Source organism: Sapajus apella, unplaced genomic scaffold, assembly GCF_009761245.1.
Source record: "Sapajus apella isolate SASKATOON/1434 unplaced genomic scaffold, GSC_monkey_1.0 scaffold1, whole genome shotgun sequence".
NCBI classification, from domain to species: domain Eukaryota; kingdom Metazoa; phylum Chordata; class Mammalia; order Primates; family Cebidae; genus Sapajus; species Sapajus apella.
This window is the reverse complement of record NW_022436941.1, coordinates 53,958,753-54,102,931: the sequence shown is the minus strand read 5'-3', so window position 1 is coordinate 54,102,931 and position 144,179 is coordinate 53,958,753.

Below are 144,179 nucleotides of genomic sequence, written 5' to 3'. Positions count from 1 at the left end.
CAAAAAGTCACGGTAACTGAGTATAGTATAGTCACAGAACACAAGGTCAATAATAAAGTCAATGATATTTCTACAAGAAAATGAAACTAAGTGGCATTCTGGGAAAGCCAATACTACAGAGATGAAAAATAGGTTAAGATTTCCAGAGATTAAGGAAAGGGAAAGTGATTAAAAATAGCATGTGAAGGGAAAATTTTATGGTAAAGGAATTATTCTATGTGGTATTGGATAGGGAATACATGACTTTCTGTGTTCAGGAAAACCATGAATATGCAATTTATAAAGAGTGAACTTTAGTAGATGCTAAAAGAAAGCAACCAACATGACAAGAGATACCACGAAGAAATGTAAACTGTGGCAAATGAATCTAACTGTATTACAAATATACGCTATAACAGCACGAAAATAGGTGGGGAAACACTGACCTAAATAACTTTGGAAAATGGTGCTTGGGCTGGAGATTTAATACTAAATGTAAAAGAAACTGTACCCAAACATAGTACCTAACTGGCATCTCTATTTATCATGATTATATTGGTTAATAAACTTCTGAAGCTGCTTTACATGTATACTGGGATTGAAGGAATATGGACACTGGATGCTGAGAGCCACGTTTCTCACTCTGAAAGAAGGAAGTTAAAAAGAAGCAAGCGAGAAAGACTAGAAGCCAGTGGGATGCTAAATTACTATCAGAGTTATCAGCGTGGATTCATAATTAGCTATATTCATATTCAAATGGATAAATATAGAAACAATTATAAATTTGTATGTACACTTATGTTAATATACATACATATATTACCTAGCTGTATCTCCTGAAAGAACCTAAGAACAATTGAACCTTGTAGCAAGGTGCATACTCAATGCTTAGTAAAAGAAACTAGGCTCCCCTGAAGAAATGACTGATACTAGGAAAGTGACAGGGAAAATATTATAAAATGAACCCAGAGCATCTTGTAGCACCAGAAACTAAACAAGCATGTAAATATAAGGCTCAAAATTTTTAAGGACCTGTTTTAAAAATAAAAGAATGAAGATTTATAAAATCAAAAGTATGGGGTACGTCAAATGGATACAGGAGCCAACCTGAAAGAGCTCCTTATGGCCAAATCTAGAACAAACTGAGCAACAAAATAAATAATGTAGTATTATATTCCAACACATAAGCCCCCCAAGTTTATGCTTATATACAAACGATTGAATAAATATATGATTAGAGGAAAAGAGAAAACATACTTTTACAGAAAAATTTCATTTAATATATATAGACACTTCCCACCTCCTGGCATATCTTAGCTCCTTCCCTTTCAGAGTTGGATGACTGAGGATATGCTAACAAATGCATAAATGTGGATGAATCTCAAAAACGTTATATTAAGCAAATGTAGCCAGAACAGAAGGCTACGTGCTGTATGATTACATTTATAGGAAACCCTAGAAATGACAAATCTAATCTCTACTGACAGAAGTAAAGCAGTGGCTTTTCTGAGACTGGGGAGGGAGAAATTGACTGGGAAAGATCACTAAAGGTCTTTTATTAGTGATGAAAATAGTTCATATTGTAATTTGGTTGTGGTTACACAAACACATCTATGTATATATAAACTGATAAGAATAAAGACTTAAGTGGGTACATTTTATTGCATATAAAGAGGTTCTCATTAAAACTGATTAATAATCATATTCTTAAGAGTCCTGTTGTTCTCTTATTTTAAAATTGGTATATCTTCCTTTCATTTTTTTCTTTAAAGACACGACTTTCTCTTTAAAATCTTGGCAGTTGTTCTTTCTTTCATTATTAAAATCTCAGATACTTCATGCAGCCTTTCCAAAAGCCCCAAACCTTCCGTGAACATCTTATCAAAACACTTAATGCACCTGTAATTATTTGATATAAGAAGGAAATGGGTAAATTTATCTAAGACCTTTTTATACTTACTAAGATCCATCTTGAATTATGTATTTGCATTTCTCAATATATTTGAAAAAATTCTTCTCAATTTTTGTAGTTGTATGGTTTCAGGATTTAGAGGTCTGTTAATACTCAGGCTTTGCAAACAGCAAATAAATGTTTAAGGCTTATTTCTGGTTGGTTTTAATGCTGCTAGCTTTTATATATATAGTATTCAGGAGACATAGTAACCCCTTTTATAATTTGGGATATTTACAAGAACTGTTCAGGCACTGTTTTAACCCAGAAAACCTGAATCCTACCTGCAATTCCACTTAAACCATTCCTTACTGACCTATCATAAGTGAAATAAATGCAATGACCAAGGCCCTGGGCATGTCAATTGATAATCTGCCAAAGTGTCAAACACTTATTCATCTGATTCTAGAGAGAAAAGTGTAAGGTTAACATTACAATATGTCATAAATTGTTTTGTCTTTTATACCAGAATTATATTTAATTAGTTTTTTTGAAAGTTTGAATTATTGATAAAATATTAGGCAGACATTTATTCTATCTATATATTGGGGTGTTTCCATATTTATTATTCTCTTTCTATATACATGCTTTAAAAATATTCAAATTCACAAATATAATTTGAAATACAAATTATGATTCCACAGCTTGTACACAAAATTTGATAAAATGCAGAGATAAATGTCACTTTATTATTGCAGAAATTTCTAAAGTAGTTCTCAATCTTTTTATGCTTGAAATTCACTTTTAAATGTTTAAAACTGACACTGTATTTGAAAGAATTAAGTAATTCAAAACACCTCTGCACAAATGAGCAATAACTACAACACAATTGCTGCTAGTGTGTAACGAAGTCTCATAATGTCCATAAATACTTTAGTTATTGCAGTATTCAGTGTATATTGTTTGTCTATGAAGTCACTTTCAAGGCATGCCACATAATCTCTCTGGGACATTATTAAACTCATTTATATTACACACACACACACACACACACACACACACAACTAAATGATCTCCTCAAATCATTTTTGTGAAAAAAATCATTCTCCAAAAACTAATTTAATGTCCCTTCTCTTTCTGTGCACATCTGGCATTTCCATTGTATGAAATTATACATATTCAATTTCATGAAAAGGAATGTATTGAGAAGGGAAGTCATGCTTCTGTTTTAAAGCAAAAGGCAGATAGACACTGTTATGGGTTGAATATTTTTCTCCCTGGTGTGGTTTGGCTCCCTCTCCTCAACCCAAATTTCTCCTTGTGATTCCCACGATTCCCACGTGTTGTGGGAGGCACCTGGTGGGAGACGATTGAATCAGGGGGTGAGTCTTTCCTGTGTTGTTCTCATGATAGTGAGTGGATCTAATGAGATCTCATGGTTTTAAAACTGGGACTTTCCCTGCGCAGGCTGTCTTTTTGCCTGTTGTCACCCATGTAAGATGTGACTTGCTCCTCCTTGCCTTTCACCTTCTACCATGACTGTAAGGCCTCTTCAGCCACATGGAACTGTAAGTCCAATAAACCTCTTTCTTTTGTAAAGTGCCCAGTCTCAGGTAAGTCTTTATCAGCAACATGAAAATGGTATCAGTAAATTGGTAAATTGGTAGCAGAGTGGGGTGCTGCTGAAAAGATATCCCAAAATGTGGAAGCAATTTTGGAACTGGGTAACAGGCAGAGGTTGGAACGTTTAGAGGGCTCAGAAGAAGAGGAAAAGGCAGGAAAGTTTCAACCTCCCTACAGACTAGTTGAATGACTTTGACCAGAATGCTGATAATTACATGAACAATGAAATCTAGGCTCAGGTGATCTCAGATGGAGATGAGGAACTTGTTGGGAACTGGAGCAAAGGTGACTCTTCTTACATTTTAGCAAAAAGACTGGCAGCATTTTGCCCCTGCCCTAGAAAATTGTGAATCTTTGAACTTGAGAGAGATGATTGAGGGTATCTGGCAGAATAAATTTCTAAGCAGCAAAGCATTCAAGATGTGACTTGGGTGCTGTTAAAAGCATTTATTTTTATAAGGGAAGTAGAGCATAAAAGTTCAGAAAATTTGCAGCCTGGCAATATGATAGAAAAGAAAAATCCATTTTCTGGGGAGAAATTCAAGCCTGCTGCAGAAATTTGCCTAAGTAAGGAGGAGCTGAATATTAATCCCTAAGACAATGGGGAAAATATCTCCAGCACAGGTCAGAGATCTTCATGGCAGCTCCTCCCATTACAGGCCTGGAGGCATAGGAGTAAAAAGTGGTTTCATGGGTCAGGCCCAGGGTCCCCAGGCTATGTGCAGCCTAAGGACTTGGTGCCCTGCATGTCAGTTGCTCCAGCTGTGGCTGAAATGTTCCAATATAGTGCTTAGGCTATGGCATCAGAGGGTGCAAGCCCCAAGTCTTGGCAGCTTCCATGTGCTGTTGAGACTGAGAGAGTAGAGAAGTCAAGAACTGGGATCGGGAACCTCCACCTAGATTTCAGAAGATATATGGAAATGACTGAATGCCCAGGCAGAAGTTTGCTGAAGGGGCAGGGCCCTCATGGAAAACCCCTGCTAGAGTAGTGCAGAAGGGAAATGTGGGGTCAGAGCCTCCACACGAGTCCCCACTGGGGCTAGCGGAGCACTGCCTAGTGGAGTTGTGAGAAGAGAACCACAGTGTCCCAAACCCCAGAATGGCAGATCCACTCACAGCTTGCACTCTTTGACTGGAAAAGCTGCAGACACTCAATGCCAGCCTGTGAAAGCAGCCAGGAGGGGGACTATACCCTGTAAAGCCACAGGGATGGAGCTGTCTAAGGCCATGGGAACCCACCTCTTGCATCAGTGTGACCTGGACGTGAGACATGCAGTCAAAGGAGATCATTTTGGTGCTCTAAGATTTGACTGCCCCTCTGGATTGCTGACTTGCATGGGGCCTGTAGCACTTTTGTTTTGGCTAATTTCTCCCGTTTGGAATGGCTATATTTAGCCAATGCTGGTACCCCCGTTGTATCTAGGAAGTAACTAACTTGCTTTTGATCTTATAGGCTCATAGGTGGAAGGCACTTGCTTTGTCTCAGATGAGACTCTGGACTGTGGACTTTTGGGTTAATGCTGAAATGAGACATTGGGGGAGTCATCTTGGGAAGGCATGATTGGTTTTGAAATGTGAAAACATGAGATTTGGAAGGGGTTAGAGCAGAATAATGTGATTTTTTTTCTGTGTCCCCACTCAGATCTCATCTTATGGCTCTCATCATTTCCAACTGTTGTGGAAAAGACCTGGTGATGATTGGATCATGTGGGTGGGTCTTTCCCATGCTCTTCTCACGAGGTGAGTGGGTCTCATCAGATCTGATGGTTTTAAAAATGGGAGTTTTCCTGTGTAGGCTCTCTCTTTGCTTGCCACTATCCATGTAAGATGTAACTTTCTCCTCCTTGCCTTTCACCTGCTGCCATGATTGTGAGACAGCAACATGGAACTGTAAGTCCAATAAATTGTAAATTTTCAAGTCTCAGATATTGCTTTGTCTGCAGTGTGAAAATGGACTAATATACTCCCCAAATAATATGTTGACATCTTAATTCCTAGTAATTGTGAATGTGACCTTATTTGGAAATAGGGACTTTGCAGATGTAATCAGGTTAAGATAAGGTCATTAGAGTTGGCCTGGATTCAGTATAACTGGTGTCTTTATAAGAAGGAAAATTTGGACACAAAAACTCATATGCATAGAGTGAAGACAGAGGAAGATACTAGACTGATGTATCTGTAAGCCAAGGAACTCTCAAATTTGCCAAGTACAAACAGAAACTAGAGCCTTCAGAGAGTGACACCTTGATTCCAGACTTCTAGTTTTCAGAACTCTGATCAAATAAGCTTCAGTTGTTTTAAGCCACCTGGTTTCTGGTACATGATTACAGCGGCCCTAGGAGACTAATGAACTCACCAATTATTATTAATCTCCATTTAAACTTCAAAAAATTCACAGTGGAATAATATGACCATTTACCATATGAAAAAGTAGATAGCATCTTTTTTATATTACTCTAGGAAAAGGGCATTATATTGGTTTTCCATGGCTGCTATAATAAATTATCACAAAAGTGATGACCTAAAACAACATAATTTTTTTCTCTACTATTCTGGAGACCAGAAGTTTAAAACCAAGATGTCAGCAAAGCCATACTCCCTTTGGAGGCTCTTTAGCTTCTGGTGACTGTCAGCATTCCTTGACGTGTGGACACATCAGTCTCTGCCTCCACAGCCACATGGCCTCCTCTTAAATCTGTCAAACCTCCCTTGGCCTCATTCTTACTTGTCATTGGGTGTAAGGCCCATATGAATAATCTAATATAAACTCTTCCTAAATAGTTAACATTTACTATTTTACCATTCAGAGGCTCTGGAGATTAGAACATGGGCATATCTATTTTGAGGTCAACATTCAGCCCACTACAGCATACAACTCAATACATATTTAAAGATATAACGACATCCATACTTCTAATTCTCTAATGATATTATTAAACAGCCACCATATTTTCCTATTGAGTTGTTATCTACAGTTTCTTATAAAAGTAATTTAAACCTAAAATGACTAAAAAATGCAGTAACTTTATAATTTTTTAAAAATTGAATGTTTTGCACATTTTCTACAATGAAGACAGAGAATGATTAAAATTGTAGTTTTATTACTTTTTTTAATCACCCAGAGTTTATAGATTACATTAAGCTTTACTTTTGGTTTTGTATATTCTATGGATTTTGATAAATCTATAATTACTTGTATCTAATTTATGGCATCATAGAGAGTATTTTCCCTGCTGGGATAAAAATCCTCCTTGTTTCACCTATTCTTCCCTTAATTCCCTAAACTCTGGGAAACCACAGCTCTTCTTATTGTCTCTATACTTTTGCCTTTTCCATAACTTAATATCGTTGGAATCATAAAGCATATATCCTTTTCATATTGGCCTTGTTCACTAAGTAATATTCACATAAGGTTCTTCCATGTCTTCTCATGGCTTAATAGCTCATTTCTTGTTAGCACTGAATAATATTAAATTGTCTGGATGTACAGGAGTTTATTCAGCTACTGAAGGACATTTTGGCTGCATCCAAGTTTTGGCAATTATAAATAAAGCTACTTGGCACATCCATGTACAAATTTTTGTTTGGAAATAAGTTTTAAGCTTATTTGGGTGAACACCAAGGATTGTGACTATTGTATTGTATGAGTAGGTTTAGTTTTGTAAGAAGGTGTCAAACTGTATTCCAAAATGACTATAACGCTTTGCACTCCCACCAGAAATGAACGAAAGTTTCTGTTACTATGTATTCTCATCAGCATTTGGTCATCAGTATTCTGGATTGTGACCATTCTTATAGGCATGTAGTGATGCTATATTGGGGTTCAGCATGCCCTCAGTTCCCCGGAGAGGACATTTCTCCAGGTTCTTGTTCTATTGCCCTCTCAAGAATGAGAACTCACGGCACAGTGAGATCATAAAAATAAATGCCAGACTCAAAAGTGTTTGTAGAAAGTGATTTATTTAAGTAAAGAGAGAAAAAGGAGAAGGAGGGAGAAAGAAACAGCTAACTCTCACACTGAGTGAGAGAATCCAGACAGATGGAATCCAGGAGAGGAAAGCAGCTTCCACACTGAGTGGAAGGGAATACAGAGAGAGATGGAGTTTAGGAGGGGAAGACAGACTTCCTAAACTAGAGTGTCGAAGGGGACTCTAGACGGGAAATCCAAGGAAGAAAGCTGGCTTCCATGAAGGGAGTGTTCATGGAAGGGGACCCAAACATGAAGTCCAAAGGGGTGTGGAAGAAGGGGACTTTTAACCTTGGAGGAACCCCCATCTTCTCTAAGACCCAAGCCAGTGAAAGGAGTTCCTTAGAACTCCTGCTGGAGTGATTGACTTTTGACCCTTTGCTGTGTCTGCGAAATTTAAACATAAAACGTTAAATTTCCTGAGTGGAGAGACATAGGAGGTGAGCATGGCTCTGGGAAGTTCTTGCCCTTAAAATTATGCCCCTTCATGGACCCGGAAAGAGAAGACATTCCGTCAGTGATAACTTGTTGTTATCAGTTGCATTTCCCTGATGACATTTAAGATGTTGTATATTTTTTTATGCTTAGTCACCTCTTGGGTAAGGTGCCTGTTAAGGTTGTTGGCCCTTTTTAAAAACAGATTGTTCATTTTCTAATTGTTGAGATTTAAGAGTTATTTGTATATTTTGGTTGGTAGTCATTTATCAGATATATCTTTTGAAAATATTTTTCCCAGTTTGTGACTTGTCTTTTTATTTTCTTGAACAGTGTCTTTTGCAGAGCAAAGCCTTTCCATTTTGATGAATTACAGCTTATCAATTCTATTATAATATTGATGTTGTATCTAATAAACTATAGCCAAACTTAAGATCATCTAGATTTTCTACTATGTCATCATCAAAATTTTGATAGCTTTGCATTTAACTTTTAAGTCTAGGATCCATTTTGAGTTAAATGTATGAAGGTTGTGAGATCTATGTCTAAATTTCTTATTTTTTTGCATTTGAATTTCCAGTTGTTTCATCACCATTTGTTGAAAGTCTGTCTTTTTCCAGTGGATTGCTTTTGCTCTTATGTAAAAGATCAGTTGTTCGTATTTATGTAGGTTTATTTCTAGGTTCTCTGTTCCACTGGTTTGTCTGTTCTTTCACAAATACCAGTGTTTTAATTGCTGTATCTCTATAGTAAGTCTTGAAATTGCTTAGTATCAATCCTCCAACTTTGTTTTGCCCCTTCAATATTATGTTGTGTATTCTGGGTCTTTTGCCTTTCCATGTAAGATTTAGAATCAGCTTGTCAATATCCAGAAAATAACTTACTGGCATTTTTATTGGGATTGCGTGGAGGGCTTAGATCAAATGAAAAAGAACTGACATCTTGACTGCTAAGGTTTTCTATTCATCAACATGGAATATCTCTTATTTATTTAGGTATTCTTTGATTTCTTTTACCAGCATTTTTAGTTTTCCTTATGTATATCATATACTATTTATCAGATTTATGCCTAATTATTTCCTTTCTGGGGGTGCTAATGTACATAGTATTGTGTCATTTTACTTTAAAGTTTACTTGTTCATTGATAGTATATAGGAAATAAATTGGCTGTAGTATATTAACTCTCTATCTTGCATTTTTGCTATAATCATTTATTAGTTCCAGGAGATTTTTTTTCTTTTTTTTTTCAGATTTTCTATTTGAATAATCATATTATCTATGAACAATGACAGTTTTATTTTTTTCTTGATAATTACAACTTTTATTTTGTACTTTTATTTTTCAGTCTTTCAGTCGGGTTTCATTAGCTAGAATTTCCAGCACAATGTTGAGAAGTGGTGAGAGGGGACATTCTTTCCTTGCTTATTATCTTAATGAGAAAGTATCAAGTTGTTAATCATTAAGGTTTTCTGAGATATTCTTTATCATTCTAAGGATTATTCTTAGTTTACTGAGTTTTCAGTAATGAATGCTCCATTTTGGCAAATGCTTTTTCTGCTTCTATTGATATGATTATATTATTTTCCTCTTTAGACTACTGATGTGATGAATTATATTCATTGATTTTAAAATGGTGAACTAGACTTGCACATCTGGAATTAATTCCACTGGTCATAATTTAAATTTATATATTTTTTAGACATTGTTGGATATTATTTGTTAATATTTTGTTGATTTTATTGCATCTATGTTTATAAGACATAGCTGATATGTAGCTTTTGTTTATTTTAATATCCTTGTCTGTCTTTGATACTAAGAAAAAGCTAGCTTCATAGAATGAATTAGAAAGTATTTCCTCTGCTTTTGTTCTCTGGAAGAGAATTCAAGTGATTGATGTAGCTTCTTCCTTCAGTGTTTAGTAGAATTCATTAGTGAACACAGCTGGGCCTGGTGCTTTCTATTTGGGAGGATTATTAATTATTAATTCAATTTCACTATTAAGTCAATTTATTTAACAGCCTATTAAAAGTATGCTTTTCAGAAAAAAACAACAACGAAATAGTAAACTTTCTTGTATCTTTTTTTTTTTGAAATGGAGTTTCACTCTTGTTGCCCAAGCTGGAGTGTAATGGTGCCATCTCGGCTCACTGCAACCTCTGCCTCCCTGATTCAAGTGATTCTCGTTCCTCAGCCTCCCCGTTAGCTGGGATTACAGGAACCACCAGGCCCAGATAATTTTTTTTTATTTTTAGTAAAGACGGAATTTCTCTATGTTGGCCATTCGGGACCTCCCTCCAGTGATCTGCCCACACCGGCCCCTCAAAGTCCTGGGAATGATTACAGGCGTGAGCCATCACACCCAGCCTCTTGTACCTTTTTGATAGGAGGTAGCTTTATAATTTTGGAGTCAAGTGCCCACTGATGTTAGGTTTTTATCCATCTAGAAAACTAGGAGATAAAACTGTTTTATTTTTATAGCTATTTTTTTTTTTTAGACGGAGTTTCACTCTTGTTGCTCAGACTGGAGTGCAATGGTGGATCTCGGCTCACTGCAACTTCTGCCTCCTGGGTTCAAACAATTCTCCTGACTCAACCTCCCAAGTATATAGGATTACAGGCATGTGCTTTCACACCCAGTTATGTTTTTTTGGTTTTTTTTTTGTATTTTTAGTAGAAATGGGGTTTCTCCATGTTGATCAGGCTGGTATCGAGCTACCCACCTCAGGTGATCTACCCTCCTCGGCCTCCAAAAGTGCTGGGATTACAGGTGTGAGCCACTGTGCCCAGCCTATCACTAAAGGGATGACTCCAAGGTCTTTCAGAAAAATACTCCTGTGTTATAAAATGAACAAGAGGCTTTTGAACAGGTTTACAAACATCTGAAATGGCTGAGAAAGAATTTAATGCTTTTTTTTTTTTTGCTTGTTTGTTTTTAAAGTAAATGTTCAAAGAAAACAGAGGTCAGTGTCTAGAGTTAGGAAGAAGCCCCTCTGAAGTTTAGTCCCGCTGAGGGAGAGCATCTTGGAGTCAGGTGTTGTGATAGGAGCCTATAGTCCTAGGTCTTGGGGAGCACAAGGTGGGAGGATGGCTTGAACCAAGGAGTTCAAGATTGCAGTGAGCTATGATTCCGCCACTGTATTTAAGCCTGGGCAGCAGAGTGAGAGCCTCTCTCTCTGGGAAGGGTGGTGGGAGAAACATCTTGGGGCATCCTGGACGGTGTCTTAAGTCTGTTTCTCATACACACACACAAACATTTGCTTCAATATAGGTACTTGTAATGCTTTTTGAAGAAGACATTATTTATTAATGAACATTATTTATAAATAATTTAAAATATTGTTTAAAATAATATGTGAATATTTACTAAAATGTTCCTGATCTATTTAAGCCATTGTAAAATATAGATTAGCTTATACTGGACATTCAAAAATAAAATGACCATTAATATTGGATATTATTTCCAAATTGAAAGATAGAGATCCACTTATCAAAGAACAGAAATAAAATTAACAAACCTAGATTTGGAGATTAGTCTCTTAGTCTAAAACTTTTAAAAATCCTTATGTTTGCACAAATATTATAAACACATTTGAATCCAAAGGTGACTTCCTGAACTAAAAGTTAGATATGGTCAGCATTTATTTTTGCTTTCACTGGACAAACTTGTCTCACTAGAAGCAAACTTGTGGGATGCATATATACCAATTTTTAACTTTTAATTTATCAATCCGTGGAAACAACAATTTTCTGATTCAAATAAAACTTCTGAGAGTCACATAAGCATATTCAGAAAACTTGTATGAATTAAAAAAATCCATTGCCAAATAATATTTGTAATAGCAAGAGCACAGGAGCAGAGATATATAGATACAACTTACTTTGAAATGAGGACAGCTATCAAAATTAAATAAAAAGAGCAAGTATATTTTTGAGTTCTTTGATATTTTCTGAACTCCAAATGCCCTCATACTTTTCTGTTTCTGTCATATGTGTACATCTTCAGCAGCAAAGAAATTGGCCAACATAAGGAAGTGCTTGGAAAAACACGACACATCTATTCTGAGCAACAGTTAGGAGGACAGCTATTTCCAAACAGAAAAGATGGATTTGAAGGTTTTTGTCTTGAATCATAGAATGTATTATGTGTCTATTTAGAAGCTTTTCATTTTAATTATCTCAAAATCTGAGGAAAAAACATTGTTCAAACATATATTTAAATTGCTCTAATTTTACTTTCTTTAGCACATTGCTAAAATGAGAATCATATCAGTTTCTTTTTATTGAGGTCTCACTCTCATCCAAGCTGGAGTGCAGTGGTGTGATCATAGCTCACTGTAAACTCAAACTTATGAGCTTAAGTGAGCCTCCCACCTCAGCCTCCTGAGTAACTGGAACTATAAACCCACAACACTATGCCCAAATATTTGTGTGTGTGTGTAAAGACAGAGTCTCACTATGTTTCCCAAAATGGTCTTCAACTCTTAGCCTCAAATGATCCTCCCTTTTGAGCCTCCCGAAGTGCTGAGATTACAGGCAAAAGGCAACAACTCACCCAGTCTTATACTGTTTTTTGATCTAATTAAATAGGCATGAATTTATTCATGAGCCAAGACTGCAATTTAGCTTGACTAACTTGTTTGTCTTTCCAGTGAGAAGAAACTTGTATTAAGGATAAAAATGTAGCTATGTGTTTTTTAAAAAATATTTTCATATTTATTAATTGGCCAAAGCTATATTCTAACTTGGTGGAAAAGGATGAAATGGGAATTAAATTATTCATTTCACATGCATATCATCCTAAAAGTGCTGAAATATACAGAAAGCAATGGATGAAAATTAAAATATCTCTAATTTAATCTTTCCTTAGACTTCTAACATGACTCAGAAAAGAATCAAAGAAATAATTCCATATATTTTGTTTACACATTCAGTATTTTTCTAAAAAATATATAAATTTTGTTATATCCAGTCTCAAAACAATAATTTAGGAATATATAACTATTCAAACTCAAATCAATGTCTTTACAGCTTCTTTTGATGAAACAGAACTGAAGAAAGTACTGAGTATATAGTGCTCAAAACAACTGAGTGCATAGTGATGATATAATAAAATGGTTTGAGATGTGTTTTATTTCAACAAATAGTGATCTACATGTAAGATGGAACATCAAGTACTAGGCTAAGGTGTGACTTTTCTTTACATGGAACTGAGTATATCTTTGGGTGAAACTGAAAATAGTTGTGGGGATATGTGCACAATTATTCATTACACAACTCAATCAATATAGACAGAAAACAAACACATGCAGCAAAGGCATTAGCTAGAGAAATTGTGTACTTGATTTTTTGAAAGTTTTATGGAAGTATTTCCAAAAGCAAAATCACCAAGTGCTATATGATAAAATAACCTCAAACAATTTGAGATAGTAATGTTTTAACAGACTTATTTAACTAAATTACTATCTGCCTGAATCTGAGATAAAGCATAGCTTGCAAGATTATTGGGGTAATCACCAAACTAACAAGCTGAACATTATACCTATACCTAGGAATGTGAAACATTCAATTGGTTTGAAAGCAAATGGTGACACACGAACATCCGTTTGTACTTTTTCTTAGTTGGTTTAATATATACATAATAAGAGAATCGCATAACTTCAAAATTTTGGTATTACCTGAAATACTAAATAAAAAGGGTTCTTTCAAAAAGAATTGATCTTTTGTTATCCCAATGCTCTGTTATTTTATTTGTTTTACTGAAATAATAGAATAAATCTTAGTCCAGAGGTTATTGTACAAGAAAGTGAAGGGCAAATAGGTAAATGACAGTAGAAGAAAATAATCTTCCCACAACTCAGTAACAGAAAGTTACTGCACTTTTTCAGATGCTTCTTATCTGTTTCACATTAATCAGAGCAAAATATGGTTTGGCCTCTGAAAATATATTCTACTTTCATACCTTCAAGAGGAAGATTTTAGAGAGATTCAGTATTTGATATGCTATGAATGATGCGCAATCTGTAAGCCAAAGTTTTTTCTTCAAAATATATTTTGAATTGATTTAAACTGCTTTGCAACTAATCGCAATGTAAACTATTGTTTCTATCAACATTTTCCTTAAATTTTTCTTTAACTGACTGCCATAGGCAGAAAACACATTCTAGTAAGAGAATAATAGCCTCTCTTGTTGGAGAGATAAATGCATGCAGAAGAATATTAATTACATCAAGTGGTAATTATACAGGGTAAATATATGCAACAAAGAATTTTCAAGAAATATGGTTCTTATACCTTGCTCTCTTTCCCACATTTATTAGCTTATTAAATAAGTTTATGTCACAGTAAAATTTCTTTTATTATCCTAAAGGAGAATTGAGAGTTTTAGCAATTAGTTATAAATTGATTCAACTTCAAAGCTGTAGCTGTTAATGCAATTATGCAAAATTAGCCATAAAATGAACCAAATGCTCAAAAATAAATGTAAAAGAAATACTCTCATCAACTAAAGTTAGTGATCACTGTTAAACTCTACAGAAAATAATTTATAAAACCCAAGGGAGTATTACTTCTCTGGCATATCAACACTATTTTTTATTTTCTATTCTATGAATACTTTTTAAAAGCAACTAACTTGCTGAAATGCATTCAACAAATTTTTAATGTTTACTTTTTAGGTAAAAATAATTATTAGATGTATTTGCTTACTTCTCAAAATAAATGTCTAACCAAATTCTTTTAAAAATTTCAAAGATTTCTTAATGACATGTATTAATTAAATGTAAGAGAAGCCCAGTGGAAACATGTTTCATTGACCTTGGCCCTCCCTCTGTCTGAGTTCTAACAGGTTAGAAGGTTTATGATTTTTGATAATGTCAACCAATAGGGGTAGTCAAGCTACCATCTCAACAACTCATTGTTGTTCACTGTTGATCTTGTTTGCTTGTTGACTCAGGGTGAATTAAAACAATGACACTTTGATTTAGATTTACATTGTATTTGATTTGCTTTATTTTCAAGATAAGATACCAAAAACATATCCTTGTGAAGGGTGATAATTAATCAAAAAAGACTGTACTAGCAAAAATAAATATTGACATACCTTTTATATGCTGAATAAAAAAGTAATATATGATGAAAAATAGAAACACATTGGACAAATAAATTGGTCAAGTTTTATTCCTTAAAAATTTAATTGAGAAGATATTCATAAGAGATAAATAACAAAAAATTAGATAGTGGCCTTTTAAAATCTGAGGCAAAAATATCATTGTAAACTGAATAATCACCTCAGTAAATAAAGATTTTGGAGATATTGCTTCTTAATATCATTACTGCCACTAGTAGTGCATGTTTGTCATCTTTGGGAATACTGTAAGTGCCCTAATAGCCTCAACACCAAAATCTACTCAAAAATCCTATCCTTGTTCCACATATCTTTAGAATTAAGTACCAATTCCCTAGTATACTACGTAATTCAGCAACTCATACGTGTACTTATCCCATTACATACATATCTTTTGTGAACAAATGTGAGCTTGGACCAGCCTATCATTCAAGATGGATCCCAAGTGGCTAACTAGACCTAAATTTAACATAGAGCTAAGCAGCCATTTTCTGACTAGAGGTCACATAAGCTCTAAGTTCCCCGAAAACCCACACCACAGTTCAACTTTGAGATTTTCAGAGATCACCTGAACTAACCAATTAGAGCTCATGCAAACCAATCAATCAGATTTCACCTTTCTTTCATCAATCTGGGTTCCAATATATCAAACAATTAGCACTAAGCAACTTTGAATCCTGTTCATTTGCATAACAGACCTGATTGAAAACCTGGGCAGGAATATTTGTCATGGAACCTGAACCCTCCCTGTGTTCTTTGGAAGGCACCTTCATTTTACACCCAAGGCTAGATCTTCTGGGTTCTCAGACTGTTCACTGAAATAAGGTCTCTTTTCTCTAAATTCCTTTTCCTTTTGTTTATACTTGTTGCACATTTTATTTCTACCTCTACCACCCTCCATGCCCAACGCAAATCAAATCCTGGTCTTAAAACGTGTCTTTTCAACTTTTTAATCAATTTGTTGTATAGCCTTGTGATTTTTCAACACTATTCTATTAGGCAAGAATATCCCAACATTCCTGTTTTTACATAAAGCACCTCTCAAATTTCAACATTTAGCAACAGCATATGTCCTCTAGGATGCTTTTGGAGGCCACACTTACAGAATTCAGGGCTTCCTCCTTAAACTTTTTACTATACCTTGTCTGAATTTCTACATAACATTGACACTGTTGATTTTAAAATAGCATTTTTATCTACTAATCTGTGTACTTCCTGAAGCTGGGATTCCATTTTATTTGCATTTTTGCCCACAACATCTGACACAGACTGGATTCTTACTCAAGACAACGAATGAATGGGACTGAGCTAAACACTAAAGAGAAAGAAGGAAAATATTCCAAGTGTGAGAAAACAGGAAAGAGACTGGTTATTACAGTATAATTGATCACAGAAGAAAAGTGCAAAAAATTTTAGATCTCTACAGCTTAGAATGATTCCCAAAATTGATTCAGAAAGGATGTCCAGTCATGGAATAAATTCTTCATGTTTGGTTACAGCTTCCCTATCACTATCACCTTTGGGGATCTGAGAGCAAGTACAATGTGTATGAGAGTAGAAACATTCAAAATGTATTTTCCATTCTTATAGCCAAATTATAGTCAAGCCTACATAACCTCATGTCTAGATTACACAAGAGTCTCTGATTCAAGTCTCTTATTCACTTCAAGGCATTTTAGACAATTAGGACATGAATTTTTTCACCACTTACTCCATTATCATGCCAATCCCTTGGTTATGTCTTATTTTAAATGACATATAGTGTATCTCTCCCTACTCAGACAATCACTAGTATTTTTGTTGTTGTTCTTTATTTTTTCATAATGTAAATTTTCCTTTAATGTAAATTAAGGCCTTAATTCCAGAGATTTTAATTTAAGTAGTCTCAACCAGGGTTAATAATTGTATATTTAAATTAAAATAAGTAATTTTCTTACATATCTATGATGAAAAGACAAACTTAAAGGCCAAAACATAGACAAGTTACTCCAAACATCCAATCACCCACTGCTTTGCTCTCAAAATATTTACTGTAATGGAATCACCATTACATATTAAAATTTGCATGTTGTTTTAGCCACTTGGACAACTTTTCATTTTGCTAGTACTGACCCAAGAATTTATTCAACAAATGAAGGCAAAATACAAACAAACATGATTTTAGAGTTACAAAACTCAACTTTGAATTCATATCGAGCATCTACTACCTGCATTTCCTGTGGAAATCCCAGTTTCCTTACTTTTAACTTGTGCAAATTAAAAAAGATAATACTTGGGAAGCTTCTGAAGAAGTATAGGCTTTAAATGAACATTAGTTGCTATTCCCATCATCTAACTCTGCAGATTTGCAAGCTCTTATACAGCAATTACTCTTTGCAGAATGATTATCTCCAACTTTATAATGCCTTTTGAAACAGATTTGAACATGCAAGACTGCTAAAGACTGCTCAAGCTATACACTTCCCAGTCTAGGTAGTATCTTCAATAGAGTTGGAGAGAATAGTCCTTTCTATCTTTTTGAGGCTCAGCTATTCAGTCATAGGTACACTTGGAGCCCAGCAAGCTGCATATATGGTTACCTAATGTGTATATTTGTTGGGATAAATGCTTAAACTTTTGACCAAATATAATAAGTGGTCAACATTTTGAGAGAAAAGTAAAAGCAGTGCTTCTTTATCTTACATGCTTTCATCTCAGTTAAAATTTTATATTTTGAAGAAAACCTCTGATATGGTTTGGTTCTATGTCCCCACCCAAATCTCATTTCAAATTGTAATTTCCAATGTTGGGGGAGGGACCTAGAGGGAGGTGATTGAATCATGGGGCTGGATTTTCTCCCTTGCTGTTCTTATGATAGTGAGTGAGTTCTTAAGATACGTGCTTGCTTAAAAGTACGTAGCACCCCCCTGTTCACTCTCTCTCCTGCTCTCCCATGGTAAGATGTGCTTTCTTCCCCTTCACCTTCCACCACGATTGTAAATTTTCTAAGGCCTCCCAGCCATGCTTCCTGTACAGCTTGCAGAACTGTGAGTCAATTAAACCTCTTTTCTTCCTAAATTACCCAGTTTCAAGTAGTTGTTTACAGCAGTGTGAGAACAAACTAATACAACATCTTGTTCATTCCATTTTCAGAGTTTATTGCTAACTGAGCCAGAAAAATTAATAATCTTGGATAACGATGTTGCTGTTATTTAGGAAATGTCTTATAAAAGAATTGGTAATATGACAAATGCCTTCTGAGGTGGCACTGGTACTAGCCAATATAGTGGTGGACATGTACATTAATGTCTTATAGGACACATTTGAAAGGTATATGCTTTTGCCTTTGACATGATTATGATAGCATAGTAACATGGAGGTGTTACATTTTATTTTCTTATACTATTGCTTTTATTATTGTTTACTATGGGTCAATGGCAAAACAATGCATTTATTGTTGGAAGGGAGAAGGTAATAGTCAGTTACCGTCACTTTTTGAGTTTCTGCTTGGATAGTCAGATGCTCAAATGTCATTTAAGTGTCAGAGTAGACATCAAAGAAGCATTACTTTAACTTTTTATTTGGACTATGTGAGAACATAAAAGTGTCTATGACAATACTCTTAGTTGTCAATGCTTAAGTCAAAATGAAATGAATTTTTTTCTGAAAGAAATTTTACCAGAAGTCTTTGTGTTAAACAATAACTTTAGATACGGGCATACCTGTTTTGCAAAGAATTCAAATATTGGTCTTGGATACATTATATATATATATATATATATATACACACACACACATATCCATATACATAGGTATATGTTGTATATAAATATAGATAGACAGATGCACAAAAATATATATATATATACGTATATAAATATATATATATATACACACATATATATATATATAATTTTCTCATTGAGAGTTTTTATTCCCTCTCCTGTTCCTAATTGGCATTCTGATTATGCAAAGATAATTAACCAATTCCTTAAATAAAAGAACAAACGCCTTCTGGTTCATTGTTTTCTTTAATTGTTTAAACTCTAAAGAATAGTGTTGTAATTTTATAATTGTATCTGATTTAATTGAACAAGTAAAGATCGGAATTATGCATTTTAAATATGTGATAAGACTTATCAGTGAAGCTTGTATTTAATAATGATTTGTGTGGAGGCAAAAATGCTTAACATGGTGCTGTGTGCCTTTGAGTGCAGTATACATTAATTGCTTGGTAAATGCTTGTCTCTTTCAGAGATGAGTGTGAGAAGAAATTCCATTTAAAATGTGAGCAAGGGTATAGAAAGCTATTTTGAAAGTGGAGATGTTGAGAAATAAGCTTGTCAGCTGTTCTCTTGACAGCCCTCCTGAATGAAATTTCCACTGTAACTGTTATATACACTATCTACACATGGTTTTTATTTTTCAAGTACGAGTAATTCATTCCTTGGGAGACTGAAAGTGGGAAAAAATTACCGAAATGAGATTTATCAGGGGCTATAAACAGATTATTGTATTGTACATAAACATAAATCAGACTATGACTAGATGTCAGTTTAGAGAGTTAAAGGATCTAGTGTTGATTTTTTTTTAATGCACCACTATTATCCTAGAGCTTTATTTCAATCTTCTTATTAAAATTACAAATTATGCCATTTAAACTCTGTAGAAAGATGTTGTATAACTGAGAGCAGAGTAAGGAAAGATAGCAATCAAATCATGCTCATTTCTTTTCTCTAAATATTTTTCTAAAAGAAAAAAATCTCACGTTATGTTTCTAGTTCTGTCATCCATGGTTACTTCATGGCTTATATTGATATGATAAAACATTACATAGATTTTACTTAACTTATTATTTAAAAGTTCATCAGCTCTAAGTTTTGCATGTTAAAGAAGGACTGAGGTTCTCAAACTTCTTATTCACATCACACAATTTTAAGAAGAGCAATTCTTCATATATAAATGAATTTGCCAATAATAATTACACTTATTACTGCAGAGGCTTGTAAGCCTCAGCTGAATTAATGAATATGAAATTATTTTTATACTGTAAAGAATAATGGTCTAAATGTTATTTTAATAATCATCAGCTGTTATAGCCATTATAATGTCATTTTTGTTTTATAAAACCAATCAGAAAATAAATATGATTGTGGCAAAAATAATAAGAAAAGTATATAAAAAAGAAAAATAAAGAATGATTGTGTTTGCCAGAACAAGCCAGTATCAAAATATATACTTCCTATAAAATCTTAAGGGTCCAAATATATCAGACTTTTTCCTTCTTTTTTCTCTGCAAACTGATAATATAATTAGGCCTTCACATATATCAATATTTAAATTCAAGTATGAGCTACTTGATGGCGTGTTCAGATCCTGTACTATTTTTATACTCTTAGTACGTGCCAGGCTAATGACATGTTGCCAGCACCTGCAGGGCATTTGTTGAATCCGTTGTATTGATCATCACTAGGACACAAGGATAGCACTGAACGGACCTTTGCGCCAAATAAGAAAAAGTAAGCACTCTGAGAAGACAATTAGATGAGAAGCTGCTTCCTTCAGGCTAATGTATGAGTGCCAGAGGTCTTTGGAGGGTGGATTTCATTCTTCTTTCTAGGTCGTCTTTGTATAGACCAAGGCAGAGCGCAACATACTCAGACATATGCAACTGTCCTGGTTATCATTTTGCTTTGCCTCTTCCTGAAGGAGTATCCAAGGTACTCAGTCGCTGTGGGATGATAAGGGCCTAAATTCAGTGGGTGCGTTGCTTTAACCTGCACCACCACTCCTGTCATAAAAATAGGAGAAGTTTGTTTCTTCTTTAGATACCTGTCAATCCAAAAATCCAAGTGACCTACTCACATGGACTAGCCCCCCCTTAACTTTCCTCAGCACGTTTCCCTTAGCACACCCCTACCTTTTGCTTCAGGGAAGTTGCATTTGGTTCAGAATTCTCTTTTCTATTGTACTCCTGAATAAAATAAATACAATACGATAGGAATAAAATTCCTATGGTATTCCTGAATAAAATGCATTTTTACTGTTTTAACTATTGTCCAGTTTTAATTTTACCTTTGACATGGGTCAATCCATGTTAGGCCACACAGCAGGTAGCATGTATGTAAGCAATAATCATAGAAGGCACTGTCCGTTCCTGCATCTTTCCAAATGGGATGCTTGTGTTGTTACTGTTGATCATGTATTCACTATGATACAAATATAGTAAATAAGAAAAGAAATGTGGATTTTGATATTTGAATGTTTATATTTGAAAGCTTATATTTTAAATACAAATTTTGTGTGCAATGGAATGTAGCTTAAGAAGTTTCCATCTCTATCGTCTTAGCCTTTTTTTTGCTGGGCATGGGGATAGAGTTTTGGCTAAGATTTTCAAGCTTAAGGTTGAGCTTTAACATTTACATGGAGAAATGAAAATACCACGTTAAAGCTTCCAAACATGGAAATAGAGGTGAATTCACAGTTTTATTTATTTATTTATTCTTTTTAATTTAAGTTCTGGGATACATATGCAGATCGTGCAGATTTGTCATGTAAGTATACACGTGCCATGTTGGTAGTTTGCAGCATCCATCACCCCGTCATCTGCATTAGGTACTTCGTCTAATGTTATCCCAGTTTCCTTTAATATTATAAAAAATTATAGTTTATAATTTAGTTCATTTAGCTGGTATTTTTAATTACTCACCTGTAACCTTTTACAACTTCAAGACAAGATTATTATTGTTTTTATGGTACTTAAAAATCTTAAGTGAAAAGAGAGCTTGAGAAATGAACAATTTTTTTTCATTTAAAATACTATTATAGTTATTTTCCTTAAAATTTGCAGTGGTGTAATTTAGTAATCTTGCAACTATGTGACCACATGTATTCATTTTAAAAAAAAGTATTTACTGACCATATCAGGATAGCAAAAGAAACTAAGACTCTTAAAATTTACCATATTATCCAGCTATGTCGGTTCGATTTTCAATAAGAAAGAACATTTATCAGAATTTTAACCAAGAGTGATCAGAAAAATTTTCCCCAGATTCTAATTGAAAATTAATATGCGTATGTACAATGGAGACAAGATTTGTATGAATTTTAGATCCTTCAATTATATTCTGAGCATTTTAACAAATGTTTTTGGCTGTGTGCCTTCAAATATCCACTTTCTACCATTAAAGGCTCTTCATAAGAAAGCTAAAAAACCAAAAGAATTGGCAACAAAAGCCAAAATAGACAAATAGGATCTAATTAAACTCCAGAGCTTCTGTAGAGCAAAAGAAACAGTCATTAGAGTGAACTGGCAACCAACAGAATCGTAAAAAATTTTTGCAATCTACCCATCTGACAAATGGTTAATATCTAGAATTTACAAGGAACTAAAAAACATTTACAAGAAGAAAACAATCCCATTCAAAAGTGGGTAATGGATATGAAAAGACAGTTTTCAAAAGAAGACACATATGAGGCCAATAAACATATGAAAAAATGCTCATCATCACTGGTCATTAGAGAAATGCAAATCAAAGCCACATTGAGATACCATCTCAGGCTGGTTAGAATGGCGATCATTAAAAAATCTGGAGACAACAGATGCTGGAGAGGATGTGGAGAAATAGGAACCCTTTTACACTGTTAGTGGGAGTGTTAATTAGTTCAGCCATTGTGTAAGACAGTGTGGCAATTCTTCAAGGAACTAGAAATAGAAATTCCATTTGAGCCAGCAACCCAATTACTGGATATATATCTAAAGGATTATAAATCGTTCTATTATAAAGACACATACACACATATGTTCATTGCAGCACTATTTACAATAGCAAAGACCTGGAACCAACCCAAATGCCCATCAACGATAGACTGGACAAGAAAAATGTGGAACATACACACCATGGAATACTATGCAGCCATAAAAAATGATGAGTTCGTGTCCTTTGTAGGGACGTGGATGAAACCAGAAACCATCATTCTCAGCAAACTGACACAAGATCAGAAAATCAAACACCATATGGTCTCACTCATAGGTAGGTGTTGAACAATGAAAACACATGGACACACAGAGGGGAGCATCACACACTATGGTCTGTTTCAGGGGACTAGGGGAGGGACAGCGGGGAGTAGGGAGGTTAGGGATGGGTAACATGGGGAGAAATACCAAATATAGCTGACAGAGGGGATGGAGGCAGCAAACCACCTTGCCATGTATGTACCTATGCAACAATCCTGCATGATCATGATCTGCACATGTACCCCAAATATGTGTGTGTGTATTTATATATATATATATATATATATATAAAGCTGTAGCAAGGAGTTTATTGAATTATTAGTTAGTAGCCTTAAATTTATTTATGGAATTTAATATGATCATCAATTTAGTTTCATCTTAAACTTTGGGAATTTTATAGACTTATACAAACTTTTAATTTTTATACTCCTATAGCACATTCTCATTAAGCTTATTTTCTCAACATTTGCCATTGTTCAATTCAAATTCTTATATTACATTGTTACTGGGTAGAATATGCGAGACCATATGGACTTGCAAATGACTGATTTATTGGCATTGGATGTGAATAAAACATTGGGAAAAGCAGTAGGGGTGTGCTGTACCTCCCAAACCTTTGGAATGCCCCGTCTTGCATTTCATTCTTGGTTGCACAGAGCTTCACTCATTCCCATCAGGGGCTCTGCTACTTGATAGATGTAGAGAGGAAACACTGCTCCTAAACACCGTTTTGTCATTTGCATGTGATTTTTTATCACTATACTAGCATTATCATAAGATGAGTGCTCTGGCACCAGAATAACTGAAAGTGGTTCATGTGTTATTCAGTTTTTATGGAAAAATTAACTCAATCTCTCCAAACTCTGTCTTCTTTATAGGTATCCCACTCACATATGGGACAGAATGCAAAATATTCTGCATGTAAGCTGGATTCTTGTCTACTCTACCTCTGACTTTCTCTCAACTTATAAATTTATATACTATTTCCTAAATTTATTAACTTAAGCCATTTTATTTTTCTTATCACATGTATTATCTTTCCTCTAAATAGTTTGCTCTTCTAATCATTTATGTCTAATTAATATATATATATCATTAGATAAAAAATATTAACTCCAAAACAGTAATGGTTTCTATATTTGTTCTTTTTTTTTGCCTAAAGTTTTAAGGACTTTAATCATTTGGATTGTGGTAAATGCTAATAACCAGTGAATTAATATAATGCATACCTATTAATTAAGCTCAGAAGGCCATGTGAAAGTAACAGATATTTCGTATGATGCTGTATTTTAACCTGATACCATTCTTCTGCTGGGTAAATGAGCCAAATCCCAGCAGAGATCCCTGCACATCATTGAGAGAACTGTTAGTAGCCTATGGTCACAGTCATTAGTCTGTTTATAGAAGCTAAAAAAATATGTTTTTTCCTGAGATTATCACATTTTTCTAGAGGAAATCTATACTGTTAAAATCTTTACCTATCCACACAATGACATTATTATATGACTTAAAGGAGTTTGCTTTATTTGAATAAAACATTAAATTAATAGTGAATTGCAGTAGAATGCTTATGAAAGTATGTGTGATGACCACATTAATTTCAAATGAATTCATTATAATTTGTTCTATTACAATGAATACAAATGAGTTGACAATAATGTGATAATAAACATATTCACATTAAAATGGAGTAAGGGACACAAATATTGTTATAGAAGAGTCGAACTACTTTTTGTTTTTTCTACAATAATTTTGTGCCTTAACTCCTTAAGTTCTAATGGCAAAGTTTCCATAATATAGAATTCTTAACATTAGTAGAAGGTTAATGATAGAGGAAGCTTCTTCTTTAAGTCCTGCTTAAGGTAATGTTACGATGGATCCATTCACTTTACGTATTTCACAAATTTTCTGAGCCTTTGATTAAACTAGTAAAACCTTTCAATTATTTGGGAGTCCATCCATATTCTGACAGCAGGTATCTACCCTCCAGACACATGGCCTGGCAGCAGAAATGGCAGATAAATGGATACTGCCATGTTTACTTCATCACCCCTTGAAGTGCTGCCATTCCTACAGCTACCCCACAAGGAAATCCCAATTTGGGATCCAGTCAGTGTTGCCTTGTGTACTACTTCCCAGAACTGTATTCCATACATGCGTCTATTTGAGTAGCAGAGCCAAAAATGCCAGTGCCCCAGATGGCTGTACTTACTAACAAAAACAGAAAGCAATGAGGTGAAATCTACATGTTCTCCATGAGTCCCTTTCCTGAAAGCTTATAAAATCAATCAATGAGCAAACCTATCTGCTCAGGAACAGAATAATATTTTATTCTTATTTTGATTTAAAATATTATTATAATTATTGAAAGCGAAATAGCCAAATGAAATGGTCTACTTAGCAGTGATTCCAAAATTTGTTATCAGTTAGTTGATGAAGTACAATTTCATATTTATCAATAAATAATAAAATATTATTTAAGAATAGATAGAATTAATAATAGATAAAATCAACACTTTAATAAATATAAATATAAAAATAAGCATAGGGAAAAATAACATTTATATATCCATGAGGCCAATATTTGTTGAGGCCTACTAGAGGTCACACCCTTTGCAGTATGGGGCTGAGATATGCTACTTGACAAGGTCAGGCCAACTCTCTCATAGAGCTCATGTTATGGCAAGGGTCATATTGACTTCCTAATCATCCTTAATTCAGCTCAGATACTACCCTTTATTTATTTATTTATTTATTTATTTATTTATTTAGAGACAGAGTCTCACCCTGTTCCCCAGGCTGGAGTGCAGTAGTGCATTCTCAGCTCACTGCAACCTCCACCTCCCAACCACCCTTTATTGTAAGTAAAATGACTACATATTGGCCAGGGGCGTTGGCTCACGCCTGTAATCCCAGCACTTTGGAAGGCTGAGGCAGGCAGACGAGGAGGTCAGGAATTTGAGACCAGTGGCCAACATGGCGAAAACTGTCTCTACTAAAAACACAAAACACTAGCCTGGCGTGGTATTGGGTACCTGGAATCCCAGCTACTCTGGAGGCTGAGGCAGGAGAATCGCTTGAACCCAGGAGGTGAAGGTTCCAATGAGCCAAGATCATGCCATTGCACTCCAGCCTGAGTGACAGGGCAAGACTCCAGATTAAAAAATAATAATAATAAATAAAAAATAAAAAAGACTACATGTCTTCTGTATTGTCTTCTAGATTTTCAGCATGGCCTTATTGATTTACGGTTTACGTAAATATCAGCACTTTCTTAATCACATAAGCTCACGCCCAAACTCACTCTTACCCAAGAGGAACTATGTAAGACAATTACCCAACATTTGCAACCTCACACCTGTTAATTTTTATTTGTACATCTTGTTATTCAATGGATTTGTTTTTTACTGTTGTTCATTGTCCTAAATGCTTTCTTAATACTTAAGAAACTTAAGATTGAAATGAGATTCTTGTTCAGCTTAATTCCATCTTTTTTCTTAGTTAAAAATTGTGTAGTGTGGGGATTAGGGACATGATATTTTCAGTTCCCAAAGGAATACTATGTGAAGTACTTAACATGAAATAAAAAATGTTTATTTTAATGGTCACACTAATGTTCATCATTCACTGACAGATTGGTACTGCATATTTTATAGTTTCAAAACACTGTCTATTTATTTATTCCTACTGCTCCAATCTTAGTAAATCCACTTCACAAAAATAAACAAGATTATTAAGTATTCCCGCTAGAAAAAATATATAAATTTATATATCCATACTCTCACTTGTCTCTAAAGATACATATTCCATCCAAATAAAACTTCAATACCTGTGATCTTGATTTTAACTCTGCATCTTCTGGAGTTTTGCTCCAGAAGTAACCATTATTCTGTATCCAGTCTTTCATCTCTGATATCACAGAAACTGGATCATCAATAAGTAATCAATAAATAATAGATTAAGGTAGCAAGGCTGCAAAAGTGATACATGCATCTTGTGTCAGATTTCTTGCTTTTGTTACCAAGTTGTAATCAATACGTAAAAATTACACAAAGAATTACAAAAAATGTCTATTCAAAACATTTGAATTTAATACATCTATTTGATTTCTCTTGTGTTCCTTGTAAACAATACATGTTAACAATATAGCAATTCAATATAGTGTTATTTATGAAATATGCTGTCAGTTATGTGGTAACATTCTTAGCAATAATATTTATGTTATACTGAAGAAGTTGCAGTTTAGGGTTATCTAAATACAGGGGCAAGAAAAATTACCAGACTGTGAAACTGGTACCCAAGATAATTAACTATAGGACTTTTCAGACATCTTGTTAAGTGGATTATTCATGAAAAATTACACATAACATGTGTTAGCTTAACCACATGAACATTGAATGCCATTGAAATAGAAATGAGTGCTTGGTTACACAATTACTGATTTACAAAAATTATACAGAATAGGCAATAAATTTATACAAATATCAAAAGCATCATGATGAAGTGGAAATGCTGAAAATTGATTGTCTAAAAAATTAGATTCTCTATTTCAAACTACTTTCTACTGTGACCTTGAAAATATGTTTATCTTTAGAACTCCAAACCCGACTACTATATAATTTCTAAAATATGTATTTTATACACAAAATATATGAATGTATTGTAGGATATATTATACTTAATGATATACAAGACATATATGAATTATAGAGATAATGATAGGGTATATCATACAGTTCTCAATATTTTGTGTTTCTGTACTCTGCCTTGACATTACATAATCGGAAAGATGATTGCCTTTAGGCTTAGTGCCAGAAGATTGATCCTTTCAAAGCCAAATAGCAAAAATAAAATGGTCTACTTAGCAGTGATTCCAAAATGTGTTATCGGTTAGTTGGTGAGGTACAACAATTTTATATTTATCAATAAAGTTATCAGTTTAAAAGTTTGCCATGTTCACAGAGGACACATTTAATACTCCAAATATATATATGATAAGTGGAAATATTTATATGACCATTATGTAAACAACAATATGTAAATAGAAGAGATTTAGCTGTTTTTACCAATTAACGAGGCAGATAATTCTGACAATCTTCCTCTCTATCATCATTCCAGTTTTCTGATTAGCATAACTGACTAATCAAAATACATGAAAAATCATAGCCATGATGTTTACCTATGATCTTTACCAAATAAATATCCTGGAAAATTAGCCCTTTGAGATGTCCATGAAAGGTGTTAAAATAAGTTTTGAAGTATTCAATCTCTCTTTTCCTCATCCCTGGGAAAAATATAATATGCAGAGGCTTATACTTGCTTAGTTTCCTCATATTTATTGGCTCAAGTCATTCTATGTTGCCAAAATGATAATGATTAAAATACAAGTGGATATTGTAGAGGCGCTTATGGCAATGCTTGTAGAAATCCATTAGTGTTACTGATTGATGTTTTATGAGCCGGAGCCTTACTCAAGTGTCAATACAATATTTTATTATCTAATAAAATGTATTGAAAAGCCATCTTCTGCTAAATATGTCAATTCACCTAGGAATGATATATTATTGTACTTAAATATATCATAGTATATGTAAAGGTTCTTTACTGGCGAATGTTAGAGCTCCACATTGAAGATGAAAAAGAGCCTGTCTCCCTCTGAATCATTCCTCTCATTCAATCTTCTGTTCCAGTTCTCAGCTCTTTAGTGCCCCATCATGTATAGCTGGGTCAATTCATGTTTCCTATCAGTTTCTGAGGCAATCTTAATAGATGCAGAAATTTCAATCAACAGCTTTATGATCCTTGCTCTCAGTAGGGCTTTGATCCAATGGGTCTTTGTAATTTGGGATCCCTCAGTTAAGTCATCATTTCTAGTCTTCCGTCTTCCTTTCCAATTGTTTCTAATCACAATGAAACAGAGTGATTCGCAGTAAGGACCGATGTGTGTTCTATTGTCTCCAGGTCAAAGATTCATATAGGAATAGATTTTATTTTTTATGCTTCTGCCTCCTGCTTCTCTGCTTCTTCTCCAAGTAGGCCTACACTGAACCTCAGCCAAAGCACAAGCTGTCCTACCTTACTCTCTCTGGTCTTACTATATGAGGTTAATATTTAACCCAGGTTTACATCGAAAGCTGGGATCTCTGTTACTTGTAAATGGATATTCAGAATGCCTTCATCTCAGCTCTAGTAGGTAGTTTAATTCTGAATAGTTCTAGAGAATTAAGATTGAACTGTGACTGGATTAGCCTGGCCATGATAACACTATGCCTCAACTAGAGTATATACTGTTTGCATCAACTTCTGCTGTGAGTATTTTGTTGAATACCAAAGTCTTCTCTACATTCCCTCTCATGTGGATAAAAGACTCTGACTTATCTTTGAGTCACAACATAATAATTCCAAATTATCAAGTAAATTTAATTGGTTTATATATTATTATCACACACATATGTTTTATAATAATAATCTTTTATGTAAAATACTTATGTAATCAAAGCTTACAATACTAATAAGTAAAATATAATTTACTAATGTAAAACAAAACAAGCAAAAAGCAAACAAAAACTCATGATTTCTACAAACAGAAAATAAAATACTGACATGCAGATAAATGTCATTTTAATTAATATATATTTATGTCATATTTTTTCAACGAAATCATTTCTTTAAAGAATAACTTCATTCGTTGAAAAATAACATATTATGCTTTTCTAATACTCAAAATCATTTTAGAATTCATGTGCTGGTAAATATTAAAATATATGATTAAAAATATACATAGCCTAAGAAGTTTGTTTATTAAAATATTGTTAAATTAGATGTCAATATGAGTTCTTAATAACCTGAAATATTTTATGGCTGTAATTATCTTTCAATGTATGTATCTGACTGTATTTTTGCATAGCCTCATAAAACAGTCCACCTTGTAAATCTTACGCATTTGTTTCAATCGAAAGCTAAATTTGAATAATTTCTTTTGCTTGCCACCTGAAACTGCAGCCTTTATACTTAATTCCCAATGTGACAGTTTTGAAAGGTGGGGACTAATGGGAAGCGTTTAAGTCATGAGGGCTCCTGCCTATCTGCCTTTCACTCTGTGAGGATGTTGCAAAAAGGCCCTCACCAGGTGCTTGTGCCATAGTCCTAGACTTCCCAGCCTTCAGAACTGTAAGCCAATAAATTCCTGTTTACTATAAATTAAGAAAAAAAAATAGTCCTTAACTTTGAGTAACCATGCCAACAAGAATCATTATCCACAGGGACACCTTATTTATGTATAGTAATATAACACATACTTCCTTCTAAATTAATTCATGGCATACAGTTTTAACATCTAGTATGTGTAGAGTCTGCGAGTAGCTCCTAGCAGTTATTTGAGCTCCTACAAATAATATATGTTTATATGTATGTCCCACGTGGATTTTTCCTTAGAATAAAGTCTAGCATTTTGTAGGCTCCTCAAGGTGGTTGTAAAACTATAAACTGAAGGACCACTGCTTTAGGGATAGTCTGTCTTTCTATAACACATTCTGGAATTCGTAAACACAGAGATATATTCTCAGGAAACAGTGTATCTTTATTTATTGCTTTCCAGATTCTATGCTGTTGACTCTTGAGTCTTCAATGGCCAGACGGTGTACAAGGTTACTTGAGGCTCCAGTCTGGTTGTTTCCCACCACAGTTGGTCATGTCTGAGGCTTTTTAAAGTACAGCCTGTGGAAAGATGCTTGGAACAGCATGCTCCTTAGTCCTGCCATAGCAGATGAGCACGAGGCAATGCATCTGATCACTGCTACTCTGGCCTTGAATGATGAGTATAAAGAGATTTTTTTTTTTTTTAACACCGAGACAGCGTTGAGTTAAGATGTATGCTGCTGTCTATTGTGAGCAAGTAGCCTATATTGGTTATCCACTGCTGCTTAAGAAAGTCCCTCAAAATATAGTGGCTTAGTATAGCAAACATTTATTATCTAACATAGGCTCTGAGTGTCAAGAATCCAGGAACGACTTAGTTGAGTTGTTCTGGCTTAAGGTATCCCAGAAGTTGCAGTCAAGGTGATAGCCAGGGCTGGAGTTCTCCGAAGTCTTGGCCAGGCTGAAAAACATCACCCGGCTGCAGGCAAGCAGTTGTCAGTTTCTCCTTATATAGATAGTGCTATCTTCTGAACAAGTGTTTTGAGAGAGGGTGCACATGCATAAGAGTGATGCCATGCTGCCTTTTATGACCTAGTCACTTGATCACATAACATTATTTCCGGCTTATTCAACTCATTAAAATCCAAACACTAAGTCCACCCACCATCAATGGGAAGGATTAAATACGAATGACTACAGGAGGTAGGATCACTGGAGGATCATCTCAAAGGCTAACTCTCACAGAGCCCAAGAAGCTGCCAGAAGATTGGGTCCTTCCAATGCCTAAGGAGAATGACACATAGCTAAACGTGTGTGTGTGTGTCTGTGTGTATGTATGTGTATAAGAAAGGTCTAGAAAGTGAACTTCCAGGCAACAGCCCCGAATTTCTACTTTCACACATGTCAGATATGTTTGTCCATTGCAATTGCTGTATTCATTTATTGGTGTTCAAGAATTCAGGTAGCTGTAAGATAAAAAGTATGTCTGTATTACAAAATATATTATTTTGAAATAATTTGCTTGCAAACAGTTGAACTTCATTTGTATTATAAGAAACCACATTTTTTTAAACACTATACTACTCAATGAAGAAAAGGAAGAACTAGGTCATTTAAAAATATGATTGAACGTATACATTTGGAGTGGTTGGAAAATCAATTTTGTAACTATCGATTGTGAATAAAGTTCTTACCTCTCAAAACATTAATGAAATCATCAGCCAGGCACCTTGGCTCATGTCTATAACCCCAATACTTTGGGAGCTGAGGTGAGAAGATTGCTTGAGGTCAAGAGATTGAGACCAGCCTGAGCAACATAGCAAGATCCCCTTTCTACAGACTTTCTTTCTTTCTTTTTCATTTTTTTTTTTTAATTAGCTGGCATTGGTGGTGCATGCCTATAGTCCTAACCACTCGGGAGTCTGGGACAGGAAGATTGCTTGAGCCTCAGAGTTCAAGGCTACAATGAGCTATAATCACCCTGTAAAAAGAAAAACTGCAGCTGAATTAAATTTAAAAGAGGTTAATTGAGCAAAGAACAATTTGTGAACTGGGCAACCTCTCAAGCCAGAGTAGGCTCAGAGACTCCAGCACAGCCGTGTGGTGAAAGATTTGTAGACAGAAGAAGGAGAATGGCGTACTGAAAATGGAAGGGAGGTACAGAAACAGACAGATTGATTATAGCTCAGTGTTTTCCTTACTTGAACATTGTGGGAACAGTTAGCCACATCCGATTAGCCAAAACTCGGTCATTGGCACAAGAGTAGATTACAGTCTGTTTGCATTTCCATTGAGGCTATAGTTCATAGTTATGTACAGAGAAACCTAAGACCAAACTTAAAACATGTAACAAGGCAGCTTTAGGCTAAACCTGATTTAGCAATTCCATTGCACTCCCACATGAATGACAGAGTGATACTCTGTCCCCCACCCCATATATTTATGTATAATATATATAAAATAAAAGACTCTTGCGTCTTGTTAAAAAGTTGTGTGTAGGTATTTCAGACCTACACCTTAACATACAAAAGAACTAAAACTTTTCAAAGGAAAGTTCTATATAACTTTTTATAAGTAAAACATTTTATAAAATTAATATTTAGACTTAAATTCACTATAGTTTATTTTCATTACCATAATTATATAATTAAAAATGAAATATTTTAAATTCTAAGTTCCTAAAAATATTCCCAAATTCTCTTTTTTATCATTTTCTATGCATACAATGATGTTAAAAATTGCAAGGCACTGTGTTATATTCCTCAGAAATAAGGAATTATGACTAAGATAAAATACTAAGATATAAAGGAATCTTTCAACTATAAAAATGATGTATAACTTTTCTCTTTGTCTCAATTAATAATGAAATCATGTGTACTAAAAGGAACTTTAGAGATAAGCTAACAATCTAACTGATGAGATTTTTCCAGATGAGAAAGCAGAAACTCAGAGAATTCAAGTAAAACATGCCTACTTATGTCAATACAGCTTAATACACAAACTCGGAAATTATCGAGTTTACTTACTCACATAAATCCAATATATTTTTTTGGCGCTGGTGATTCCTGTATAACTTAGAAGGAATATTATTTAGCTTCTTACTACAATTAATTGAATAATATGTGTATTTGCAATTTCAAAAACTCTAACAGCTGAAGATGCCTGGATTATTTACAAATGAGAACGCTGAAATCCGGTTACACTCAAAGGTCTTAAAGTTGGTAGGACTGAAATGTCACTAGAATCTAGTTGACCTAGATGTGTATTATAGTTATTATTTCAGTGCCTACATTTATGAAGTGGATAATGTACCACTGTTTAACATTTGTCAATCTTGAACTGTATTTCCAATCTTAGAATTATATAGTAGTTATTTGAAAGAGTGCATTAATACAGTACTTGCAATTGCAAAAATAGATATCCATTGATATTTAACTGATGTAAAATATAGTTCAAATCAAGATGATATTGAGCTGTGTATATTATTCATGGTAGTCAATCAGAATCATTTTTAAGGCAATTATGGCAACTTCTTATATAGCATATGAATTTTGACTAACATTTTTATTTTGACATACTCTAAAATTAAGGCATATATTGTATGTTTCCACACTTTTCAATGAAACTTTACTTTTAATGTTTAATAACTTTTTAAAAGTTGCCATAACATTTCATGAAAGCTAAAATGTTTATACTCAGAATCATTCCTTTGCACACATTATGACCTAAAAGCTAACAATGGCAGCTGCTTCCCATAGGTTTTGATTGCTTCCCCCATTGGCATTATTATGATTAAAATAAAAATATTTTCATATTATCAAGTATTTACTTTAGCTTACAGTCATAGAAATAGCATGTGTTACTTAACACAATTAATCATGATATACAATAATTGTTACTTTACAGGATTTTACATTCTGTGTGTACATAGATGACTATATTGTTATGTGATATTTCATTTCTTTTGACGCCTTAATTTAGAAAAAAAATGTTTCAAGTCTCTATGACTTTCAAAAAGTGAGCTCTATGATGACTATTTTTTACCAATGAGAACAAAAAACAAACTAATAAAGAGGATGAAAGAAGTTTAAATTGAAAAGAAGTATTTAGATTAGATAAATATAAGGTATTTTCACAAACATATTTCTCAATAAAGTTGTGAATGGCTGTGATGTTTCTCTCACATAATTCTTACCATATAACAACTATCTGATACAGATATTTCCCATCTCTATGTCACATTAAAATATTATGTCTTCATCTGTTTTTTAAATGTTGTTTTCTTCCTTTCTAGTGCCTTTAGAAAATCAGAGTCTTTAAGAAAGTAGTACTTATCACAAATCAAACTTTGAAAATTGCAGGGGTATTTAAGGCAGCTAATAAGGACTAAATTTTGTAGTTATAAGATGGTATAATCAGACAGGTGGAAAATTAGAGAAAGTTATTAAAGTGGAATTATTCTCAGATAGTTGAAAAAGACCATCACAGGGTTTTCATCCAGGTCAGTGAGTTACTTTGTTCTGTCTTTGTTTTTGTTTTTCTGCTGAGTCAAGAGTAGAGATTAAAGGAGTAAAAAGCAGAAATGACAATGAAAAGCAGTCAGCCAGATGCAATGGCTCACGCCTGTAATCTCAGCACTTTGGAAGGCTGAGGCGGGTGGATTATGAGGTCAGGAGTTCGAGACCAGCCTAGCCAATATGGTGAAACCCCATCTCTACTAAAAATACAAAAATTAGCTGGGTGTGGTGGGCACACCCCTGTAGTCCCAGCTACTCAGGAGGCTGAGGCAGAATAATCTCTTAAACTCAAGAGGTGGAGGTTCCAGTGAGCTGAGATCACACCACTGTACTCCAGCCTGGGCAACAGAGTGAGATTCTGTCTAAAAAAATAAAAAAAGAAAAAGAAGAAACGCCAACTGTCTACTTCTAATTAATGGAAAGTAGTATAACCAGTGTAATATGTTCCACTTACAAAAATACTCCACAAAAATCCAGAGATGACAAAAAAGTATATTTTCAGACTAGACTATTTTGGTATAGCTCCGGAGCCTCCCATTCCAATGAGCCATAAGTAACCAAATACATAAATAAAATAATAATAATATAGTATTATCCAGTTAGTCAATCAAATTTTAATTTGTGTGATCATTTCAGTTCAACTTTCCTTCTCAGAAGTGTGAGATTGGGGAGGGCACATGCCAATGCTTTGGGCTGAATGAAAGTCCATTCTGCAATACAAATGTCCACATGTTCAAGTTGAAACTAGTAAATCTTCTTTTCACAAAAAGAGAAAGAGAAAGAAAGGGCTCTTTGTAGCAATTACCAACTTTTTGTGGCATGCATTTCCTGTTTGAAGCTAACAATGCTTTAACAACTATGAACCTCCTGAGTATTTTTAACTATCAGCTATCCCAAGTCTGTAAGGGGCCAGCTTCAGCACATCCCTGGTTTGACTTTTGAGCACAGATGGAACTAGATTCTGACTTCTTGCACCCTGATAGGAAATGACAATGAAAACCCTCCTAGAAGTCAGAGCCTCATTCCAAATCATGAGTCTAAAAACAGACAAAAAAAAAAAAAAATGAAAGCACAAATACACCAACACCCCACCCTTAGAGATCTTTTGGCCCACGTGCTGATGAGATATTCATGTTCTACAGGGACAAGAGAAGCTGCTTCTCAGGCTTCCTCCAAGCCCGTGAGAAAAAAATAAAACAAAGCAAAACACAGATAACCACACCCTGGAGATATGTTAAATATGGTCCATTCACCAACCGAAAGGATGTAGAAGGGACAATGTGCATCACTCTTATGCTTCCTGAACTTTCTGTCCCAGCTTTCTCTGATCTCATCTTTCTCTCATTTACCTTTCTACCTTTTACAATATGACAGTTGTAGGGATGTTTGCAAACAAAGGTTTTATTTTTGTTATCACCATATTGTTTCTCTACTCTACGGCCTCTACTCTACGGCCAAACCTATGATCGTGAGTTGAACAGTATTAAAAGTTCTAATATTTGTGCCATTAGAGTCCAAGAAGAACAAATTAAAAAGATTGGTTCAGAAATACTTGAAAAAATACTGGCCAACACTTCCAAAATTTAGTAAAAGAAACAACAAAGTAGTAAATCAAAATGATTTTATAATTTGCCAATGGAGATAATAAAAATGTGTAATTATATGCCCCAGACAAGGACATAAACACATTATTATAGCTACGTTTTTTTAATGTCTAAGCAAGTTATAGAAAGACTTCGCATGATAACTGGAGATATGGAATTGTCACATTTCTAGATATTTACAAACATAATGTTTGCAGTGAAACATGCAATCTATTTTAGTAGCAATTAGACCATGCAGAAGAAATAATCGGTAAACCTGAACACACAGCAAGAAAGCTATATTTAAAAAAAAAAATAGAAAAGACATTTTAAAAATAAAGACAGCCACAGTGAGTGGTGAAACAACTTCCAACACCCTAAATTAGGTACACTTGGAGAATTTCAAATACAGAGAGAGGATTGCAGGAAACATTAATAAATAAATAAATAAACCAAAAGATCCAAGAAGCTCAGTTAACCCCAGGCATAAGAAGTATGGGCAGGACTATACACCAAGACACACTTTGGACAAACTGCTGAACCAGTGATAAAGAAATAATCTAAAAGCAGCCAGAGCAGAAAGAAAGACGGAGGAGCAAAGATAAAAATAAGAACATATCTCTTGTCAGAAATAATTGAGGCCCAAAGACAATGAAGACACATCTTTAAATAATCTGAAAAAATAATAAACTTTAATCTAGATTTCCAAAACTAGGAAAAGACTTCAAAAACAAACACAAAATGAAAATATATTCAAACATACAAAACTGAAAGAATTTATCTACAAAAGAGCTACGTTATAAAAAATAATAAATTAAATCTTCCTTGCAGAAGGAAGATGATACCAGATGAAAATCCAAATCAATACAAAAAAGTGAATATTATTAAAAATGGTAAATACTTGAGTAGATATAAAAGACTTTTCTGATTATTAAAAATCTTAAATTCAGTAATTGATGTTTATGACTAAATTGTAACTATATATTAAGATTATGCAATGTTGTAAAAATATATAGAAATAATATGTATGACAAAAATATCAAAAGCCCAGTAGTTAGTTGGAATTATCTGTTGCAACTGAAGCCAAATAATATTGTTTGAAGGTAGATTATAATGAGGATATTTAATATGAAACTGAAATTCAGAATAAAGGGTTAAAACTCATAAATTACAATAATCCAGAAAAAAAAGAGAAACATAATAAATTAGCATGAGAGATTCCATAATAAAAAATAATAAAACAACCTATAAGAGGAGAGGAAATCAAAAAGAAAAAGAATAAAAATATCAAGGGACAAAAAAGAAAACAAATAGCAGCCTGGTAGATTCAATCTCAGCTATATCAGCACTCACATTAAATATGAACAGTGTACACACCTCAATTAAAACTCAGAGCGTGTCAGATTGCATAAAAAATAAGAACCAATTATATGCTCTGGATAAAAGATACACTTTAAATGATAACACACAAATAGATTAAAAGAGAAGAGATAGGGAAAAATATTATCCTAACATTAGTAAAAAGATAACAGAAATTTCTGGATTAATATTAGACAAAGTTGATTTCAAAGCAAAGAATATGGACAAAGAAGAGTCACTTTAAAATGATAGAGGTTAGACCGGGCGCGGTGGCTCAAGCCTGTAATCCCAGCACTTTGGGAGGCCGAGGCGGGTGGATCATGAGGTCAAGAGATCGAGACCATCCTGGTCAACATGGTGAAACCCCGTCTCTACTAAAAATATAAAAAATTAGCTGGGCATGGTGGCGCGTGCCTGTAATCCCAGCTGCTGGGGAGGCTGAGGCAGGAGAATTGCCTGAACCCAGGAGGCGGAGGTTGCGGTGAGCTGAGATCGCGCCATTGCACTCCAGCCTGGGTAACAAGAGCGAAACTCCGTCTCAAAAAAAAAAAAAAAAAAAAAAAAACTTTAATATGTGAAATAAACTGGTTATTACACAAAAATAATGTGTGAACACATATTCATATAAATTATCACATTTAATCGTTATCTCAAGTTGAAGGTCAGAAGATAATTAGATTTGTTCATGGCCACACAGTTAACTGAGTCCAATGTTATTGCATGTTTTTCATAGAAGTTAATGTAGTCATTATGGCTAATAAATATCAGAATCAGCATTTGAAACCAAGTCTGAGGTTAGAGGTTGGCTCTTTTTCTATCTCAGGATGCCTTTTAGCAACAGAAGGCATGCTATTAAAACAACCTTTTGGGGGGTTATCACCATGGGCAACTTGGTGTGAAATAAGTTCTTTACATGCATATTTTATCATTTTTTTACATCAAACTTTTGCAGTTGAATGAAACTGAAGCACAGAAATCTTAATGCTTATTCATGTTACACATGAACACAGCTGGTGATTGCTAAAATTAGAATTTAAATTAGAATATGTCTCTCCCCAAAGCCTGTATAGTTCATCTTTTTCTGACACGACTAAATTTTTATTTTTATTGTATTAAAAGCATAGGCTGTAACAACTGATCTATTTCAAAAATTCTAATTTTTAAAATATTTTCTGCCACTGTATATCACTCATATTACCTTTATTGTTTTATACACATTTAGGCATTAATGTTAGTTGTACAAATAATAAACTATTTTTTACTTCATAGTATGCAGATTGACACTTCTTCTCCTAACAACTGACCCTGTATGCATTTAAATTTTCTTTCTTCCAGGGAAGTTTCTCCACAACTAAACTACTGAGTTGGAAATCTTTTATATTCCTCTTCAAAAACATATATTGATTCCTATGAAGTGAAATTGTCAGATCCTTGTCTTTCTCACTAATATCACTTTTATTTTGTGTTGGCCCTTTTTTTTTGCCTTTCTATATAGTATATGCACTGTATTTACATCCAATTTATGTTCCCGCTATCTTAATCTTTACTTATGAGTTACATAGTTCTCCTCTCACTTGCTGTTCGAATGTTTTGTCTGGTAGACTATACGTTTTCTTTTGCCAAACAGATACACTGCTGTGTTGCCTAGAGCAGTCTTAGCTATTATTAGCTAAGTGAATTATTAGGTATCTCTGGGCTTTTTGTTTGTTTTTTGTATTCAAAGGCGTTCTAAACTACTTTAAACCTGAAAGCCAATGATATTGTAATAGCAACATATAAATTATTCAACTTTCACTAATTTCCTTAGTACTAAACTGAAAATAATTTCTTCGCCTTTCTTTCTCTGAAAATAAAACTTGAGACAAAGGCTCGTGTTAAGAATATTTTACTGGGGTCCTAGGTTCAAGGGGTCAGGAATAAGAGAGAGGAGAGTAAAGCAGGGATGTGTTATTGAGTTGGCCACTGGAATAGGTTACTGATCTCACAGGATCTTCTGAGATAACAGAGATACAAGCACATGGGAGAGAAAGGGAAAACATTTATACGCTGGCTCCCATCCCACCGATCCGTTTTAGCCACAGCACATTCGCTAGTCTCAGGTTACACATGCTGGGTTCCAGTCACATTCTTGTTGCTGTCAACTAGGAAGTTCCCTGGCCTGAGAGAAGAGTCATAAAGTAGTGGCCTGACAGAGGCTGTTGACACATGGAACCTACCTACATCTGGCTGGAGCCCAGGCAGGGCTGGCTGACGCAGCAGTAGGGCGATGAGCATCTGAAGTGGTGCATAAGAGATGTCTGGCACATTAAGCTGACTCAGAAAAAAACTGAGAATGAATAGGTATACTTTCAGTAAATTCGGGAAATTTTCTCTTAAATTCAATTAATTCCTTTGATGTTCTTAATTCATTTATACTCAAAATCACAAATTTTGTTTTCAAAATGAAAATCTGTCATCTATCCTGACTTACTCTGCTTCACACTCAACCCTTACCTGGTCTATGTAATAGACAGGATTGTTGTTCTTGGTTTATATTGAAGAAAATCTGTTCAAATTTTAGCCTTTGTCTGCTAATATAGGCTGTATAAAGATACAGATTACAATCAAGATTCAAGTGTATTTGCGCTAAGGCACTCAAAACTGTTAATCTATTGGACTACTTATGATCTGTTACTAAAAGAGAGAAGATGTTTTTCTTGTTTACATTTTATTAAAATGTTAGCCTTTCAAGGATCTGAGCCTGATGTGGCCTCTCAATTTTAAATTTTCGACTTGCATGTTTCAGGGTAAGGGCTTGTCTGTGGGTGTCCCATTAACCATTAAAACACTAGTGTTGGCTGGGTGTGGTGGCTCATGCCTATAATCCCAACACTTTGGGAGGCTGAGGTGGGTGGAATCACGAGGTCAAGAAATCGAGACCATTCTGGCCAATATTATACAAAAATTAAAATATTATATAAAAAATGCAAAAATTAGCTAAGCATGGTGGTGCACACCTTTAGTCCCAGCTACTCAGGAGGCTGAGGCAGGAGAATCACTTGAACTCAGGAGATAAAGGTAGCAGTGAGCTGAGATCCTGCCACTGCACTCCAGCCTGGTAACGGAGCGAAATTCCATCTCAAAAAAAGAAACTAGTGTCTGGGTTATTAACACTGTCAAATACACCCAGGCACCCAGGTTTGCTGTACATGGCTTCAGTTTATCACTTTGGTTAACTTCTTACTTTTTTATTGTTGGGGTGGGGGGTGGGGGGCTACTGGGGATATGCCTCAGTTTTTCTTGTGAGTTTGGCTATGCCTGTAAAAGGATTTTGTTTTATTTAAATTAGCAATTCTGAGTATTTTATGTTAGAGATAATATCATAATATCTAATTGACCATATTGTTTTTAATAAGCCACTCTCATCTTCTATATTATTAACAGCTTGGTGATCTGGAGTGATACAGATTGTGATAATACACAGTAAATTTCTTAATTTCCTTTGTTTTCTTAATTATTTATTTTATTTTCTTTAAAAACTAGCTTCCTTTTCCTAGAAATAAAAGCTTGTTTTATATGCTGCACAGATACATGATGCACTTTTTAACAATGCTTTATTATTTGAGTAGAAGTCAAGAAACGCACGTTGACACCTAGACTTTGGATAAAAATGAAACCTCTCTGCCTCCCTGAAGGAAAAGGACATGCAATGTATAAGCCATTTGCATCTTCACCTGGATACATACTACTATATAAAAATGCTCAAGACTGGTCATTGCTATTAAAATTAGACAATTTACACTTTCCTCTGCAGTACCATGATAGTCATACATCTTATGATCCCATTGACCCACTCCTTAAATGACTGGTGGAATTTGACTGACATGCACAAATAGATCATTTTCTTAATCTAATTATTAAATATTCTTCCACAGTACCAGATTTTTGGTGAGTATTTTACTGATAACTAAATGTCTTCTGATTCTGGCCATATTAAAGAGATTATCAACTCACATAATTTTTGCAAAATATCTTGCTTGCTTATCTTTCAATACTGTTTCTTCTAAGTCTTGGATAGTGTACCAAAACATAATAAGTATAGACCTTTAATTCAGGCTTATCTGCCTTTAAAGACACTGAGAAAAATAAGGTCTATTGCTTGAAGGTCTGCCTATATGAAGCATTCTTTTCTCTCCTCTGTTTAAGGAGGATTCCTAAATACTATAGCAGATTTCTACATGGCTGATGAAAGATGATTCATTAAAAATGTAGCAAATATTGTCATTAAGAAAATACAGGTACCCTACTCATTCAACTTATGTGTGTATTAAAAATTTATTTTGTCTGATCTGGTAGATATTTAGTCCAATTAAGTGTTACACTAAAGACTGACTTTATACCTAAATGATAAGGTAACTCCCAGAACACCATTGGTTTGATTATCATGAAGTGTCCTGTGGTTTTACTCTCTACTAAGACTGTATAGAAATCCAAAAGTTTTTCCTCATAAAGAGAATTGATATTTTCCAAAGAGGAAATGTCTTTGCTCTAAAACCCTAAGACTGTCAGTTTTCTATTAGAGTGTTTTCTAATCTCCACTACAACATCCCAGTTCCTCATGATTATTGAAATATCGTTGGCTCCAGAGAGTCAAAATGTCCAAGTGACAGAGCTGCTTTACTTCTAGATTAGAAAAGTGTAATTTTTTATTTTTTTTATTTTTCCCTTGGTTCTGTTCAACATCAGCAAATTTATATCACCCAGGAGATGAATCAGAGTAGTAAAAACAACTATGAGAAAACTACTAAGGGTTGTGCCACCTTTTTAGTGGTAGAGGACATGTTTCTATTAACTTTCACTTTGAAGGGATATACGAACATGAACCAAACCACCAAAATGCATAATCATTATTGAGATGACAGGACACTAAATTTTCAATGAATTTATCTCACACGTTCTGGCATGCGTGTAATTCATCAAGGTATAGAGTTATCTAATATTGCTTATTCCTCAGCCCAGTGAATATGATACCATTATTATAAAAAAAATTAGTAGTTAGACCCTATAGATGGTGATAGTAAGATGGTCAATTTTTCTGATAGATTTAATTGTAGTACTGAGCTAGAAAACATAGATATCCCGAGACTTAAGATAGTCAGTTTTCAGCCAAAGCCCTGTCAGATAAAAGTCTTTATTGTGTTAGAAAATAAAATAGTTTACCCAGATGAATATCTGCAGAGCAGATACTAAATATCCATTTGCTTTAGTAAAGAATGCACACCTAGAACAGTCTCTGAATATATGAGTATATATGGAATGTACTATATTCATTCATAATTTTTTAACCTTGTACGATATATTCCCCTTAATTGTGTAAGGTATAATATATTCCCAAAGATTTTAGTTGTTATCATCAGGAGAAATACACAGCAAAAACTCTGAGAAAAACTTCACCTTTCTTGCCAATCTGCCACTTTTGATTACCGTTCAGGAGTCTCAGGTAGTAACAATTTAACGAAGACTTTGAGAAAACCACCATTCAAATTACCACCCAATCCCAGACTTAACCTCTGTGGCATGAGTGTAGGATAGACCCAAAGCAGCGTGACAAGGCTTTCAAAACAGAATTGGCATTAGAACTAATACCTTCGAAAGTTGAGACCACACTTGTAGTATGAACTAAACCACACTTGTAGTATGAACTTTTATTTTCTGCCAAGAGAAACATAGCAACATTCTCCTGAGGATTTATATAGGACCCACAATTTATGCAACATATTTTTTAAAGGCTCAGTATACAATTCAAAATTACTTGACATATGAAGAACCAGAAACATGTTACCAATTCTCAAAGGAAAAAGCTAATACATAGAAACCAATTATGAGATAATTCGGATGTCGGGATTATCCAAGGCTTTAGAGCAGCTATTGAAGCAAGATATTTCCCTACTGTTTCACGGGACTCAGGACACGTGTGCCTTCTTTACTCAGCCTGCTGTTCTCAGCTTCTCACAGGAGTGAGCATGCTAGCAAACCAGGCAGGAATGGAGTGCACGAGCACAGGAACAGGATGGCTGCTTTGGCACCAGAATAAGCAGACTCCATTCAGGCCCTGTTGCAGCGTCTGTAAGGGGATGCCTGCAACCCCCAAAGCCCCAGAGGACATGCTACAGTGCTTTTTTAGCTGTACCATCTGTAGACAGCTTAAATGTTAACTGCTCAGTGGGCCCTTTGCCTCATGGTGTGAGGCAGCTGCCCTCTGCTAGCAAGGGCAAAGGGCCAGTGTGACAGCATTTTGTATTCGTATTCATGGCTCCCAAGCTCTTGTCTGGCATCTAAGAAAAATGAAGTTGCATAAATGAATTGAAGAATGGTAAACATGAGGGATTTTATTGTTAAGGAAAGTGACTGTCAGTGGGAAGGAGAACTGAAAATGAGATTGGGGAGGTTCGATAATCCTCCCCTGAAGTCCAGCTGTCGGTAGATGGCAGATTCTTTCCTAAAGTCATGCCATCAATTTTCCCCTCTAAAGTCAAACCTCTTCTCTTCAATGTCCAATTGTAGTTTCAATGTCCAGCTGCTGCTTCTCCCTGTGGTTGAGCCTGGAGTATTTATAGAGACAGGATGGGGCTAGGCAGAACCATGGGTGGTTTAAGAAAAAGCAACATTCAAAATGGAAAACAGGAACGTGAGCTCTCACTTTGACCTGTGGTTTCAGGCTTTTTGACTCCAGGGTAGATTTTTTGCTGGAACCCAACCTTTTCTGCCTCGAATTTCTCTACCTCCTGTTCCTATCACTACTATAATGGTCTTCCATGAAGTAAAGTTTACCATGTTGAAATAAGTGGACAGAGAGAAGTTCTCAGCAGAGAAATAGAAACTATAAGAAAGAAACATGAAATTTACAGCTGAAAAATACAGTGTTTGAAACTTTAAAGAGTCCAATGGGTAAACTCAGCAGAATGGAAATGACAAAGGATCATTTAGTAAACTTTAAAATACACCAATAACAATTAACTAACCTGAAGAACAAAGAGAAAATATTTAAGAAATAAACAAAGCCTCAGTTTCATGGATGCTTGTAAGAAGACTTGAGATTCTAAGGCCAGAGACTGAGGATCTCATATTCACAGCACAGGCAACAGCTGTGTATATTTGATTCACTTCTTTTTCAGGATATTTTATTAGCTTCTCCTTACCACCGTATCTCACTGGAGTGATGCATGTGGACCAGAGAAATGTCTGCATATACAGAAGATCACACTACAAGAAAGGAACTCTGAGTTTAAGAGGCCCACATCTTTTTATAATGGGTGATAAGCATTTCTACTCTCTAATCTGGAGAAAGACACTACTATTTTCCACAGAAATTCATGATACCTGAATGAAAAGATTATCCGGAACAAAGACATTCAGTGTTTCTGGTCCCAAAACACACACACACAAACAAGAAAGCCGTGGATAATTGTTCTCTAACATATAAAAAAGAATGTGCATGTACAAAACAAAAGCAATCTTTTTATGTTTGAGACCTGATTTATACTGCCTCCCCATCTAACTCACTTAGGGGGGTGTTTTATCAGGGCGCAGAGTTATTTAGGACATACAGCATACAGTGCCTATATATTACTTCTAACTCAATCACCAAAGTGAATTTTTCCATTTTAATTTTTCCTGGTATTCATTGAGTAAAAATTATGCTCTAAAGAATTAAACTGTTTGTCAAGATGTATAAAAAAATCAAATAAAATGATATATTTTCAGTAATTTAGCATCACTCTTTAGTCTTCAAAGCATTAAGTAGATAAGTTAAAAAATCACAGACACTCAAACTTCTTTTTGTTTCAGAGGTGGGGGAGTAATAAGGGTAAAGGGTTAATGCCATATTCTTATCCAAGACTTGATGTTTCATAAATATGGATCACCCATATGAATTAAAAATTGTGTATTTGTAAATAAGTTGTGTCACAATGTATTTCTATTTTTCATTTTCATAAAATAAGCCTCATGCTGTGAATTAAATTCAAATATAAGTGGTATATAGGGCATATCAGCATAGTCACATTGCTAAGAACCAATTTCACAGTTGGAATTAAATGGATTTTTAATGGTAATGAACTATACACATGATGACTATTACTTTTGAAAGTAAAATATAGGTTTTCAGCAGGCAGACAAAAGAATATTATTCATACAAAATTATAGTTCTTTTTTAAAAAATAAACATAACAATTTATTCAGTTTGGATAAAGTTCACCACCTTTTACTACACTAATCCAATGTTGTTAATAGCCCATTCATTATTTAATATATTAAATCACGTAACTATACCCCAAAACACAGTTTCCTTTCATTCAGTTGATTATTGAGTTGATTTTTCCTTTTCACTCAATTATTGTTTCTGGAATAAAATATCTTCAGTATTAGTAATAGCACATTTCAGTATTCTTATTTCTAAGAACTACCACATACATTAAAAACAAAACCTTTGAGATGTCCTTTAAGTTTTAAGCAATTATTGTATTTTCATGCAGAAGGCAGATAATAAAAGCTCATCTTTCTCTCTGGAGTTCAGAAACAAATAAGGATCAAGATAACAGAGAGATGGAGATGAAATGTTACATTTAAGGATAAAGCTTATTAGACAATACAGATTTAAATGTATGAGAAATGAGACTTTTAATATTAGAAAGGTGCTTTCCTTAGTCACTAGAGCAATTGAATAACTGCAGGATATTTGAATAGGCAGAAAACCTTCCTTGTCACTCTTAACCGTATATGCAGAGCTACCAGAATGTCTGCTCTGTGAGTCAGCACATCTGCAAATAGGAAGTATGCAGAAAGCTGAATCAAGCACCATCAGTTCCTTATTACAATTCCACCATCTGGGAGGAGTAAATGAGCAGTGAAAGACACCATTACATTGGCGTTCTCTCATGGAACGGTGAGGTCAGAGGAAAGGTGTATCTAACAAGAAGGTTGCTAGCAATTATGTTGAAATGAAAGAAAACTAGGTAAGATGTCCAAAAAAAAAAAACTTGTATTTACACATTAGTTTTGGAACTAATTGAAGTTGTGGCTTTGCCAAGTTATAACTATTTATGGTAGCTGTTCATCTATAAAACAGATGTTACAATGTAGGCAGTACTACCGGTTAATTACAACACATGTCATATTGGGTTATTAATAAAATAAAGTTATATGTGTTCACACGCAATAATAATGCATTTGCTTCTTGCCTATCTTGTTTTTGTCAAATGTCCCAGCTACCAATATTTTATAAAAATTATCATACTAAAATTAAAAATAAGCTAAGAAGCAAGACAGCTGAGTCAAGCATTTGTGATTCAAAGCAATTATGGATGATGCATTTGAAGGGAGTGTTGAGACCTTAGTATTGTATTTCACTGATTTCCTGATATTACTAGTAATGATTCTGACTGGTATATAATTTTTCCATAAGGAAATTAGGTTTACTACATCTCACAATAATCATTGAAAATATGAGATTCTACAGTTGAAATAGACATATTGGCTGACCTTATTTTAGGGAAAACCTCTTACTCATTTCAGCTTACATTATGCAAATAAGGAATTTTCTCTCTCTTCTCTATCTGCTTAGGAAATATGGAAAGAAAAAGACTTCTCTCTCCATTTGTTATTTCTTCTTTTCTAAGGGCGAAGGGAAATGTTGCTAATCAAAAAAGCGACAGGTATTGAGCTGTCTTGGTTTTAAAGCTATCCTCAAACTCTGGCAAAGATTTGATGGCAGGAAGTTGATTTACAGGTGATCCTAGGACATACAAGTTAGATTAGTAAGAAAGGTAACACAGGGAGAGATAAAAGCTAATAAGGTTTATTTTAATGAGTTGGTTGCTGCTGTGGTGAACTGAGAATTCAACTTGCTGAGGAATCTTGAAGAATGCACTTCAGAACTGTCCTAATAGAGGATAAAGAGGATGGCATTTATCATTTAGAAGATGTATTCTCACACTTCTAGGCTAAGCTTCATATATTGCTGGGACAGGAAAGCACAGCCCTCCAAAGCACCCTTTTGATATTTAGATGCTGGAAATAAGTGTGGATCTGTCGACCACATCTGCACTGAAATTAGGCCAGAGGAACATGCTCTAGTGAGCTGTAATTTTTTTTTGCATCATTATTTGGCACCATTATTATAAGAAATCTAAGTAACCATTGTATTAAATGTCAGGATTGATTATCTTTGCTTTCTCTCTATTACGTTTTCTTCCTATGTTCCAATCCTAACTTTAATTCAGGGTGGTTATTGGAGAATAGAGGATTTTGGGGAGGTCCATGTCTAAGCCATGCTCTCCAATACAGTTTCATTAAAAGTCTGAGTTTGGGAAATTGTCAGTAAATTGACTAGTCATTACTGAAGATGGCACTTTATATCCCATTTGCTTACTCATCTGTACATTTTCTGTCTATGTTAGTGATCCAGACATGAGAAAGAGTGAAACTTATGCTCTTAAGAACTCCAAAATGATTATGCTTTGTCTGCAAAGCATTAAATTTCAAACTTTTCATTTTCTACATTTACTAAACTCTATCATTTAGTAAATATTTTATATTGGAGAATTGCCTGATCTGAACCTTAGTTTCAATTAATTTATATGCTTATATATCCTATTCTATATTTATTCTAAAACATAATACTAATATGAGATACACAATAACTTACACATGAACTAGGTTTATGATGAGCTAAATTTGTGATGAAATTGCACAAAATTGTGGCTTGGAAGCAATATAATGCTATCTCCCCCTTAAATATGTCAGCACATCAGCAGACCAGAGCTGGTACCAGCAACTGTGATCCATAAAGAATTCTCGAGTTGCCTTCTCTCACTTCTTGCGTTATACTGGACTTCCATTTCTAAGATCACTTTATGTGCTAAGACAAATTCTCCAAATTGAGTCTTCATAAACAGGCTCTATGCAATAGAGAGAAGAAGAGACAAGGAAGTAGGGTCAAGGGCTTTTGCTAGCTTTTGTATGAGAAAGATTCACACAATAATCATGTTGGTATCCCAATGTTTGATGGTTTGTCACTGGGTCATATCTTAGCTGCCAAAGAGGCTGGGAAATGTAGATTTTAATTTGGAGAGCAATGCTCCCCCTGAGCATTTCAGAGTACTGTTAATATGGAAGAAAAAAAGAAAGTTGTTGGGGTACCACTATGAACCTAATAGTGCTGGTATGACGAATAAATGAAAAAAAGCTTATTACTTTGCATGGGACCTGTGGCAACAGCAACAATTCAGTATAGTATGTTTTAAGTCATTATCTCTATCATAATAATCAGCAGCAGTATAACCATTTGTTCATCAATTATTAAAAGGTTTTATTTGGCGGTGGCTCACGCCTGTAATCCCAGCACTTTGGGAGGCCGAGGAGTGTAGACCATGAGGTCAAGAGACCAAGATCATCCTGGCCAACATAGTGAAACCTCGTATCTACTAAAATATAAAAATTAGCTGTGCGTGGCGGCACGCATCTGTAGTCCCAGCTACTTGGGACGCTGAGGCAGGAGAATTGCTTGAACCTGGGAGGCGGAGGTTGCAGTGAACTGAGATCATGCCAAGGCACTCCAGCCTGGCGCCTGGAGACACAGCAAACATCTATATTTTAGAAGAAACAAAAAAAAAAAAAAAAAGCAAGGTTTTATTCATATAATGCTGTCTAAATGAGCTGGCATATTTATCAGTGTGTGTATTTTCTTCTGTTCTGTCCCTCCATCAAGATTCTTTCAAATGTATCTATCATTATGGAAAACATAATTTTACTGATTTTTACATTACCATTGCAGATAATAGACTGAATTACACTGGAATGAGAAAACCACATTAATTTAGAGCCTTCTTACCTATGCCACGTTGTTATTTTAAAAAATCACAAAAAAGTATTTTTATTAAGTAGTTCATGCATTCAATTCCACTTTATTTTTCTTTGACTACTTACATATATGTGAGTATATATACATATAAATCATGTATTATTTAATTCCTAAAGACAAGCTAAGATGTTAAATATTGTCAGTTTTCCCTTCTATGTATAAAATTCCCATTAACCTTGTTAAACTAATCTAAATTTTAGAAACATATTAATATTCTGATCAGATTCATTACTATATAGATTAAAATGTTTATCAATCCAAAATTTTTCATGAGATTAATTACATCATCATAACTTTTTGTTTAAATGTTTAAAATGTTTTCTATCTTGCTTCAAAAGTAAGTTCCCTGTTCTCCAAACTCGATGTGTAATTTAATTCATTATGATGGTAATTACACATATATCTGAAGTTTCAGATATAGATAACCAGCATTAACAGCCTGGACCCTCCTAAGCTCCAAAATTTTAAAAAATAAATATAAAAATATATCTCAAACAAATGCGATTGCCATTAAAATAACCTGATGCGATAAAAATACTTTGAAAAAGATCTTTGAGTTCTATTCTTTTGGGGCTTTGAATTTCATCTTTTTTATTCTCTTTACCTCTCCACCCTTTTAATAATAATGAAAAACTTTGTAAAATAGCTAAAGGTTTTGCAAAACCTTGAATTGTTTTTTTCCAATAAAGAGCAATCCTCTTATTAGACTAATACATTTGGAATCATAATCATAAGTAGGCTGTGATTAATAATTGAAACTGAAAACTGGTCATTTTAGTCTGATCTTGAAAAATTCAAGGAACAAATGTGTTTGGGAAAAGGAGAGCGTTCTGTTGGGAGTTTCTATAATCAAAAATTTGTAAACCAAAAGAAAACAAACAAGCAAAAATCCAAATACAAAACTAAAAGCCATTGAAACATTTATTTTGTGTACTGTTAATTCATGACCTTTCATCCTTTCACATTGTCATCAAAGAGATGTTTATAGATTGTTATATGCATGCATAAAAAATGTCTGTGCTACCAGTCCCATTTTCTTTTTAATAGATTTTTTAAATGTAACTATTAAGCTAAATTTACCTTTATAATATCTGTGGAATGTGAAATATGTTAGCCACAACTTCTCTGTGATTTTGGGTGTTGCAGATTCTACAAAGCCTAGAGGCAGCTTGGTTTCTGACATCTGGATAGATCTCAAGAAAAATGTCAAACCCTTCCCCTACTCACAAGGTTAAAACATACAATGTTGTAGCTATTGATTTCCTTCTATACATCAGACATGGTACCAAGGGTTATACAGCACGGTTCTCAAGTTTGTGTGTAGGACTTAATCTTTCTTCCCTTTTTCAGCCAATTGCCAAAAGGAGTTACCTTCACTTGCAAGCCTTTCATATCTGCCCAATTATACCTAGCTCATTGCAATCTAGTTATCAACAAAAGTACAAAATGATTTTTTGTTAAAGTTGCAATAAAATCTTAATTGCCAAATTAAATGGGGGAAATGCTGGTCTTTTATTGGATTTCTCTGATGCATATGACACTACTAATCACTTACACATACTTAAATTATATATGCTCTTGGTTTTTCTAAATTCTCTTGGATATCTTTGCAATTTTGATGCATATTCTGCCTATTAGATTTCTAAACCACCTTAAATAAAATATCCAGAAATTATTATTCTGCATGCATGGCTTGAATCACTTCACCTAGTCTTGTAATTTTAATTATTTTTCATATAATTATTATTTATAAATTATGATCTTAAGTCAAAAAATTTTTGAGTTTTAGAATTGTGTATCTAACTCCCTTCTATTTATCAAAAGCATCTACTTCAACACTGAATATATTGGCTAAAAATAAAAACACCACTAGTACCAAACATTGGTAGATGAGGAGAAACTGTGACTCTCATATTCTGCTGGTGGTCATGTAAAAAGCTACAACCATTTTGGAAAATTTTTGTCAATTGATCAAAATTTTAGCATACATGAGAAAAAAGACCTGGAAATTGCTGTCCTAAATATTTACCCAAGACCTTGTGTCCACTAATGATTTTTACATGGATATGCAGAGCAGCTTTACCTGTAATAACCAAAACCTGGAAACAATTCAATTACCTATCAATAGGTATATTAATAAACAATTTGTGGTTCCACTTTATACAATGGAATACTATTCAGAAATGGAGAAGGAACACACAATTGATGCCTTGAAAAATATGACTGAATATTGACATTATGCTAAAGACAAAAATGCGTAGGGCACAAGCCCTATGTCAGCTGTGGGTACCCTGAGTTCAGTAAGACAAAGGAATGAGAAAAAGATTAAGAGAGAAAGTGGGACCAGCAGGGCATCACTTTATTACTTTGGAGACAGTAAAGGCCCAGAGCTCTGATCATCCACACTATTTATTGGTTACAATCACTTTGATCTATAGGGTAGGGGTGGAGTGATGGTGGGGAGAGGGTGACATGATGGTGGAGTGAATTAGTGAGCCAGAACTGAATCAGTGAACTGGAACTGACATGTCATCCTAAGGATTGATAAATTTGTGGTTTCAGGAGTTTCACAAAACAAGAACATGTGGTTACCTTCAGCCTGTTATCTATGTGCAGCTGGTGGAACTCGGGTCTCACAAGGAACCTACAAGTCTGGCTACATCATAATGCTATGAAGGGGTTTTATATCTTTGAGCACAATGTTTATGATAACAGACCCTAAGTCACGCTGCACCAGAACATGAGGCATGGAGAGGCCTTCCTCCTCAGAGGCCTCCTGTGGCCTTCCGCAGTTTGTTGTTCCTTGTTTATATGTTACTCATAACCAGTTTATGTAGGCACTCCTTTCCTGCTTTTCCCAGCAAAAAAGGTATACATAAATAATAAATACCGTGTCATTCTATTTTTTAAAAATTTACTTATTTCTAATGTATACTGGCAAAATGTAAATCAGTGGTTACAGGAGGCTGGAGGTCTGAAAAAGCTGACCGCAAACAGGCATGAAGGAATATATGGTATAGAAACCTGTATCTTGATTGTGGTGTTGGTTAGATAGATGCAAATGGGTATTGAAACACATTGAACTCTGTATTTCAAATTGTTAAATTGTATTAGATGTTTTTAATTTTCAATTAAGGTGGTTTAAAAATGCATTCTTTGATGTTGCATCTCCTCCTGTTCCATCTATGTTCCCCTCCCACCAAAGTATTCTTATTTTCCTATATCAACTTGGTGATGAGCCCACAATACACTCAATCATCCAAGATAAAAATTCTTAATTCATTCTTCCCTGTCTTAGTCAGTATGAGCTGCTATAACAAATATACCAAAATACTGGTTGGCTTAATTACAAAAATTTATTTCCCATAGCTCTGTAAACTGAGAAGCCTAGTGTCCAGGTGCTGGCAGATTGTGTCTGATTGGAGGACCATTTCCTTGTTTGCAGATGGCTGTCTTCTTACCATATGCTCGAATAGTGGAGGAAACACACGTCTCTTCTTATAAGGGCACTAATTCAAGTTGTGACAGATCCAACCTCATGACCTAATTACCTCTCAAACGCCCACCTCCCACTACTATCACATTTCTTCAATATATGAATTTTGGGTGAACACAAACATTGGGTCTATAACAATCTCTAACTTCATCCTTTCCTTCATTCCATGCCAGGTTGCCAGACTCTTCGGTCTATATGATCTGTTGCTCAGATGTGCCACACCCTATGTCTTCCCTTCCTTTCTTCTTATAATAGTTCCCCTTTGTGGTTCACACAGCTGGTTTACATAAAACTGACTTTCACCAACTACCAATCAGACTTAGTTAGAAGCTCTCATAATACTTTATCAAATTGGCCAGATAATTTGGTTTTTGGTAGGGAAATTTAAATATATATACTACTTCTTCCCAGATTTTAGTGCGACTATTCAAAAGAAGCATTACCTTCTCACTAATGTAATCATCAATATGGTAATGTACTCTAGAACTTATGAGAAATATTAAGGGTCAATAAATAAAATATAAATCCTTCCTTCCATAACTAAATGAGAAATAAGACATTTTGAAGTAGAGATCTATATTTCAAATTTATTGCTGATACACCTATTTGGAGAATATCATTGGGCATTGCAGCCAAAAAGGCTTGCTAGGGCTGTGTCACAACCAGACTGATTTACCGGTTTAGGTATTGGCATCCGTGTACAACTAAACTGTATGCCTCCTGTAGAAGAGCAGAGACTGGTTCTGTGACAAAATGGCCAAACAAGAAAGAAAACTAGAATGAACCTTTTTTGTGGGAGGCAGATATGAAAGAGAGAGGTTACTGAGTTAGGCATGTATAATTTCTTCTTCCTGAGGGATTTATCAGGTAGGTCCCTCCTCCTCTGGGGAAAAGGTTAATATGGCATGGAAATAATCAGAAAGTATTCCTCCCCTGCAACACCATGCTGGAGATTAGAGGAGACATTTCCTCTGCTATATGGAAATCTAAAGTATGAGGGCTAAGTGCCATATCCTAAAAGAGTTGTCTCTGACCTTTCCTCTAGCATACATGACAGAGGAAGAATCCACATGGGAATGAAGCCAACATAGAGAAAAAATTATTGGAAAATTGAGGAAAACAACAAATTTCCAATGCCATTGTTTGAACATCTGAATTCAGACTAGGAAGTCCTTTACATCACTGCTCCCTGGCTCCGTCATGAGGACAATGACCTCTATTACTGTAAACAGAGAAGAACGTATGGCTGGAGATCTTATGCAGAAGGGTTTGGCTGATTTTCTTCCAATACACAACCTCAATTTTTGGCCCAAATGCCGTGCAGTCTTCTGGATACAGGAGGCTTTATGTCCAGTGACAAGTGCCAACTTGAAGTACTGCATGTTCAACAATTTAATGCGTTACTCATGGCATCATAGAATTAATAGCTAAACTATCTGTGAACTGTTGAGGGCCTTGCGATGATGTGCAAAGAACTCACCTGTGGGATGACAGCAGGGAAATTTTATAAATTGGATAACAAATTGATGGTTGAAGACAGTCTTCGCTAAAGACAAAATACATAAGCTTCCTGTTGTTATTAATTAAATGAAGTTTCTTATTCTAAATTTAATGTATAAGATAGACAATTATTAGGTACATGTTAGCACTGAAAAAAAGCAGCAAAAGAAAAAAATCATACATGTCACAGAAGTTTGAGAAACATCGTCACTGTGTAGCTAAGTAAAATATTATCAGGTATATTTTCTTCTGAAACTCCTCCCTTTTCCATGTAAGACATTTACATTACTGCCAATAAGATAATTTTGGCTCTACTGCTTAAATTCTAGGAAATGGTATTGAAATACCTTTTAAAGCATAAAACCAGTTTAATACTTAGCATTTTACATTGGCTTGAAACTAAATAACACAAAGCCTAAGATATTATTGACATATCCATGGGGCGATTATGAATAAAATAGGATAACATACAGTTCACTGGAGTAAATATATGAATCCAGTATTCAACTTTATCATATAAAGATTTGTACAGTAATATTATCTTATGAAGTCTTTTGAGTATTAAATGGTAAATGAGCCAACATGGATGTACTTATAGTAGTGTCAAAGAGATGACAATCACCACAAAGTATTTTGATAAAAAATTTAAGATGCTGAGAATTTTCTCTCTCAAACACAAGCACAAACCTCAGCTTAGTATTTGTAAAGAAAAAATTGATTATCATCTCGACATTCAAAAATCTGTGCTCTTACCAGTAGAATGAAGATCAAATACCTTAACTTCCAGGCTGTATGCAATTAGCCTTATAAAAATGTTTCTCCAAATCTATAGTACATATGAAAGAAACCCTCTAATCAACCCAAAAGAGTTTTCTATTTGTTTTGCACAAAATATTTGCCAAAATTCTTTCCTCCCCACTGTTTTATTTGATAGTTTCTTTTTTTGAGACACTCTCTAGTATCTTCTGCTTATAGAAATCCTACTCTTAATGCAAGACATTAACTCTAACATTCTTCACGAGCAATATTTTGATTGACTCAAACTTGGGCAGTCACACAATACTTTCGATTATGTATGTATATATATGCCTTTTCTCTCTAAGCAGTGAATCACACTTTTTACAAGATTAGGGTATATTCTTCACATTTTGTTGTGTATTCAAGATTGAATTCATGCCCCATGTTGCACAATTTACAAAGGACTCTTGATGACCATGTTACCACAGATACTCAACATTGTACATCTTCAGGATCTTCATGGCCACAGTGTGCATAATTCAGTTCGGGTAGAAAAGAAAAGTTTTTCTGCAGATATTGGATTTGGTATGAGATTTATCAAGTATGACTTAAAATAGACATTAACAGGATTAAAAGTATAAAATTTAAGGACAAATAGAATGAGTAAAGTAATGTAACAATGCTTCTAAATCTTCATCTTGTACAGAGAAGAAACATATCAAATAAAGGTCAGTCTGGATATTTGATCTGTGATTTACAGACATACATAAAATCATATTCCGAATATTGAGAGAATACATGTTATTTCAAATAAAAATAGAGTAGTACTAACTGCTTACCACATACTGTGCTAGGTCACTAAGCACATTTCAATGAAAACAAAAAAATTATTACTATGTAATCACATAATCTGGTCAGTCAGAAATGAATCTGATCAGAAGACTATGCTTCTCTTTTGTGTAAACACTGAGTATAGTAACGAGAGGGATAGCATTGAAAATCAATGGATAAAGAATTGACACTTTACTAAATGGTAGTGGAAACAGTAGACACCATAAGGAAATAAATAGATTCCCTGTCTCATTCTAAAACTAGGGTCCATATAAATTAAAGCTGAAAAGATGAAAACAAAACCACAACTCATGAGAATATAGTGGACAATAAATTTCTGACCCTTAGTAATGAAGGATTTCTTAACCAAGGACTAAATTTGTATAAATAAGAAAAATATTGATGTATTTCAAAATATTAAAATTAAAATCTTGTAATGAATTAAAGAGAATGTTAATTCAATGGATTCCTACATTACATTTAATTTATTGAAAATTAAACAAACAAGCTCCACAAATCAATGAGTAGAGAAAAAGAACTAAAGGGAACATGAATGAAAAATACACGAGTAAATCATCATAGCAGAAACTATAACAGCCTATGTATATGTACATATATAGCCAGGTGTCACTTGTCATTTAACGACAGGGACGTGTTCTGAGGAAATTGCTCCCTAGGTAATTTTGTTGTTGTATAAGCATCACAGAGTGTACTTACACAAACCTAGATAGTATAGCCTACTACCCACCTAGGCTATATGGTGTAGCCTATTGTTTGTAGGCTACAAACCTCAACAACATTTTTCTGTACTGAATACTGTAGGCAATGTAACACAATGGTACGTTTTTGTGTATCTTAATCTATCTAAACACAGAAAAGGCACAGTAAAAATATGTTGTAGTGAATAAAAAATGGTATACCTACATACCATTTATGATACACATGAATCATAAATGAAGCTTGCAAGACTGGAAATTACTCTGGCTGAGTCTGTGGGTGAGTGGTGAGTGAATGTTGAGGCCCAGGACATTACTGTACACTACTGTAGACTTTATAAACTATACACTGATGCCACACTAAATTTATAAAAATATTTTTCTTTTTTAATAGTGAAATTAACCTTAGTCTACTATAATTTACTCCATAAACTTAATTTTTTAACTTTTTGACTCTTATAGTAACACAGTTTAAAACATACATTGTGTAGTTGCACAGAAATGTTTTCTTTATTTATAGCTTTATAAGCATTTTTCTATTTTAAAAAATTTAAACTGGTTTTTACTATTTAAAATGATTTGTTAACAACTAAAACACAAAGTCACACATTAGCCTAGGCCTACACAGGGTCAGTATTATGAATATTTATATGTTTTATTTCCACATCTTGTCTCACTAGAAGGTCTTCAAGGGCAATAACACGCATGGAGCTGTCATCTCCTATGATAACAAAGCCTTCTGAAATATTTCATGAAAGACCTGCCTGAAGCTGTTTTACAGTTAACTTTAAAAAATATATGAGGGCCTTTAAAATAATGATAAAAATTACAGAAAATACATAAACAGTAGCATAATCATTTATTATGAAGTATTAAGTACTATATATAACTGATTATGCTATACTTTTATTTTTTGACTGGCAACACAGTAGTTTTGTTTATGCCAGCATGAACACAAACACATGAGCACTGTATTTTGCTATGCTGTAACAGTGGCTATGAAATCACTTAGGCAATAGGAATTTTTCAGCTGCTTTATAATTTTATGGGACCATCATCATCTATGTGGTTCACTGTTGACAAAACCATCATTATGTGGTGCATGACTGTATATATATATCAATATATATTATATATAAACAAGTAAAATATGTTCAAACTGAGTAAGTATAAGAAACATTAATAAGTTTCCATTTTACACCGATCAGAATAACAAAGTGTAAAGTTCATAATATTAGCTATTAATGAGAATGTAAGGAAATTAAATTCCTTATGCAATATACATGGATGTGGAAATTGGAATGTTTATTTGGAAAGGCAATATTTAGAAGAGTTCACTATTTTGTTTATCCCTGAAATTTAATGATGCAAATATTCATACATGCATGCATGACACAGATGCAGCTCTTTTATTGAAGTATTGTGTGGAATGGTAACAATTTGGAAAAAAATAAATATTTTTCAATAAAGTAATTTAAAAACTCTGGTATATTCATATAGTAGCACCCTAAAAATAGTTAGCAAGAATGAGCTACATCCTTTAGTTTCGAGGTGGTCAAACTCAAAAGCATAATGCTGAGTGAAAATAGAACATTGCAAAAGAATATTTACAGTGTGATATCAATGATGCAAATTTTGTTTGATTTGATTTGATTTTTTGAGACGGGATGTTTCTCTTTTGCCCAGGCTGGAGTACAGTTGCATGGCAATCATGGGTCTCTGCAGCCTAATCCTCCTGGGCTCTAGCAATCCTCTTGGCTTAGCCTTGCGAGTATCTGGGACTACAGGTGTGTGCACACCATGTGTGTGTACACGTGGCTAATTTTTGTATTTTTATGGAGATGGGCCTCACCAGGTTGCCCAGATTGAGAACAGTATAAATTTTATAAACACACAGCATATCATTATGTATTTTACAGGATATAAATAGGGAAATAAATACATAATCATGTATAGAGAGAATAAACAACTTCAAGTTTAAGCAAAGAAGAAAAGAGTGAGATAAGAAAGATGCTTTAACTAGTTTTGTAATCCTAGCAATTTGGGAGGCCAAGATGGGCAGATCACCTGAGGTCAGAAGTTTGAGACCAGCCTGGAAAACATGGCAAAAACCCATCTCTGCTAAAAATACAAAAATTAGCAGAGTGTGGTGGCACACACCTGTAATCCCAGCTACCCGGGAGGCTGAGGCAGGAGAATCACTTGAACCTGGGAGATGGAGGTGGCAGTGAGCCAAAATTGCATCACTGCACACCAGCCTGGATGACAGAGCAAGACTCCATCTCAAAAAAATAAAAATAAAAATATTATGAGGCAAATATGACATAAAAACATTTTATGTCTAAGTATTGTATATATGAGGTTTATTACATATTTAAAAGTAATAAATTTAAAAAGAATGCTTTTATAATTTGTTAATTTAGAAACTTATTAAGTTCAAAGACATCAATTTAGAATATTTCTTGTTTGTCTATTTGTAGTAATTCATACAGATGCTACCACTGACACATTTTATAAATAAATTCATATTTCCTGTGATACCAAATCTTTTAAACTTTATAGAGGAGAAAACATAAATAATGCTTGTTATCTTATGCATAATAATATTATAGTAAATTTCTACATTAGATGCACCTCTTAGAAATCTCAAATGACCAGAAATATTCTTTGATTAGTGGAATTGTTAGTTCCATTAAAGTAGTGGCCTATATTATACATTATCCTAGATTTATTTTTACTTTTCTAGGAAAATGTCTATAATATCAACTACTATTTTATTCAATGATATATACCAATTATTATTTTGCATTTATCTGAAAAGATGAGGCACACATCATCTTTTTTGGAAAGCATAGAAGGGCTATGTGTTTATAAAATGGCATTCACAAATCATAATTTTATAAAATGTAAGTGAAGTTAAAATTGGCCAAATATAGCGATATGGTTTGACTACGTTCCCACGCAAATCTCATTTTGAATTGTAACTCCCACAATTCACACATGTCATGGAAGGAACCCAGTGTGAGGTGATTGAATTATAGAGACAGGTCTTTCCTGCACTCTTCTTGTGATAGTGAATGAGTCTCAGGAGATCTGATGGTTGTAAAAACAGGAGTTTCTCTGCACAAGCTTTATCGTGTTGTCTGCCACCATGTGAGATGTACCTTTCACCTTCCGCCATGATTGTGAGGCAGGATTCCCAGCTACGTGGAACTGTAAGTGCATTAAACCTCTTTTTTTCCCGGTCTCGGGTATGTCTTTATCAGCAGTGTGAAAATGGACTTATAAATATAGTTCATTTTGTTGAGATTAAGCACACAGAATTTTTCTAACAAATGTTTCAAAACTGCTTCTTATGCTTCAGAATCAGTTCTAAGCACCTTACAAATGTGATCTCATATAGCCTGATGCCAATCTTGTGAGTTAGACACTAAAATTACCCTCATTTTACATGTGTTAAATCTAACGCCCTATAAATTTGCTTAATATCACAGAGCTTGTAGATGATACATTCAGCCCGTGAACCTGGCTCTAAACATGCTGTTTCTACTACTCTGTTATGTTCTAATTACTGAGGCACTGTTATTTTTGACATCTGTATGCACTGATGTCAATCTGAAATTTAATTGAATATATGATTTGTGGTGACCTGATGGTCCAATCTAGGCATTGTAAAAATAGTGCTAACATGTCAAAACAAGAAATTCAGTGACTCACTGCAAAGGTTCCCATTGACAGGGTAATTTTCCTTTCTGCTAAAGGAAGATGCAGCCCCAGTATAAGAAACTTCTGAATATAACATCACAAGATCTACACTAAGCCTACTTTTTCTACAACTGAAATAGCCCACAGTCCTTAATTAAAGCAAAAATTAATCAGGTTCAACAGTGAAGACAGATCCCCTTTTGCTAGGTCTTTGAAAAGATGCAACACTGCCTTATCATCTCAAGCTAAAGCCATGATGTGTTTTTCTTTAGCAGAATTGACTCAATGCAGAAGACCTATGTAGCAAGTTCTTCAAGTTGTCACTGCTGCAGAAATTTCACTGGGAGTCCTGTTTTCTGTTACAAACCTGATTTGGCATATTGATTAATTTAATTAAGTAAGAATAAAATTGGCCACCTACACTACATGAGGTGCTGAGGTAGATACTTTGGGAAATACAAGATTTATATTGCTCTCAAGATCCCACACTCTAAGCACATCTTATTTGACCACATTTCCTGCCTCAGATTGTGATATGTCTTTACTCCAAGTTGCCCAGTCAGGTTTCTCTATGTACAGCCTTGGGGCTCAACAGTTCTGTGGGTACCAATCCATTTTTTGTTTTTGCCAATAATAGACCTTGATAAAAATTATCTGAATTCTAAAAGAAAAATTATTTTTGTTAAATTCTTCACACTATTCATATTCAAAATGACATGTGAATATAGTGAATAGAGTAATTCTGTAGTTTTGGGGATAGGGTTTTTAATTGTTCAAGGAATTATAATTTATTTACATTTCAAACATATGCTCAATAAGTATACATGTAGAAGAAGGAATAGAAAGAATAAGAGGGTTGGAAGATGATGATGAAGCTGTCTGCAATGTACCAGGAGGGATAGTCTGTACATGTACAGTGTATTATGAAATAGCAACCCATAGTATATTATAAAAATCTCTAGGGAAATATTTATTAAAATACCTATTGAAAATAAAGTCATAATTAATGTCTTAGTCAGCTTAGGCTGCCATAACAAAATGCTCTAGACTGAGTAGCTTGAACAGTGGAAATTTACTTCTCACAGTTCCAGAGGCTGAAAAATCCAAAATCAAAGTCTCAGCACAGTCAGTTTCTGGTGAGGACTGTCCTCCTGGCTAGCAGATGGCCACCTTTCCACTGTGTCTCCACATGGTGGAGAGAGTGAGTGAGCTCTGGTGTGTCTTCTTCTTCTTATAAATTCATCACATCTACTGTATTAAGTCCCTACCCTTATGACCCCATTTAATTTTTAACACCTCGTCACAGGCCTTGTCTCCAAATACATTAGGGTCAGGACTTTAACATATGAATTTTGGAGAAGCACAAATATTTCTACTTTGTAACAATATATAAAAGGCTATTAACTGCAATAAAGATTCCTTGATCCCAAGAACTAAACAATAACAGGCCACCGGAGAAATCAATTGAAAAAGTGCCAATTTATTATGTATTGCATGTGACTTTCAGTTTAGTGGCTATTTATATTAAAATAAAGATCAGAAACAGAAATTCCAAGGGCTGAGGGTCCTTTGAGATAACTTACACAGACAATAAAACTCTGTGAGGATGGTATAAAATCTGAAATTTGAGCATTCACTATGCTTTAGATGAAATAATAAGGTGAATAAGAATATATTCCAAACCATCAATATCTTGAAATTTAGAATCGTTTTAAGACAATCCTATTGCCAAGGAATGTAATTGAAAACCTTGAGCCATGGATTGTTGAGGGGAATTACCAGATTTATCAGGATGGCAGATACATGTCTAGGGAAATAGTGCTCAATGCAGACTTATAAAGACAGTGATAAAACATTAGCAGTAATTGGAATACATAAACTTCAGTCATCAAAAAAAAAAAAAGTAACAGAAAATAAGGCTAGGGGATTATTCTTTCACTCATCCCCACTCTCTTTGTTATTTTTTTTTCCCCATCACAGATTCATTTTGTTCTCTACAAAATCTTACTTTTAGTTTGCCGCATTTAAGCTATACTGCAATTTGGTTCAACTAAGAATACCTTGTATATGCGTATGATATACTATTTGAGAAGAAGGAGATAGAAAATTAACAGAAAAATGCTTTGTTGTTCATGTTCTGTTTAATACGTCCTCAAGTCAATATTTAATTTGAAAAATTTTAAATCACCTATGTCCAAAGAAATTATAAATCTCTAGCTTTCAGGGATACCTGTTTTGTTTTTAATTCATAAAAATAATTATTAATGCTAGTTCTTGTGGGTGCAAATTATGATTTTTATTCTGCTAGCTTAAAAGCCTTTTGATTGCTTTAATTCTTTGCTTCATGCACAGGCAAATGCCATTCATGTTTCTTTTCCACATAGTAGCCTAGCAACTACAAATTTCAAGAAGTTTTTATAATAACATCCTCTGAATAATTTTCAAATGATGTCACCCTCTCAAATCCATAAGAATACTGCTAGTTGGCCTTGCAAATGTCCAAGGCAATCATTTCTACTTGTTAGAAATTTACCTTGGTAATCTTTCTATGTTGTCAAGAAGTTCAGTTTGATGTCCCAAAATGCCAAACCTCAACTTATAAAAATACTCAAAATGACAACAACAACAAAAATCAAAGAATAACACAATGTGTAATTTAGAGGACAGTAATACTGCTCCCTGATTTCTGGATTTTTGAAAGATGAATAATGCAATCAATGTATTCAGACAACAAAATTAAATCAAGCTCTAAGAAATATACACAAAAACACATGAGCAAGAGTCAAGTAAGATTGATTTCCAAAACCCACAAAAGAAAATATATTTTGAATGTAAGTTAATTCAGGCTTAAGAATTAATTTAGAAAGGTAATTTCATAGATGATAATGAGAGTAGAATGTTGTTACCTCACATAGGGAATATTTTAAATTACTATTTTCCTAGAAAGTCGGGTTGCTTGAAATAAAACACAGGACTGTCAGTTAAAGTTGAATTTTAAATAAACAACACATAATTTACAGGACATTACTTGGTATAAATATACCCTATGCAATATTTGGCGTCTACTTAAAGTGAAAAAGATATTTATTGTTTATCTGGAACTCAAATTTAACTAGGCTGTCATATTTTTATTTGTTAAATGTGGAAACTCTACTAATAGAAGATTTTAAATAGAACTATAAAATAAATTAACTTGTTATCTTGCTTTCATTAGGGACTAAATAAATGCCTGGTTAGCAGAACTTATACCTTTTATTTTAATCGATGCATCATAAGCTCAACTAGATACTTCAATTAGGAAATGATATGTGAAACAACTATGACTCATGAGCACATTTTTGAATTATAATCTCTGAATAACTTATTTGTGCATATTTTTGTTTATTCAATGAATAATAACTTACTAGAGTAGCTAGCACATTCAGATTTTCTTAGAATCATTTTTATACTTGATAGAAATAAAAATACTGTTCAAGAAAATGTCATGGCGAATCAGAAAGGCAAGAGCACTGCAGAGAGCTATAATCCTTTCAGATTTGAAGGATAGAATGAGACTGTGTCAGCAGGACTAGCTGCCCAATTGAATTGAGATGATAGTAGGACATTTAAAAAAGCACAGTAGTAGATGCAGGGTCACATCAGAGATTGAAATGAAGAAAGTCCTTGTTGTCATTTTTATTTCACCAATTGGAATAAGTTTTCAACTTGTGAAAAGTGGTGTGCAGGTCCTGAAAGTTGAAACTCTTTACACATGCAGGGCAATCAATGGCAATATCGGATTGAAGCTCATGCCTGTTAATCAATGTGACTTAACCCTGATTTGGGGAAAAATTATTTTGAGGATGAGAATATCAACCCCGAGCACTCCTCTGCGTTTCTGCTGAGAGTAGCGATTATTTCTTATCAGTGATGATATGGAGCCTTCCCAGGCGAAGGATGGGCAAGAATAATGGCCGCGGCGGAGGCGGATGGGAGCTGGGTAAAAGCCAGTTCTGCTGCAGTTAACATGCTGTGTCTAAACACTAAGCAAGATAGCAGTTGTCATACAGTCTCAGCTTCTAATGCTGGGTCAATAGCTTACTTGCGAAACTTATGTAAGTTGTTTTACCTTTCAGCTCTTTCATATATATATAAATGAGATAAATTTAAAGGTCTTTTCAGCTCTTATCAACTTTGACTATGACACTGATAAGGACACTTCAGAATTAGAATATTTAATTGCATTATTTGAATTTTTGCTTTGGCTAATGAGTATATAAGTACTGAAATTTTATTTCCTGGGAGAGTACATTTGGAGAGGATACTCTGCGTATTTTTACGTCCCGATCCTATCTTTTTACTCACTAAATTTTAGTCATTTATGCAAGTTGGCTGGACGCATGCCACTGGTTTTATAAGAAGTTGGACCCTTAAAGATATTAACAGCAATTATCAAACTTAGGAACAGAGGTTTCTTTCAATAGATTTATGCCACAAAGCAGATGTGGAAGCACGCATTTCCAGCTCTTGGATTCTTTTGTGCTCATAGCCAGATAGGAAGCTGTTATGCACGGATTCCAATGTATCCAAGGCTTCCCAAAACCTTCAATTTATTGATTCATATTAAAATGGTAATGGCAAGTAAATGAAAATCCTATAAGACTGGTTTCGAGTTCAGGCAGACAGACATAGATCATCAGTTATGTGAACTTGGGCAAAGTATCTTGTCTTCTTGTGCCTTTATTTAAAAATAAGCATAATAATTTGCCTACCTTATAAGATTGTTGTGAATTTAGTTGTAAACACTTGACAGAATGCAATCACACACTAAATGCTTAATAAACACTAGCTGTTGCTACTATCATTACTGCCATTATCATTATTAAAATAATTATTTTTATTAGAAACCTGGAAGAAACTTAAGAGTATTGAAAAAATTCAGTCCTGCCTTTCTTTTTCATGTCTACTAACCGTCTAATCTCCTGATGAGCATCAAGAAAATTATGTTTAAATAAATTGAGGAAAAGGAAAACATTCCACTTTGTGAGGATTTCTGAGCTATTTATAAAATACAACTGAATATATGAGAGCTATGTCGAGATGTGGCCTTTAAAAGAAAAGATGAATAGAGGAAGCAAATCTATTTGCCTGTACCAGTGCCTGTAACCAGTGGACAATATGCAGTAATAAGCCATTTTTTGCATTTGATTTTAGATATCTAAAACAATTTTTCTATGTAAGACAAATACCTGTAGATACATTAACTAAATATAGAATGATAATATAGATAGGCTCATCCTGGGTATAATGTTTGTTAAACAAACATTAAGTAAACTGTCTTGGTTTTGACTCACTACATAATTTTAGGCCTGAAGTGCCTTCCGCTAGCCAGAGAAAGGCAATGACTAAACACCACGTTAGGAAGTAAGGCAGGAGGCGAGACATGGCTCCAGAGGCAGGGCTCAGGCACTGGACCAAATTGAGGATTAGCTAAAACAGGGACAGGGCAGAAGGAGCTTTCTATAAGACATGCCCACCTGTGTGTCATGTCAGTTTCCAAGGCAAAATCTGGAAGTTACCACTCCTTTCCATGGCAATGACCCAACAACCTAGAAGTTACCACACTTTTCTCAAATTACTGTATAATCTACCTCTTAATTTGCAAATAGCTAAAAGTGGATATAAATATGACCGCAGAGCTGCCTTTGAGCTGCTACTCTGGGCACACTGGCTATGGGGTAGCCCTGCTTACTACTGCTGCTGTACAATGTCACTTCAATAAAAGTTGCTGCCTAACACCACCTGCTCACCCTTGAATCCTTTCCTGGGCAAAGCCAAGAATCCTCCCAGGCTAAGCCCCAATTTGGAGAAACACCTACACTGTCAGAAGCTTACTTTCTGAGTTATTTCACTTACGAGGGTAATAATTTACCTATCTCATAGAACTGTTGTGAATTTAAAGTAAAATTATCTTGCTTAAGATAAAGGTGAGGTGACTTAGAAACAGAAAGTCAAAGAACACATATTTCACTTGTAAGTGGGAGCTAAATAATGTGTACACATGTACAGAGTTGTGAACATTGGAAACTCAGCAGGGTGGGAGGAGGTGAGGGATGAGAAATTACTTAATGGGTACAATGTACACTATTCAAGTGATGTTTACACTAAATGTCCAGGCTTCATCACTATGCAATATATCCATGTGAAAAAACAAAACAAAACAAAACTGTACTTGTTCCTTTTAAATTTATGAAAAATTTTTTTAAAAAAGGTACCATTGTAAAGTAATATATTTCTGGAAGAGTTTATAAATAACAGATATTCCTTCTTCCTTTAACATTTGGTAGAATTCACCACTGAAGCTGTCTGGGTCAAAGGTTTGCTATATTAAAAGGGTTTTTGTTTGATTGTTTAACTATCAATTGAATTTCATTAGTAACAGCAGGTATGTTTAAGTTATCTATTTTGGGGTGAATTTTAGTAGTTTGCATCTTCCAAAGAATATTTGTATTTCAATAAGTTTATAAAATATATCAGCATAAAATTGTATTACTTATTGAATTACTATAAAATAAGGCATGCAGCCTTGTCAACACTTTCATCATGATATTGGTAATTTGTGGAATAAATAATACTAATTAAACCATATGACATAGCAAAATTTTTGCTGAAGTAATACATAGAGAAAAATAATATCATCAAATGAAGAGGAATTACAAATCTAATCTTCAACCTCAAGAAGGTAGGAAATCAAATTAAAATAGGGTAAAGAAAAAAAATGTGGATACCAGCCAATAATATTAAAAAATATATATATTAACAAAATATTTTCAGGAATCATTAAAAAGTAAGAGAAAATCAATAAAGCCAAAAGTTTGCTCTTTGAGGACTTTAATAAAATTAAGCCACTTTCAGTAAAACTAATCAAGAAAGGCAGAAAAGTACAAGTTTATTTTGAACAAGAGGACCTCATTATGTCCTTACAGACATTAAAGAGGCAGTTAGTATTTGTGAAGATATTTGTGCTAATTTTAAAGAACTATAATCATATAAACAATGTTTTTTGACCACAACAAAATTAAATTAGTTGTTGAAAGACAACTAGAAATTCTGCAAATGCTTGAAAACTGTGCAACATACTTCTAAATTTAAAAATATACACAGGAAATTGAAAAATGCTTTGAATGAAATAATGTTTAAAACAATAAATCAAATTTGTGGTATGTAGCTAAAATAAGGCTCGTAGGTGATTTACAGTATTAATTGCTTAGGTAAGAAAAAGAAGAAAAGTTCAAAATACATTTTTAAACATAATATATATTTTTCTATTTTGTTATATACTCCGATTACAAACAAATTCAATATTCCTATCTTTTACATCTCTGAAATGCAGATTTCTTTGCATGTCAGTTTATATCAATGTTAATCATCTATCGTGTCTTTTACCTTCTATTTGTGCATTTTTATTTTTCTCTGATCATCACTTTCCAATGTACATGAATATTCAAAGCATTGTAGCTTCCTGTGCCAGCTTTCCCCACCCTTCATCATTTGCCCATTTTACTTAACTCTTTCAAATACATTTTTATTGATATTAATTAGTACCCTGGATGAGGAGATGAGGGGAGGTCAGAAAGCATTGCCATCTCAGAAATGGTGTTAAGCTGCCTCCTTGGAGCTCTTCAGAAGAATTAGCAAGAGTATTGTTAAGTTGAACCCTCCCTTCAGATAGAAAACTGGAAATGGGGCTAAGAAACGTAATAGCTTCTCTTCTTTTTTAAACACTTTTTAATATTCATATCATCTCTGGCAAATTGCCCATTCAATGGCTTATGATTCATGCATTTATATGCTTAATCAAATATTTTTCAGGAACTATGTTTTGTTAGATGTGGGAATAAAAGAATCCATTTTTCACATTAAAAGCACTGATAAATGCCTGAAAAGAATTAATCAAATACGATACAAATAATTTCTTTAAAGCAAAGCTAACAAATTAAGATTTTTATAAACAATGCTGTCTTGTAAATCCAAATTTTAAAATTCACTTCTATCATCGTTTTCATAAACGTGATATGACACTTTCTCCCATTTCTCTATAATACACATATGTTTTTAAGGAAAAGATAGATAAATAAATAAATAAGAATTTTGTTCAATTATGACTATTAGTGTATTCTGTTCTATCCACATGAAATTCTTTGTAGGTAAAATTTTTTTCTCTTATTTACTAAGAGAATCCTCTGATTTCTCTACTGTACAAACTAGTCGTTTTCCATTTTATGTAACTTCTCTTAGACCATCATGGCCATTCATGTTTTGTTTTGTTTTGTTTTGTCAAAAAAAAAAAAAAAAAGGAAAAAAGGAGAGAGAGAGAGAGAGAGAAGCCTTTAATGTCTCCTAGTACTTTCCTTAACTTACTATAGGTAACTGGTTGACAAACATGCCTCCATAAGCAGTTCAGCCTGAAGATTTTTGATACTATATTGAGATATAGGGGCATAAAAAGAGAGCAATTTTTTTTTAAAATTTTACATTTTTGGAAATTTTTTGAGTTGTTCTTGTTTTGTGTAATTGCCATAAATCATTTTCTCATCAAATATAACCTAGCTATCTAAAAAAAATAGTTCCTTCTGAGAGACTGATAGCTCATATAATATATTTAATTGTTTAAGCATCATTAATAATGTTTATGCACCATTATTTGATACTCTAATGATACAATGTTGTTGCTCTGTAATCTAGTGCATTTTGTTTTTCTTACACCAAATATTTAAGCAGTTATATATTTAATAATAGACAAATGTCATCCAAAGTGTTCAATTACAAAAAAACAAGATACAATTTATTATCTGCTATATAATACAAAACTTATTCACAACTGAGAGTGGGTTTTAAATTGTGCAGAAATTGAGGTTGTTCATCATTACAAATAATTCCATCTGGCAGGGATTCGTAGGAACCACTTCACACCGTGACTCTTGATGAGTTGACTGTTTCTAACTGTGACACATCCTTTTGTCTTAACTGGAAGCCTCAGGAGGTAGACTGCATTTATAATTGAAAACAAAATACCTCACAATGTCATTTGGAAAGTCAAAGTTATGATTTTCACATTTACTGTGTTGAAGTAAAATTAACCATGAACCAAAAATATACATGTCAAACTTAGTAGAGTTTTAATAAGCCATGAACAATGTCACCGAAGAAAAAAAGATAGTAAAAAATGAATTTCCCTTTTCAATATGTTGCATGGCTGGTTCATAAAAAACATCTTCTTGTTTCTGAAAGTAACTTGATCTTTTCTCTAGATTTATGTTTAGCAATGTTTAAGCACCATCATTTGTATCTCTATACTTTTAAGGTACAGTCATTCAAAACACTGGCTCTGAAAACTCTAACCAAACGGCTGTGGTCTGAATACTCTTTCCAACTCTTACTGAATGCATGACCTTGGACAAGAATCATAACATCTTTGTATTTCTTTTAATTTATTTACTTCAGTAGGTTTTTGGGAGAACAGGCGGTGTTTGTTTACATAAATCATCAAGAAAAAACAAACAATGCCATCAAAAAGTGAGCTAAGGACATGAATAGCCAATTCTCAAAAGAAGATGTACAAATGGACAGCAGACATATAAAAATAAGTTCAATATCACTAATGATCAAGAAAATGCAAATCAAAACCACAATGTGATACCACCTGACTCCTGCAAGAATGGCCATAATCAAAAAAAACAATAGATGTGGGCGTGGATGTGGTGAAAAGGGAAAATTTTTACACTGCTGGTGGGAATGTAAAGTAGTAAAGGCACCATAGAAAACGGTTTGGAGATTCCTTAAAAAACTAAAGGTAGAAATATCATTTGATTCAGCAATCCCACTACTGGGTAACTGCCTAGAGAAAAAGAAGTTGTTATGCAAAAAAGATACTTGCACCCACATGTTTATAGCAGCACAATTCACAATTGCAAAAATATGGAATCAGCCCAAATGTCCATCAATCAGAGTGGTTAAAAAAATTGTGGCATGTATATTTAACATGGAATACTACTCAGTCATAAAAAGGAACAAAATAATGGTATTCACAACAGCCTGGATAGAATTAGAGATCATGATTCCAAGTGGAGTAACTCAAGAATAGAACATAGACATTGCATGTTTTCACTTATAAGTGGGAGCTAAGCTATGAGGATGCAAAGGCATAAGAATGATACAATGGACTTTGGCTACTGGAGGGAAAGAGTTGGAGGGGGGTTAGGGCTGAAAGACTACACATTGGATATAGTGTACACTTCTCAGGTACACTATATCCAATGTATTTTGGGTGCACCAATATCTCAGACGTCATTGTATTTTATTTCTACATAAGCAGAATGAGAATAATAATATTACCTATATTTTATGATTGCTACAAAAATTATATGATTATGTTAGATTAGGCTACGTGTGCTAATTGACTAACAATGTGGCTCGTACTAAGTGTGTCACAGCCACCAGTAATTGAGTCACCAATGCCAGCAGAGCAGTGAGTGATCCACTGCAAAAACAACATCCTCTCACCTGCTTTCTCAAACACTGAAGAAATGAAGACAGACTAAACAGAACAAGGTGTTTGTTACAGATTTGTATCAGTGAAAGGTCCACAGAAAGCAGGATTAGATCAAAGGCAGCAGTCCAGAACACTGGACTGCCTGGGAGAGAACTCCAGAGTGTGTAGTGCCCATTTGAACTGTCTTGTATCAGACAAAAATGTCCTCTCCTTTATACCTTACCTTGCCCTGTCACCAGATGCAGATTGTATCAGGAAAGGTGTGACCTCAGGCAAGGTGCTCTGAGGCGCAGACATACCTTGAAGGGGCTGGCTTCTATAGCCAGCATTTCCTTGAATGGGGCACAGGTAGCACACCTCTGTGCATACAACACTTCTGTCTACTTCCTTTTAAAAATATACATATTTTACAAACAATATTAAAAATTCCATTAAAACATGGAACAGTCCTCTGCTCCTCCTTTCCCTATCCCTTAGGTCTCTCAGCACTTACTTGTATATTTCCAAATAATTTATTCATAGCATCTTGTCTTGTTTAATTATATTGGTGTTATCTTTTCATTTCTGTTTGTGTTGTTTTCATATTGTATCACCCTTCCCCCCATCTTCTTCTATCCTCAGTACTCTCCCTAATCAATATCTATGTTCTTTTTCCCCCCAAATACCTTTGTGTTCTACTTGATGTTTTATAAATCTCCCAACAGACCTTTTACAGGACAATAAGCAACACATCTACATGCTCCAACAGATTTCCAAACATTTTCATTATTACACACGCATGCGCGCGCGCGCGCGCACACACACACACACACACACACACACACACACACACACACACACACAGAATTTTATCTTTCTGGAGACTTCTTCCACAGCTCTCCATGCTCTTTCCCTCCAGGCTTGGCGCAGAGCCATTTTCTACATACATTTATTTAGGATTCCTCTGAATTAAAGGTCTGGGTTCCTGGATGCCATTTTATTTACTCCTTGGTTACTCCCTACTTTACATGTTTCAATTATATAACAGCTTTCTATGAAGGGGAAAATAAATAGAAAACGTATTTATGTCATTACGTGCCTGAAAATTTACATCCTCACAGAGGACTGAACATTGGCCGAGCATAATTTTAGGATTAAAAACATTTTATTTAAAATGTGACTTGATTCTGCTCTTTACAAATAAACCGTTTCTGCTGAGAGGTCTGAGGTCATTCTAGTTGCACATACTGTACTTTGATGTGTGTATATATATGTATCTAAAATCTAGACTCATTTAGGCTTTTATTTTTAATTTTATATTTTAAAATTTAAAAATTCTATGTCGTTTGTGATTTTAAAAATCAATTATTCTGAGGCCTTAATGGATCTTTTCTATTTCATAAGCTATGCCCATCGTTTTTCAGATGTATACCTACATTGTTTATTGGGTAATTTATTTCCATCATTTTTTTTTCTTGTATTTTCTTTCTGTTTCTGCTTCTGGAGCATCTTATTATTTTTAAATTATCTATTATTTTTTTCTCCAATTTTCTATCATCTTTATTTTTCATTACACTTTTGGGAAGATTCCTAAATTTTATCTCCCAACCTGTCTTTATTTTCTTTTGTAGCTTATTCGGTACCCACTATCCTTTCTTTGTCCCTTACCCTTGCTTTGCCTTGAAGATCCAACATTAACAGCAACAATAATAATAAATTTCTGTGTTAATGGAACTGACATTATGGGAAAGTGGAAAATAAACAAGATAGATAAATATATTGCATATTAGATAATGATGTTTTCAGAAAAAGGAACAATGAAAGCTGATATAATATTTTGGAAGTTATAGAAATTGTTTAAAGGGTGGTAAGGGACGGATTCACTAGGAAGATGCCTTTTGAGTATAGTCCTTAATTTTAAGCATATTAAGTTTGAAATGTCCCTTGGGTATTGAAGTAGGAATGTATAATAGCATCCTTCACATATAGAGTTCAGAGGAGAGATGTAGGAAGATATATCAAGTTAAGAATCATCAGGGTATAGAGTTTGAAACCATGAGATTAGCTCAGGTTATCTAGATGGCTATTGTACACAGACATGAAAAAAAGAGTTGCAATGACTGATCCATGGAAGTGCTTGCCTTTAGAAGTCAGAGACTAGGAAAATCAAACAAGAGTTCACATATTTTTTTTTTACTTTAAGGGTAAAGTATTGCCCAGGATCCTGAAAATTAGAGCATCATTCCTACCTTAAGAACAAAAAAATAAGATAATCTGCAAAGTTGTAAATTCTTTTTTTTTTTTTTTTTAATTTTGTTTTTGAGACGGAGTTTCGCTCTTGTTCTGCAGGCTGGAGTGCAATGGCGCCATCTCGGCTCACCGCAACCTCCACCTCCTGGGTTCAGGCAATTCTCCTGCCTCAGCCTCCTGAGTAGCTGGGATTACAGGCATGCGCCACCATGCCCAGCTAATTTTTGTATTTTTAGTAGAGACGGGGTTTCACCATGTTGACCTGGATGGTCTCGATCTCTTGACCTTGTGATCCACCCGCCTCGGCCTCCCAAAGTGCTGGGATTACAGGCCTGAGCCACCGCCCCCGGCCAGCTGTAAATTCTTAAACCCATCAGCAAACTCGAGCTGCAGTGCAAAAACTAGCCTGAAATCCTAAGGCAGCATCTGTAAGGAGAAACTGTATGTGATCACTGCTGTGATGGTTAATACTGAGTGTCAACTTGATTGGGTTGAAGGATACAAAGTATTAATCCTGGATGTGTCTGTTGAGGGTGTTGCCAAAGGAGATAAACATTTGAATCAGAGGGCTGGGGAGGCAGACCCACCCTTAATCTGGTAGGCACAATCTATCAGTTGCCAGCGAATATAAAGTAGGCAGAAAAGCTTGAAAGGAGATGGGATAGGCCTAGCCTCCCAGTCACCACCTTTCTCCCATACTGGATGCTTCCTGCCCTCGAACATCAGACTCCAAGTTCTTCAGTTTTGGGACTGGGACTGGCTCTCCTTGCTCCTCAGCTAGCAGACAGCTTATTGTGGGACCTTGTGATCATGTAAGATATTTATTTAAGTCATTTGTGTATGTGTGTCCTAAATAGAACTTCACACAGAACCTGTGAGTGCACACTCATCCTATGCCTGAGTTTACCAGGTATTCCACACTGTCTTTGTTAGTCTGCTTGGACTGCTTTAACAAAATACCGTGGCCTGGGGATCTTAGACTACTGAAATTAATTAATCTATCAGCTGCCAGCAAATATTTATTAAATGAATATTTATTACTTTAATAAGTATTAAGCAATTAATACTTAATAAGTTCCATAGATAGCTATAGATATAGATGACATAGATATAGATATATTCCATTAGTTCTGTCCCTCTAAGAGAACCCTGACTAATACAACTGCTGACACACAAGCAGAGAAGAATTATTCAGCAAAAACTATTCACGAATTGCTAAAGGCTATCTGCAGGTTAGTATGAAAATGTTACAGACTGAATTGTGCCCCCAACCGCCATCACATTCATGTGTTGAAGTCCTAACCTCCAGTAACTCAGAATTTGACTGTATTTGGAAATACTTTATTTAAAGAGTGTTTAAGTTAAAATGTAGTCTTTAGGGTGAGCCCTAATCTGATATGACTGATGTTTTTATATGAAGAGGAAATTTGAATACACAGAGAGATACACCAGACACGTGCACACACAGAGTGCATAAACACACAGCAAGAAGGCAGTCATTCCTTTGACAAGAAGAGAGGCCTCAGAAGAAACCAAACCTGCTGGCACTTTGATCTTAGACTTCCAGCCTCTAAAACTGTGATAAAATTAATTTCTGTCATCTAAGATCCCCAGTCTGCGGTATTTTGTTAACGCAGCCCAAGCAAACTAGCAAAGACAGTGTGGAATACCTGGGAAACCCAGAGCAAGATGAGCATGCATTCACAGGTTCTGTGTGAAGTTCTATTTAGGGCACACATACACAAATTTTGTATTGGGATAGAGACCAAAGAAAACCTTCCTTAGCATGCAGGCCCCAAAGAGAGGAGTGGCTATGGCACACACTTCATCCAAAACTTCTCCTGTAAGAAATAAATGTCTTAAATTGCTGAGGAAGATACATGTGAAGAGCCATTACAGCTTGGGAAAAGGAAAAGAAAAACAGTTCCTTTCTGTCTCTTGGGAAGGGGCTAGAAACAGTCATGGGTCTAGACTATAGAAGAATTAAAGCTGGCTGTCAGTGGAGTCAGGAAGGATCACTGAGAAAGGGCATTTAATAGAAACAACTGTATACTAAATGTATTCTATGTGATTGTAATCAGACTCATCCCTTCACATAACTTCCAAAGCTGTAAAATAAATACTATTATCCTGTTTACAGGTAAAAATAATCTGTAAATTTTATGTTTACTTTATTATTATATTCTTATCTGCTTTGTATTTATTCATGTATTAATCAGTAAAATATTCATCGATCACTGAATATATGCCAGAACTGGAATGTATTCTGAGTGCTAAGAACTGGGAAGATGGCAGTGAACAATACAGCAATGGATATGAAACTTTACATACAGTAAAGAAGACAAATATAACCAATTATAGCAGCCCATGTTTGGTTGCACTTGTAATAGATCCTGCAAAGGGAAAGTAAAGTGAGTTCTGAAAGCATAAACCTAGTCTAGGCTTTAGGCTCATGGATGGATTTCTTCAGATAGTGACCCTTCAACTAAGGAGATTTAGGTTTGTATGCTCCCAAAAGAGTATGGAGGAAACTCTAGGGAGCTGCGATGGCATATTTAAAGGCCCTGAAGCCAGAGGGAGCATGGAAAGGAAAATTAGAAAGGCTGTACTACTTGAATGAATAGAAGAGAATGTCTCCAGAGAAATGAGGAAGTCTTATATTAGGTATATAATTTAACTCTTTAGAACATTTTATTAAGACAAAACTATTGCTTATGTTTTATTGATAAGTTATTGGAGATATTTGCATTAAGATAAACCATGCAGGCTGAACACAGCGGCTCACACCTGTAATCCCAGCACTTTGGGAGGCCAAGGTAGGCGGATCATGAGGTCAGGAGTTGAGACCAGCCTGAGCAACATGGTGAAAACCCGTCTCTACTAAAAATACAAAAATTAGCCCAGCATGATGGCGCACACCCGTAATTCCAGCTACTCAGAAGGCTGAGGCAGGAGAATCACTTGAACCCAGGAGGCAGAGATTGCAGTGAACCGAGATGGCGCTACTGAACTCCAGCCTGGGTGACAGAGCGAGACTCCGTCTCAAAAGAAAAAGAAAAGAAAAGAAAAAAAGATAAACCATGCAAAGATAAGATTTATCAGGGGAACCAAATGTAATCTTTGCTTTGTTTAATGTTAGGTTGCATCAATTCTTAATTTTAGTGTTCTAATATAGATGTGTTTAGCTTTAAAGAAACCACATATCGCTTAGAGGAAATCAAAATGGAAATTACATGGCAAAAATGTTTTATTTATAATTGGTCTTGTAAACCAAAATAAAAGTATAAGGCCCCCAACTAACGAAGTGGACCCTCCTCTAGGCTAAGGGCATCCAAAGAAACCTGAGAAACTAGTTCAAGCTATGAGGGAAAGGAGAGAGAATCAGAAATGTCTCATTATACTCCCCTCCCTTTGGAGTTCAGGCACAGCTGACCAGCATTAAAATAGAGATCCTAAGTCCCACCGAACAAACTCTTGTAGCAATAAGATACCAACTTCAACCTGACTCTGGTATAACATCATATGACAGATAACAGGCGCTAAAAGGAAATCAAAGTATCTTATCCCAAAATATATTTCTTTGACATCTTTTGAAAGGGTCCTGCACAAAGCTGTCTCTTGTTGGGGAAATTTGCATTCTGTAAAGAGTATCTTTTCCTTACTGGGTATCTCCAGAGAGTCTGACACCTTTGACAAGAAATATTCACATCTATTTTCTCTTAAGCCTTCTCTAGGGCAGGGAGACTTCATCTACCTGACAAGAACCTTGGCTTCCACCCTCCCTGCCACCCCCGCCTTGCCTTAAATCAAGCTGATTTTAACTCTTCAGGCAGAGCTTAACCTTTCCAATCAATTGCCAATCAGGAAATTTGTAAATCTACCTATGACCTGGAAGAGGCACCTCCAACCCTGTACCAGTCCCCCACCCACTGCTTCGAAATGTCCTTCCTTTTTCCTTTCTGGCCTAACCTTAAACGTATTGATTTAGGTTTGTGTCTACAATTTCTATCTTCCTAAAATGTATAAAATAAATCTGTAACCCAACCACCTCAAGCATGTGTTCTCAGCACCACCTGAGGCTGTATCAGGAAGGGTTATGATCCTTAACCTTAGCAAAATAAACCTCTAAATTGATTGAGACCTGTCTCAGATCCTTTTTGACTTATAGTCCCAACAGGAAGAATTCCAGATATATAAGTTACTTACAATGGAAAAGCAGGCAGAAATAAGGGGAAAGGATTTGCTGCTTTGCATTTAGTCATTTGGATCTCTCTTCCATAAGATGCCTATTTTCAGCAGTGATTTATGCCAACTGTCTTAATTTTATTCTAAAGTGAAATATTCAAGGAAGATCAAGTGGTTCCCAGATGAATATTTCTGGAAAAAAGTAGCTACTAATCTGTGGGCAGGAAAACATGAAGTATTAGGGAGGTTGAGAGCCAGGAGGAGTGAGGGGAAGAGTCGCTGAAAGGGACAGATATCGCCTTCCTTGTAGGTTCTTCTTGTGACACAATATTCACGTGAGAGTACATTTGCCCATTGCATTTTTCTGGAAAGAAAATAATAGAACGAAGAAATCAAAAGTAAATCACCCCTTGCCAAAGAATATTTATAATGCCAGTGGGGCTGTCTCCATAAATGAGAGAAAAAAAGGGAAGCAACATGGAATGAATAAAATAAAAAGCAGAGAGAGACCTGAAGAAATAAAAATGAGGTGTGAAAAGCAAGACCAGGACATGAAACATGGGATACAAACAAGAGAAAGGAGTCAGAGAGACAATTAGTTAAAATTCAGCCCAGACGGGGTGGCTCACTCCTGTAATTCCAGCACTTTGGGAGGCCAAAGCCAGCAGATTTCTTGAGCCCAGGAGTTCAAGACCAGCCTGGGCAAGATGGCAAAAAATCCTGTCACTGCAAAAAATACAAAATATTAGCCAGGCATGGTAGTATATTCCTGTAGTCCCAGGTACTTGGGAGGCTGAGGTGGAAGGATCACCTGTGTCGCAGAGGCAGAGGCTGCAGTGAGCTGAGATCATATCACCACACTCCAGCCTTTGTGACAGAGTGAGACTGTCTCAAAATAAATAAATTAATTGATTAAAATAAAATTTAGGTATTATTGAATTTTCAATTATTCATGAATTAAATTATTTTTATTATTTATTTTACTATGTTGTGGTTTTGCAATCAGCATAAAACGTCTTTATATAATCTATGTTTTTTGAAGCCTATTTTTTATAATGTAAGAAATGCAATATATGACACAAATACAGTTTTCTGAACACAATATTATTTAGTCATTGAAAATAGATATCATTTGGAGTAACTGAAAAATCTTTCCCCAGGAAGAGAATGTGTCACTGAAATGCAAGCAAATCTAATATCCAAACATTTAAAGCCTATTGATGAATATCAGGTGATAGTTGTTTCTGTAAGGTGGCCTCATGTCAGCTTCACATGGGGAGATATGTCCATATGAAACAATATACCCATAAATGGTGGGAGAAAGTTGGATCCAGGTTGGGGGAAAGATAACTAAGATGGATTTTAGTCTTAGGGAAGTCAGTGGTCCTGAAAGATAACTGGGTTAGATTTTTAAATTTAGGAATTAAGACAGCATTTTTGGTTCATAGAACTAAGCTATCAAAGAAGTGTGTGTATGTGAGAGAAGTGGCTTAAAACTTACAACTACAAATTCTGAGAATTTGCCCATAGAGTACAGAAAACCGGCTATGCTGACAAAAAAGGAAATCAGCAGCTGTGATTTTCTCACTATGTTCTATGTTGTAGGATTCCAGGCTAAACTCCATCTCCAAAGCCTATCAGATGTTTACATGTGTGATTAGAAAGGTGTGGAGCTGCAGACATTGTTTTCCTGCTTCAGTCAGGAATGGGAATTTTAGGAACTAGATTTGAGCAGATTAGGGAAGGGATGACATCCATCTGGGTGGTGTTAAAAATAACGAGGGAGAAGATAGAAATTGGGGCTCCAAAGCTAAGATTTCTGTTAAAGAAATAATAGAGCCTATAATCACAGCTACTGGGGAAGCTGAGGCGGGAGAATCACTTGAACCTGGGAGCTGGAGGTTTCAGTGAGCTGAGATCATGCTACTGCACTCCAGCCTGGGTGACAGAGTGAGACTCCATCTAAAAAAAGAAAAAAAAACATAATTATAATAATAATATAAAAATATGTTGAGCACTCACTTATGTCTCACCTCCTGTGCTAAGTATTTTGTTTCTATTTTTTACTTAATTTTCATAAGCATGCTGTAGGGTAGGTAATATTATTTTCACTTAACCTACAAGAATATAGAGACACAAAGAGAATAAATATCATGCTTAATATCACGACTTGTAAATGAGAAAAAGTTAGGAAAATTGTCTTCATCTATGATTATAGTCTATGTCTCCATAACAACTAGTCATACTAACCCTTCAAACAGCTACAATTTCAGAGCTGTAGTCCCAGGTACTTGGGAGGTATTTTAGGAGGAATCTTCTTGCACTGATGGTTAAGTTTAGTTGATTTCAGAAGAGGAGGGTGGTAAGATAAGATTTTAGTGCTTTTCAACAGTACACCAGAAAGTAAGGTATTTGAAGACAGGAGATATCTCATATGCCTTTCCCTATTTTTTTTTTTTTTTTCTGACAGTCTCTCTCTGTTGCCCAGACTGGAGTGCAGAGGCACAATCACAGCTCACTGCAATCTCTGCCTCCTGGGTTCAAGTGGTTCTCCTGCCTCAGCCTCCCAAGTCTCTGGGAATAAAGGTGCCTGCCACCATGAGTGCTGATTTTTTTTTTTTAATTTTTTGTTTATTTTTAGTAGAGATGGGGTTTCACCATGTTGGCCAGGCTAGTTTTGAACTCCTGACCTGAAGTGATCAGCCCCCCTCCACCTCATAAAGTGTTAGAATTACAGGCGTGAGCCACCATGCCCAGTCTATCTTGCCTTATTTATTGTTGATTCTTGAACGCCTATAAATGTGTTTCTAGAAGAAAAAATTATGGAACTCTTGAAACTTATGGAGTATAGTAACATAAATAGTTCAAGGGTGGTTGATTTAAGAGACATACTGAGAAGCAGAATGGTATAATAGAAAGACCTTAGGCTTTAGAATTAGGCAGACAGAGTTTCGAATACAAACTTTGCTGTTCTCTACTAGCTTGAATCCATGCATGTCAGCCCTTTTAAACCTTGGTACATGTGTGTGTGTCTATAGTAATATATATTACATATATATTTTTTACTTCATATGATGTATGTATGAAGTAAAAATATATATCATATATAGTGATATCATATATCTACAAATCACATTATACATTTCATATAAAGTAAAATCTACTCTGGAACAGAGCCTCATAAAAAGCAAATATACAAGTTTATATTTTAAATCTGACATTCAAGTTTAGCTTTCTTTGGTATACACCAATCTATTTGTAATTTGTTTTACTATAAAACTCAGAATTGATGTCAAATCATTTTGAAGATTTCAATCTCAAACGGATATGAAATCAGAGGCATTCAAGCTTGTTTAATTAAAAAACACTTTCAGCTCTATGATTAAAGAAAAGTTAGTGTTTCTCACATTACACAATTTACTACATGCACATCCATTCCATGGATTAACGTATTTCCAAAGTATATACTCAATCTACAAGCATATTTTTCTTTATAAGTACTTTTAAATTGCTAGATTCAACTTTTTATAATTTTAAATATCCCAATAACAAACAGGTAGGATATAATATCATTCATCTATGTTCAAAGGAAGAGAGTTTGGCATATTTAGGATATAATTATTCATTAGGAATGTGTGTAAAGCATGACCAAAACTTGCTTACTCAATGCACCCTCTTCATGCAGAAGTCTGAAAACTCTTCTACTCTAAACTCTTATTTATGTTTCCAAAAGGTATTACTATAACACATACTATGTATGCATCATGTACAGCACTCACTTTGCTAAGCTCTGTGTATCTTAGCACGTGTGTGTGTGTGTGTGTGTGTGTGTGTGTTTAAATACACAAGAAGAAGTCATGGTTTACTTGAGAAAAAGAAAAGTTAATCTGCTATTTTAATATAATGTGAAGAATTTTATAGTTTTTACCTAAATATAGGAGGAAGTGTCTGCAAAAACTTATCAGGCAGGTATTACATGAGTTGAGTCTTAACGACTGCAGATGAGTTACCGTGTTACACGTGTGCTTTTATTACATTAGTTATGCTGGGGAATGGAGAAAAATAAAATTAGGGAGAGAGACTGGAATGAGACCACGAATGGCTTTGTATATTATGTAGGTATTTTAAACATTATTTTCTGGAAAATGAAGGCGATTAAAGGATTTTTAGGAAAAAAAGTAACAGGACAATTTTTTCAGCAATCTAGAAATCGTTGCTGGGAAGGCTAAATAGGAGATGCTAAAAGGGAGAACATTGCATTAATACAAACAAGAGATGATAAGGATGTGAATTAATACAATGGCACTGAACATGCAGAAATTCATGTCCAAACACAAGGTAAATATGATAGAAGTCAGGGACTAACGGGTTGTGGGGAATAAAGAAACGGGAGAAACAATTCCAGAAGTAAGTGTCGGAGTAAAAGAGCTCCTTAACCAACTTAGGAAATGAAGGATGACTTCTGTGTTGAGATGGGTTATGAATTCATTGTCACCGTGAGCTTGATTTGACTCTTGATAATCCACGTCGAGATTCAAAGTTGTGTCAATAAAGACTAGGTTTAGATACATAGGTGCTGATTTCAATAGTTTAGATGTTGTTTTTTCATATGTATTTTGAGGATTGTCTCCATGAATAATAATTAAAGCTTAGGTTAGAAATTAAATATCCAGGACTCGTTGGCTAAGAAGAGCAAAAAAACAGAGGATGGAAAGCAGAGAAACATTGTTGGAGGAAATAAATAAAAACACAGAATTAATGGTTTCAGCACAGTCTGGTCCAAAGGTGAGAGACTTTTTGTTAGTTTGGGACCTCCTCTGCAGGTAGTCATAGCCTCCTGGGACTTCCAGAAGACAACTTAGGTAAAATTACTTTCGAGGGTTGTCTAGCTGGTCTTTATTTACCACTTGGATCAGTAGTAATGAGGAAGCTGATTATTAAGCTTTACACAGGCAGTCCCTGCGTTTAAAAATTAGGCAGATCTTCATATAACCAATATTTTACTTTCTTCCAGAAGTCTCAAAGGGCCCTGATCTTATCCAAGACCTTCCTTGCATTATAAAAATATAAACTAAACAGTATGTTCCTTCTACATGCATAGAATGTTTACTAACGTAATGTGTATGGGGACATGGTTAGCTTAGGGAAACAAGAGTTAGGCACCCATACATGTAACAGTGTTGTTGTTATGATCATTGCACTTAATTCAAAGTATGAGTTGCTGTCTGGACCCTGTGCTAATTTATGACCATCTACTGTTATTGATCTCTCATTTGTTTTAATTAATCACCCACATGAAAGCATATACTCTTGATTTATCTTCATACCACCCTTTGTTTACTATTTTTCCTAGTAAAGATAATATTGTAATTACATAAATTAACCATTAACACTGTGGATTTGGGCAGAAACTAAATCAGTTTCTGCATCTTCAGATTTCTAGTAATCCACAATATGACAATTCATAAAAAATTTTGAAGCTTTACATATTTATGTTGAAATAATGGACATAATATCTCTTTTTACTATATTAAAAGCAAATACTGGAACATTGTAGGTGCTCAATAAATAATTGCTGTGACACTAGCAAACGTCATATCTGGGATTTGGAAACAGAATATAGACTGGCCGGATATAAGAGAAGACCAAGAATTCCCCTAGGATTGTAACAGCTGTCACTAGCATGTACTAATTTCAAAGAGGTCTGGAAATTTACATCATTCTTAGAAAAGACCATATTGGCAAGGGTATCATACATAGTCTTTATCAATTTTGTTGTTGTTGTTCTTTGAATGATTGTTCTTATGCAGATCTTTGTTTCCAAATAATTGCTTGGCTTTAAATTATCTAATTTTTTTTCTTATTCAATCTATTCATATGCATATTCTCCCAACTGTTCCCACTACTGCCCTTTTATTTATCTTCTTTCCACCATTCAAGCAGTCACAAAGATTGGAAAAAAAGACTCCTTAAGATTACAATGTAACTTGCTAGTTATTTAAGTAATGTCTGTCTTCTGCTCTATGTTTTTGTCCCACAGGGTATATCAAGTTTCTGTATCCTCACATCTAGAAAAACGTGCTTAGCATAAAGAAGATGGTTGGTTGGTAGAGAATACAGCAACCATAGAATTAAATCAAAACCTTTTCTCTCTGTGTAGATATTTTGGTCATGTCTTCAACTGCAAATGTAGGAATCATCCCCCAGTTTTCATCAATTTACCATTAGTCATCATGCTTACTTGACATTGCATCTACAAATAGGCAAAGGGCAACTGTGTGTATAAATGAGGTTGTGTGGTGTATAAATCCACTTTTAGATGCAGTTCCAAGTAAATATGTATTTTTAAACTCAGAATGTTTCAAATTTTCCATGTTAAATATCCTAGTACTAAAATAAGTCAGTGCTAATTTGAAGGGCAAAAAAGTCCATTCTATGCCTTAGAGACAAAGTAAAAAACACATTTGACTGTTAACAGACCAATTCACTTTTTAATAGCAACACTTTACATCAGAAGACATTAAAACAATGTATTTAAGATACACAAGAAAAGGAAATGTGAATGAAAGATTTTATATCTGTTCAAATCAATATAAAGGTTACAGTCAATGTGTTATGAACATGGAAAATTTTAGGATCTACTAGAACACAAGCTTCAGACAATCAAGAAATCAAAGTACAAGCTTGAATAATACATCTAATGTCAAGAATTGAACAAATATGGTCATAGAAAAAAGACTAAACACTATGTATATAAGTTATATACCATATAAATATATCTTTTTTTGGTACAAAAATAGATATAATAGCATACAATAGTGAAGGGATAAGGGCTAGGGATATGCAAAATAAATAAGCATGTTGATTCCCTCATTGTATTAACCAGAGGAGTTAAAGACTAATATTTTAAATACAAAGTATGGGGATACATGGTAAAGAACAATGTATTAGACAATTTATTATAGTTCCTTGTAGAATATCCATATACAAACTACAACTTAAATATATACAACAAAAATAAACAACAAACAAAACACTTCACTACATGAAACATAAATAAATTTCCCTAAGTAATTAAAATAGATGATAAACAGGAATTTTTTGCATGCAAGCCTACCCTACAGATTTCAGAGCTTTCTTTCCTCCAAATCTTATGAGTCAGTTTCTTACAGTAAATCTGTTTTTTTATATTTCTCATATTGGCTCTGTTTCTCTGGAGAACAGTTTCTAAAAAACACTACATGCTATACATTAAAATCCCTGTTTTCAGCTATACAAACTGTAAGTATAAAGTATTCTTTTTTTTTTTTTTTTTTTTTTTTTTTTTTTGAGATGAGGTCTTGCTGTGTCACCCAGGCTGGAGTGACGTAGCATAATCATGGCTCACTGCAGCCTCAACGTCCTGAGCTCAAGCAATCCTCCCACCTGAGCCTCTTGAGTAGCTAGGACTACAAGCATGCACCACCATTCCCACTTATTGAATATTCTTGATGAAAAGTGACCTGAATACCTCAAGTAAGAGACAAGGGACTTGAGAGAATGACTTGTTAAAAATATTTTACTCTCCAAGACATAATATCAGTACATCAAATGACCCTGGCCTCTTGTGTTGTATAGTACTTAAAGCTGGGGAGGCCTCTATGTTTGAGTTTGGCTTTGGCAATCAGTCAACGACCTATTTGATCTTTACTTTGGTGTCAGCCTTCAGAAGGCTTGTTGAACACATAATTTAGTGTCATTTCTGGCATTCCTCAAATTGTGCATGACCAAATAATCTGTAGTCAATTAAGCTTCCATTATCATGTCAGTATAAAAATATGAAAAATGCAGCATTAGGCATACCATTTGCACTTATTGTTATTACATGAATCTTCACAATAAACAGATTTAGGCAGGGTGCGGTGGCTCAAGCCTGTAATCCCAGCACTTTGGGAGGCCGAGGCGGGTGGATCACGAGGTCAAGAGATCGAGACCATCCTGGTCAACATGGTGAAACCCCGTCTCTACTAAAAATACAAAAAATTAGCTGGGCATGGTGGTGCATGCCTGTAAACCCAGCTACTCAGGAGGCTGAGGCAGGAGAATTGCCTGAACCCAGGAGGCGGAGGTTGCGGTGAGCCGAGATCGCACCATTGCACTCCAGCCTGGGTAACATGAGTGAAACTCCGTCTCAAAAAAAAAAATAAATAAATAAAATAAAATAAAATAAACAGATTTGAACATTCCAGATATAATGGGGAAGTAAAAATCTAAATACTAAAGATGGTAACATTCCAAAAGTTGAGATAAAAGTATATATTACTTTTACAAAAATAAAATCTATAATAATGAATGACTTCTTGAAAGTGAATTGTCTGTGTAAAAGCAATTATTGAAAATGTTCACACAGTCTAATAAATAGGGAAATATACCTAGAGACAGTAAGACTATCAAAAAAGTTTACATTAAGTAATAGTCTTAGAAAAAATATTAATCATGTATCTTATAAGCCAACAAGTGACTGAAAATTAATATAAATTAAAATAATGGTGATGAAATTATATCTTAATCCTAATATGTGTTTTGGCTACTAACATGATAGCCAATATTATGGCTATTAAAAAGTAAACTTTGAAAAGTACATTTAACATTAATTTATTTAAATCCATTTCATTTCCTAAAGAACACAAAATTTTTACTTGAAATTTTTCTCAAGTGATAGTGTAAATGAACAAGTGAAGGCAAAAAAAAAATGCACACACACACAAATACTCACATACACAAAACCACAGGCACCCACACACCCAAAGACAAAAATCTATACCTGAATATAGTATGAAAGCATCTTTTCAAATAATGTGCAGAAGCTTGAGTTCTTAGGTTGACCTCCACAAAGTTATATAGTATCTTTTAAACCAAACTTAACCAGAAGATAAGTTTGCACCTTATTTAATGATTTTTGAAGAGTAAAAATTTCAGCTTAATCATTTGGTGGTAACGTCACCATTGCCAATTCCCGCTACTGAAAGAAATAGGCTTAAAAGAGAAGGCTTGCTCTTGTTCCCCCACTCACATCAACTGAAAACAAGAATCTTTTGGAACAATGCAAATGTTTCCTATAAGAACTATAGTAGCAATTCAACATTTTTATATTTTAGAACTACCAAGAAATTATTGTTCCATCTTTAAAATAAAATTTGGGTAAAATTATAATTTTTAAAATTAATTATAGTTTACATATAAGGCTAATCTTTATAAATATCCCCAATAAATTCATTCTATGATGCTGATATTCAACTTTAGCTTCTGTTTTAACCAAATATAGAATTTAACAATCAATCATTTGGTAGGCAGCCTAATATTCCTATAATCACAGCTATTCTTACAACAAGATTTAAGTCTTAATCTTACAAACTGGAATTAAGATCTTAATGTTCTGAAGACCTCTTCCATAGTCTTCTGGAGATGACACAACTCCTAAAACCTCATAATCAAGTATACTGTTAAGTTCACCGAATTCTTGCAAATGGGAAGCTCAGTGCAATTCTTGTTATTCCCTAAGATGTGTCCTGAACATCATGATTGTGGTTCAAAGTGAAGATTAATGTGGTTTCTACTTTTTCAGTGTTAAATACACTAAACAGCCCTAGCACAAATGGTTTTTGCTAGTGGTGGAAACATTTTCACTACAACATTTCTAGAAATCAATTAATATTGGAAATGATCTGAGCTTTTTTAAGGATTTGGGCATATATTTTCAAAATTATACCCATTCATTCTCCCACTAGCTGTGCATGAAGGTAAAGGTTGTGCATTTTCTATAGCAGGCCCTTCTGTCAAGCCTTCTCTTCAGGGTGTTGGAGTAATACTTTTAGCTAGGTAATTGACGACCGAAGAGTCACAATGACTTGGTATTTTTTTCCTTTAATCAATTTCAGGCAAAATGAGTCATCTTATGACTTCATTGTGAACTGCACAAAAAGATGATCTTTCACTGTATCATGCATTCAACATATGAATCTCAAAATCACATTAATTTCACAGAACCCTCTTTTCAGAAAGTCCATAGAGCTTTCTTTCTACCAGTCTAATGAGATTTGGATGTGAAAATATAAAATACCTTTAAGTGTTACATAAAAGAGGTTTTGTAGTTCATACATTTGTCTAGATTTTGACATGGATCATAAAAATACATAAGGAAAATTTTCTAAAAATCAACTGTGCTACAATACTGTACCAAAGTAGCAATACGAGCAACAACGATCCTGCTAACAGTGAAATACATATTTTTTAAAACTGTCCTACATTATTGCAATATTTTATTTTATTTTATTTTATTTATTTTTGAGATAGCTCTGTCACCCAGGCTGGAGTGCAGTGACATAATCACATCTCACTGCAACCATGACATCCTGGGCTCAATTCTCCCACCTCAGCCTTGAGTAGCTGGGAGCACAGGAGCATGCCACCTAACCTGGCTCTTTCTTTTTTTGTTGTTTTTGAGATGGAGTCTCACTCTATCATCTAGGATGGAGTACAGTGGCACGATCTTGGCTCACTGCAACCTCTGCCTCCCGGGTTTAAGAGATTTTCCTGCCTCAGCCCCCCAAGTAGCTGCGACTACAGGTCCCACCACTATACCTGGCTAATTTTTGTATTTTTAGTAGAGAGAGGGTTTCACCACGTTGACCAGGCTGATCTCAAACTCCTGACCTCAAGGGATCCTCCCACCTTGGCCTCCCAAAGTACTAGGATTGCAGGCATGAGCCACTGCACCTGGCCCCAGCTCATTTTTGTATTTTATTTTTTTGTAGACATGTGGTCTCACTATCTTGCCCAGGCTGGTCTTAAACTCCTGAACTCAAAGGATCTGCTCACCTCGAAGTCACAAAGTGCTGAAATTATAGGAGTAAGCCACTGCGCCTGGGCTGTAAAACTTTAAATACAGGGAAAAATAGTATTTTATAATCAATATCACTTGTATCAGTCAGAGTTTCCAGAGAAACATAGCCAATGTTAAAGGGATGATAGGGACAAAGATAGAGAAAGATGGAGATAGATGATAGATAAATGGAGATTTATTTTAAGAAATGGGCTATTACAATTGTGAGATCTGGCAAGTTGGAACTCCATAGGGCAGGCTTGTCAGCTGAAAATTCAAGCAAGATTTTTATGTTGACTTGAAGCAGAATTCTTTCTTTTCTGGAAAGCCTCACTCTTTGCTTTTAAAGCCTTCAATTGATTAGATGAGGCCAACCCACATTATGAAGGGTACTCTTTCCTTAATGTCGCCTGATTTTAAAAGTTTATTACATCTGCAAATTACCCTCACAGCAACATCTAGACAGACAAACAATTGAGCACCATATCCTATTCAAGTTGACACACAAAATTTAACTGCTCCAACAATGTACATCAATTGCTACAAATCATATTCAAAGAACGGACATAATTTTTGAAGGTACAGATATTTTGTAATGGCCATGTGTTTCTGTTAAAATTAATGTATCTCAGAAAACATTTCAAAATATTGCTGTTACATGTATTCCTCTTTCGGAAATTATAGATGACTTCAAATAGCAAAAAAGGTCTTATTTTTAAGTGTAATAAAATGTACTTTTTAAAGTATAGCTCTCAGATCATAAAAATCTAGATATATTATAATATTTATATTTATACCTATAGCCATTCAGCATTCAAGGTGGATATATATACTCAAGGAAATATTTTCTTCAAAATTAATATGAGATATGCTGTAAACAACTATGCTACTAACATAAAATGCTATTTTTAATATATAATTCAAAAATAGCTTGTCAATAAAGAACAGATGTACAGATAATATAAATGGATTTTTAAAGAATTGTTTCACTGTTTGAAGTCATTACTATGAGGATAAGTAATAGATATGAAAATATGATAAATAGTAGTTACTAGAATTTTTTCTAGGTTGTGATAAAATATGGCCTAAACTACTCTTGCAACCACACGCTCATTACCATGTTCTAATTATCTCTGTAAGAAAAGAAGTTGGAAATAGGCAATTTGATCATACAAAGGAATTTGTTTAAAAAGAGACGTAGCTCTGAAAAATTTCCTCTCTTTTACAGAGTTCAGGCTGTTATTTTTCCTCTTCTCCATGTCAGGAAAGAACAATTGTACTTTCCTCCTCAAACCAAGCAAGAGCTCAGCTAAAGACCCCATTAGGGTAACAGGAAGCACTTTGGGAAAGGATGAATCTTACTCCTAGATGGATTCTAGTAAACTGCAGAAACTTGTTTACTACCATCAAGGCAGAGCACACACGGGTTCTTACAGAGTTAAATCATGTAAAAGGAAGTTGCCCTAGACAGTAAGTTGAAGAGAGAAGTTGCATTTCACCAGCAATCTTGCAAAAAGCGAAGGTTTTCCATGTTTCATGTTACACACTAGGAGGTAGCTGGGCTAGTCCCAACTTAAAAGGATCCTTCAAAAAATGACTGCTTATCAGGGAGCAGAGACCCAAGAATAATAATGCTACACAGCAGTAGCTGATAGTATGACATTAAAAGTGACCAGAGAATGCGGTTCCCAGGTGTATTTCAAATGTCCAGGGGTGGTGGGGGAGGTTTCATGGAGAAGGAGCAGGCAAGTGTTCAAAGATTCTATAGAAACGCCCTGAGAAGAAGGAACTCGTGATTGGACTCCTTCAATGGCAGCAGGTATTAGCTATTCCTCAGTTGCTAAGAGGAGACCACATATGACCTCTAAAGTATAATGGCTTTTGCCTCTTGACCTTTTAAACATCATCCGCACTCCCACCACCCTCGCGGAAATAGAAGCAAGCTGATAAATGGGAGAGAGGTAAAAGGGCAAGGTGGGGTGAAGGGACAGATCATGCACTTTTCCCACTGTGGAAGCAGAATAGCAGACCTGTTTACTAAAAGGGGAGAAACTTTGGATTGAAAAAAAGTCAGCATATTTTATTTTAAAGACAGAGAGCTGCATATGATTGTAGCATGCAAGCAGATATTTCATTGCTATAAAAATTCATGGCGACTTCAACTAAACAACATATATTATGATTCTGAGCTAATGTAATCCAAGTAATAGTGTATTTTGAATAGTTTACTAGGTATATTTTATTCCAAAGGCACTAAAATATTAAAAACAGATTATACTTAGCCTGTGGCTCAGAGTGAAGCATATTTATGTTTCTTACACTAACAATAACTTAATATCATCATCTGTGGGTAGATGATAGATTTTCTTGTTGATGTATTCATGAGGAAACCTGACATATTTGAATATAGTATATACTCTGGTAAAATTTAGATGTATTGCTTTGTAAGATTTTTATAATTTAAATATGAATAACTCATGTTTTCATCAAAAAGGATGGTACCAACCAAATATCACCAATGTTACTATATTATTTATAGTTTGACATCTTTCATATCTTTACAAATACCACATAATTATACAAATATAAATGGTTAATACCTACCTTCAATCAGCAATGATTTTGTATTCAATATGAGGGCCTCAATTTAGCGACTTTTTCTCTTGGGGAAAAAAAAAGAAAATAACGTTTTTTATTCTACTATAGATCACCTATAATTTTTTTAGTCTATGTCTGAAAAGAGACTTTGTACTCAAATCTGGACACTCTCACTTTTGATAAGAAGAGTTAAGAGTGCATACTATTGAAATAACCACAGGAAATCAGGCAGAAACTAAGACATGAACTTAAATGTATGCTCTTTCTAGCTATATAACCTAATATATTAGAATTTCCTTAATAGTGTATGATTCATAATCAGTGTTTCTCATATTTTATTACTACTTATGTAATGTATATTTTGATGTCTTATAGGATTATTAGCAATGGTGTAATTTTTCTTGTCATTGATTTTGACTAAGGTACACAGAAAAAGAAAGACACGTGCAAAATAGTTAAAAATTGATATACAAATAAAAATAAAAACTTAGACTAGGAAAAAAATGGGGATTATAGTCAGACATGTACCTAGAAATACCTAAACAGTATTACAACATATAAAAATATTGCTAATATTTTTGTTCAGTCCCGATTTAATATAAAATATCATTTTACTCGTTCCCTTCTTCATGTTTCCCAAATTCCTTCTGACTCTATTCTCATTATCATCAAGTTACCCTCTTCCCTAGTAACACACCAAGTCACTCACCATAGCCTATCAACTGATTTCTCACCTGGAGGTTTCTCCTTTCTAATTCATCCTACATACTTCTTTTAGACTCATCTCTCTAACATACTTAATCATAACAATCTTTATTTTATTCATCAACTATTTATTGACTGCTATGTTTTGTCCTACATAAAGCAAACTTGATCTCTGCTTCACTGCAGCTTGGCATCTACTAGGAGACATAGTAAACAAATATCCTTATAAAAATAAAATCACTAATTCTGATAACTGCTGTGAAGAAGTGGGCAGACTGCTATGGGAGAAAAGGGCCTATTTGGGAAATCAGAAAGGTTGTTTGAAGAAACAACAACTTTGCTGAAACTTGAAGGATGGGGAAGGAAAACCTAGCTGAAGGAGATCTACAGCATAGATAATTGCATAGCTTGTTATGGTGGAAATGCCTAGTACATGTGACGAACTCAAGTGTAGCTATTATAGATTCCTGGAGCATAGTGTGAGGGGATGTTGTGAGCTGCCTGGCAAGGACTTGATCATATGGGATCTGGGAGGCAATGTTAGAGGTTTCATTCTTTTTTTTTTTTTTCCCCTAAGTGCATGGACCTTTCTGTTCTTCTTCACAAATATTTATAAATATTTTGATGTTAAACAAAATATAGAGATAGACCTCTAAATTTAAGACATTCTATTTTGGAGGTAAGAATTGCAATTTGGGGCATACACACAGACCAGATTATCTTCATCACATATGAAGTACAATGAGAAAGCTGGAGGTTTAAATACAAGCATAAATGTTATGAAGTTTTTTGAAAAATGTTCATTGGCACTATAAAGTTTTGAGGATTGGTGAGTGACCATGGTAAGTAACTAGTCCAAGAGTCATAGCATGTCATTTTACTGGTTAGTTACTACATAAAAGTGGTTTCAGGCTACAGTAGGCGGTTTCAACAGCTAGACTTTGAAAAAATTACTTTTCTGGAGCAATGCTATATTCTGTGGGTCCATTAGCTCCTCTCAATTATACTTTGGTTCAGTAGGACAAGAATGACCCAATTCATGTAATCAACTTTCACAAATCTCTAATTGTTTCAAAATAAAAAAATAATTTTATAAAAAATACTCTGTATTAGTTTGCTAGGACTTCCATAACAAAGTATCACAGATTGGATTGCTTACACAGAAATGCATTTGTTTATAGCTCTGGAGGTTGGAAGTCCAAGATCAAGGTTTCATAGGTTTGGATTTTCCCTGAGGCCTCTGTTCTTCATTTGCAGATGGCCATTTTCTTACTGTGTCCTCAGCTGGGCTTTGCCCTGTGCACACGGAGCCTTCGCATCTCTGTGTGTTCAAATGTTCTTTTCTTACAAAAACCACCTGTCAGACGGAATTATGGCCCACGCAGTATCTACATGCAGTTACATTCTGAGGGTTTGAGGTTTAGGGCTTCAACAGGTAAATTAGGGGAGAGCAAAATTTAGTCCATAACCTCTACATGATTAAAATCAAACATTTATTCTAAGTAAAAATAGCAAAATATTGTCAAGTATTATTCTTCTCATTCCCTGTTGGAGAAATCTTACTAGTAAGCACTAAAACAATATTTAACAAGGGTATAATATTAGCAAACATTTTCCCCAGCCTCTACGTCATAGGTTTCCTCATGAGTAGATAAGCAGGAAATTCTATAGTCTACCCACAGATGATGGTATTAAGTTTCTGTCAGTGTAAGAAATATAAATATGCTTCACACTGGCTGGCAAAATCTACTCTTAGAAAAACAAAGAGGAAAATGCAGACAGACAAACTATCATAAAAACCAATATGATGGCAGTGGATTTTTAGGTTGAAATAACAATTATTTTCACTGTATTTTCTAGTCTTTTATTTTTGTAATTTTTCTACAATTAGCATATTATTTTATAATATAAATGTATCATTGCAATAATAAATATTGTAAAATACATTAAGAATACATATTCTTAATTAATGTTTTCTTACTGTAACATTTTTACTCTTTTCTTGTTTTTCTGTAATAAATAATTATTCACTAAATTATTGCTTGTGTTAGATTCCAGGAGTTGCACTGCTTGACAAAGAATATGATGACATAATTTATCTCTTGATTACAATCAGAAAATCGTCTTTCAAAAGAATTCTATCAGGTCACATTGAAACCAGTATTGCAACACTCCCTGGTTTTACCATTACTCAAGAACAATGACGTATATTATTAATTGGTTTTCGCTTAGTGAAAATGCCACCATTTTATTTGATTTCATTTCACTTAATTTCATTTGCCTGTACAAACGGAGTCTGACTTCAAGTATATGAGGTTTTCTTATTGTTTCTATGATACAAGCTGCTTTTTCAGGCCAGTTTTTATGCTGTTATTTTTTATTTTATTAGTGCTGTGGTGCAATGTGATTCACTGCAGCCTCAACCTCCAGGGCTCAAACAATCCTCCCATCTCAGCCTTCCATGTAGCTGCAACCGTAGGCATATACCACCAAGCCCGGCTAAATTTTTATTCTTTTTAGAAATGAGGTTTTGCCATGTTGCCCAAGCTGGTCACAATCTCCTAAGCTCATCACCCAGCCAGACTTAGCCTCTCAAAGTGCTGGGATTACAGGCATAGGCCATAGAACCTGGCCAATATTACTTTTTCAACCAATATGGGCTCTAAATATAGTTGTTCAAAATATTTTATAGAAATAAAAATGTAAGATGTAATTATTAGTAGCACCCACAAATGAATAATTACTTATAAGGATCTTAGGTATTTCTAATGCCATACTAGTCAAATAATTTTTTATATACTAGAATAGAGTTTTCTTAATGTGCTAGGGTAGGAGTTTCACACTTGTTAATCCTCACTCCCAGCTACATAGTCATTTAAGAGTACAATCTCTAATTGAAACAATCATTAAAAACGGTTACACAAAAATTTGCATATATGAAAGATTCTAGATAATTAGATCAGAATTTTATACTTATTTTACTGCATTATCTTATTTGCAAAGTCTTCTTTGTAGTTGCTAAAATTATAGATAGAAGCAAATGTATATTATCCTAAATTTTTTATTGTTATAGACAAATCATCCAAGAAGAATAGAATATACATATAAACTGATGTAACTGATTTTATGTACAATCAAAGAGTGGAGTGGAGTCCTAACTCTCATTCAATCACCTTGCCCACCATAAAATTATCAATTTCCATATAAAACCTTTAAAAATACTAATTTCTTTTATACTACAATTGTAAAATCTCAAACTAATTCTAAATTAAGTTTTAAATTTTTAGGACTCCAGAGTAATATCAGGTCCAAGAGAAGACATATTTAATCTGCATAGCAAGAAAGACAATGACATTTTCTTCTTTTCCTTTTCTACAAAATATATAAAAATCCATTTGTTTTTTAGGCAGAGTCTTACTCTGTCACCCAGGCTGGAGTGCCGTGATGCGATCTCGGCTTGCTGAAATCTTTGTCTCCTGGGTTCAAGTAATTCTTCTGCCTCAGCCACCTGAGTAGCTGGAATTACAGCCATGCACCACAATGCTCAGCTAATTTTTATAATTTTAGTAGAAATGGAGGTTCGCCATATTGGTAGGACTGGTCTCGAACCCTTGATCTTAGGTGATCCACTTGCCTCGGTCTCCAAAAGTGTTGGAATAGTGTGGAAAAAAATAATTTGTCTCAGCAATGCTTCATTAGATATTGAAATTTAAACTATCAGCTTTCACAAATTGATAGTTGAAAGGCAAGATTAATTCAACAGGTATTTCTAAACAAGTCAGATATATAGGTCTTGAATATTAGAAAACATCTCTGTAGAATGTGATTGAAATGAATTTAAATGTGACTTTCAAATATAATTACATTTGAAAGTTATAAATTGATTTATTTGCTTTGCCCATTTTAAAAAAATGCATGCTTTTTAGTTGTCTTGGAATCAACTAAATTAGTTAGCTGGCCATCAAATTTTTCAGAAAAAATAATAAATGCAATGGGAAAGAATTATATTTCTAGAGTTCCTCACTGTGAACCAGGAAAAGAACTCTTAAGGGTTATTCATTTTCTTTGCTAGCCCTGTCTGATGAGTAAGTACTTTAATCTGTAATGAACATGGGAAGGTGTAATTGTGTATACTCAAATTGCAGTTCTTGCTAAGCTTGTGTCCAGTGAGCTGGAAATTAAACTTCAGCTATAGTGGTGTTTAGTTATTCTTTGAGATTACAATAGTTCTATTTCAGTAAAAAGCAGGTTGAAAGAAGTTCACTGGAAATGATTGCTAAACCCTTTGCTAGAAAAATAAAGTACAATGCAATTTTGGTCAAACATGTCCTGAATCTGTTGTTTTCAGTTTATAATCCAAGCATCCTTGAGAGTGTCACCCACCTATCTCTTTGGATAAACGATCCATTTCATGCAGCATTTACTTAGATGGAAATTACACATATAAATTGAGAGTAATTACTCATGTAAATCACACATAGGCATGACACAATAAGCATGTCAGAGTCAACTAAAATATAGAGACAAATCTCTAAATTTAAAATCTTTTATTTGGGAAGCAAGAGTTCTAATTTTCAGCATGCACACAGAGCAGATGGTCTTCAGTATGTCTGAAGAAAAAAGAGAAGTTTGAGAGCTTTATTAGAAAGAAAAATCCTACCTATCACTTTGAAAGAAAGTTCATTGACACTAGAGAAGCTTTTGGGAGCTGGCAAGCTCTGATTGGTTAGTGACAGTGGTAGATAACATCAGTCTTAGAGTCATGGCAGCTGATTTCAACAGCTGAACTTGTGGAAAATTAAATTTTTTGCACAGGTTCTATGTGTCCCGAGAGCTCTTCCCCCAGCCCCTCATTTCTGTCTTAGTACGGTATGGCAAGAGTGACTCAATTTGAATAATTAACTTTCACAAGTGCCACCAACATGATGAGGAAAGAAAAAAAATGCAAAGAAACAATATGCACAAAACGTAATGAGGAATTAAATTTGAGTTGGAGTATAATTTCTAGAGGTTATGCAACCAAATTTTAAAATAATATATATAAGGATATGGAGTCTCAGAGAGAGTTGTAAAGTCAGACTCTAGTCTAAATGTTTGGTCATAAATCCAGTGGGAAATAGTACATCAGGGAAAGGTTAGGGCTAGAGATAGAAATCTGTGAGTAAATCACAAAGACAAAAAAGTGCTCCAAGGTAGTCAACAGAGAAGAGAAGTATTAGGAAGACATATCTGAAAACAATTCATATTGAGGTGGATGGAGAAGGAAAATCAGGTAATATAGAGAGAATTTTAAATTAACCATGTTTGCAGATTCCTGCAGTACAGATGCCCCTTTGGAGATATTTCCCAGGTCCCTTATCTTCAGATTTGACTTCCATGAGAATATTAGAAAATTTGAAATTAAAGAATTAATTTTTTGATGCACTTTGCTTGAAACAATCAAATCCTAATCTTCCCAGGTTAGCAGTGTAGGGAGAATGAAACTGAGAACACCCTTTCTTTTCCCCAAATTTCTCTTTCCCTGAATAATTTTTTTGTGTTGACCAATTGTTACAGTTATGTTGTCGTCTAAGGAAAAAATTTAGTTTTTGGCCAGAAGGTGCCATACTCTCCTAGCTGAGCTAAAGATGAATATTTAAATAGAACTTTGATTTCACTGTGGGCTCCACAAGGCAAGGGAGCAGGATAAATTTAGGTAACTCTCAGAGTCAGGCTTCTGGGCTCTCCCAGCTTCTGACTTTCCCTTTCATAGAAATTTCCATTTTAATCTTTACTACCTGAGAGCTCTCAAACATTTTAAAATAAATCCTCATAGTCTGTACCTGAGAAATCATGATCCCAAAAGGCAGTTGGACTTTTCTCTCAAATGCCAAAGCTGAACTTTTTATTTCAGTTTTGTGCTTGAGAAATTCTACAAAATTGACACAGGGAGTATCCATCTCCTCAAGATAGTTCCTTAAATGTTTAAAAATTTCCTGATGGAAAGTAATACAGAGTGCATTTGTGGTTAATAAAATATAATGGCACAGTTTGATAAAATGTTATGTTGGATAAGCATTAATATGTAACATATGCAAATAAGCATGAATTTTAGAAATTAAGGGATTGTTTAATCTTTAATTGGAAAGTTAATAAACAATACCTGTCTCTCTTTAGTTATTTCTGTATCAATTTCTATCTGCTTCTGAATTTGGCTAATCCATGACCATTTCTTCCTTTACAATATGATAGCCAGAATTACTCAGGGCATTCCAACTGTTAAGTAAAGAGGAAAAACATCATGCAATGTAATTCATATTCATCATATGTTTTATGAGAGCTTATTATATAACAGGCAGTGTTTTAGGCTATACAGATCCAAAAACAAACAAATACACAAACAGAAAGAGATATTTTTATCCAAGAAGTTGACATGCCAGCAGAAAAGATGGAAACTAATGTGATCAGCAATGTGGTAATATAAAGTAAGATACACGTCTAACAATTTAAAGAATCATTATTTTTGAACTTAGACTAGATGATAAAGTTAAGATATGTCAAATGTTGAAAACGAAATAAGTTTAAAAATCCATATTTTTTTTTCAAAATTTGAGTGCTTGAGATGCTTCCATAATAACAGAGCAGATATTTAACATCAGAATTCATAACATCTGGTATATTTATTCAGCATAATTATATTAATTGCATAGGTAGTAGGGTGACAGAATTCATCAGTGACAGGCCAGAGTACTGAGTGATTTGAATGAGATTGTTAAAATTAGATCATTAACATTCTGCCTTTTTTACCTGACAAGGTATCCACAGCAATTACTAGCAAAAGGGAATAATAACATATTTAGAACAGGCAGTGCTTAACTGCACATAGTGTATATAGTAGAAAACTCTCTTAGAAATGGGAAATGTTATAATTAATAGGAAATGCAGAATTTATTCAGTTGGATTTTTTTTTGTTAACCAAAGAAAAACTGCAAAGCCCATCTTGTGTGAAACACTGCAGTGAGTTGTTGACATTTACAAAGGGTAGAATCATTTCCTGCCCTAGAAAACTTATTGAATATCATAAATTTTAACCCATAACTGCAGATGAGCTCCTTATTTCTCTTTAGCCCCTTCAGATCCAACTTTCATTCTTCACTTTTTCTTATAAGACATAATCTTCAAAGACTACATCAGTGGGCCCCTTGCTTCTGGTTTGCTATTATACTTTTGGGTAAAGAAATACACTCACAGGAGAGAAGGAACGGGGTGAAGAAAGAGGAATGGGATATATTTTTTCCCAGGCATCCTTGCTCCTTGAGAAAAGAGGAATTAATGTGTTTCTCCTGTGGCAGGGCCCTTCCACACTTAGAGCTATTCTTTTTGGATTAATTAACCACTCCCCGGGCTTGCTGCTTTGCACCTAGAGTTGGTAATAGTTCCCCAACAGTGCCTGCTCCTGGGTGCCTCACTCTTTCTTGTGACTGAAGGTGTGATTCTCTTACACTTTTAGAAATAGCACTTTCCTGGTTTCTTTTCAGTAACCCAGCTTGAATATGCCATTTTTACTCAGGCCTCTGACTGAAAAATAGTATCCTGCAGTGACTAGGGGTCAGCACTATATACACAGAGAAAATACTGGAGGATGAAAAAAATTGTGAATTCTAGTTTAATCCTACAACTTCTTTTCAACTAACTCTGCATTTATTTTTCTGTGTGTCCATAATCATTCTGGTTCTGACTGAACAATTCAACTTTGGAATAAAATGAAGAATCTATTCCTTTTCCAGTATAAAATATTGCAATGATCCTTTACCACATTAGCATTTACTAAAAAGGTAGATCTATGGCCATTTACTGGAATTTTCCCAGATGCTGGATTTTATTTAAACTGTATTATTTTATTACATAGCCCAGTAACAAATAAATCATCTCACTAGACTCATGTTTCTTTCATATGGAAGTATAATATTACTTAATTTACATGCCATGGCATAATTTTACTTCTACTAAACTAAATAAAAAAGCATATTAACATCTAAATATAACCAAAATATAGATTATTGGAGGTTTTTATTTTTATTAACTTTACTTTCACTTATATCTAATACTAACAATTTTAAAAATACTTGCCAAGTGCAATTGTGCAGCTATAAGTATAGAAAACTAGGTTCCATATGTAAGTTTTTAGAATAACAGAAATATAAACTTATCTAGATGTCTTACTGAATATTTTATTTCTATATCTTAATAGGTACATTCTTTTAGGATTTACATATACATTTATTCAAACATTGGCATATTATAAATTGTGATCCATAATTGGAAACATATAACTCCTAAGCTCAAACAAAACAGCCTTCATAGATTTTCATACATGATTGCCTTTCAAAAGCCATTTTATTTAATTCAGGTTCGCCTGCAAACAAACTGGGTCAAGTTAATTCAGGTTAGGTCATGTTTCCTCTTAAATATATTTGTATAATAAACTCAAACTTTCCGTAATTGTTTCTTGTCTCAAATCACAACTTTTCTGTTTTCAAGCATCATCTGATGTAAAACTCTGTATGCAAGGTATATGTATGTACTTGTTTTCTATTATTATTGATACTATATTTAGTAGCTTAAAACAACAAGTATTTATCACCTCACAATTTCTGCCCTGAAGAATTTGGAAGTGGCCTCGTGAGATGGCACTAGCTCAGAGGCTCTCATGAAGTTAAAGTCCAGATGATGGACTTCATGAAGTCCAACTTCTCTCATGAAGTTAAAGTGTAGATAATGGACTTCAACTCCAACAGTTAAGTAAAGAGGAAAAACATCATACAATGTAATTCATTCTTACATTCAAACGAAGGTCTGACTCATTCTGCAGGATCCATTTCTAAGCTGACAGTTCCTTCCTGGCTATCGGTAGGAGGCTTCAGTTCCTAACCATGGACCTATCTGCAGAATATGACAGCTGTCTTCATTCTGCAGCTTGCTAAGTGATGAAACAGATAGAGAGAGAAAAGCTGTAACGTTACAAGTGACCTACTATTTCTTCTGCCATAGTCCATGGTTTTAGTCCAGGATTAATGCTGATACAGTGTAAAAGGGAATAATACAAAGTTATGAATACCAAGAGGTGAAGCTCATTCAGGGCCATCTTGGAGGCTGGCTAGAAGAGTAAGTGACTTTAAATAAGCATACGTTATCATTTGACATCAAGTTATACAAATCTCAATAATTCTCAGGTTAGCAGAAGGTCAAAGGAAAATGAAGCATACTCCTATTTAATTTTGTGATTCTTCATAATGATGCAAAAATGCCTGCAATGCAATGAAAAAAGAAGAATAGGTCATGAAAGTCAGTTATAGTGCTGGTGTTACCATTGTGTCTGTGTTATTTCCTTTTAGATTCAAAAAAAATTTGCGTCTGTCACCACCTTGATACAGAAATGGCACAGAGTCAAATATTAAATAACTCTAAAAGAACTTAAACTTTGAATTTTTATAAAAATTGTGTAATGAATTACATGCCTCTTAGATATGAAGGTTTGGCCTTTCTTTTTCCCTGTGACTCTTTAAGCACCTGTTGTTTATATTCATCTAGCTCAGTTTTAAAAACAAGTCTCATTCTGCCACTTAAGAGGTTTTGTGTATCCAAGGAAATGTCAAAGAATATAGATTTTTGAACGTAACACTCTTTTCTTTATTATGGCATTTGTTTTCATCCATGACTATTTAACAACATATTTATTGACCTTCCTATTATCACAGTAACTGACATACTAACACAGTCAATGAACTTCTTTGCGTAGACCTTGGCAAGTAGTTTTAAATAATACATTTAATTTGATTTGATGCAACTAAATATATCAAGAAGTGGGTTTATTTCTGATTCCTGAGAACTACTCTTCTTATGTCATTTTTACATTTTCTAAAATAAATATTGACATTTAAGTATTGATATATGTGAGTTATTATTTTTTAAATAACTACATTTCTAATAAGATTGCTAACAGACTGAATTATACAATAGGCATAATTACAGTGCCTATTGTTCAAATATGGCATTGCAGACATTGGAAATATTTTGACAGCAGAAGAGGTATGGGTTCTGATATATGTGTGAGGTTCAAGTTTATATTCCAAGTATATAGGTTTAAGATATATGTTGGCAGTAGACTAATTAGTTCTTAGCAATGGTTCCCATATTCCGTATAGCAAGGAAAGGAAGAAGGAAGAATAAAAGATAATTCCTACATTTCTAATTTGAACAACTCGGTGAATACTGTTCACTGAGATGGAGAAAACAGGATCACCTCATTAATAAAAGCTTTTTTCCCAAAGAGTTTATCTTAGAGTTAATAGTGGAATGTAAAATTAATATAATTTTATTTTCTAGATCCAGTTAACTACATATTTGGGCAAATTTGTCCAAATTTATAGGTGAGTGACACATAAATTTTCTTTAAAATATAAAGCCTGGCTGGTCTTGGTGGCTTACACCTATTATCCCAACACTTTGGGAGTAAGAGATCAGAACATCAGTTGAGCACAGGAGCTTGAAACTAGCCTTGGCAACATTGTGAGACCCCATCTCCACAAAAAATACAAAAAAAATAGCCAGGTGTGGTGGTGCATGCCTATAGTTCCAGGTACTTGGAAGGCTGAGATGAGAGGATCACCTGAGCCCAGGAGGTGATCACAGCACTGTACTCCATCCCCAGAAACAGAGCAAGACCCCGCCTTAAAACATTGAAATAAAATAAAATTAAAAAAACAACGCTACAACTATATTGGACATGTCTCTAAATATTATTAAATGGAGGTTGTGTAAAACAGGAATCATCTTCAGTTTAACTGTTTGAATTCTTAGAAAAAAATAATGGTTTCTTCAAAAATAATCAGGTCCTATCGATATTAAATGTTTTCAGGAAGTTACTATCTGACATTAAAGGCAGTAATAACAGGTTTAATGAAACTCTCAAGCAGATAATTACAAAATTACATGTATGCTGCATTCACAGCAAGCCTTAAGCATGTAAAAATTTCTGCTTTCAATACACCAATGTAGCCATGATAAATAAAGATATATTTTCCGTAATTTTTCAGTATTTATAAACCTATGTGTTTGTAAATGTCTTTGTTTCTTAATATTAGAAAATAAAGGCTAGGCATAGTAGTAGCTCAAGCCTATAATCGCAGAATTTGAGAGGCCAAGGTAGAAGGATTTCTTGCGTCCAGAAGTTTAAGACCATCTCGAACAACAAAGGGAGACCCCATCTCTACAAAATATTTTTTTAAAAACTAGTCTGGTATGGTGATGCATGTCTGTGGTCTCAGTCACTTGGGAGGCTGAGGAGAAAGGATTGCTTGGGCCCAAGTAACTGTGGCTGCATTGAGCTGTGATCACACTCTTGCACTCCAGACTGGGTGACAGAGCAAGACCCTCCCCCGACACACAGAAAAAAATAAAGAAAATAGGCAGTATGAAACAAAATTTGAAAATATGATAAATAAAATTATAAATTCATGGTGTGTGGATGTTTGTAAAATCCTTATATGTGTGAAAAACGAGATAATCTCTATTACCCACCTGCTTCTAAATTTTGTTTTGTTTTGAGACAAGCCAGGCAACTAAATCATTTATCCTGTGTTCATTCACAATAAGGAACATCTTCTATTAGATATAGGAAAAATGGTTAGATTATAATGTGGTTTCAAACCTGATTATACATTAGAGACACATACAAGAATATTTTATTTCCTTACATGTTAAATATTTACATTTGTAGATAACAATGTTCCTACTCATCTTTAATAAAACCAAAGGGGGCCGGGCGCGGTGGCTCACGCCTGTAATCCCAGCACTTTGGGAGGCCAAGGCGGGCGGAATACGAGGTGAAAAAGATCGAGACCATCCTGGCCAACATGTCGAAACCCGGTCTCTACTAAAAAATACAGAAATTAGCTGGGCGTGGTGGCGCGTGCCTGTAGTCCCAGCTAATCAGGAGGCTGAGACAGGAGAATTGCTTGAACCCAGGAGGCGGAGATTGCAGTGAGCTGAGATTGTGCCACTGCACTCCAGTCTGGCCCCTGGTGACAGAGCGGTACTCTGTCTCAAAAAAAAAAAAAAAGAAAAAGAAAAAAACAGGGAGTTTGGGAGGCCCAATAACAAACCTATAAATAATATTTAAGTAACTCTTTTTATAAAGCTCTACTCCATCCCCAAGGAAGGCACAGAGAATACTATAACAGGATCAAAATTTTGGAAACAGTACAGCACCATCAGTGTGTGAAAAATACCATCACCTGTCTCCGTTATCACTTTAAGACGCTATTGATGCTTGTCTTACGTCATGTTCACTAGAAGTGGAGTTTGAGACAGGAATTCTTATGTGACTAATTTGTTGGGGGAATGCAAGGGAGAAAAGAGAGCAGGATAAGAAAGAGGAAGGAAGAGAATGTGGTCTCAGACAAAGCCTGGCCTTGGCCTGGTACATAAACATAAATCTGCTCCTATTATTTCTTTGTTACAAGGAGCCAGGCTTTTGTTATTGTTTTTGTTTTTGTTTTTGTTTTTGTTTTTGTTTTTTTTTGTATCTTTCTGGAGTGAAGCATCTCAGCCAAGGGCAATTCTCTAGAGAAGACAGCTGTGGGTAAGCAGAACTCACAGCTGCATTGGCAAAGATCATAGTAATACTTAGTATAATTCCCTCTCTTCCTTTACATGAAATCCAGGAAATTCTATTCATTATTTTTTATAAATATTTCTTGATCTTATCTTAACATTTTTTCTCAGTGCCCTACCTTAGTTTAGCCTCTGTCTTAGAACACTGCAGCAACCTCCTAAATCACCTCCACATGGAAGTCAATTATTTTCATAGAGCACAGACTATTATTTTCTCCTTAAAATCCCATTGTCTAAAGAAATTCATTTTTAATTTATTTATTTTTTAGTTTTTTCTTATTGTACTTTAGTTTCTGGGGTACATGTGCAGATCATGCAGGATTGTTGCATAGGTATATACATGGCAATATGGTTTGCTGTCTCCATCCCCGTCATCTGTATCTGGCATTTCTCCTCATGTTATCCCTCCCCAACCTCCCTACTCCACACTGTCCCTTCCCTAGTGTGATGTTTCTCTCCCTGTGTCCATGTGTTCTCATTGTTCAATACTCGCCTATGAGTGAGAACATGCAGTGCTTGATTTTCTGTTCTTGTGTCAGTGTGCTGAGAATGATCATTTCCAGATTCGTCCATGTCCCTACAAAATACATGAACTCATCATTTTTTATGGCTTCATAGTATTCCATGGCGTGTATGTGCCACATTTTCCTTATCCAGTCTATCACCAGTGAGCATTTGGGTTGGTTCCAGGTCTTTGTTATTGTAAACAGTGCTGAAATGAACACACATGTTCATATGTCTTTATAATAGAAAGATTTATAATCCTTTGGGTATATACCCAGTAATGGGATTTCTGGGTCAAATGGAATTTCTATTTCTAGGTCCTTGAGGAATCTCTACACTGTCTTCCACAATGGTTGAACTAATTTACACTCCCAACAACAGTATAAAAGTGTTCCTATTTCTCCACATCCTCACCAGCATCTGTTGTCTCCAGATTTTTTAATGAACACCATTTTAACTGACGTGAGATGGTATCTCAATGTGGTTTTGATTTGCATTTTTCTAATAATCAGTGATGATGAGCATTTTTTCATGTTTGTTGGCATCATATACATCTTGTCTTGAAAAGTGTCTGTTCATATCCTTCGCCTACTTTTGAATGGCTTCGTTTGTTTTTTCTTGTAAATCTAGTTTAGTTCTTTGTAGATTCTGGATTTTAGCCCTTTGTCAGATGGGTAGATTGCAAACATTTTTTCCCATTCTGTTGGTTGCCAGTTCACGCTAATGATTGTTTATTTTGATGTGCAGAAGCTCTTAAGTTTAATTAGATTCCATTTGTCTATTTTGGCTTTTGTTGTCATCACTTTTGGTGTTTTAGTCATGAAGTCCTTGCCTATGCCTATGTCCTGAATGGTTTTGCCTAGGTTTCCTTCCAGGGTTTTTATGGTTTTAGGTCTTATGTTTAAGTCTTTAATCCATATGGAGTTAATTTCAGTGTAGGATGTCAGAAGGGGTCCAGTTTCTTGCTTTCTGCACATGGCTAGTCAGTTTTCCACCATTTATTAAACTGGGAATCATTTCACCATTGATTGTCAGGTTTGTCAAAGATCAGATGGTTGTTGATGTGTGGTGTTGTTTCCGAGGCCTCTGTTCTGTTCCATTGGTCTATATCTCTGTTTTGGTGCCTGTACCATGCTGATTTGATTACTGTAGCCTTATATTACAGTTTGAAGTCAGGTAGCCTGATGCCTTTTTGTTTAGGATTGTCTTGGCTATGTGGGCTTTCTTTTGGTTCTGTATGAAGTTTAAAGTGTTTTTTTCCGGTTCTGTGAAGAGGGTCATTGGTAGCTTGATAGGGATAGCATTGAATCTATAAATTACTTTGGGCAGCGTGGACATTTTCACAATATTCATTCTTCCTAATCATGTTTTTCCAACTGTTTATGTCCTCTTTTATTCCCTTGAGCAGTAGTTTGTAGTTCTCCTTGAAGAGGTCTTTTACATCCTTTGCTAGGTGTATTCCTAGGTATTCTATTCTCTTTGTAGCAATTGTGAATGGGAGTTCATTCTTGACTTGGCTGTCTTTGAGTCTGTTATTGGTGTATAGGAATGCCTGTGATTTCTGCACATTGATTTTTGTATCGTGAGACTTTACTGAAGTTGCTTATCAGTTTCAGGAAATTTTCGGTAGAGATGATGGGCTCTTCTAAATATACAATCATGTCATCTGCAATTTGACTTCCTCCTTTCCTAACTGAATGCCCTTTATTTCTTTTTCTTGCTTGATTGTTCTGGCTAGAACTTCCAATACTGTATTGAATAGGAGTGGTGAGAGATTATCCTTGTCTAGTGCCAGATTTCAAAGGGAATGCTTTCGGTTTTTGCCCATTCAATATGATATTGGCTGTGGGTTTGTCATAAATAGCTTTTATTATTTTGAGACATGTTCCATGGATAGTTAGTTTATTGAGAGTTTTTAACATAAAGGGCTGCTGAATTTTGTCAAAAGCCTTCTCTGCATCTATTGAGATAATCGTGTGGTTTTGTCTTTGGTTCTGTTTATGTGGTGAATTACATTTATAGACTAGCATATGTTGAACCACTCTTGCATCCCAAGGATGAATCCTACTTGTTCGTGGTGAATAAACTTTTTGATGTGCTGTTGCAATCGGCTTGCTGGCATTTTATTGAAGATTTTTGCATCTATGTTCATCATGGATATTGGCCTGAAGTTTTCTTTTTTTGTTGAGTCTCTGCTGGGTTTTGGTATCAGGATAATGTTGGTCTCATCAAATGATTTGGGAAGGATTCCCTCTTTTTGTATTGTTTGGAATAGTTTCAGAAGAAGTGGTACCAGCTCCTCTTTGTATATCTGGTATAATTTGGCTGTGAACCCATCTGGACCTGGGCTTTTTTGGTTGGTAGGCTATTAATTGCTGCCTCAACTTTAGTCCTTGTTATTGGTCTATTCAGGGTTTCAACTTCTTTCTGGTTTAGGCTTGGGAGGGTGCAAGTGTCCAGAAATTTATCCATTTCTTCCAGGTTTACTTGTTAATATGCATAGAATTGTTTGTAGTAATTTCTGATGGTAGTTTTTATTTCTGTGGAATCATTGGTGATATCCCCTTTATCATTTTTTATTCCATCTATTTGATTCTTTTCTCTCTCTCTTTTTTTTGTAATTAATCTGGCTAGTGGTCTATTTTGTTGAACTTTTCAAAAAACCAGCTCCTGGATTTATGGAATTTTTAAAGGGTTTTTTTGTGTCTCTGTCTTCCTCAGTTCTGCTCTGATCTTAGTTATTTCTTGTCTTCTGCTAGCTTTTGAATTTTTATTGATCTTGCTCCCCTAGCTCTTTCAATTTTTATGATAGGGTGTCAATTTTAGATCTTTCCTTGCCTCTCATGTGGGCATTTATTGCTATAAATTTTCCTCTAGACACTGCTTTAAATGTGTCCCTGAGATTCTGGCACGTTGTGTCTTTGTTCTCCTTGTTTTCGACAAGATTAGAGAAAAAAGAGTGAAAAGAAACGAACAAAGCCTCCAAGAAATATGGGATTATGTGAAAAGTCCTAATCTATGTTTGATAGGTATACCTGAATGTGACAGAGAGAATGAATCCAAGATGGAAAACAGTCTTCAGGATACTATCCAGGAGAACTTCCCTAACCTAGCAAGGCAGGTGAACATTTAAGTCTGGGAAATTCAGAGAACACCACAAAGATATTCCTCAAGGAGACCAATGCCAAGGCACATAATCATCAGATTCACCAGGGTTGAAATGAAGGGAAAAATACTAAGGGCATCCAGAGAGAAAGGTCAGGTTACCCACAAAGAAAAGCCCATTAGACTCACAGCAGATTTATTGGCAGAAACCCTACAAGCCAGAAGAGAGTGGGGGCCAATATTCAACATCCTTAAAGAAAAGAACTTTCAACCTAGAATTTCATATCCAGCCAAGCTAAGCTTCATAACTGAAGGAGAAAGAAAATCCTTTATGGACAAGCAATTGCTGAGAGATTTCGTCACCACCAGGCCTGCCTTACAAGAGCTCCTAAAAGAAGCACTAAACATAGAAAGGAACAACAGGTAGTAGCCACTCCACAGGGGTACCAAATGGTATAGAGCATTGACACAATGAAGAAACTGCATCAACTAATGGGCAAAACAACCAGTTAGCATTAAAATGGCAGGATCAAATTCATACATAACAACACTAACCATAAATGTAAATGGGCTAAATGCCCCAATCAAAAGATACAGACTGGCAAATTGGATAAAAAGCCAAAACCCATCGGTGTGCCATATACAGAAAACCCATCTCACATGCAAGGATACACAAAGGCTCAAAATAAAGGGATGGAAGAAAATTTACCAAGCAAATGGAGAGAGAAAAAGAAAAGCAGGAGTTGCAATCCTAGTCTCTGATAAAATGGACTTTAAACTAACAAAGATCAAAAGAGACAAAGAAAGGCATTACATAATGGTTAAAGGATCAATGCAACAAGAACAGCTAACAATCCTAAGTATATATGCACCCAATACAGGAGTGCCCAGATACATAAAGCAAGTTCTTAACAACCTACAAAGAGACTTAGACTCTCACACAATAATAATGGGAGACTGTAACACTCCACTGTCAATATTGGACATATCAATGAGACAGAAAATTAACAAGGATATCCAGGACTAGAACTCAGATCTGGACCAAGGGAACCTAACAGACATCTACAGAACTCTTCACCCCAAATACACAGAATATACATTCTTCTCAGCACCACATCACATCTACTCTAAAATTGATGGCATAATTGGAAGTAAATCACTCCTCAGCAAATGCAAAAGAATGGAAATCATAACAAATAGTCTCTCAGACCACAGTGCAATCAAATTAGAACTCAGGATTAAAAAATCAACTCAGAACCACATGATTTGATGGAAACTGAACAACTGGCTCCTGATTAGCAAGTGGATAAACAATAAATGAAGGCAGAACTTAATTTTTTTAGACTGGCTTGTCCTAATCCCTGCTCCTAAATATATTATTTAAGCTTGAGAAACACATGCATCCAAGATAAAGTTTTCTGTCCAACTGTCTCTCCCCTCTCTGTCATTTTAAGTTTACAAAATGTAGTCAGTGTGTTTTCCATCTCTAAATTGCAGAGCTTTGCATAGCATTCAATAACACACTTTGAGAGCAATTAATCATAGGAACTCCATGAGAAAATGATGAATTTTGATGACATCTATGTTTGGGGTCAAGTCTTAGTTTGGGCAAATTAAGAACTCTGCTTTGCCTCGGATTCCTCACCTGTAAGATAAGAACATTTTCATGAAAATGTTTTTGAGATCGTTATGTAATTTACATTAGGAAAAATTACTGATATAATCAATAGATAAGTTTATTTTCTACCTTCCTGATGGTGTCCTGTATAGTGCTGGCCACATAATGTGGGTTCAACAAATATCAGGGCTTTGGTCCAGCAAATTAAAAGTTTTATTTATTTTCTTTATATTTTCATTAAAAATTAATTCCCTTCATTGTATGAGTATATATAAACATTATTTTGTATACTTTTGCTAACATGTAAATTATCAAATTACTTTGAAAACCTTAAGAAAAGATTGGCATTCTGTATTAACAAAAATGTATTTTCTCTAACATTCTTTGGATTACACATTATTTGCATATCAATACTTTTGAGGAGAGAGACTCAAAAAGTACAGAAAAGAATTTCCTTTCAAAAAAGGTATTTAGGCAATGGTGCACTGGAACTGACTTGCAAGGGTGCTTCAGACACAACTGTGTGCATCTCTTTTCAATTCTGTGTGTAGTGTCATTATGTTGATAGTTTGAAATCAGTCAGAGTATTTATACCATTTAAACTATAGAAATTATAAAATGCTACAAAACACAGCTTCATTCTCCAACACAAGAGTGCCAGTTTTAAAGCATTTCCAGTACAGCACTATATTTAACTAGGAGTTCAATTATCTTCTCATCGATGGAAGGCAAAGGCAAAAGGACAAATTAGCAGAATTGTATATGCAGATAATCATTGAAAAATATGCACACTGTTTTCAAATCTCCAGTATTGAAAGACAAACTAACAATCTGTGGAGGAGAATACAAAAATCTCACTTATCTTTGCTTAATATCAATTTCTATATTTAATATTTTCTAACAAATCGAGGCAGGAAGGGACTGGAGAAAATGGAAAGAAAACATCAAGTAGTTTGCATGTGGGAATACACAGAAAAGCACAAAAGGCTTTATAAACACAAGGACTGTGTAATTCTGTAAGTAGATGTAATGTGGCTCTTCCTTAGCGCCACACATTGGAGTTATGAGCCTACCCAGTGTCTCCTTACCACGCAGTTGTATCCTTTATCAACATACTATAAATACAATCTTATTAATTTACTTATTGCTGTTTGCTTTCTTTAACACCGTATTTCTGGCTTTTCTGTATCTTGGATATCTTAATCATAAAGATCTAGTAAATTTACTCGGAGTTGCTCCTTTTTCAGCAAGAGTACACATTAACTGCCTTAGAGCTCTGCATTCCTTTTCAGACTTCATCTTATCTGAACTGCTACAATGTTTTCTCAAGTAAATTCTTCCTTCCGTGGTTAGGAGACATGGAGCATCTGTACTGGCCACATTGCCAAGATTTCCACATTCTTTAATAATGTCTCTGTTACAATTCTATGCTAGGCACTATATGAAAAACTTCAAAAGGAAACAGAAAAATAGAGAAAACTTTGTAAAATTATTGATTTATTAATGTAAAACTAATTGAGTGGCTTTAAAAGATTTACAAATGATAGGAAATTAATTATTTAACAAAAAAGCTTTTCTGTAACTTGTCACAAAGAGTCTACTGATCATCAATTTTTTAAATGACTACTATTTCTACTATTTTTGGTTCCAATTTTAGCTTTTCCAAGTATATATTATTTTTCTTTTTAATTAACATTTCAACAAACATCAACAAGAATTTTCCCCAAATCTACATATTGATAGTGATAAAAAAAGAAAGCAGAATGCGTTAGAAACAAGTATTGATATTAATGAAATAAATACTAGACAATTATAGACAATCCCTCTGGTATAACATTCATACACTAGAATATTTGAGGAACAGGCCTGCCTGATTTTTAGAACACAGAGACATACAATAGCAAGCATAATCACACCATTACCAATTTAGCTTCAGAATCTGAAGCAAAGTGATGTGTTGTTCATTTGCCATGAAGAACCAACATTTCCTCTTGCCTGCCCTTATTGTCCTCTGTGATCTATGACTTAGCACTTCTTTCAGAACACTGAAAAATGCATACTCTGTAGACACTCAGTTTACTTTTTCAGATCCAGTCTTGGCTGAAGCAGAGGGATGGTGTCAGGAATTTAATTATACAGCACATTTCAGGGTTGGTAACTACATCATTCAAATGGAAACAGTTGCTTTTCTTTTCTCTTTTCTTTTCTTTTTGATTTCCAACTTTTATTTTAAGTTCAGGGCTATATGTGCAAGATGTGCCAGTTTGTTACATAATTAAATGTGTGCTATGGTGGTTTGCTGAACAGATCATCCCATCACCTAGGTATTAAGCCCAGTATCCATTAACCATTCTTCCAGATGCTCTCCCTCCTCCCACCGCCACCTTCTGACAGGCCCCAATGTGTGTTGTTCCCACCATGTGTCCAGGTGTTCTCATTATTCATCTCCCACTTACAAGTGAGAACATGCAGTACTTGGTTTTCTGTTCCTTCATTAGTTTGCTGAGGTCAATAACTCCCAGCTCCATCCATGTCTCTGCAAAGGACATGATCTCATTCCTTTTAGTATAGTATTAGTATAGTATTTAACATAGTATTTAGTTTTATAGTATTCTATGGTATATATGTACCATACTTTCTTTATCCAGTCTATCATTGATGGGCATTTTCATGATTCCATGAAACTCTTCCAAAAAAATGGAAAAGAAGGAACTCCTCCCTAACTCATTGTATGAGGCCAGCGTCATTCTGATAACAAAACCTGGCAGAAATACAACAAAAGAGAAAATTTCAGGCCAATATCCTTGATGAACATCAGTGCAAAAACCCTCAACAAAATAATAGCAAACTGAATCCAGCAGCACATCAAAAAGCTTACGCAACATGATTAAGTAGGCTTCATCCCTGGGATGCAAGTTTGGTTCAACATACACAAATCAGTAAATGTGATTCCTCATGTAAGTAGAAGTAAACACAGAAACCACATGATTATCTCAATAGATTCATAAAAGGTCTTTGATAAAATTCAACATCGCTTCGTGTTAAAAATTCTCAATAAACTAGGTATTGAAGGAACAGACTTTAAAATAATAAGATCCACATATGACAAACCAGCAGCCAATATCATACTGAATGGGCAAAAGCTGGAAGAATTTCCCATTGAAAACTGACACAAGACAAGGATACCCTCTCTCACCACTCTTTTTCAAGATAGCGTTGGAAGTCCCAGCCTGGACAATCAGGCAAGAGAAATAAATAAATGTATTCAAATAGGAAGTCAAATTATCTTTGTTTGCAGGTGACATGATTCTATCTTTAGAAATTCCCATTGTCTCAGTCCAAAAGCTTCTTAAGCTGATAAGCAACTTCATCAGAACCTCAGGATACAAATTCAATGTGCAAAAATTTCCAGCACGCCTATACACAAACAACAGACAAGCTGAGAGCCAAATCATGAATGAACTCCCATTCATAATTGCTTTTCTAAACTCTGTAAATGGAACTAGCAAGTTGGAAACAAGGGGCTTCCCTTGTCAGGCAGCCAACTGAAGGCTCATAAAACCGGTTCTTCAACCTATCACAATTGGATAAGACAAACTACAAAAGGAAATGAGAAAAAAATCTCAAGAAAGCATATGAATATGTTGAGGATGACATGCTATTTCAATAAACTTTTAAATCTATTATTAAAGTCCCTCTGCAAACATGAGAAAGGGAAACTAATGATGTGCTGAATATTTGAATATTTTTTTTCTGCAATCAGTGGAACAGACCTAGTGTAAATATCCATTTTTTTTTGATATTTCATAACAAATTCCTTTAAAAATATTCTGTCATTTAGGCAATCCTCTGGATTTATTCCAGTTGAGTTAGAGAATGCCTCCACTGTGGTATTCTAATGTTTCTCTCCAATTTCTTCCATACAGTTTAATTCTGAAATTCCCTGTGGGATCTATGCATCTTCAGCCCCAATCTTTTTTGAGACAATATGTAAATATCATTCTTAATACTTTCATCTTTACCAAAGTGGTGATTTGATATACTCATGTGTGTGTGTTTTTCTTAATTCTAAGTGACTTGGGCACAAAATATTCTAAATATAGTTTTCATTAATGATGTCATTCTATATAGTGTATTTGGGGCACATTTTCTGGCAACTGAATGTAATCATATGGGAATATCTCAGTGTTTTATGTCTCTAAATGAGTTAAACTATAGAACACCTGAACACATGGGTCTGTATGTACCACTACAATAAAATAAAAGATTTACTGTAGCGTTTTTTTTTCCTCCCAGCATATAACACAAACTTGTAACTGCTTTCCAAACAAACCTTTCTACACATCATTTACTTTCTTAGATGCAAAGTTGGTATCATTGTTAAACATCTGAACAGTGAAGCAATATGTTCTGAATTACTTACATAACTGTTAGGGACTGGAGTTTTTTCCCTCATCATTTATAGTAGCTGTGCATACAGAGTAACCAGAAATCTTGTGCAAGCAGTCAGAACAGTCAAAACAAATGTGCTTGATCCTTCCTACAACGGCTTCACGAAGGTTATTTCTTTCTTAAGAGATGCCCTATAAAACATCACATTCATGTATAGAAAGATTTAAACATTTCTAGTTGAACATTAGGAAAGTCTCTGATTTTTTTTAAAAAAAGAAGAGACAAAGAGATTTACATAGGCGCTGTTTTGATGACTTTTACATAGAAAACTCCAATCTAGCCTGCTGATATTTTTTCAAAGATTAAAAACACAAAAACTGTACATTCTTGATAAAATTGGATTAGCCCAAACAATAAAAAATCCTCTTCTTTCTAGAAAATGATGTTTTAATTGATTTTAAATTTGTCTAATCATTGATAAAATAACTGATACATTCAAGTGCCTCATTTGATATGAGGACATAATCAGTTCAGACAGGAAATCTGTGAAAACAAATGCCCAGAATGGCCAGAATAATCAGGGTTCTAGGTATAATAAGTGCTCCCCAGGGTACTGCATATAAGACATTATAGTAAGAATATAAGGGACAATTTAATTGATAATACTTATGAGCTAGTGGTTAAAAAATGATAGGGGGATTTTTATGTAATACGAACCTTTAGAAAGATAGCTTGAATGTTTTAAGAATATATAGGTAGGCTATATGTACTTTAAATATATTTTAGATAATAATTTTTTTCTGGGTATACTTTATCAGGAATTTAAAAGTTTTTAAGCTCTTAGAAATATTAGGAATGTGAAGAGGAAGAAAGCTATATATTCCAAGACTAATTCAAATTATGCCACCTTTTGCAATACACATAAAAAGAAAAATTCAAGTGTTAACAACCAGCTAGCTAAAACAAGAATGTCAAGCCAAAGTTTTTATTTCCTTATATAATAGAATATTGTATTTAAATAATCTGGATGGTTAAATAATGTTATGATACTTTATTTTCTTAACATATGTAAGAGAATAACATAGAACATAAAAGGATTTACAAAATATATACCAATTAGATTATTGAAAATTACAAGAACACATTGCATTTTAGAAAGGATGTCACCAAACATAAGACAGTTTTTATTAAAAAGACAATGACAATTATAGTATAATAAATATCATATCCTGATGACTCTATTATGGCACTGGTGGCAAAGAGGTGGCTGGCATCATAGTTTTCTGTACCTTTATGTTTATAATTTCAGTAAGCTACATGAGATGAAATATTTAATGCATGAATTATTTGCACATTACAAAATGGTTTTCATTTGCAATCAGTTTTGAATATTAGATTTTTAATAAGGAACTGCTGGGGAGAACTATACTAATTACATCTTATTTATGTCTGCTGAAGTTAAAAATAGCTTTATCCTCATAAAATTGTGCCACTTGTCTGGTGTTCCGTTCTGGCATGTTTGTGTATCTTTTAAACACTTTTTTCTGACTACTCTTGCTGATATTCAAGTGCCATTATCTTAGCTTAACTTTGCCCTTCATTTACTATCTACCAATTTATGGTGTTTATTTTGCACAACAAAAGTCTGTCTGTGGCTATCTTATTTTTCAAACAAAGCTACAATTTCTTTTATAGAAGTTTAGAACTATGTATTGGGAGTAAATGTAGCTACTGAAAAATAATATGTAAGTTGTACAATGGCTAGTTTACTTGTTCAAAGAGCTTCATGTATTTTGGGGTTACTAAGGAATAAATAAAGGAAAACCTTGAAAAACATTAATATTTGGTAGAAAAAGTATTAAAGAAGCAAATAGACAATAATCAGAAATAAATTTCAGATGTATTTCTGCAATTGGGAGCTAAAATATTGCCCTTTTTTTTCTAACAAAAAGGAATAAATACCAAGTAACATGTGGACCAGCAAGATAAGGAAAAGGGAAGATGAACACATACCGATACTATAACTATGGAGATAGAATTTTTTCCCTTTGAAATCCAAAGCATGTACATGAAAGTAAGATCTCTCATATGTCATCATAATCTTTATTTTACATTGATTCCTTACAATGGCCAGGATTAAAAAGTAATTGGCTGGGTTCAGTGGCTCACTCGTGGAATCCCAGGACTTTGGGAGGCTGAGGCAGGTAGATCACTTGAGGTCAGGTATTGGAGACCAGCTGGCCAACATAGAGAAACCCTGTCACTATAAAATACAAAAATTAGCCAGGGGTGGTGGCATACACCTGTAATCCCAGCTGCTTGGAAGGCTGAGGCACGAGAATCCCTTGAAGCAGGGAGGAGGAGGTTGCAATGAGTCACCACACTCCAACCTGGGTGGCAGAGCAGGACTCCATCTCAAAAAATAAATAAATAAATAAATTATTTAATTAAATACCAGTTAGAAAATTATAAAAGCATGTGTAAATACGTTTCTAAATATGTGACATTTCCTATACATTAAAATCATTTTTTCAAAGATTTTTGAATGAACAGAAACATTCACTGTTTGAATCTTTGATATGTTTGCTAATCAACTATCACTTGCTCTGAAGTTTGATTTTTTGCCCCTTACCTTAAGTTTTCTTGGTCTGCTTTTTAACACTGCAAATATAATATACTTTATGTATAAGAAAATATTGAGTCCAGTCATGGTGACTCATGCCTGTAATGCCAGCACTTTGGGAGGCTTAGGTGGGTGGATAACCTGAGCTCAGACAAGCCTGGAAAACATGGTAAAATCCTGTCTCTACCAAAAATCCAAATTAGTTGGGCCTAGTGGTGAACACTTGTAATCCCAGCTACTGGGGAGGCTGAGGCCTGAGAATCACTTGAGCCCAAGAGGCGGAGGTTGCAGTGAACCAAGCACTCAAGACTAGGTGACAAAGTGAGACTCTGTCAATAAAAGTGAAAGAAAGTAAGAAAAGCAAGAAAGGACGACAGAAAAGATGAAGCAAGGCAGGGAGGCAGGAAGGCAGGAAGGCAGGAAGGAAGGAGGGGAGGAAGGGGGAAGGAAAGGGAGAAGGAAGAGGTAAGGGAAAGGAAGGGAAGGGAACAGAGGGAGAGAGAAAGGGAAAGAAGAAAGGAAGGAAGGAAGGAAGGAAGGAAGGAAGGAAGGAAGGAAGGAAGGGAGGGAAGGAGGAAGAAAGGAAGGGAGGAAGAGAAAGGAAGGAAGGAAGAGAAAATTGAAATAATATATTTTGTGTATAATATAGTCACTTTTCACTTTCTGTACTAAAAGCCTACTAATGTTAATTAAACTTTCTAAGTAAAAACACACAAAAAATAAAAACTTTGCTTCTCAATGATTTCATCTTATTTTATTTTTTTAAATCTTTTTATGTTTTTTTTTTTTTTTTTTAAGATGTAGCCTTGCTCTTGTCACCCAGGCTGGAGTGCAAAGGAGAGACCTCTTTTGCTCACCACAATCTCCGCCCCCGAGGTTCAAATGATTCTCCTGCCTCAGCCTCCTGAGTAGCTGGCATTTCAGGCATGCACCATCACATCTGGCCAATTTTGCATTTTTAGTAGAAATGGGGTTTCTCCATGTTAGTCAGGCTGGTCTTGAACTCCCGATCTCAGGTGATTTGCTCACCTTACCCTCTCAAAGTGTTGGGATTACAGGTGTGAGCCACCATTCCTGGCCGATTTCATCTGATTTTTAAAGCACAATAAAATTGTATTGAAAAATAATTATACATTCAGCATAGTTGCTTAATTTGGTAGCTTAATTTCAAAATATAAGCAAAATTCAATAGGATCCAGGTAAAATGGAATGTTTATATAAACTGACAAGCCTTTACATTCAGTAATTTTAATTATTATATTTTATTGTAAAATATAAATGGACAAATACTAACTCAAGTCATAACACTGCTTTAAACATTACTTTTCCCCTTAGGCTTCCAGAGAAGATGAATAACACAGGCCTTATTTTTTTCTTCTTGCTGAACCAACTGTAAAACTAGTATATATGAAATAACAGTTTTAAGACATTGGACATCAGGCAGGCATTAATCCCTGAGAGATGAGGCACAAATGGGCTGAGCCATATGATATCCCTAAATTACAGGCTAGAGCGAGTCTCCAGGCTGCAACTCTCAGAAGAGAGGAATGCAGGTAGAGCCCGGTGGCCTTCCCTGAATTGAGAAGGCAGAGCTGGAAAATCAGGGAGAACAAAACAGCTATACCAGTTCGGAGAAAGTGGCACAGACCTACATAATGAACCCCTAGGATCTGCAGCTGACTACTGATGAACAGATCAGTGCAAGGAAAATACCCAAGACCAGGGAAAGAACCATCGAGAAACAGACACATGAATGATGGAGTTAAGTAAACAAGGACATTAAATAGTTAATAAAACTACATTCCATATATTCAAGGAGGTAGAACAAAGAGTGAACATGTTAAATAAACACAAGAAAGATATAAAGACACATATAAAATTTAGAGATGAAAAATACAATTAATGAGATATAAAATAAATACAATGGGATTAACAGCAGATTAGAGCTGCAGGAAAAAGATGAGTAAACTTGAAGAAATAGCAATAGAAATTAGAAAAAGAAAAAATCTGAATTTAAACAGAGCTTAAGTGAGCTGTGGAAAAATTTGAAGTGGCTTAATATACATGGGATTGAAATTCCAGAAAAAAAGAGATAGTGGTCAGAAAAAATAATGGCCAAATTTTCCAGATTTAATGAAAACTACAAACCTGCAGATGTACAAAACCCAGTGAACTACAAGTACAAAATACACAAGTAAAATTACACCAAAGATGATCATAAAAACTTGAGATAAAAATAAACCCTTAAAGCCAATCAGAAGGAAAAGGAGATATGATATACAAAGGAAAAAATATAAGAAAGATTTATTCTCTGAAGAATAGCACTAATGGAGTTGATTATTTTTATTAACTCTGAGAATAATGGAGTAAGTACCCTAAAATCATGAAAGAGAGAGAAAAAATGTCAATCTGGAATTTTATATCTGGCTAAACCATTTGTAAACATGGAAGTTGAAATAAAGACATACATAAAAAATTGTATGTATTCATCTACAGCAGACATGCACTACAAAATATTCTAAAGGAAGCCTTCTAAGTTAATAAAATGATATCTGGATAAAAATATGTATTGACATAAAGGAATGAAGAGAAAAGGAAATATCTGGGCATGTAAATATAACATTCATTTTATTCTGTATCTCTTTAAAACATAAATGACTGTTTAAAACAAAATAATAATACAATGCTGTGTGTTTTATATCATGTAGAAAATAAAAACGTGGTAACAATAGAACTAGGAAAACCAAAGTTTATGATTAAAAGTTTATTTTACTAGATATGAAGTGATCCAATATTAGCTTAAGGTCGACTTTGATAAGTTACTGGTGTATGCTATAAACATATAGTCCTAAGGTGCTAAAAAAACAAAGTTAATAAAAATTAAGGCTAATGAGGCAACAAATACATAAAATGCAGTCATAAAACATACCCAATTAATCTAAAAGAAGGCAGAGAAAAGAAGTGGAAGGGCAAAATAGATTAACTAGAAGACAAATAGAAAAATAGTATGCTTAAACCCAACCATATCAATATATCATCCATATCAACACATATGAGAATGTCATAAATATTATAAATATGTCACTTGATTGTCATCTGATATAGCCACTAATCAGTTCCAGCGTTCCTACTTCTTAAATATGTATTGTATGAACAAACCTTTTCCGATATTGATGTTGTTTGGATGTTTGTCCTTCTAAATCTCAGTTTGAAGGTGACCCCCAACATTGGAGGAGCGGTCAAGTGGGAGGTATTTGGGTCATAGGAGAAGATACCTCATGAGTGGCTTGATGCCCTCCTTGAGGTAATGAGTTATCACACTCATTACTTACTGTGAGAGTTGATAGTTTAAAAAAACTTGATGCTTCCCCCTCTAGCTCTTGTTCCTTCTCTTGCCATGTGATATGCCAGCTTTTTTGTCTTCTACAAAGGGAATAAAAGCTTCCTGAGGCCTCATCAGAAGCCAAGATGGTGCCAGCACCCTGCTTCCTGTATACCCTGCAGAACCATGAGCCAAAAAAGAGACTCTTTTCTTTATAAGTTACCCAGCCTTATGCATTCCTCTGTAGCAATGCAAAATGAATTAATACAAACATTACAATGATGTTTAAGACAAAAATCACATTCAAAATAATTTTTATAAATAAATGGCTTATGTTCTGTTCTAATTGAGAATTATCAATTAGAAGGCAAAAGAATAACTAAGTTTAGAAAAAATTGCTCAACAGCACTAATCATCAGAGAAATGCAAAACAAAAACACAATAAGATATTAGCATACCCCATTAAGAATGGCTATTATTAAAAAAACAATAAAAAGAGATGCTGGTGAGGATATGGAGAAAAAGAAACACTCATACACTGTTGGTGGGAATGTAAATTCACATTGCCACTACGAAAAGCGGTATGAGAATTTCTCAAAAAACTAAAAATCAAACTACCATATAATCCATCAATCCAACTGCTAAGTATTTATTCAAAAGAAATGAAATAATCATATCAAAGGAATATTTGCACCCCATGTTTATTGCAGCAATATTCACAATAATAAAGATAAGGAATCAAGTGCCTATCAAAAACTGAATAAAGCACATGTGGTATACATACACAATGGAATACTATTTGTCTAGAAAAAGAGTGCAATCACATATTTTGCAGTAGTGTGGATGAAACTGGAGCTTATTATTTTAAATAAAATAAATCAGGCACAGAAAACAATTATCACATATTCTCACTCATATGTAGGAGCTAAAAAGGTGACCTAGAAATAGAAATTCCATTTGACCCAGCAATCCCATTACTGGGTATATACCCAAAGAATTATAAATTTTTCTATTATAAAGACACATGCACACATATGTTCATTGTGGCACTGTTTACAATAGCAAAGACCTGGAACCAACCCAAATGTCCATCAACGATAGAATGGACAAGGAAAATGTGGCACATATACACCCTGGAATACTATGCAGCCATAAAAACAATGAGTTTGTGACCTTCATAGGGACATGAATTAACCTGGAAACTATCATTCTCAGCAAACTGACACAAGAACAGAAAACCAAACACTACAGGTTATTACTCACAGGTGGGTGTTGAACAATTAGATCACGTGGACAGAGGGAGGGGAGTATCACATACTGTGGTCTGTTGTGGGGGTAAGGGAAGGACAGTGGTGGGGTGGGGAGGGTGGGAACAGATAATGAGGGGAGAAATACCAGATATAGGTGATGGGGTATGAAAACAGCAAACCACCTTGCCATGTAGGTACGTATGCAACAATCCTGCATGATCTGCACATGTACCCCAGAACCTAAAGTATAATTTAAAAAAATATATATATGGGTGTTTTGACCGAATCATTGTGAATTCTGTGCTGAGAATGGCAATGACTGATTTGGGGAGGGAAAGCAGAGGATTGGAGAGCATCATCAGGAAAAACTGTAGAAAGGCTATTGTAATTACTCAGGCTAGAGAAGATGAATCAGGATGTTAGACGTGACCTGGAGGGGAAAAAAAAGATCAAATTCTGAGTTTATTTTGAAGATAACACTAATATAATCTACTAATGGACTGGTGTCAAAAATAACAACAAAAATTTTCCCCCAAGCAACTCTGAGAATGAAATTGTCCTTAATTGAGACAGAGAAACTGCAGCAGAAGCTGGTGGGTAGCGTGGCTATCAGGAGGTCCTTTTTGGACATATTGGTATTGCATATGCTTAATCAAAGACATCAAGGAGAGCAGCAGATTGTAGAGTGGAGCTCTCACCAGCCCATCGAGTGCATAGCTAGAACCTGAACTTCCTCCAATAAAAGAATAAAGGTAGCATAAATAAAGATAATCTTAAAAAACTAAAGTGTTATTTTTTGAAGTAATCTTAAAGACCTAAAGCCTTTTAAAGAATATTATAATTTTTAAATATTGAAAATATACACCATTTATACAGTATTACATAGCTGGGCTTAACCTCTATATTATATCTCTATACAATGTGAACATAATATAACTTAGCTGTTTCAAAGTTATAAATATTTTTATGTGAAGACTTATTACAATGAAATATGCCAATATGTAGAAATTAGACAAGTCATTTTTTAATAGAATGTAGAAAAAATGTTTTTAAAAGATGCCTATTGCAGTTGACACTTGAGCAACATGGGTTTGAACTATGCAGGTCCACGTATATGTGGATTTATTCTTCAAAGTTATGTCAAGTATGCCTGACTCTCCTACTCTCCCTCCACCTTCTCCACCTCTTCTGCCTCTGCCATACCTGCACGAGACTAACCCCTCCTCTTCCTTCTTCTTCTCAGCCTCCTGAATATGAAGAGGACAAGAACGAAGACCTTCATAATGACCCACTTTCACTTAATGGATAGTAAATATATTTTCTCTTTCTTATGATTCTCTTAATAACATTTTCTGCTCTCTAGTTTACTTTATTGTAAGAATATAGCATATAGTACATGTAAAACCAGGAATATTTGTTAATAAGCTGTTTACTTTGTCAGCGAGGCTTCTGGTCAATAGCAGGCTATTAGTTGTTAAGTTCTGGGGGAGTCAAAAGTTATACAGATTTTTGACTGCACAAGGGGTCAGCTTCCCTAACACCCTTGCCTTGTTCAAGGGGTTAACTGTAGTTTTATATTAACATGTCTGAGTTAACTACCTTAGAGTGATACATTCCAAAAAATATTGAATATTGAAAGGTTATTGTATTAAATACAATTTATATAGAAAAATGCATGCTTCTCTGACAGCTTTCATATATTGTAATAAATATGAAAGCATTTCAAGCATAAAACAAACATGAAATTCTTAGATAAGTATTATTACAAGTACTGTAAAAAGATTATATTGAATTACTCTTTAGGTTTACATATTGTTTAGGAGATATTGTGCTCTTACATGACAATAAACTTCCAACTCTTAACCATAATTATAGAAGACTTCTTTGTTATAAAACTAAAGGCAAAAAAATCATAATTAAAAGGAAAAGGAAACCACAACCACTGCAAATGATAGGACCAGACTTCAAAATCCCTTGGAGTAAATCCTTACATGCTTTGATGTGATAATCCCAAGAATGAACAGTTTTTGCAATTAACAACCCTAATGACCAAAAAATAATGATAATAAAGTTTACATCAGTTATTCTTTTTTAAACTCAAAAGGTAAGTTAAATTTATGAAAAGTTATTTCTGAAGCCACATATTTTTGAATGATGCATTCTGATAAAGTTTGAAATAGGGCATTATATTTGGTCTCATTCTTCCTCTTTAAATTAATTGAGCAAATTCTACCAATAACAAATCTATCATCACTTCATTAAACTTTACTGTAGTTTTTGATAGGCCAAGCTATTCCCATGTTTTTAATTAACTTTGATGTAACCTGTTGATTTAGAAAGGTTTACTCTCCCTAATCACATCTGATATTCTAATTCATGACAGGACCACCCACAAAGGTTTCTGTTTAACAGGATTGTAAAAAGTATTTTTAAAAAATAGGAACAAGTAAAGGTCATTTGCCTTATTATTTTTCATCTTTGATAGCAGTTTCTAAGCATAGGGTTTAAATAACACCACTGAAATTACCTAACACCTTAGCCATTTGGGAATTTTTTTCACATCACTGCCAAGTTCCATATGAAAGGTACTTTAGCCTTTCTAGCATGAAGTTGGAAGGGGATTGCTTTTCATGAGTCTCCCATAATTTTACAACATGACTTTTGTCCCTTCTTTGATTTATCAGTGGAATTTGTGACCTAATGAAATCTGTTTTCTTTTTTTTCATATACCTTCTTCCCTGTGGCATCCATACTTCAAAACGACAAGCAGTTTGGAAACCTGCTTTCCCCTTTAGGCCATAATAATATAAAACAGCTAAAACCTATTTTTCAGTCTACCTTACAGTTAAATCTAACAGCCTTTGTAAGAGTCAGTTACCCTCATGAGTGAGCAAAGCTAATGGGCATGGAGGTCAGCAATAGTTCTGTGATGGAATTTGTTTTGCTATGGTTTCTCTGGCCTCAAATATGCTTGTTGTAATAAGATTTCTGGAATAGGCTTTAAATTAATTTCTAGCCATGGGAAGCCTCCTTTACTTTATATTAAATCACATCATATTTCTAAAATAAAATACCTAGAGTGTGTTTTCTACATTTATTATACATTTTTTAAGGTCTACGATTTTTCAATTAAGAAAACATCTTTTTTCTTTTTTTCTTTTTTTTTTTTAAACTGACAGAAAAGCAGACAATCAAACACCACATGTTCTCACTCATAGGCGGGTGTTGAACAATGAGAACACATGGACACAGGGAGGGGAGCACTACACACTGGGGTCAGTTGGGGGGAAATAGGGGAGGGACGGTGGGGAGTGGGGAGTTGGGGAGAGATAGCAAGGGGAGAAATGCCAGATGTAGGTGATGGGGAGGAAGGCAGCAAATCACACTGCCACGTGTGTACCTATGCAACAACCTTGCATGTTCTTCACATGTACTCCAAAACCTAAAATGCAATAAAATAAATAAATGGGGGAAAAAAAAAAGAAAAAAAGAAAACATCTTTTATGCTAAACTATACCTATGTTAAATTGTTCCTTAAATAGTTTGGCAGGCCCCGTGAATGGGAAGAGCATAACAAGTTGTTGGATACTTAAACTGTCGAAATAGCTACCCAGATATGCAATTAATTGCTGAACAATGTTTTTGTTTGACATCCCTGTAAATAATGAATAATAATTTTAAAATATCATAATAATCATAAATGGGCTTATAAATGCAAATGAGAATGTTTATATGAAGATTTTTTTAATCCCTAAGAAGAACATACCAGTTAATCAGGAGCATCTTTCTGCTCATGACTCGAAAACACAGATTTTCAGTTCTCTTTAGATTCAGGACCATGTTTCCAACTGCCTTCTGTAGTAGAACCAAATTAAAGATTTGCTTGTGAATACAAATTTACATTATAAGTTTGTTTAGGTCCACTACCTAATTTCATTTAGGGCTAAAACTCTGACTTTCTAAAAGATTTTTTTTAAAATATTCAATGTTTCTAACTGTTTTTGAGATAGAGAAAATATATTTTGGATTCCTAAAATATTTTTCTTATATACTTCCAATATTCAAAGAGGGTTCACATTCAGCTGTCATTGCTAAATTAAATCTTACTGATAGTGGATACTATTTTTATCTTATTTGAATTAATACGTATTTCAAAAATATTTTAATTTTTTTACAAAGAAACACAACTATATGAACAAAGGAGATTTAAAGTCAAATGAATTCAGGGAGAAAACAGAGAAAACATTTCCCATATTTTTTAACAGTCAGCACAAATTTTGTCACAGAATACTTCTTTCTTATACTTATGTAAGACGTGGATATGTTAAACAATTAAATTTAGATTCTAGCAAATCACCTTTTTATGTAACCTTGTAAATAGTTTTATTACTGACCTTCACATTACCTGGAAACTTATAAAGTTGTATAACACGAACTAGAAATAATGTTGGGCATGTGTTAGATTTAACACAAAATACTTTTTTGAATGCTAACTGCTTCATTCAATTTTGCTTATTCTAAAGTTAATGCAGTATTGGGCAGAACATCTAAATCTGTTTTATGTAGCAATAAAAGGAAACACTCCACCATTTTACAAAAGTCAAACATCAGATGATGACCCATATTAAAAAGCCAATCGCTTTATAAGCCATAAAAAGAATACAATTGATTATTGATGATGATTTCATTCCTTTTTGAAAATAGACTCAAGTTTATTACCCTATGTTAATATGCCAGGGTAGAGCAGGCTTAGGTAATTACACTGTGAGTATTTTATCTCTGAATTATTGAACTGGTTTCTGCCTCCCTACACATTAATGTTAGAGGTTAATAGCAATGTTCTATTTTATCCAGTGCTTTACTTCACTTAATGCAATGATGCATGGTTTTCATTAAAGCATGAAGCAAAAGAATTGCAAAAAAAAGGTTAACATCTATCTTCAGGTAAAAATAACCTTACAAAAAAGAATACAATGGTGGTAACAATCTCTGTCATGTTTAGCTAGGTATATAATACAGGTGTTTAAAAATCTATATGTTAAAGTTTAGTATATCAAAGAGAACATCAAATCATATTACAATATTTTCAAAGTGACATCTCTAGGGTTGCTTTTTATACATAAATATCTGTTAAAAGTATGAAGCAGATACAACACATTCTACTGCCATTCAATCAACTTTAAAGTTGTGCTTTTACCATTCTAATCAGGTGAATTGCTCAATACAGCGATTACTGGTAATGATGCTGAAATAAAAGATGGTGTAATTACCTATATGTATTTTTCATCTCATTTTAAATTATAAACACTTAACTTTATTCTTGTATGTGTCAAATGAATAAAATCAGTTACCATTTGCTTCTGACTTTTCTGGAGTTATATGTTTCATTTTTAATGTACAACAATAACTTGGTTATCCAGAATGTTTGGACACTGAAATTTTTTTGTAGGTTGAGGGATAAAACATAATTTCTGCCTTTAGGGCAGAACCTTTTCTATTCTGGCCTTAACTCTGAACTCTGCGTTATACATCTGCTCACAATGTTGTGATGGCATATTATTATCACGGCTTTCATAATTTTATTAGTAAACAAAGGAAACAAGTAAAAGTAGAACACTGATTGAAGTTGGTTGCCCTCTCACCTACAGCCACTCACTGCTCTGTTTCTATCTTTGGATATTAGTTTTGCCCATTTTTGAACTTCATATAAATAGAATCACACTATATACTCACCACAGGACTTTTGAAACCTTATTTTTTGAGGGCTACATATAGCACATTTTGTTGTATTAATGAGTGGCATTCATATGTATACAAATATACCAAAGTTTGCTTTCTTAATGATGTACAAAAATAGTGTTTCGAGTTGTTAGCCATTATGAACAAAGCTGCTATAAATTATTGAACAAGGCTTTCTATGAAAGTTTGTATTTATTCCTCTTGGGGAAAAACGTATAAATGGAATTGCTGAGTTACAGTATAATATATGTTTACCTTTATAACAAATTGCCAAACAGCTTTTCAAAGTGGTTGTTACTATTTCATACTTTTGCCAGGAAAGTGTGTTTCGGTTGCTCTGTCCTTGCTAAGAGTTGTTCTCAGTTTTTTTCATCATAGCCATAATAATGGCTATGATTTATAGTGTCGGCCAATTGCTGAGGTGTAAGTTCTCTCACCATGGCTGATTTCACATTACCAAGGTGTTGTCTGTGAAAATAAAGAAGCAAGAGGTCTGTATAATCAGCTCTTGGCAGCTAGTGGATATTGTCTTGAGCATAGTCTGCAAATCTCAAGTAAAATTTACATACTTTTATGTATACTTGTCATTTTGACACAAGAAATAATAAAATGACGTCGAATTAAGGATCAGGTGTAATAAAATAAGTATTTTATTGCTTCCTCAAAGCTATTCTTAAAACGTGCATGTTGTTTTAGGTTTTGTGTGTGTGAAAGTGAACAATACAAAAACTGATACAGTTTCCTGCCACTGAAGTGATCCGTGTTAAAAGGACAGCAGTGTTAGCCATCATTGCTTTTTCAGTATCTGTGCAAATGGTAACAAAAAAGGCAAATACCTTAGAATTTGTATGAAAACAGCTTTGACCTCACTGGAAAAAGGTTTCCAGGACTCCTAGATGTCTATGGACCACAGTTTATCAATCATTTATCTACTTATACTGATAATATTGGAAAATTATATTATCTTGGATGTAACCTATACTGAGTTATTACATCTTCTTACAGGTTTTCTTTTGGAAAATGAAACATTTAGAAAAGAGAAGGAAGGAGAGAGATGGTTGATGTAAAAATTAAGTCAATATAATTATACTTTGTATTTCACTATACTCTAACTTTCATAAAGTTATCAGAACACTTTGTTTATGTAAGTATTATTAGTAAACCCAAGTGCTTAAAAAGCAGAACTAATGAATCTTTACTATCTGCTTAATATCTCTTAGATTTAAATATGGTTTCATTTGAAGTTTATAGTTTGCTAATGAATCATTACACATACCAATGTAAAAATGTTAAATCTGCTATCTAAATGCAAAATAGGATTAATAAGGAAAAATATACTTTTACTGACTGTAGGAAAACAGAAGTCCTATATAAGGAAAATGACAGACTAAAACATGGGACTATAAAGTTAAAAAAATTAAATAAAATGCTTTTAAAGAAACATCAATTTCTGTGCAAGGCACAACCAACATACATAATAAACAAAAACTAGAGCAAATATAAGTATTAATAATTTATAAGAAGGAAAAAATTTCAAAGGAAACTTCTTCAGTTATATTTTATGTTATAATGTTATAGTTTAAATATAAAAATGTCTTACATTAGAAAATAAACATAATTGCTACTAAAGATAAAAATATGATGAAATAATCTCTTTACAATGCTAACTTATGAATCAAAGTGTAGCAGATACTTGCAAGTAAAAAAGGGAATAAAGACTCAGAAATCATTAGTTAAGAAAGATCATCATTTCCTGGACAGAATATTATAAGCCTTTTTTTTTTTTTTAAGTTTGTTACTGAAGCACTATCTATACCATGGCTATTTTGGATTATGAAACAAAAAAGATAATTATTAGGATATAAAACTCAGTGGTTCAGGAAGAGAAACATTAAACCTCAGCAGGACAAAACCAGGCAATCAAAAACCAATTAAATTATTTAATTAGATTTGAAATAGACTTTGACTTTTAAAAGTAAGACATCTCAAATATGAACTTTATGAGGTAAGTTTCCACCTTAAAATTATCTAAAATCAAGTAATGCAAAGGGCAGTGTTCTGTAATATGCAATAGAAATAATGTAAATTAAAACAATATGACTAGGAACTCCATGAGACTATCTCTGTGTATATAGAGAGAGCTCTTCTCAAGAACCAAGCCATTAAAACTATAGGCCATGTATATTATACATTACATATATATTAGCATTAGTGCTTTTCAAAATCTTAAAAGCCTTGATGTTAAGGCAAAGGAAAAGAATCAGCAAACTGAGATCTGTGTGTTAAATACAGCTCACTATCTGTTTTTCTATGACATGAGGGCTAAGAGTGTTTTCTACATTTGTAAATAGTTGAAGAGTCAAAAAAATTAATATTTCATGAAAAATGAAAATTATATGAAATTCAAATTTCAAAGCCCATGATAAAAGTTTTAGTGGAACACAGCCATGCCCATGCATTCAGTTTTGTCTATGGCTCCTTTTGCACTGCAATAGCACAGTTGAGTTGATGCAGCAGAGGTCAGATGGTTGTATAGCTGAACATATTTACTATCCATCTCCTTATAGAAAATATTCATCAACTTCTGCTAAAAAGTCAGAGATTATATTAGTAAGATACTATTTTTTTACACAGTGATCATATTTCATTATAAAGCTGAAATAATTCTCATAAATCTTCTCTATAGCTGCTTGGCTTAATATTAAACCTGAGTTATCATCTAAGTTGCATGTGTTCCCAAAGTAGAACTGACCTAATATTAGAATATAATATTTAAGAAATAGAAGTGAAAATGAATACATCTTCAGCAATTAAAATTATTATATATTCAGGCACTGAAGAGGAATTATTGCCTTTAAACCTTAGAACAGCTCTAAGGCAAATCTCTATTCTTAATACATAGATGAAGAAACTAAGGCTCATAGAAATCAGGCAAATAAATGGTGGCACCTGGATATGAATACAGTTCTAATTCCAGAGACAATGCTGAATTGATTGTATAGATTGCATCAAGTGTGATTAGAGGGGTGTTACCAAATACTTCTTTTTTTTTCTTTTTTTTTTTTTGAGACGGAGTTTCGCGCTGTTGTTGCCCAGACTGGAGTGCAATGGCACTATCTCGGCTCACCGCAACCTCCGCCTCCTGGGTTCAAGCAATTCTCCTGCCTCAGCCTCCCGAGTAGCTGGGACTACAGGCATGCACCATCATGCCCAGCTAATTTTTGTACCAAATACTTCTTTATTGCCTGTCGCTGAAATTTCTATGAGAGGGATATAGTTATCTCTTTAATAGAGAGCTACATCTCTCTTATAGAAATTTCAGTGACAGACAATATATATATGCATACAAGGTAAGAATGGAGAATAAAGAACATTCAATTTTACTATTTAATCAAGTATTTAAAAATTTGTGTTATTTATGTTTACATTATACAGCTGAAATTTTGTGACCTGCTGGCCATTTCTTCCCAACTGAAACAATGTCTTCATTCCCAAATATTCATAATTTCCTAATTTTAAAAAGCATATCTTCATATATGTAAAATATCATATTATATTATTTTCTAAATGTTTTAAATTATAAAATCGTCTATTTTGCAGTATGAGGTTGCATTAACAAAAGGAGGAAGTGGAGGAGGAAGAGGGGAGTGAGGAAGAGGATGAGGAAAAGGATGGGGGAAGGAGGAAAAGGGTAAAGGGAGGAAAACCGGCCCGGTGCCGTGGCTCACGCCTGCAATCCCAGCACTTTGGGAGGCCGAGGTGGGTGGATCACGAGGTCAAGAGATGGAAAGCATCCTGGACAGCATGGTGAAACCCCCCCGTCTCCACTAAAACACAAAAAAATCAGCCGGGCGTGATGGCACGCACCTGTAGTCCCATCTACTCGGGAGGCTGAGGCAGGGGAATCGCTTGAACCCGGGAAGCAGAGGTTTCAGGGAACGGAGATCGAGCCACTGCACTCCAACCTGGTGACCGAGTAAGACGCCATCTCAAAAAAAAAAAAAAAAAAAAAAAAAAAAGGAGGAAAATTTCAAATCTCAGTGAGTCACAAAACAAGAGGTTCATTTCTTACTTTAGAAAAAGCCAGCCACAGGTCAGCTAGAGCTCTGCTCCGTGGGGCTTTTCAGTCCAGAACTCAGGCAAAAGAGACAGTCCTAAACAGAGATACCACGCTGAAGGCAGGGAGGGAAGAGCAAAAAAGTTGGAGACTTAGATATTTGCTGGATATGGCATAAGACACACCTGCTCACATTTCGAAGGCTAAACATTAGATCGCAAGCCCACAGTCAGTGTATGGGCTGAACAACTCTCTTTCAAGGAAAAGAGTAAGTGCCAACAATAATTTAGTCTACCAGACTGCTGTATTATATATACCATTCCACATTTTGAAGTAGAGTATTACATTCATTAGTAATGACCATGTCGATCATTAATTCATTTACTACACAGAATTCCATTGTAAGAAAGACAACTCATTGTTTTTGTTGATTGTTATTAAAAATACCTACAACTAGTAGGTTATTATACATACCTGCCGTTGTACATATGCAGGAGTATCTTTTAGATAGATATCTAAAAGTTAATGTCAGCATACAAATTTCCGATACCTAAAATGTGAATATCTTAAATATTACCAAACTGCTCTCCTGATTTGTTAAAATAATGTTTCTTATTATTTATATTTTCTGGACTTTTATACAGACATTTTTATTTTTATCAATATGACGAGTATGATATGATGTCTATCTGATGAGATTGTTTTCTTTTTTGTGAGTTGTTTATTTCTACGCTTTCCCTATTATTTTCTTGGGCTATTTGTCTTTTCTTTTTTTCTTTTTAGAACTTTCAATATATTTTATACACTACTGTTTTATTGTCAAGTGTTACAAATAAATGATATTTTTGTTATCCTTTTGTATTACAGTTTCATTTGCTATGAAGAATTATGAAATATTAATTTAGTAAAATTTACTAGTCTTCTTTTGGTGTATGTAGAAGAGAGTGTCTTTTGAAAAAGTATTTTATTATTCTCTTTTCAAAAACTAATATCCTGTATTATCTTTTGAAAGTTCTAAAGTTATACTTTATTTAGTTTCCAGTTTTTAATCCATCTGAAATGAATTACTCTGTATGTTCTGAAGTATAATCTTAATTTTCTTTTGTTCTGTAAGAAGGAATATTTGCTGAACACCATTTATTAGTCTGCCCCCTTTAGATATCAAAGTTGTATTAATATAAAAAAAAAAAACTCCATCTTTTTTCCTGTTGTGGAAGTGGTGTCTATAAAAAGTGATTATTTGATTGTTGAAATTTTGACAAGTACTTTAAAAATCATTTTGTTAAACAAATTTTGAATCTCAATTTAATTTAATGAAGGATTTGTGATTTAGTCACATTCTCTATTTCATCTTGAGTCAAATTTGACAATTTACATATTTCTAGAAAAAGTAAACATTTCTTCTACATTTTCAAATTTAGTAACTGGAAGTTTGTCATGGACTTTTAATAATAATGTCATCTTCCATCTGTTATAGTTCACATTATTTTACCAATATCGAAGTCAGTGTCTTATTTCTTTCATTCTCTTATGAATCTTGGAAAACACTTATCTATTTTATAAATTTAAGAAAACCATCTTACATTTTATTTCATAATTTGCTGCTCTTTATTTTTTTCTTCTTGAACAAGATTTGTTATTTTTCTAATTTCTTGAGTTGAATATAAACTTTGTAATTTCTACTAGTATTTCTACATTTATTTTTCACTAATTTATTAGTGTATTTTAAAATTTGTAAATATATTTTTAATTTCAATTTTTTAGTATGGTTAATTTGTAATTTATTTGAAATTGCATTGAAATAACTATGGTTAAAAATTGTGGTATATATGATGTCAACTATTTGAAATCTATTTATACTCCTTATATTTTACATATAATACATGGTCAATTTTTAAGTGTTCCCTGCAGTACTCAGAATAATGTATATTATATATATATGAACATGCAGTAAAACTTGTTAATTTTGTTGAAATTGTTCTATGTCTAATACATTTATTTAATGTCAGTGTTTTTATATTATATGCTTCAAAGCAATATTATTTTATATACAGTACAGATTTATAATAATGATTTTAGCTTCTCGCCGGAGCACTTATTTAATTAAATTATTATTTCATTTTATTTCTATTAATCATTTTATCTTAAATTCTGGCTTCTCTGGTGTTAAAATTGCTAGTTATTTTGGTTATTATTTGGTAAAAATTCTTGAGTTCATAACGAAACTCAATCTTTATTAGGTAGATGATTGGGGAAATTACTTAAATATTCTATTTCTCATTTTCTTCATCTGAATTATAAGAATAAAAGAGAATCTATCTCAGGGTTGTTGAGCTAACTACTAGGTTAATGTATAATTGCTGTCCATAGGCTAATGTATGGCACCTAGTTAAGTATTAAATGATATTGGCGAGGGAAACGCAGTATGATAATTCACAAAAGCAAGCTAACATTCCAGTAACGGAATTGCTGGGTTTGAATGATAATTCTGTTGCTGCAAGGAACACTAATGTTTATACAACCGTCCATCCACCCAGCGTTACAACTGGTTCTGATTCAGTCTTCCGATCCTTTTTGTTTTTCACTTTTTCTATTTCTGAATTTCTTGTGTGTGTGTGTATGATCTTGATTTTGAGGAGGGACTGGGGATTGAAGAAGGAGTTGAACCAAGACTGGAAATTAAGAGAATTTTCATCTTTTGAATCCAACAGGCAGAATGTAATTTGTGTCCAAAAGTGAACTTGAGTCAGGAATGAAACAATTTCAGCATAAACAAACACAAAAGTTTAGTCTGCTGACAGACTGGAAGCAAAAAAGTCAAGATGGAATATGATGAATTCCAACACAATGAGGCACCAGGCTTTTAGGCCTCTTTTTTTATGTTGCCTTGATTTTGTTTTTCTTTAGAGACATGCTCTTTCTCATGGGACTTGAAGTAGACTAGTCTTTATGCAGTGCTGGTTTTGCCAGACTCATTTCAAGTATTATAGACATATGTAATGATGAAAATATATGAACTGTGGCCTTTTTCATTCTTGTTACTGGTGATGCAATTAACTGAAGAAAAAAGAAAAAGGCAGAGATTTACCACGTATCAGTGCCTAGCTTATTGTTATAAAGTTTTGTTTGTCTAGTGTTCTTTTGCTATAAAATAGACTGTAGTACACCCTAGTAGGGAAAAAAATAAATTTAAAAATAAAAAACATATTTGTCTTATTTTTCACAGGAGCAATCCTTGTATACCATGACTATTACCAAAAAAAAAAAAATGTCAGTTTCTGATTATTTCTTCTTTGTAGATTTCTGGAATCATTATGAGTAAAAGTTTGTTACTTCATTTTACTATTTAAAAGATGTTATTTTGCCATGTGTTAGCAAGATGAAACTGTATTGGTAGCTTTTTTGTTTGTTTTTTGTTTTGCTTTTTGTTTTTGTTTTAGTTGTAGATCACAGCAGGGACATTTTTTGTGACTGTACACATGGCTGCAGCATTAAAAACTTAAAAAAAGTTGTTAAAAAAAAGAAAAAAGGGAAAACATTTCAAAACAAAAGATAAACAGTTACACCTTGTTTTCCATGTGTTGCTGAGTGCCTCAATCTTTTTCACGTTTTTTTGGTGCATTTCTGATTTGAAGAAGTGTCCAAACAGGTTGTGTGCTGGAATTCCTTCAAGATAAAAACAAACTCAGCTTGGTCAAGGCTATTACACGTTTCCTATCTGCAGGTACTGAATGAAGTCCAGTACATAACCATTCTGTAGCAATAAATGCGCCATTTCTATTTGGGGAAAAAAAAAAAAAGAAGAGGAAGAAATCTTCAAACTGCTTTCTACAGTGATTTAACTAATTTATATCCCCACCAATAGAGTAGAAGCATTCCTTTTTCTCTGCAGCCTCACCAGCATCCGTTGTTTTTTAACTTTTTAATAGTCATTCAGATTGCTATGAGATGGTATCTCATTATGGTTTTGATTTTCATTTCTCTGAAGATTAGTGATGTTGAGAATTTTTTCAGGTGTTTGTTGGCCACTTCTCTTGAAAGGTGTCTGTTCATGTCTTTTGCCCAATTCTTAATGGAGCTATTTATTTTTTGCCTATTCAATTGTTTTAAGTTCCTTATAGATTCTGGGCATTAGGCCTTTGTGGAACGCATGGTTTGTGAATATTTTCTCCCATTCTGTAGGTTGTCTGTCCACTTCACTGGTAGTTTCTTTTGCTGTGTAGTTCTTTAGTTTAAATAGGTTCCATTTGTTAATTTTTGTTTTTGTTCCAATTGCTTTTGGGAATTAGTCATAAGTTCTTCACCATGGCCAATGTACAGAAGAGTATTTCTTAGATTTTCTTCCAGAATTTTTATAATTTTATTTTCCATTATCTGACTTTGAATTGATTTTTAATCATCTTTTTATATTGTTTGTAATTTTTGCCCCCATCCTCTGCCTTCTGTTATATTTGAATTTCTATATTCCCTATACTTCATCTGATTGGTTGGAGCCATAAATAATCTTTCTATTATTTAATCTTAAATTGGCTAATATTTTTGAACTATTAAATTTATCTATTAACATTTATCTAAATAATTCATTATAAACAAATAACTATTATTTCTATGTTCATCTGTACAAGAGACAGCTTATTTGACTATTTTCTAACCATTATTATATTGTTAAGAGCTTTTGTTTCATCTTTTTATTAAAATGCATATATAGACACATCACTGCTTTTTCCCAACAGGTGGTTATGAACTATTTTACCAAGTTCTGTCTCTATTATTTTTCTTGTGTCCTTCTACTGCTTTTAAATAAAGGTTGAGTGGTGTTATACTTCAAAGGGGCTCTCTGTGTGGTAAGGTCTTTATATTTGCTTTTTAAAAACTGCTTGTATTTCTCTCCCCTGAATGAAGGATTGGCTAAGCATAAAACTCTATATTGGCTGTTATAATCAATTGTTTTCAGTATCCATTTGTGTTCATTATAGGAATGCTGCTATTCTAGTAGATGTTAACTATTTTTCTCTCTGAAAATTTGGCTATTTATTTTGCAGGCTATCCCTCAGTTTCATTCTAATATTCCTATATTTAAAATGTATCCTTATCAAAATTCCAAGTACACATTCAGTCTGAGGATGAAGAACATTCTTAATTATGTAAAATTCTTATCTATTATATAATTAAATGTTGTATTTCCCCAATCCACTTCCTTATCTCATTTTGAAAGTGCTTTTAGATAGGTGGTAGAACTTCTTAATCTATCCTCTTAATTTCTTCTTAATTAAAACTATATTTTTAGGCTTACAACAGGAGATTCTTTATGAACTTCTCAGTGTTAGCTTTCAATTTACTAAATTCCCCTTTGAGTCCAAAGAAAATCACTTTGTCCATTTTATTTTCTTAGAAAAATTTAATCCTTTCAACTGAAAAAAATCACTTGTTTTAATTTTTTCATTTGTCTGTTCAGTTTCAAAATGTCTTTTTTATTTTGTATTAGAAGTTATAGGTGACTTATCATTTGAGAATGTTTATCACATAATTCAATAAATTTACTGTCATCTGAAGATAATTCATGTTTTAATTATTGGTTTTGACATATGTTTCTTAGGACAAGATTTATGTTTTACACTTCTTAGGAAAAGATTTAATGATACATTTTGAAAGGTAGATTTTAAAGCTAATTTTGTGAGGCTCAATATTTGTTACCATTGTTTGTTCATTTCTCTGTCTCTCTCTAGATTTTGGTAACTACAAAAATCAGCAAAGATTGTCAATAGTAGTGTTTGCTTGATTTTTATTTTTTTTCTTTCTTTTTTTTTTTTAATGTGAGGTAGCACCATAGTCTGACTCAATATATTTTTTATACCAACCACATTTCGCCCTGCCCACCCCACTTACCTTGCAAAAGAAAAGCTCACAGTCACCACTGTCTAATCCAACAGGCAGAACTCAGCTGCAGTTCCTGCTTTTGATTTTTGTACTGTCCATGATTAACAAATATTTTTATTGTACATAAGCCCAGTCAGTGTTTCTTTTTAACATTTTATTACTGCTATATGTTCTGAGGAAAATTCATTATTGGAACATAAACTCACTTTTGCCATTATGGCCTGGAAATCAGCATAAACACAACTGCTAATTCATACATCTTTTGAGGATAATTAGTCAGTAAAAGTCAATTTGTCGGTGAATTGAGCAGTCAAGATTTGTGGCCATTTCCTCAGCATGTGCTATAAGACGATGCTTGGGAAAATAAAGTTATGAAAGAAAATAGATTAATTTGGGTCCCACTAATCCCAGCACATAGTAGCATCTAAAATTGCCTTGATCATAATCTGATATTGGAGAGGTGAATAAATATTCTCTAGAAATGAAATGTTTTAATGAATTACACCATTTAGAATAGTATTCGAAGTTGGGGAAGAGCTCATTTACCAGATGGTATCATTATACTCTCAAAGAGTTCATTTGCCTCAAATTGATTATTTCTTTAAAACTGGTTATTTCCTTTTATTCTGATTAACAATAAAACTAAGACTTCTCTGCTTGGCTGAACCATATGAAAAAGAACCTTTGGTACTTTCTTTACATTTTTCCTTTTTTTCCCCTTCCCTCCCTCCCTCCCTCCCTCCCTTCCTTCCTTCCTTCCTCTCTCTCTCTCTTTCAGGTTTTCACTCTTGTTGCCCAGGCTGGATTGCAATGGCATGATCTCAGCTCACTGCAACCTCCGCCTCCTGAGTTCAAGGGATTCTCCAGCCTAAGCCTCCCAAGTAGCTGGGATTACAGGTGCCCGCCACCATGCCTGGCTAATTTTTATATTTTTAGTGGAGACGGAGTTTCACCACGTTTGCCATGGCTAGTCTAGAACTACTGGCCTCAGGTCATCCACTCACCTGGGCCTCCCAAAGTGCTGGGATTACAGGCGTGAGCCACCGTGTCCAGCTCTCTGCAGGCATTTCTAAATCCCCAAGGACATTCTTCCATTGTTACCTGAGGTTATAATATATGTTCATAAATTGCTGTAGAACAACTTTAAGACTGAAAAAAATGAGTGAACTGTACCTTATAAGTCAGTCTTCTAGCGAAGCCTCAATCAGTGTGTATTCAGCTCTGAAAGTGTAGCTGCATTTAGAATAATTTGGCAATCTCAGGATAAATGATAAAATGCCTTTGCATCAAGGCCAAGTGCTTTCATCTTGATGTTCTTATTCATCATTTTACTGAGTCTTATGTACACTGCAATTCTCAAAATGTTTATAATTATTGGTTTACCTACAAATAAGACACGGTAAAATAAGACACAATAAAGAATGATAAGAGAATGTGAAACATGATAAAGAGAAGTACAATAAAAAAAGAAAAAAATATATAGCAAGAAAGGACCAAAACAATAAATAGGTATAATAAAAATTATTATTCATTCAGAAAATTTCCACAAAAATGAAGAATATTAAGAAAAAAACATTCAGCCTGCTTCAGATCTCCGGGTGCGCAAAGTCAGGTGTGGAACAACTTCAAAATCCATTATCTAATTCCAACCCATCTTTGGTTATTAATTCTCTTTACTTTGAAATGAAAATAATGGAAAATAGAGGTCTGAAAACTTTACAATATATAGGAACAAAAGTATGGTCAGAGAGAGAAAGCCATTAAGATAATCTAAACTGTAAACTCATTTTGTCAGAAATTATGGAGTCTTACTCATCTCTGTGTTTCATAATCTAGTGCTTAGCACACAGAAAGCGTTCAGTATATATCTGTCAATGAATACTGATAAGGAACAGAGAGAATAAAAGTGAAAATAACTGAAGCTTGAAGAATAGGGATGAGATAGCCAAAAGACAGAGGAGGCCAGGAGTAACTGATTGGATATTGATATAGATGCATAGATATAGGTGATATAGCTATAGATATGAAACAGAAGAGAGTAGAAAGTAAGACTATGGAAAAATACTGAAATGAAGCTATATTGGTGTATATCGCAGTTAAAGATCCATTAGTACAACTGATAGCTTCCTGACTAATAGGAAAAAAAGCCAAATGTGAAGTAAGGCACAATAGAATATCTGAACAGATACTATAATAATGTGTTTGCTTTCATTCGTATTTGCTAGAGTCCATTATAAAAAATTAATATTCCATGTAAGTTGCAGAAATCCAGCATTTAAACAAGTCTAAAAGGAAAATTTAGTCTTAAATACCTATAAAAAAATAAATGAGTTTTCAGGTTTAATGTGGTATTTACCAAACTTGACCAGAATCAGCTACTTCCATTTTTTTCAATAGTTTCCTAGGCCCCACCCCTTATGTGTGCCATTACTGAGTAGGTAATTATATAATCATAATTGGTGTATATAACTGGAACTTCAGGGGATTTGAAAAAAACATAATAAATTTTAACTTCACAGGCATGAAGGGGAAGATGAGTTCTGCTAGCAGGTGGTATTTATCATAAAGAAATATTCTTCAGAATTGCTTTTGAAACCATAAGTCACAGCTTGAAGATAATCTAGATCAAGGCAACTCTCATTTAATTTTTCACAGTCAATATTATGTGAGTGAATTTTATATCTGTCATTAGCTCAAGACAAATATAAGATTCTGAGAACATGCCCTCCTAGGTAATGACTTACTAAAAAAGACAATACCAAATATAGTATTCAAAAGGTCTTTAGTTTATGCATCGTAAATAATCTTACATTTGTATTTTATAAATTTCTGACTTTGTCATGTTATTGTGGAAGAACCTTGACTCAGACTACATGTATGCATGAACATTATGAACTTTTATTTCAGTAGAAACTGACCAGTCTCCCTGGTGGATTCGTTCACTTGAAAACACAAACTGGTTGGCCCAGCCAAATAATATGTTGTTGATTCTGCTGACTATTGGTTATTTTGGTTTAGTGTTGGAGTTATTTTCACGCTAATTATATGCTTCGATATCACTGACTCAAGAACCTTTTACTATTAAAAGGAAAATTAATTACTTACATGAAACTATAAAAGTTTTTAGATTCCCTAAAGGAAACTGGAATAGCATTTGTAGTTGCACAACGAGAAAGGGTTTTAATAATTATGTGGAATTTTTAAAAATTATTCGGCTCTACAGGTTAATTACTTATAAGCGGCCCAAAATTTAAACTAGAACCACTTCTACTCATCACAAAACATGTGACACTATTGAGGATTATTCACTGAATAATTACTTCTAATATTTCAAGAGATCATGTACTGTATTTTGATGGCTTGCTTCCTCAGTGTAGTGACCCTAAGTGTACAGTTATCAACTTTTATGTGGTCATGCCTTCAAGTTATATGCTTTATCATCACCGAGTATTTATATTGTGTAATTATGGGGATTATTAATGGTCTTTTCAGTATGATGGATCCACATTCTTAGACTGTAAAATTTTGAACCTTTAATTTTACGTTTTATTTCTATTATTTGACATCAGTGAAAGACAAGGCTTTTGAAACAAATTCATTATAAATATCTCTTCATGTTACAGTTATTCCACTTAACTGTTTCTGCTCTATCAAAGGACAAGCAAGAGTTATCATTTGTAGGATTTTGAAAACCATAAAATATATTCTGGGAAACTTGATCATTTTTCAGTAACTGAACTAGAACTACCACAGACATTTAATATGTTCAATAAAAGTTCAAATAAAATGAAAGCACTACCATGGTAATATATAACTAGAAACTAACATTTCAACGACTTCTTGAAGTACTGAATATAACATCAATTGCAGAAAAACGATCTTAACAGCTCATCAGGCAGCTAGAAAAGGGAAATTTCCAAAATAATCTTGTACATCATTCTCGGGTATTAGGTTATTAATAAAATGACAAGCCCGTCTCAGGGTGTAAAAGATTTAGAGAATGATTTATAAAACTAGGGTTATTTAGGTTTCAATGACTTAGAATCACCTTTTACTATCACTTTTCTGAGAACATTCTGCAAATTCACTGCTTTAAAGGCTTGCTATCACTACACATTTTAGAGTGTTAGAATACTTGTATGTGAACATAATTACATATTCAATTACATTTTAGAGAGATGTTTCCTTTTTAAAAAGTAATTAATGATGAGGGCTAATTTAACAAAAATTAAGGCATACTCCATATTATGGTAAAATATATTTTTATAAACTATTAGATTTCAATTTTATATACCTAAAATTTAGATATTATAATGTGTTTTGTAATCTATTACTGCAGCCTTTTATATTTTATACTAATAAACACACAAAATTTCAATCCATATGGTTTCCCAGAGATGTCTTATACCGAGTTTGAAAATGCTCTGAGTCCTTAAATATTGTACATGCACACACAAACACTTAACTTTCTGAATTTTACAGAAGTTGCCAAGGGAACCATTTAAAGCCAAGTACATACTCCTTTACTTGTATTGAGGACACACAAAACAAGTGAGGCTAACAAAAGAAATTTTCACAGTTTGTCACAAAACAATAAGCTCTATTTTTTCTCTATGGTTTATCCATCAAAAAATTCTAAAAAATAGGAAAGTTCTCACCTGTAAGGGGTTTAAATATTGTAGAGGAAAAAAGAGCTGGGTGTCGTCTGTGTTTGTATCATTACTAAAACAGTTTGTATTCTCTAAAATAAAATCATAAAATAGTTGTAAAGAAATTACTAAAAAGACAAAAGCAGTGACATTTTGCACATTCTAAATTTTTAGGAATGGTTACTATACAAAAATTTTCCATTTACCGTATCTTGCTGTCAAAAGTTTTTCTAGTAGTCTCTAAAAATTTCTACTTAATTTTATTCCAACTGATACTCATTGGAAAAGCTGGCTTTATAAGTTAGCTTCTCCATCAAATGTATTCTGACTGTGTCTTGGAATCACAAACGCATAACTTCAAGTTGGCCCATGGTCCCAGAAAACGAAAGTGTCCTGGTTATCAGATAAGAAAATAGGGCATTTTCATATAATTTTAGTGGGTTTAGAAATAGGTCCCACTCTTTTGAATGGTAGCTTGCAACTTCTATCAAAATTAGACATACTCATACTCTTTGAGCCAGCAATCCCATACTTAGGAATTCATCCAAGTATTCTCAACATGCATGTCTGATAATTTTTTGTTGTATTACATTATAACATCAAAAGGTCAATTAAAACAACTGAAATGTATTAATAGCAAGGGACTGGTTAAATATAATTATCCATACAATAAAATAACATATAGATTTTTAAAAAAGGAGAAAGTATATGTTGTGATATGGATAGTGTTGGGCATAAACTATTAAGTGAAAAAGCAAGTTTTACCAATATGACACTGGTTAGGTAAAAATATATATATTTACTTATATCATTATATTAAGATTTCTGGGAAGATATATAGGGAAGGTTAGTCTCCCTGTCTTTGAGAAGGAGACTTCAGATAATGTGGGCAAGCTGTGAGAAGGGGAAATTTTACTGTTTACCATTTTACGTTTTTCAAAGTGCATATTTTACTTTGAAAATTTTTTATCTGAAAGGTAACTTGAAATCTTCAATCGACCTTTACCTGTTCAACCCAGATGAGCACTTATCTTTCAAACAACTTACCTCAAAAGGCATTAGTAGCTTTATAGTTGGTACTGAAGTCTATAATGCTATTTTAATGACAATTTAATGTCCTTCAGTAGGCCCATTGTCTTCGACAGCATAGTAAAAAATCTTATATTCTAGCTACCACTTTATCTTCTTTTTTCTATTCCAAGTTGTCAGTGCTTCTATTCCTTACTAATTCAGGAAGAGATTTGCATATCCTTTTAAAAATTCTTCTCATTAACAGCCCCACTAAAAAAACAGAAAATGCATGCAGATTTATGACCAAAGGGTGATCTAAATTCTCAAATTCTCACTGCCTTTCTATATTTTTATCCATTCTTACCTTCTAATGAATTTTTTTGTAAAAATAGATCATGTACAGTAAATTCGTTGATCTAAGCAAAAATTAAAAATATCATTCACATGATTTTCATTTTCAAGAAGAAAATTAGATAAAAATTTAGGATGGTGTTGACAATCCTTTGAAATTAGATGACTTGCTTTGGAGATACGGTGCCTAAAAACAATAATTTAAAATTTACAAATGGCTTTGACACCCTGGAAAATATCACACTTCTGAATCTTCGTCTTTATATTCTGTGTTAAAAATGCTATGCTAGTTTTCTTTTGTACCTGTTCATGTTTATTTGTGACTCCTTAGGTATTATGTCATTCAATGTTCACAGCAAGTAAACAAGGCAGGTAATGTCATTCCTACATATCCAAGTAGAGAACTTTGGCTTAGGAAACATAAATGAATTACTCAACGTGTCTAGGTTTATGACCTAACTCACCTTTTATTTCAAAACCACTTTTACCTTTTCTTATTTTTCACATGAATATCTTTTATTTTATTTTTTATCTTATCTGGTTACTCCAGCTAAGACTTAAAGTGCTATGTTGAACAGAAGTGGTGAAAGTGGGCATCATCTTTGTTTTGTTGCTGATCTTAATTGATTGTAATGTTAGCTATGGACTTGTTGTATATGGTTTTTTACCATATTAGGGTATATCGCTTGTATTCATTATTTATTTTAATATATTTTTAATCATAAGAGAATGTTGAATTTTGTTGAATGGCATTTTTGCATCTATTGAGATAATGATATAATTTTTACTCTTAATTCTGTTACTCTGGTGTATTACATTTATTGATTCACATATGTGAAATATCATTGCATCTCAGGGAAAAAAAAATTTCTGTTGGCCATGGTATTTGATTGTTTTAATGTACTACTGAATTGGGTTTGCTGGTGTTTTGTTGAGAAATTTTGCATCTATGTTCACCAGGAATATTGGCCTGTTTTATTATCTTGTAGTGTCCTTTTCTGGTTTTGGTTTGAAGGTAATCCAGGTCTCATAAAATGGGTTTGAAAGTGTTCCCCTCTTCTTCAATTTCCTGAAAGAGTGTGAGAATTGCTGATTCTTTAAATGCTTGGTAGATGTCACCCGTGAAGCCATCTTGGCAGGTTTTAGAAGTTAAATTGTCTCTGTTTGCAGAAGACATGCAGATGATGTTATACATAGAAGACTCCGCAGAATCTGCAAAATAATGTTACAGCTAACTTTTCAGTAAAGTCGTAGAATACAAAATTAACATACAAAACTCCATGGAGTCTATATACACCAACAAAAGACTATCCAAAAAAGAAATTAAGAAAACCATTCCATTTACAATGTCATCAAAAATAATAAGGTACTTAGAAATAAATTTAACCAAGGAGATTAAAGGTTAGTGCAATGAAAACTATAA